Here is a 131,186-nt window from a genome sequence, read left to right on the forward strand (position 1 = left end):
ATTTCTTAAACAACAATAATGCCGTGAGAATAGTGTGTGGTACTTCTCTAGCACTGGGTTCGGATTTCGCGAGTGGGGTCATGGGTGCGCAATGCTGATGAGTCCCATAATAGGACAAAGAGACTGTTCAGTGCTTTCAGGTTTTCCATGGTGGTCTAACATTAATCGTTTCATGATCTCAATTAAAAACCTAATAATCTCCACAACCCCTATACTGACAATATAACTTACTTGGTTTCAATGAGTAATTAGTGTAAACAGAAGGTTACTTACAGGCTAGAACAACTCAATAGTAATATTTCTAATTTCAAAATTGTGTACTTTAGGTGCTAATCTTCACGAAAAAGGAAATAGTAACAGGGTTGAAAATGCAGACACATCCTGTTGACAAGGTTTCAACAATTACGAAACAAAGGGATTCCTGGGGACCGCATAAATATATATATATATTACTTACACCTGTTATTCCTCGTGAAGGAGCATAGGTCGGTCATCAGCACTCTTCATTCAATCCTGTCTTGGGCAATCCTTTCTAGTTCTTCTTTATATATATATGTGGAAATAGGGGCGATACTAGTAATCATTTATTTTCTTCCATTATTTTACTGTTTATACTTAGTTCCATGGAATTTATAGTTTTCTTTTCCCTTTTTTTTGATCATTTCCCATAATATTCAACGGACTTCTTATTCTGGCGTAAAACATAAAATACACAAAATATTACCTTTTAAAATGTCATACATACGTATCCACTACTCTATCCCCCCACCCCACTGCCTTTTATTCTTCCCTAAAAGCGACACAAAAGAAAACTGGTCAAAGAAACTAACTGTTTGCGTGACACTCAATCTATTTTCTAATCCTCTGTATAAAGATATGCGTATGTGTACGTGAACGCGCGCGCGTGCGTGTGTGCATATATACACTGTCGTTGATTTATTTAATTTTATTCTATAAAATTTCAGCGGTACAAATGAATTATACCATGGCTACTTTACTTATATATTTAGATAGACAATATAGGAATGTTCGGTAGAATGACGTTTTGACTTGAGAAGAAAGAAATAATCGAAAAGAAAAGAAAAAAATAGAAGAAAGAATAATCATAATAACGATAATTTATAGAGATAAATGATTATTTTTTCCGAAAGTTTTAGTTACTAGACAAAATAAATAATTATAAATTGAAACACTTTTGAATGACTTCTGATATAAATGAATAGAGAAGGTGAGAAGTTGAATTTATATTATTTTTTTGTTTTTGTTGTTTGTATTACTGATTATGGATTATAAGTAATATTGAAACAATTACTGAAATGAAGAGAGTAGAAAAAGATATGTTGTAATAGTTTGAAGTATTGATAATATTGAAAAGTAATACTTGAATTAGTGATTAACGGAGCTCACCAAAAGGGATTCTAAATGCCCTGATACGGTCGAAAGTGTGGAGAGTCCACTCTCTCTCTCTCTTGAAATGCTCTCACATGGTCATGCGTATACAGCCACTGACAGGGAAGTCATACTCACTGCCTTCTCGCACCACGGGTGTTGTTTACGAAATTGAGAGGACGAAAACGGAATGTCCGCAGCTCTAACTGGGTTGATGGATGCGGAAGGTCCACCTAGGGGAGCTACAAAATCCTCATTCCAAACTAATGGTGTACACAGGTTCCAGGATCCTGAAGGAACAAATGGAGTATGAACCAATCATTGGTCACCGATTATCATGGGGTTGTATCTCCTTAAGTTGCTCCACTGCCTTACGGACTAGACCTTTAGGTCGAAGGCTCTGGTTGTAGCCTCCTAATAAAACCACCTGTTTCGGTTTTGGCACCCGAGTAGCATCACAGCCTTCATGCAAACAGAATTTTATTTTTATTTGAACACATAAGTATTGGTACAAGGGGACACCAGATATGTATGCGCCACACAAAACAATGAGAACGGGAAGAGAAAAAAGGAGGTAAGGTGCGTATAATAAAAAAATAACAGATTAGTGTAACGTAGTGTATTAATAATAATAATAATAATTACGGGGGAAACGGAAAGGTACAACTAGAAAGAATTCTTTCAATTAAGGGAGACACAACCACTTTTTATGAAGAAAGTAAAAGAAGGTTACAGCAGGATCGCCACTGGCTTCTATTCTGAGCCATATCTGATAACGTCTCTAGCCACTGTGTTGCACCATCTCTCGGACCCCAACCAGGGAATCGAGAAAGACCAACACAAGCCAGCCCCTTGCAACTCTTTTTCATACCACGACACCATGTCATACACTGACCACCTATTGTGAATCGCGAGTTGGCTACTCTAAATTCTACCGATTGACAAGCTTCAGATATCCCAGTTCGACCCCAATACTGTTCCCAATCTCCAGTATATCAGAACACGAACCGTAGATGAAAAATCGTTTATGGGGTCAGGAGCAGCAGAAGAATGATTTACAAACAAATGCATATTTATACAGTTAGGATTACTATAAATATTGACCACCAGAAAGATGACACGTTAAATAATATTGACCAATAGGAAAATGACACGCGAAATAAATATTGATCAGTAGGGAAACGACCAATGGGGAAATGACACCATTTAACGTTCAAGGGTAGCGTTAGACTTAACCGGATAACTGTTTTTGGGATATTTTTCTGAGTATCCCAACACATCCCCTTTGGAGAAGTTAATAGCGACGTAACCGAGGGTTTACTTGAAGTTTCTTTGGGTGTCTTCTTTTGCGATCCGACCTCCGAGGCAACCACACAGAACCAGAAGGATGTTCTACTTGAGTAGATGACTTAGTCGTCTCTGTTGGAGGTATTGGCGGAAGTTGAAACGTGTCCAACAGCAAGACGAGTGGGACGCGTTTTGTAATTGCTTCTTTCTCCTTCGCTTCCCTTGACCTGAGTTGATTGTGGTGCCTGGTCCAGATTTCTTGGTTCACCTTGACATCATACATGACGTTCCCATGTTTTTGTGTGATTTCACCCTCTACCCATCTATCGCATCCGTGTCTATAATCTCGCGCATACACTTTTGTACCAACTTCGTAGGGAATTCGAGTATTCTTCATCTGGAGGCTTTGCTGGGCCACTTGCTTGAATTTCATCGCACCATGAACTGTCCGTAGTTTTCACCCCATAAGCATCTCAGCAGGGGATTTGGAGTTTGGCAATAAGTCATGCGGGGTCGTCCGATACGCAGCTAGGAATCGTTCTATGATATCTTCTGTGGTCCCCTCCCCTCGTGCTTTAAGCATGGCTCGTTTAAATGTATCAACGAACCTTTCAGCTTGTCCATTAGATTGTGGGTGATATGGCGGAGAGCGAACATGGTTGATCGAGTTTTGCAGGCAAAATTCTCGGAATTGGCTAGATGTGAATTGTGAACCATTATCTGTTACTATTGTTTCTGGAAGACCATGCTGAGCGAAGATCTGATTAAGGAGTTTGATGGTTCGAGTTGCAGAGGGTGGCGCAATCGGCAATATCTCCGGCCATTTGGAGTGTGAGTCAACCAGTATCAGATATGTGGTACCATCTAGGGGTCCGGTGAAGTCAATATGCACTCGCGACCAGGGATTTTCTGACTTTGGCCAGGGTACAGGTGGCAACTTAGGAGGATTTTTCGCAGCTTTTTGGCAATGTGAACATCTTTTGACGAAGTCGACAATCTGCTTGTCCATATTTGGCCAATATGCATAGCTGCGAGCGATGGATTTCATACGGTTTATCTCTGGGTATCCAGAGTGGAATTGGCGTAGGACTTTGGAACATAGGGTTGTTGGAATTACTACGCGATCACCGAACATCAGATAATCGTTAACAATACAGAGAGCGCTGCGACGATTCGCTAGTTGTTGCATATCACCACTCAGCTGCTTAACTGGCCATCTGCTTTGAACATAGGTGATCGCTTCTTGGATAATCAGGTCTTCTCTGGTAGCTTCCCGAACATCTTCAGCGGTAACAGGCATTGCTCGAACGGCATTCGCCAATAGTGTAGCACCGGAATCCTCTTCGGTTGATACTATGGCTATGAGTGTGTCTTCATCAATGGTAGAATGGTTACTGATAAGTCTGGACAGTGCATCCGCTTGACCAAAATCTTCGGAACGTCGATACTGGATGTCGAAGTCGTACCCCAATAACGCCAACGCCCAACGTTGAAGGCGATTAGCCGAATGGGCAGGAATGCCTTTCTTTGATCCAAAGATTGATAACAACGGCTTGTGGTCTGTGAGCAAGGTGAAACGGCGCCCGGAATCGCCGGACAGCAAAAATTAGGGCTAACGCTTGCTTCTCTATCTGGCCGTAGCGTTTCGCAGCAGGTGTTAGTGTTCTCGAAGCGTGCATCACCGCTTTTTCTGACCCGTCGGGAAAGACATGTGAGATTACGGCACCCAGTCCATGTGTTGAAGCGTCAGCAGCAACCACAATGGGTAGTTTCGGATTGCAGTGGGTTAGCAGAAGATTGGAACTTAGCATGGCTTTAAGTTTTGAAAAGGCTGACTCACATTGCGTTGACCAATTCCAAGTAGCATTCTTTTTTAGCAGACGATTTAATGGATATCGTACGTCATGCAGTGATGGAAGAAATGGTGAATAGTAGCTAATCATTCCCAAAAATGATCGCAGTGAGGAGACATCAGTGGGAGCAGGCATTTGTTGGATTGCGTAAGTATTTTGAGGATCAGGGTGTCGTCCGGAAGCATCAAAGATAAACCCCAGGTACTTAACGAAACGTAAGAAGAATTGGCATTTTTCTGGGCGCAGGCGAAAACCATTATCCTGGAGGCGTTGCAGACCTAAATGGGTTCTGGCATGCAATTCATCATCAGTTGAGCCGACAATGAGCACATCGTCAAGGTATGTAGCAACACCAGGAATATCTGCCAGAATAGTGTCCATGATGTGCTGGAAGATCGCTGGAGCAGTTTTGATACCGAAGGGTAACCGGGTGTACTGAAAAAGTCCTCGGTGAGTGTTGATTGTCAACAACTCTCTCGATTCGAGAGCGACTGGAATTTGAAGGTAAGCATCTGCCAGATCCAGCTTAGCAAAGTAGGTACCACCATTTAAAATAGTAAATAAGTCATCTGGGATCGGCAGCGGGTAGTGATGCTGTTGTAGAGCCGCGTTGAGGCCTGTGGAAAAGTCTGCACAGATGCGTATGGAACCATTGGATTTTTTTACAACCACAATTGGTGCAGCCCATGATGAATAAGAAACAGGTGTTAGGACACCCTCAGTTTCCAAACATTGAAGTTCAGCGTCAACCAGAGGTAAAGATGCGTATGGGACTGGACGCTTTGGGCCGAAAACTGGCGTAGCTTCTGGCTGCAGTTTTAAAACAGCTTCAGTTGTGGAACAAAGTCCGAGACCAGGCTTAAATAGTTCAATAAATCGTTTTCGAAGGTCTTCAGCATGCTGTTGTGTAGAGGCAGTAGTTTGAACTTGATTGCAGATAGAGCTAATAGGAAGATCAGCGAGACCAAATTCTTCGAACCAATCTAAACCTAAAAGGTTGAGCGGAGAATTGGTGATGTAGCATGTCCCATTGAAGGTTGTACCTCTGAACGAAATAGAGTTCACCATGAAGGCGGAGATGACCCCCACAGGCACTGACGGCTGTTTGAGAGGATGGTTTGATGGGAGGTTGACCCAAGGTTCGCCAAGTCTTTTTCGACAGAATGGTGATATCTGATGCAGTGTCCAACTGCAAACGAACTGGCTGACCATTGATTGAGAGGGTCAGAAATTTGCGTCGAGTCGCGGCATGGAAGACTGCTGCTAAACTCCTCGATGAGGTAATCGGCTTTTTGTGAAAACGACGCTGCGTCTGTGCATTTCGACGGTTATTGGATCGGTTGGATTTGCAAAAGCCGCTTTTGTGACCAGCTTTCTGACAGCGATCGCACACATGCTGTTTGAATGGACAGAACTTCACATAATGCCAGGCTCCACAGTGCCAACGTGGCGAGGGGGGCTTCTTCTGAGCCGGTTTAGAGTGATAAGAGATAGAAACAGCGCTGGCGTTCGAAGGGCTCGAGTTTGTCGATCTGGAAGATTTTTTCTGGTGCTGAACAGTATGAACTTCGGAACCACCCTGGCCCCCAGATTGAACCAAAGTGATGTCACGCTGCAGATTGATGATACGCTGGTATTCGTCTATGATCGCATTAAGTGTCAGTGTTGGATCTTGTTCAAGACGGTTAAGCAACCGAGTTCTGATGTCGGAGAATTTGGGTGACTGAAGACTGCATATGAGTACTAGGGACTTGAATTGGTCTTCAGTGAGGGATCTGAGCTTGAACCGTTCGCACTCACGGTTAACAACGCCGACGTGGGTCAGGAAGTCATCGGACTCATTCATGACCAGTTTTAAGCAGCGATATCGAGTACTGAAGAGTGAGTGATGATCACCAAAAAGTTGGCTAAGGGACTGAATAGTGGCGTCGAATGAACGGTCGCGTGGGTTCCGCGGTAGAATGAAGTTGCAATACTTATCCAGCTCGGATGGACCAAGTTTACGAAGAAGAAGACGCACCTTCCACGAATCATCTCTGTCAGCAAAGTCAACTTTGAAAAGGTCTTCATAACGTCTGAACCAGGTATCAAATGTAATGTTGGCATCAGGATCATAAAGAAATTCTGAAATACCACTGGTAATACCATCAACTGATTCAGGAATTGTCGGTGTAGTTGGGACTCGAGAAGATATGTGCATCTGAGTAATCATCTCCATCAGCTTCAGCTGCTGTTCGAACAATTTTTCTAATGTGGCTGGATCCATAGTTAATGTTATGACCTTGAATCGCTTTTACCCCGTGATACTTGTTATGACTTGACCTTGGTCTGTCTAGTCTAAATTGTGACCTTGACGCGTTAGGCTGAGTGGCTTAACCTTGAGTCTAATACGCGTGAGTTCGAGATGGGGTAGAGAGAACTATTCTAAATCCTGATTGGTTGGCAAGCACGCAAGTGAAAGAAGACAAGACAGTTGGAACACTAAACTCTGGATTCTCTGAATTCGGATTACTACAAAAATGTACATGAATAAATAAGTGCATATCTTGACCACGACGTACGATAATTTGGAAAAATACAGTTATGCCCCGAAACAGGGAATTAGGGTAGAAAATATAGTGCAAAATATAATGTTTAAATTACAATATTTTTGGAACAAAAAAGGGTATGCTAGTGAATGATACGTAGAACGAAAGCTCGTGTTATGTAGAATAAGATAGGGACAAAAATAAATATAAGTGTTTTACAGGGTTTGAATGAAATGCAATAACGTCCCAAGAAAATAGCTTTCGTAATTGTCTGGGCTTCTTAATTCCCCGTTCATAACACCTTCCCCCTTAAAAAAATATGGTTAGTTACTATATACAGGTAAGTGCTGAGATATCATCATTGATATCTTCCTTCGGAAACGTATGTTCTCCTCTTTGGGTCTACCTGTAGAATATCTGGTCTTCTGCGTTTCCGTGATGCTTTCCTAATAGGACCTTGTTCATGTTGCGCAGTCTTCTGAGTTGCTGAGCATTTTATGTCGAAACTGTCCAGAATGATTCTCCACATTGAGTCTAATTTCTCGGTTTTCTGTGAAGTGCCAGCATTTTCCAGTATATGGTTGACATGGCGTGTCCACTTCTGTCCTTCAACTTCCACCACATACATTACGTTCCCTTGTCTCTTAAGTATGCGTCCACTGGTCCATTGTGGAGGTGAATATCGGAAATCGCGGACGTATACTTTCTGATTTCTTTGGAAAATTCTGCGTTTTGCTCCATGATGGCGATCAAATTGGTTTTCCATCTTTCTGTTTCTTTTTCCGGTGTCTATTTGCTGTGGTTTTATGGCATCGAGGGCAGTTCTTACTTTTCTACCAAACATAATTTCTGCTGCGGACATTTGATTTGGTGTTGATGGGTTTGGAGTTGTTCTATAGACCAAGAGAAAGTCATCAAGAATCTCCTCTATCTTTCCCTCCCCTTTTGCCTTCAGTAGCGCTCTTTTGAAGGTATACACAAACCTTTCGGCCTGACCATTCGATTGTGGATGGTACGGAGGTGAACGTACATATTGGACTCCAAACCTCTTGCAGAAATCTGAAAAGATGGAAGAAATAAACTGAGTGCCGTTATCTGTCACGAGAACATCTGGAACTCCAAAACGGGAGAATAACTGCCGTAGCTTCATGATAGCCTGTTGTGAAGTGATTTGATTTATAGGAAAAATCTCCGGCCATTTTGAATAAGCATCAACACAAACGAGGAAGTACGTACCCTGGAATGGGCCAGCAAAATCAACATGTATACGCGACCAAGGTTCTTCTGGAGATGACCAGGAATGTAGTTCAGCTTTTCGTGGACACTTAGAAACCTCAGCACATTTTCTGCACGCACGCACGAAATCTTCGATGTGTTCATCAATATTAGGCCAATATACATAACTCCGAGCAATAGCTTTCATTCTTCCAGTACCTGGATGGGCTGTATGCAGTTGTTTCAGGACGAGTGAGCGTAAGTTATACGGAACCACTACGCGATCAGCAACCATAATACAGTCATTTACGATGGATAAAGATTGGCGTCGTTGATAATACTGTTTCAGTTCATGAGATGTTATACGTGGGGGTCAACCACGCTGGATAAATGTAGATAATCGTCTTAAGATAGGATCGCGGCGAGTGTGTTCAGCGATTCGAGCAGCTGTCACTGGAAGAATTTGTGTTGAATTAAACAACATTCTGCTTACATCTTCTTCCACTGATATAGAAGCGATAACAGTATCTTCGTCTTCAAGCTTATGATTGCTTATTGAGCGCGATAATGCATCAGCATGGCCAAAATCAGAGGTAGATTTGTATTTGATAACGAAATCATAACCCAATAGCATTGTAGCCCATCGTTGGAGGCGGTTTGCGGTATAAACTGGTATACCTTTCTTAGATCCGAAAACTGATAATAAGGGTTTATGATCAGTGATTAAGGTAAATTTTCTGCCATGCAGCATCTTGTGAACCTTTTTTACTGCGAAAATTAATGCCAATCCTTCTTTCTCAATTTGGCTGTACTTGCGTTCTGCTGAAGTCAATGTTCTGGAAGCATGTGCGATAGCCTTTTCTTTTCCATCTGGAAACTTATGGGATATGACGGCACCGATACCATAGTCAGAAGCATCTGCAGCAACAACGATTTCCAGCGAGGGATCAAAATATGTAAGAAGTAGATCCGACGTTAATAATGACTTCACTTCGTCAAAACATTTTTGACACTTAGTGGACCAATTCCATTTTAAATTACTGGATAATAATTGGTTCATGGGTGCCCGGAGGCGATGCAATTATGGCAAGAAATTACTGTAATAACTGATAAGACCAAGGAAGGAACGCAGAAATGCTACATTCGATGGGGGAGGCATATTTTGGATAGCTCGTACATTTTCCGGATCCGGGCGTCGTCCATTCTTGTCGAAAACAAAACCAAGATATTTCACCGAGTTCATGAAAAATGTACACTTCTCTTCTTTTAGATAGAATCCACACTCAGATATTTTGGTTAAAACAGTATCGAGTCGATTGAATAACTCGGACTTACTGGAACCTGTAACGATTACATCATCCAAATAGACAGCGACTCCTGGCAAATTAGCCAACATAGTGTCCATTATTTGTTGAAAGATAGCTGGTGCTGGTTTCACACCAAAAGGTAAACGCTTATATTGGTAAAGACCTCTGTGGGTGTTAGTCGTCAGTAATGGTTGGGAGGCTGGATCAACTTCTATCTGGAGATATGCGTCAGCCAGGTCAATTTTAGCAAAATACTTTCCTCCATTTAGTTTGATGAATAAATCTTCCTGTATGGGAAGTGGATACGTGTGATCTTCTAGAGCATTATTCAGACCAGTGGAAAAGTCAGCACATATGCGAACAGTTCCATTTGCTTTTCTCACGACCACTATGGGGGCAGCCCACGATGAATAATTTACTGGCTCAATGACACCTAGTACTTCTAACCTGTCCAATTCTTGGTCAACGACTGACAGAGCAGCATAAGGCACTGGTCGTTTCGGTCTGAAAATGGGCTTTGCATTTTCCTTTAGTGATAAGGATACTTTGGTGAATTTACAACAGCCCAGTTTGTTTTGAAATACACATGTATGTTTTTGTCGAAGATGATTTATGTAAGATACGGACGACAATTGAGAGGAAGCAGAAGACTTTGATGTAGACATAACATTAGAAAGAAGTACATGAGATTCCGAAGTTTCATCATCGCATACTTTGTCTGAAGTATTCGATTTGGAAATTTTATGAGAAGGTAATGAATCGGCGGTATTTGATTTGACATGGTGAGAACACATAACATTTGAATTGTTTGATTCAGAAAGATCATAAGAACATGTTTCATCAGAAGCATTTAATTCGTTAATATCCAGAGAGGATGATTCGTCGGAGGCATTTGATTTAGAAATATCATTAGGGATTTGGATAGACTCATAGGAAACATGAGAACATATTTCATCTAATAATTTATTCAAAGTATCAACATGTGCAATCCAATCTAATCCCAATAGATCTAAATCGTGTCGATTTGTTAGATAACAAACATCCGTAAATTTACTTCCCATAAGTTGAACATTGCATAGAACCTCTCCTGTCAACTTTACTATGTCTCCTGACGCATTTCGGGCGACATGTTCCGTCGGTCGGATGGATGGGCATCCTAACTTGTGCCATGTGTTCTTTGAAATCAACGTGACATCAGAAGCAGTGTCCAACTGAAGTCGTATAAGTTTTTCATTTACTAATAAATTTACAAATTTCCGCCTACTTTTAAATCCAACTTTAAAGGTTGCAAACGTGGTTTTAATTTGACTGTTTGATCGTTGCTTTGAATTTTCACTACGATGTTTAGTCTTGCGTTTATTTAACGAACAATGACCTTCTTTGTGGCCAATGCGATGACATTTGCGGCATTTATGATTCTTAAACGGACAGAATTTTGCAAAATGCCATGCTCCGCAGAACCAGCATGGTGATGGGGGGTTGGCAGGTTGTTTCATGCTTGTACAGTTTTGTTTCGATGATTTTATGGATCGGAGCGCATTAATTGAATCAGAACCGGAAGGTTTAACCCTCTGTTGCACCATCGCAGTGTCATGCTTGAGATTAAGTAACCGCTGACGTTCGGTTGTGACCATTTGTAATATCATATTTGGTTCTTGTTCAATGCGTGCCAACATTCTGGTACGGACATCTGCATCTTCTTCATTCTTTAGACCACATATGAAAATCAAGCATTTAAATTGGTCCGCTGTGATTTCGTTTATTTTGAAGCGTTCGCACTGTCGATTTACCTTCCCGGCATACGTGAGATAATCGTCCTCTGGAGATTTCGTTATTTGGAAGCATTTATAGCGAGTATTAAATAATGAGGACTGTTCATCGAAAATATCAGATAGAATCTGAACTGTTTCTTTGAATGATACCTCTCTTGGATTTTGCGGTAAGATAAAATTCACATATTTATTATATTCCTGTGTTCCCAGTCTTCTTAAGAGTAAGCGGACTTTCGCTGCGTCACCAAGATGCGAGCATTCAACGCGGAAAATATCTTCACAACGGTGAAACCACGAACTGAAAATGACATTAGCTTCGGGATCATACTGGAATTCAGAAATAGAATTTATGATGCTTTCATGCTTATCTGATTGACAAGCTGAGGACGACTGTAATGAGAACATTCGTGCCAATGCATCCAAAAGCTTCGTCTGATTTGCATCATTTTGTGCTTGCTGCATTTGAAGAATAGTTTTAAGGTCGTCCAATGATACAGGCATTTTGTACTGGATCAATCAATATAGGAAAGAAAAAAATTCTCCGTCGCCAGTTGTTATGACCTTGAATCGCTTTTACCCCGTGATACTTGTTATGACTTGACCTTGGTCTGTCTAGTCTAAATTGTGACCTTGACGCGTTAGGCTGAGTGGCTTAACCTTGAGTCTAATACGCGTGAGTTCGAGATGGGGTAGAGAGAACTATTCTAAATCCTGATTGGTTGGCAAGCACGCAAGTGAAAGAAGACAAGACAGTTGGAACACTAAACTCTGGATTCTCTGAATTCGGATTACTACAAAAATGTACATGAATAAATAAGTGCATATCTTGACCACGACGTACGATAATTTGGAAAAATACAGTTATGCCCCGAAACAGGGAATTAGGGTAGAAAATATAGTGCAAAATATAATGTTTAAATTACAATATTTTTGGAACAAAAAAGGGTATGCTAGTGAATGATACGTAGAACGAAAGCTCGTGTTATGTAGAATAAGATAGGGACAAAAATAAATATAAGTGTTTTACAGGTTTTGAATGAAATGCAATAACGTCCCAAGAAAATAGCTTTCGTAATTGTCTGGGCTTCTTAATTCCCCGTTCATAACAGTTAATCACCAACTTGTTGCTAAATCTCCGTCGCCAAATTATTGTGAATCGCGAGTTGGCTACTCTAAATTCTACCGATTGACAAGCTTCAGATATCCCAGTTCGACCCCAATACTGTTCCCAATCTCCAGTATATCAGAACACGAACCGTAGATGAAAAATCGTTTATGGGGTCAGGAGCAGCAGAAGAATGATTTACAAACAAATGCATATTTATACAGTTAGGATTACTATAAATATTGACCACCAGAAAGATGACACGTTAAATAATATTGACCAATAGGAAAATGACACGCGAAATAAATATTGATCAGTAGGGAAACGACCAATGGGGAAATGACACCATTTAACGTTCAAGGGTAGCGTTAGACTTAACCGGATAACTGTTTTTGGGATATTTTTCTGAGTATCCCAACACCACCTCTCCGCTTCTTCCAACCAGTCCCAGAGTCGGCAAATAATGCACGATGTGGAATTCTCTGGGACGACATTCGTAGAACATATCCAAGCCACCGAAGTCGATGTTTCAAGATGGTGACACCAATTGCATTATCATCTCTGTGCCAGAACACACGATGCCGAACCTCTGCATTACTAACATGGTGTTGCCACTGGATGTCAGCGATCCTTCGGAGACAAGGATGATCTAACCCAGGGAGTCGTCTATCATCCTCAACTCGGAGAGGCCAGGTTTCACTAGCATAGAGCAGAACTTCTCTCACCGACGCGTTGTAGATCCGACGAATGGTCTTTGGTGCCCCCTTGTACCTATTGTTGTAACGGGTGGATTGCAGGTTAGATGCGCAGCGTTTTATTGATCGATTCGGTGGCACGGAAAACACGTAATGAACGGCCTAGAGTTCTGACTGGTCCCGCTTCCCTGTCTAGCCCAGCCAGTTGAGTCCAGAACGCAAGTCTTAGCCTCTGAGATATGAATCGTTATAGTTCAAACATACTCTGTTTATATACCAACCAAACAGACTACATCGTACCATAAAAATAGAAAGCAACATCTGTACAATATTTAACGAGTGAAATAAATAATGACCAATAGGGAATGTCCATTTAAAGTCCAAGGACATCATTAGACTTAACATGATAATGATTGGTATATTCCTCTGCATCCCTAACACCTATGTTCATATGTTTAAATAAATAAATAATCCCGGCTCCAATATAATAGGATTAGTCTTATTAACGTATAATCGTAATATACATCTGAGGGAGGAAAAATATTGCAAACCATCCTTGGTATCATGAAGAATAACAGAATAAGATTATCTCCTATTTTATTATAAGGAATAATCATTTGGTGCAATCAATCATCATTAATGATGAAACAACTTGAAGATAAGGTTCTAAATTGTAAAAACGACTAATTTTTGATAAGAATTCGAAAGGAAGCTTTTGGGGCTAATATTATCACATTCAGATGAAATTAAGTAATAGGATTTTAGGAAACTTGGTAATAAGCTTTATAAGCAAAAATGGATAGTGGCTAGTAATGGAATCCAGTAAGACGTGTGTTTCTTTCTATTTGGGACTCGTCAGTTGGACATACTTGCATCAGGACTCAGTAGCTAAGTGGATAAAGCAATGGCGTTTGAAGCGGATGGTATTGGGTCTGAGTCCCAGAGTGAACATCAAGACTACTCTAGCATTGTTATGTTCTCAATTGTACGAAAAAAACCTACAATTAAATCACATCATTATTCATGGATTAAGTAATAACCACTAGTGTATTGTATAAATTACTGAAAAAAATGTCAAGGATTTTATTATACCGTTCTAAGTTCATGCGGGGACAGTCCACGGGTGAACTCGAGGAGGCTCTAAGAAGAGCTCAAAAATATTATAACTTGTGACCTATATGCCCTGTTTATTGTATAACGTAACGATACCGCCAATTAGAGAGCAGTGAATTATCGATCGAACCAATGACGCATAAAACACGTGTGAGCACCCTAGAGTCCTATTGGTCCTGCTTTCCACCTTGCCCAGCCAGCTAAGTCCAGAACACCAATCCGAGCTTCTGCAATATGAATCGTTTATTTCAAACATACTGGGTTTATATACGAACCGAACAGACAACATCGTACCATGAAGTAGGAAACAACATTTGTACAAGAATTAGCCGAATGTGGCTGTGAGTGTGGGAGATAGTAATTAATAGACAGAGTATAACTCAAGAATGGTTAATCGTGTAGTAATAGTTCATAGGTCAAAATGAAGCCTATGATAAGAGGGATACGAATATGAACAGTTTAGTTACTTAATAATTATACGATAAAAATATACACATAGTATTGGTTCATAAATGGATCCCAAAATTTACCATTCATTATTCTTATCGGAACATAACAAGAAAGAGCCGAGAATATTCCATCCGATCTTTTGGAAGAATACTCCACAATCCATACGTGTAGCTTCCCTATTGAACAAATGCTAATAACCCCCTGTATACGGATTGGAGGACCATAACGATGATTTCGCTTTTACCAAAAAAACTATAAACACCTGACAATCTTGTATCATAATTGACACTTTGGAACAGCATTCCTTTCACTTGTCTTCTCATTTGAAAATCGAGAGGGTTTTGTCATTCAAGTGCTCAAGTTATACGTGGTATGTTAAGAATCTAAGCTCTAGATATAACAGTTCATTAACTCAGAATGTCATTTCACTGAATTTTCGGAATCTCTGTGCATAAATATAACGGAAACTATCAGACAAAAATCACTTATCATTTGTTAAGAGACCTAGGATTAAGCTGATATCCTCATGAGTGAGCGATTTTTCAAGATAAGAAAAGTAGACGATAAAACTTGGAAACTTATAAACTAAACAAAAGGAGTTTAAACATCTTTAAAGATGTCAAGAGGGTTCTCCTATACGGAGCTGAAACGTGTAGAACTATCACAACCATCATCAAAATGATACAATTGTTTATAAACAATTGTCTACAAAATATATCCAACGTCCGTTGATCGAATACTATCAACAACAACCTACTATGAGGGAGGACAAACAAGCTATCATCTAAAGAAAAAATGGCACAGATATGACGGAATTGATCAAACTACATCACAAGGCAAGCCCTAACATGGAGTCTTGAGAGGAGGAAAACCAAGGAACGCATTGTGTCGAAAATTGGAAGCGAACATCTAAAGAATAATAGCAACTAGAAAGGATTGTCGAGAACAGAGTTCGATGGCAAATGCTGGAGGGTGCCCTATGCTCCTCCATGAGAGGTAACTTGAAACTCATTTTCATGAATGGATGTTTTGAGAGAATAGTTTACCATCCCAATTTTTTGTATAGTAACAGCCATAAATAATTCAGAGGTATAGAAAAACATGCAGAGAAGCACACAAAAAGAAGATAATAGTTTTGAAGTAAACGAATGTAAATGGATAATCAACTCTGCCGAAGCTTGCTATGGAAAGAGAACATAAGAAATAAACACTCAAATAATTTAGGGGATCTTGTTTGCCTTATAATAGAAGTAACAGATTGTCAATAGTATATTTCATACGACACTAGTTAGGATTAAAGTAATTCCTGATAATTATCCTGTTTAATAGTTGAATTCATAAGTCGATTAAAGCTAGACCACAATAAAAAACTTGGAAGCACTGGACGGTTGTTTCGTGGATGCGCATTGCTGAGCAGTCCCACACTAGGACAAAACGGCCATCCAGTGTTTCCATGGTGGTCTAGCTTTAATCGACTCATGAATTCAACTAATAAGATTATTACAATCTCCACAAAAGCCCCTTTCTGATAATTATCCTGTTGTCAAATTCGACAGGCGGTGTACGTCAAAGCCCAACCGTCGCTGAAGAGCAATATAACAATTAACCGAAACTAACACTGGGTTGAAACAAAGAAATTATCTATTTCAGAAACATTCAAATAATAACAGCCAACATTAGAATTAAAAAGCTAGTTTATGAAAAGATAACACCGAACTACTGATTAGTAGTATCGGACAATACTACGAAAATACACTTGGAGTAAAACTATGGGATAAGGATGCTACAAATAGAATCGAGAAAACTTACACTTTTGTGCAGAATTTTAAAGTGAATTACCTTCATCCGATATCACATAAAACAATCAGTAGAAATACCTGGGTTTAATGTTCGGAACATTTAAGATACTAATCAAAAAATGTTCTTCGGAAATGGTATTCAACGTACCAACAGTTCAATTCTTCCTATATAGACTGTAGACGACATACAAATCACCATATTACATCTGCGTCGCTTATTACATATACTTAGAAAAAAAACCAGGAACCACTAGAATCCCCACAACGCGAAGTAAGAAAACCAAGACTGGTACAAATAAAGATTTACTTACTTACTTACGCCTGTTACCCCCCCGGTGGAGCACAGGCCACCGACCAGCGTTCTCCAACCCACTCTGTCCTGGGCCTTTTTTTCAAGTTCTATCCAATTCTTGTTCATTCTTCTGATGCCTGTCTCCATTTCTCCAAGTAATGTGTTCTTTGGTCTTCCTCTTCTTCTTTGACCTTGAGATTTCCAATCTATTGTGGGAAAAAACAAACCAGATTCCAGTGCAGGAAGAAGCGCTCGAAGTGGATAGGACACACATTGAGGAAAGCATCCAAGTGCATTACAAGGCAAGCCCTCACTTGGGATCCTCAAGGGCAAAGGAAAAGAGGAAGACCAAAGAACACATTGCGCCGGGAAATGGAGACAGACATGAGAAGAATGAACAACAATTGGATGGAACTAGAAAGGAAGGCCCAGGGTAGAATGGGTTGGCGAATGCTGGTCGGCGGCTTATGCCCCATTGAGGGGGGGGGTAACAGGTGTAAATAAGTAACTGAGTCGTGAGCATCTACTGTTCTTCTTAGTGTCAGCTTTTCACACGGATGGCTCCAGCCCTCCTCCGTTTAGTACCAAAAGTACCTATAGGCTAGACATAAACATTTACACCATTGAATATACTCTTACCTAGATATTCTACCTCATGATACACCAAAAATAAAGCAGATATAACCGATAAAAAACTATACTTCATTCATAAACTATTTACATGTATTTAATATGCAATAAGAAAGCAGAGAAAATAAAGTTAAGTGATTGTTTTAACTTCCAATTCAGTTAATTGATTATAACGTTGAGAACTAGTTGCTGGTGAAGAGAACAAACTAAATAATGAAGATATTATTCTTGGCATTAACCCAATAGCCAACATTCCAGTCCATCCTAAATTAATACCATCACCGTCTCCAGCCCATAATTCATTGCCGGAAACATTGAATCGATTTCTTTGAAGATAATTTGTATTAGTTTGGTTTTTATCGTTTGAGAGTTGTTGTTTCATTACTGATAAGTCAAGTGGAGCATCTTCAGATTTAGGAAGATAATAATCTAATGAAAATAGAAACAAATTAATGTGAATGATGTAAAGTTCACATAAAAATTGAATTATCTAGCGTAGTAGTATATCAATATTAGTAATGTTAACGTGAAAATAAACCTTATTTTGATCAGTAACTCAAATTGATTAAGTGCCAAAATTTTCATTTATTTGAACAGATAAATATTGGTAAAAAGGGGCATCGAGTACATATGCGTCACACAAGTTACCTAATTTGTGTGTAGACTGTGATACTGCCCAGGCGCCCAAACCAAAGCAGGTGGTTTTTTAGGGGGCAACACCAGGAGCCGTTGACCTAAAACTCTGATCCATAAGGCAATGGAGCATCGTAAGGAGATGCATTCATATGACAGCCGGTGACCAACGATTGGTTTATACGCCATTTGTTCCTTCAGGATCATGGAGCACATGTGCACCATTGGTTTGGAATCAGAGTTTTCCAACTCCCCTGAGTGGATTCTCCATATCCACAAACCAGGCTAAAGCTCTGGATATTCGCTCATCGTCCCCCCAGTTTTGTAAACAACACCCCCGCTGTGAGCAAGCAATGAGTGTGACTTCCCTGTCAGTGGCTGTATAGGCATGGCCATGTGAGAGCATTTCGAGAGAGAGATCTGACTCTCCCACCCGCGGCCGCACCAATGCATTTGGGGGCACTGCCAAATACTTATTAATTTCTTCTCTGACTTTGCTAATGTAAGATGTAGCAAATTTGACTGCTACTTCTTGTAAAAGACATGATACTAGTAACAAACTGACTCGTATTGTGATTAATTAATTTTGGTACTTATTAATTAATCATGATACAAGTCATTTAGTTACTTGTGTCAGATCTTTGACAAGTAAGTGTCATCCAAATTTGCTACATCTTACATTAGCAAAGTCAAAGAAGAAATTAATAGTTTGAAAAGCATAAGGTAGGAAATAATATAGAAGATACAGTCAATCAGTCACTAACAACATAGAACTTCGTACGTACGTACGTCAGTTCGGGTTGCCATACCACATTAGCACAGAGATGCAGTTGCCGATTCACATCCCATAGTAGAAGAGGCGGTAAGAGTATAGGCAGTAATCGGAGAGATTAGTGTTTGGAGATGTTACTTAAAGAGTATAATCCAGTGAAATAAATTTGAGAGGAGAAAAAAAAAGAGACAAGGAGGAATAAGGAGATCAAAATTTGGGAGAACACAAAGAGTGGATGCACCTACGCCATTGCAAACGATTTTGAGCCATGTCATTCAGGGTCTCTAACCATCGGTTGCTATCATCTCGCGGTCCCCAACCAGGTAGTCTACACCTACCAACATGGCTCAGTCTACTTGCCAGTGACTTCATGGACTTGTGCCATGTTTTGGTTTGGCCGCCCCTAGCTTTCTTCCAACCTACTCCTATACCACTGAACATAGCACGTCGAGGCAGTCGGTTGTTGGGCATACGTAACATGTGTCCCAGCCATCTCAACTGATGAAGTTTCACCACTTCATCAATCGATTTGCCATCTTTACCTAGTACCCGTTTCCTAACAACTGCATTACTTACTCGGCGGTACCAGGATATACGAGCAATATTTCGAAGACACCTATGATCGAATACTAGTAACCTACGGATATCCTCTACTCTTACCGGCCATGTTTCACTGCCATAAAGTAGGACGGAACGAACTGGTGCGCAGTAAACACGTCCTTTGGTTGATAGATGGATATCTCGCCTACGCCATAAATGACGCAAGTTGGTAAAAGCTAGTCGAGCCTTCTGTATCCGTGCTGAGATTTCGTCACACACCAGACCACAAGGGCTGATGAGACTTCCAAAATAAGTGAAGCAGTCGACACGCTCAACTACTTCACTCCCTATCATTAGTTCGGGTGTCAATGCAACCCAATCCTGAAGCAACATTTTGCATTTCGAGGGGGAGAATCGCATCCCGAACATGCTTGCATTGCTGCTTAGAGTGGTTAGAAGACTCTGCATTTTGTCAGCGTCTTCACCAAATAGAACTATGTCATCGGCATATTCCAGGTCAACAAGTGAATCTCCTGGTAGAAGTTCAACCCCTGAAAATTTAGATGAGGAGAGTGTTATCTCTAAAAGTACGTCGACGACAAAGTTGAACAAGAATGGAGAGAGTGGACAGCCCTGACGAACACCACTTGAGGTAATCAATTCTAATGACAGTTCGCCATAAGCTCTCACTCGACCAGTTGTGTTCGACTAGAGAGCCTTCACAAGGCTAATGTACTTCTTTGGAACTCCTTTCAGTGACAAACACTGCCATAGAACCTCACGATCAACAGAGTCAAATGCCGCCTTAAGGTCGAGAAATACTATGATTGTGGGGCGTCTGAACGTATCTGTGTTCTAAAACCTGACGTACTGTGAATATCTGGTCTATACAACCACGTCCAGGTCGAAAACCGGCCTGGTTTTCTCTAGTCTGCTCTTCACGAGCTGTCGTTAGGCGTCGAAGTATTATTGAAGCTAATATTTTAGACACTATATTGGTCAAACTGATTCCTCTGTGATTGTCACAAGAGGACTTTTGTCCTTTCTTATAGACTGGCACAATCAGTGATTGAGACCAGTCAGATGGGGTTACGTCCAGTTCCCAAATTCTACCTAAGACCTCAGTTAATCTCACTGCTAATACTGAACCACCATCCTTAAAAATCTCAGGAGTAAACCTGTCAGGGCCTGCTGCTCTCTCGTTTCAGATTTCCTATGGCTTTTTCAACTTCGTAAAGCGACGGAGGACCTACATTAACTTGCCATTCAGGTTGACTGGAGATCGTGGGAAACCGAAGTGTGGCTGAAGGCCAGTTGAACTGATCCCTAAAGTGTCTTGCCCATCGATCCAACCTCCTGAATTGAGAATGTATAATATGTCCATCTTTCTCTGACAGTGTTTCGCTAATACTCGGTTTCGTAATACCGGTTTCCTTAACAAGTCTGAACAATTGTCTGGTATTATCTATTGCCGCTGCCTTTTTCATCTCTCTCGCTTTCGCTACCCACCATTGTTCACGATCATTGCGTAGACTTCTTGTCAGCTTGCGCTTAAGCTGACTCCGCTTTTCGTTATGTTCAGATCCAGATAGAATGAGTTTTCGAGCATCTATCAGTGTGGTAGGTGCTGCTGAGATCCAGTGTTTCTCCCTAACCTTGTGGTTTGCCGTACTAGTAGATATCACTGCTGTTTCCACAGCTTTTCGGATATCGTTCCATGCTGCCTCGGGGTGGACATCACATACATGACTGTCTAACTGTTTTCCTAGTTGTTCCTGAAATATACTCTTAGCTTGACTATCATTAAGTAGGACCCTAAGAGGTTTCCTTGCAGCGTCTTTCCTACGTCCGGTAAGACGCAGACAGATACGCGCTCGTACTAGAGCATGATCTGAATCTAAGCATGTGCTCCAGAATGAGCGACAGTCTTCTATCGAGCCCCTCCATCGTTGGCTGATAGCGATGTGATCTATTTGGGTCCAACGTTGGGACGAATTAGGGGTCGCCATGTTAAAAGATGTTTTTCCTTATGCTTAAAGTTAATATTTGCAAGAACCAGGCGGTTATCTAAGCATAGCTGCAACAGACGGTCGCCATTATCTGTTCTTTGAGCCACGACACCATAAGATCCACCTAGGTGTCTTTCCCTATCGCTTAGTTTACCTACTTGAGCATTAAAGTCACTGGCCATTATTACTACATCAGAGCGCCTAGCTTTTCGGAGAAGGTCCGAAAGCTTTCTGTAAAACCCATCTTTTATATCATCTGAGCTGCAGTCAGTAGGACAATAGGCAGAGACGACGAAGAGGCAGCGACGAGTGTCCCTATCTTTCCGGATCCTTACTGTTCCGTTCAGTCGGACAGCGCGCAAACGATTGTCTACTGGGATCCACTCTAAGAAAGTTATTCCTGCCCTAGGACTCAATGCTATACCTACGCCGGCCAAGCCACGGGAAGCAGAATCAGGGCTTCTAGATACACGAAGTGTGAATCGAGTTGGTTCTTTGTTTTGACATGGTGATGTCAAATGAATGACGCTACTTGAATCCTGTATGCGCGTTTCGGAGACGCAGCACACATCGATGGCGCGAGATTCTAAAGTTTTAGCTAAGGAAGCTTGTTGTCCTATTTGGCACAGTGTTCGGACGTTACAAACTCCTACATGTAGTTTAAAGCGTGGTTTCAGGAGACCAGGAATAACTTTCCGCGTACTCGAATCGTTTACCCTAGAGGTGCGAGGTGATAAAAGGATGTGAGAAGGGTTAGTCGGGGAGATAAGAGAGGTATTAGGAGGTGTAGGAAGGATTTGAATGTGACCAACTTGATCTCGTGTGCTGTTACGGGTATGAGGGCTGGTGTCAATTCCCGGCTTCCCACACCGTGGAAGGGTGTTTCTTGAGGAACCTGAAAAAGAAGTCGGATTAATGTCGGCCTTAACGACCTGGGAGCGTGACCACAGAGCCCAGGGGACAACTGCTCGAGGCCGGTCGCGCACGGCCTTTTCGTGGGAGGTTTTTAATGTGTTAGCTCTGTTCTTCAAAGGGCCTTACCGCCGAAGACGGAGATCCGCGAGGTAAGGTGAGGCGTGACATCTTTAGGGTCGACCTTTTCTAACCCCTTCTTTCCTTGCGAGAAGGCAGCATCGCTGCAGATGATGGTTTTCCGAGGGAAACACCTTACTGCTGTCACACCCCTCTACAGTCAGCAGTACGACTTCGCCCTCAGACCTTGAGTTGCTGCTTTTAGTCTTACCGTTCTCCAATCAACCTACCTGGCATGGTAGAACCTATAGAAACATATGTTCCAGCCAATATAGCTCGGTTGGGTCAAGATAGGCAAGCCCGACCACCGCGTCAAGGTAGCAGCTACGGTCGGGATAGAGGATACAATAAAAAATACGGTCCGAAATAGAAAAAAAAACAGAGATTGAAGAATGGAAAGATGGAAATTACACTAAACTAAACTTGAGTTTTAGAGGATGGAAAAGAAAACAATCGATTGAATAATTGTGACCAATTTTGTACTCTATTACTCAATGTCTCTTACAACGGCTGATCCAAGTGAGGAACGCATTAGGCGATTAAGATGACAATATAGCTCGACTAATATTAAGTGAGAAAACAAACTTTCATAAGGTTTATGTACTCCTTCCAGTAGGAATTACTCATAAGGTCGAGAAATACAGTTGCTTCAGTGGTTAAGAACATGAGTCAGTTGAACTGACTCATGATCTTGACCACTGAAATTACTACAATCTCCACAAAAACTCATCTGATATAAATACAGTTGCAATTGAGTGTCGGTGAATATTTGATCTACACACTCAAGTTTAGGTCGGGAATTAGCCTGATTTTTATGGGTTTGTTCTTTATAAGATAGAGTTAGGTGTCGGGTGATTGTAAATCCTAATATTTTAGACATCATGTCAATCAGACTGATTCTCTCGTGATTACCACAAGAGGATTCCTGTTGTTTCTCATGACCTGAAGCGACCAGTATTCATGAACAGTTTAGCAAAACTACGTCCGCCTTACAAACTGTAGCAAAAAGCCAGTTGAACTGTTCTTTAAAATGTCTGCTACAGTGTTTTAGCCACCTGGTTTTTCTTTGCCGAAAAGTCTTTATTTTGTTTAATGACTTAACGGGTCCCGTATTTCTAAAAAATGACTAAGAATACAACCATACAGATCTGACAAATGAAATAGTTGAAAAGAGAACTTCCTTCACTGAAATATTATTTTATTTAAAAACCAGTTAGCTTCTAAAATCAGCAACAGCCTACTATGGGAGAGAACAAACAAGCTTCCTGATGAAAAAGAAATTAGGAAAAGACGCTTCAGGTGGATAAGATATATATTTCGGAAATCATCAAACATCACAAAGCAAGCCCTAAAATGGAATCCTGGAGGGAAAAGGAAAATAGGAAGACCAAGGAACGCATTGAGTCGGGACTTGGAACCAGATATCAGAAGAATGAATAACAACTGGAAACAACCAAAAAGAGTTTTCCAGTACAGAGTTCCACAGCGAATGTTGGTGGGTGACCTATGCTCCCGCACGAATGGGGGGAAAATACAGTGGAGTTTGCATAGAAAACCAACAACACTTACTGTCAATTCGAAACTGTCTTGTATGTTAAATGGATGATAACTGATATAGATAAGAAATTTAAGAGACTGATTAGAAAGAAATACATATATAACCATGTTGAATAAAAGGTTTCGCATGATGAATGATACACTAATTATTTCGATATATTATACATATTTAACAACTTTACTAATATGGAAAAAGGAAGAGGAAGCTGTATCAATAAGAAATTGAATAAACTTAAAATTTCTAACTTAAACATACCAGTTTGAGTAGTATTCCTCTCTGCAGATTTTTCATTTTCCAATTGGTGTTTCATAACAGGATCATAACTGACTGTTTCATCATGATTGTTTGCTTTAATCAACCGTTTTCTTTCTTTGAATTCTTCTTGTCGTTCCGCCCAAAATTGATTCCACCGTAAACGCCAATCATAATATTGAAGACCACCTTGTCTAAATGATTCACCTAGACTGCAAACAATTTGATCAGCTCGTAAACAACAATATCTACGCCAAGCTAATATGATTTGATGTTGAAAAAACAGTCCAGACAAATATATAAAAGTGTAGATTAATAATTTTGAAGCAATCGATACACGTAGAGGTAATCTGGTAGTTCTGTTGAGAAGAAATATCGTCTATGTAGATTGAAAATTACATGAAAGACAAGAACAAGAGAATTTGACAAATAATATGATTAATTTAAAACAAATGGACAGTTTAAAACGTCATCAATTGGGCGGCGATGAAGTTAGATTAAAAAGACATAGAAATGAAAGACAAATACATTAGAATTCATGAAGTCAATAGTTTAATTTATGACGAAGAAAGTAATTATAACAGGTGGAATGATAAAAAGGTCGTAATGGAATATAAGTAGCAGATACTGATCACTGAAAAATGCCGAAGATTTCTTATGGCAACAAAACTTACAGCATTAAATAAAGGGATTATCATTATTAATGTTGTAAATCGATTATCGTAGGTAATAGATAGGTAATAAATGGTAGTGAGATGGTGGAGATTTGTAGCTCAGGTGGATGATTTTGATGGAGTTTTGTCCTCTGAGCTGGATGGTTTAGTCGTGGGGCTTTCGTCGTTCTTCTGAACAATATCATCAGCACAAACTTCAGGTAGAAGTGAAGTGTTCGAATTTCTCCACATGTGGTTCACAGCTTGTCCTGTACACCTCGATGTTGATTGATTTAAGGTCAACAAGAACCAATCAACATCGAGGTGTACAGGACAAGCTGTGAACCACATGTGGAGAAATTCGAACACTTCACTTCTACCTGAAGTTTGTGCTGATGATGTTGTTCAGAAGAACGACGAAAGCTCCACGACTAAACCATCCAGCTCAGAGAACAAAACTCCATCAAAAAAAAGAATGATAGTGAATGATAGAAATCTGGAAAACTTTATATTGTAATGTTAATAGCACATCAATAGTTTAGTGAGTGTCAGTAAACAACTGCCTCAATTCCAAAGCAAATTTTATAAATGATTTAGTGAGATTTTTGCGTTGAGATTGAAATGTTTCTTTAAATTTATTTGTTTAAAGAATATTGAAAATCCTTCAATTATGAAGTGCTGTTATGAGGGTAGATTTGATGAACTACTGGATATCAATAAAATGAATGTACATCCATTCAGGGGTTCCTTCTCTCCCGATTATGCTTCTTACACAACGGGATGTATTGCAACAGATAATTTATATGGAATCATCGATGACCGAATTCATTTCAGAAGTAATAATGCAGAGACAAGAAACTTAAGTCTTCTTAATGTTCAGACGGAAAATTTGGATTTGCTATATAGACAACACATTTGTCATCATCAAAAAGGATCGGCAGGAAAGTACTTACAATTTGATAGACAGAATATTAGATAATATAAAATCCACATTGGAAACGGCAATCTAATAGTCTCGGATATGTTAATCATCAAAACAATCTGGGAAAACTTGTAACCCAAAATGATGAAATCTTCAATTACAACAGTAATAACACAATGACCTATAAATTAAGCTTGATACAAACCCTGTTTGAATGACCAAAGATACCTCAGTGTTGCCACAACATAGAGAAATAAAAGTTAATACGTTGGGCTAGTCAGACAAATCATATTTACACAAGACTCTAGAATGAAGAAAACACTTTGGGTTAAGGAATGTGTGACGATTAAGGGGCTGAAGTCTCACTTTATAAATTGAGATCATGAACCGATTGATGTTAGACCACCACAATTGAAAACCTGGAAGCACTGGACGGCCGTTTCGTCCTATTGTGGGACTCCTCGTGATCTCAATCAAAAACTTAATAATCTCCACAACCCCTATACTAGTAATCACTCTATAGAACTTGTCAAGATGTCCCCAAATGCCCTGGTACGGCCGAAAGTGGGGAAAGTCCGCTCTCTCTCTCTCCATATGCTCTTACATGGTCACGTGCATACAACCACTGAAAGGAAAGTCCTACTCACCGTCTTCTTGCGACATTATTATTGTTTACGAAATTGAGAGAACGAAAAGTGAATATCCAGAGCTTTAACAGGGTTTGTGGACACGGAGGGTCCACCTATGGGAGTTGGAAAACCCTCATTCAAAACAAATGGTGCACATGGGCTCCAGTATCCTGAGGGAACAAATGGTGTATGAACCAATCGTTGATCACCAGCTACCATGTGACTGCATCTCCATACGTTGCTCCACTGCGATATGGATCAGACCTTTAGGTCGAAAGCTCTGGGTGTGGCCCCCCCCCAAGAAAACCACTTGTTTCGGTTTGGGCACCTGGGAAGTATCCCAGCCCTCACACAAATCAAATGATTTATGTGGAGCATATTTGTTTGGTGCCTTCTTGTACCAATGTAGAGATATTTTAGTCAATGTAAAAGAAAATCGTCACAAATATTTTGAAGTGGAATAAGACTCATGTATTATAAGCTCTATAAAACAACGTTTTCATTATTTCAGTTTGCATATTCATTAGATTTAATATGTGGACACCTATTTCTATCAAATATGTATATCAATATATATATGCGGGGCTTAGATGAAAACTAGTTATGAGGTAGGTTGTATTTAATCTGATCTTATGATAAACTAATAAATATTACAAGAAATTTATTAAATAATTTATGAATAATATTAATCAAAAAAGAAAAAGAAAACAATAAACTCACTTGATATGATAAATAAAAACTGCCAATGATTGAATTTATAGTAAGTAGTGATTGACTACGAGCTGATAAAGGTAACTTTTGATCTGTGATTGTAACTCCTTGAAGTCGAATAATTTCACGTGCTATAAGGAATTTCAAAGCTGATTCAGGTAAATTCATAAGATCTAGACGATCTTTGCCAATTTTCGAAAAAGGTCCATAAGGAAAGTATGGTCTACATAAAAAATAGTGATAATAATACATAACCGAAATAAAACTTATTATTATTGTCGTTATAGAACTTAGCATATAAATAATACACAACGGGATAAGAACTATTTAGAAAAACAATATTTTGTTTAATTAAAATCTAGCTATGATAGCAAATTATAACACTATGAGAAGACTTGAGAATAAGTCTAGGTTTAAAATCGGTCGATGGAAAGGTGTAAATAGCCATGAATTGTTGTTTAGTCCTCATTTAATTCACAGTAAAAAAAATACAGACCAATGAACTGAGATAGAAACTAGATGTTAACGTTCACAACACATTGATTCGTATGTATCCAAGCTACCGAGAGATTAATTTCACGTAATATCATATGGCCTCTCTCCCCAAACAAAAAGTTTGGGACTTCCTACATGGCTTAGATTAACGGCTAACTGGTTTATTAGACTGATGTCATGTATTAGCCTGATCATTAACAGTCAATTTACAACATGAACCTACGCTAACGGGTCAAGGTAGATAGAGATTGGGGATATATATATATATATATATATATATATATATATATATATATATATATACCGATTGACATGACCTACAGTCTTATCAACTGATTTACTTTGTATACCCAACATTAAATTCATTTAGTCAAAGATTTTACCCTACATGGAAAACGTTTGGAGGAAGATACTAGTTGATGATGTCTTCTCTACTTTCAGTAGTTATGTTTTACACAGGTTGAATGATACAGAAAATGAACTGTTGTGCAATGTGTTTGCTTCAAACACCTTGTTTGAGCCACAAGTGGAGTAGACCGACGAAAATCAGAAAAAAAGAACTTCCAGTATATGTATTGGAATTCCACCTAGCAATAAACACACCAATGTTGATGAGACTTCTTAGGCAAGTAAAGTAAATGATTAACAATTACAACTAATTTGCTTTTTACTATAGTCAAGAGTAATAGCCACTGTTTAAATACGAAATCTTAGCACAGTGGTCGAACCAAGGAACAACAATTTTACGTGGAGGTAGAAGTGGGAAAACCTTATGATGAGTAACAATTGGAATGAATAATAGCATCAATGGATATTTTATTTCTAAAATGATTATGAAACCTAAGACGTTGTAGATGATGAGAGTTAAGTCGACTTTTAATTGGTTATTATGAAAGGATCTTTTCTTGTTTTTATAAAATGAAATGATTAGTTAGATTAAATTAAGACCGATCCCTATATTTTAACTGATACCTCAATCAGTTTGGCTGGGAATATAGACTAGGTTCATCAAAGTTCTGGTGATCTCTTTGATGTTATTTACAACCAATAGGATGGTTCGTAAAGTGTACAGTCGATAAGTAATTAGAAAAGTGTAGAACTGCTTATTTTGTTGCCTCAATTGCCTACACTGAGGACGAATCACTTTCTATTTTGCTTCACAATGGTAGCTAAGTGGCAGGGGCGCTCATTTTTTTAACCAATCAGTAACTAGTCGCTGTGTTGCTAGGATATCTGAAAAGCAACCGACATTTCCGTTAACCATCAGTTTGTTCGCTTAATCAAAGAGCTACCTATTGTTACCTATTCTCTGATGTGCCTGCTTTATTTTTATGACAACTGATCATGATTATTGCAATGTCTTAGTAGCTTAAAATAAAGGTTGCATTCGTTTATAGCTGTTTTGACACCTCATTAGCTTTTTCAGATCTGAAAATTGTTTAGTCTTTGCTTCTTATTGTAGTAAAAGAAAGATTACACAAGGCTGTTTCTATAGAAGAACCTTCGTTATGCCTCACTAAATGTCTAGCTAGTCTCTTCATTTATTGATCGTAGATATTTCTCATTTCTAAACAAAAGTTAAAGAGACTTTCTAGTTGCAGTTTTATTATTACCAGGATAAAGAGATGCATATAATTGAAGAACCTAGTCTATAATAAAACATTTACCGGTGAACCGAGTTGACAGTAGTTACGAGAGAGAGGAGTTATTACCATAGAAAAACATAAGTATTTCATGACTTTCGGTCGTTCTTTACATAATCCTAGCTTATAATTCAAACTGATAAAAAAAGGCTAACTATGATATACCTTTAATTTGTCTTCTTAAACTTACCGATAGAAGTCTAGTGAATCTAGGGGGATTTCAGAGGGACTTTCATATCCAAAAAAGTAAGGCAATCCAATAAATGCATAACCGGGTGATCGTAAAGAACCTAAGACTAGTGACTCATCTACAGGCGTAAGAAATATATCTAACTGAGATTTCTGATAATCGGTCATATTGAATTGAGAACAAATCTAAATAAATAAGTAAAGAAAGTTAACTAGGCTTACTTCTTTTGTTATTCGTAAAATTCGTTCAGATGGCTTTGCCTCCCATTCTACATCAAGTCGTGTGACAGACCAACGACAAAGAACTTCATAATATGGCTGGACATAATAAGATAGTGAACATGCTGTGGCCGCGCATAAGAGTGCTAACTTTTGTGAGTGTTTCGCGAAAAATATCGAGAATTTATTCATAACGAAGCGGGATTCGGAATAATCTCTATGACTAAATCTTTCTGGAAATGTGAAGCAAAACTGGAAAATAAAAAGTATAGTGTAATATGCTCAAAATGAGGAGTTAAAGTGTATGCATCCTTATAAATACTATCGACCATGAGCAATATAATTAATAGGTCTCAGTCATAGACTATGGATATTTTGCGAACCACAGGCAAAAATCTCTTATCTATTTAAGCATATAAGAACTGGTACAAAGGAGCACCAAGGCATTTATGCGCCATACAATATGGAAATTGAGAAGAGATAGAGAAAGCAAGGCAAGTATAAAGATGATGAATAAAAATGGTCGAGGGTAAAAAATAGCGGAAACAGATCATTTAAGAAAAACAACCAAAATGGGTCATTTCGGTCAAAGTTACTCCCACTTTTAAATAAAAACAGTTGCAACAGGATCGCCCCTGGCTTCTATTCTGAACCATGTCTGATAACATCTCAAGCCACTGTGTTGCATCAACTCCAGGACCCTGACCAGAGAGTTGTGGAGAGCCAACAGAAGCCAGTCCTGTATAGCTTTCGTTCATAACATGACACAACGCCATTTACTGACCATCTCACCGATTTTCCCAACCAGTCCCAGCGTCAACACATGATACACGATGTAGAAATTCTCTGGGGTGGTATTTGTAGTACATTCCCAAGAAGCCGAAGTTGGTGTTTCAAAATAGTGACAATAATCGAATTATCGTCACTGTGCCGAACAAACGTTGCCGTACATCTAGATTCCTAAGATGGTGCTGCTACTGAATGTCAGCAATACTTCGGAAACAACGATGATCAAACATAGAAACTAAGGAAATAGTGAGAATTCTCCTTTCTCTTCTGGGAATGAATTTTTCGAAATTAATACAAAATAGTCTAATGTAGTGATGGTATTCCCCCGTTACTGTTATACGAAAATTCGGATGTACTAGCTGAATCACATCGGGCAAAAGCTGAAACTTTCTCAAGCTATTTTAGCGAAGTCTACTGTACGTTTATTGTAACAAATACTTGTCCCAATCGCACCGAGATACCAGCCATTGAATCTCTACATGTGACTGAGGAAACTGTCCTGTTGATAGCTAACCTCAAACCTTTTAAGATACCGGGCTCTGACGGGTTACATCCACGACTGCTGCCATCTCTTGCGGACATTATTTCAAAACCGCTTGCGACATTCTTCAACATGTCCCTTCCACTCGATCAACTTCCTAGAGATTGAAAAGACGCTATAATCAGTCCTATATTTAAGGAAGGTCTGAGACGGTTCGCATCGAACTACCGGCCTGTCAGTCTAACTAGAATTGTCGTTAAGTTACTTGAAAAGATAATTTGTATTTGGTTGCTAAGCCACATAGATTCACACAGTCTGTTAGCTCATGAGCAACATGGATTTCGTAACAAGCGTTCATGCTTGACTAACTAACTTATTGCGAGAGAGGATTGGACGGCAGCCTTAGATAAAGGTCTGTCTGTCGATTTGATATTCATAGATTTTAGCAAAGCATTTGACAAGGTTTCACACTTAGATCTTATGCAGAAGCTTACGAGCTTCGGCATAATAGATACTGTACAGGAGTGGATAGGAAACTCCTTATGTGACCACAGACAGAGTGAGGGTCAGTGGAGCGGTATCCGATTAGAAGTCGGTCAAAAGTGGCGTACCCCAAGGCACCATCTTAGGTCCTCTGCTCTTCCTTCTCTACGTTAACGAGTTACCGCTGTTGCTTAGGTCGTCAAAATTAGTTTGCGGTTGACGTAATGTTTGGAGAACAATAAAAAGTGAGGCTGATTATTTGGATCTCCAAGTTGACTTAGACGATTTAGTTAGATGGGCTCAAGGTTGGGGCTTAGAAATGAATTCTAGGAAGTGTGCTAATGAACATCGGTCACGGTAATAGTTACCATTATACTACTGATGGTAAACCTCTTCCATGAGTTCAAGAACATAGACTTAGGAGTAATGATAAGTCATGATCTAAAAACAACTAAGCATAGCAACGCAGCCGCTGTCAAAGGTTTTCGTACGTTATGGTTACTTCGCCGAGCGTTCAAATCTTTTGACGAGGAAATATTTCGAATTTTATATCCCACCTATGTACGACCACATTCAGAGTACTGTATCCAAGCAGCTAGCCCATGTCTGGTAAAGGATGCAAACTCACTTGTGCGTGTGGGAACGAAATCAGTGAAGAGTCTTTCTAAACTCCCTTACGATGAGAGTTTAAAACGCCTAAACCTTTTCCCCTTGTCGTATAGTAGGACGCGAGGTGACCTTATACTGGCATTTCGTATCTTTAATTATGATTTGGGTGTTAATGTCTTACCTTTTTGCTTCCTCCAGCACTAATAATCACCAAGGTCACGGCAAAAAGGTTTACAAACCGCGACCTAATAAACTTAAAGTGGGGTCCCACTTTTCGCATCGAGTAGTCAATGACTGGAACACCTTACCCGAACAAGTGGTATCAGCCCCATCAGTGAATATTTTCAAGGAGAAGCTGGGGCTTCACCGGAAGGCAATCTGTCGGGATTAACACAGGTTCACCAACCTACTATCCTTATTACTGAAGACTGAAATGACACCAGTGTGCCTAAGCCAATGGAGAGGTGAATAAACTCATTCTCAAAATCGACACAATCCTTTCATATATTGCTTGTTTGAAAGCAATAACCACGGGAAGTGGTGAAATAAATGACAGGGTGCATGAAGCCATTTATAAGATTATTTGTGGTATCAGGCTAGACCACTCGAAAATCATAATCCAACTTATGCACATACGCGTGTGCTTCCGTAACAAAATCCCTTACGTTAAAATAGAAAGTCGTGTAGAGGTTTGTGTCTAGTGAGAAATCACTTTGTGTAGTAGGAGAGCATGTAAAGTAACGTGAGTGAGGAGGGCTGGAAAAGGAAGGAAAAAGGTGAGCTGACGACCCAGCAAACAAACAATACGCTTACATTTACTACGGGAACTAATAGACAGCAATCTGTAGTAACACGAGACTCAGATTCAAACAATCTTGGGACAGAAACTAGAAGCAAATAGTTTAACTCGTTAAGCAACGCTTCAGTGGTTCAACCACTATGAAGGTTACTGAGCGCTTGAAGGTCAAAAGGTCGTGAAACGCTTAGTGCGTCACCTTGACAATTCGTAAGGTTTATCAGAAGCAGTCAAATCAAAATATTTTTAGATTTGGTTTGAATTCACTCACAGTACAATCACAGTTAAGAACAACGAATACTGTATACAAAGTCAAAAAGGTTTTAACGTCAACAGGGATAAAGATCGCATGCGTTTACCATGGGGTTCTAAAACCTTTGGTGGCTGTCACACAGTAGTGTGCAGTAGTTTTAAAGTTTTGGCTAACGATGACTCCCAAGTTATTGTGTTCCTGGACAACAGGTAGCTAAATTTCAGCTGACCATTGACTATCCCGTTGAATCATCAACGAAAGGAATCCATTATCTCAACACATGTCTGATGACCAATATGCATCACAATGCACTTGGAAGCATTTGTCGGCAATTGCCAAATTTGAGACCATTAAGATAATTTCTCCAGGTCATTTTGAGGCTCTAAACTGCCACATTTACATTTTACCGTTCTTCATATCTTGACATCGTCAGCGTATAATAAGACCGATGATGATAGGAGACGAGGATGGTCATTTACATACAACAGGAACAACACTGGCCCCCCAAACACTCCGATGAGCACAGTTTCCCAGCTAGACAACTTCGAGTTCACTTATACTCTTTGCTGACGCCCAACTACGGAGTCCTTTATCTACATCAATGAATTACCTCCGATCCCGATATTACTAAGCTTATTTGACTGTTGGTTGTGAGGTACTTTGTCAAAAGCCTTTCTGAAGTCAATGTAGGCTACGTCTATAGGTAGGTCATCAGCCTTGGCACAGCAGCTATTATGGAACACTACAAGTCGTTAAGAAATAAGTGTAAAATTAAAATCCGGGAGGCTTAGAGAATATATGAAACGCTGTCGGCACAATCTGTAACCAAGTCGTTTAAATAACTATTCTCATGCATAAATTACAGAACAAGGATGTAGCATTGGATTATCAACCTAATTACGGAATGCAGTGAACTTGGAATGGTAGAGTATGGTCAGGAAGAAGGAGGTGCTATGGTAAACTATTTCGGTGCAGTGTTCACTCGGGGGCCTCTCCTTGACGAAGAACTAAACCCAAATACGAAGTCGACAAACAGTCTGCTAACCATGAACTTTCATCGAGACGATGTACTTAAGGCTCTTATCATTTCAGACACGGAAAGTCAACAGGAGCGGATGAACTGCACCTTGAAATCCCGAGACAAATTGCACAATATATTGCAGCCCTATTAACTGTGACCTTCAATATATCACTTGGCCGAGGTGTGTTACGTACGAACTGAAAGGATACAATCGTCACTCCAATAGAAAAAACAGGACCAATACGACTTTCATCGAATCACAGACCTGTCAGCCTCGCCAGCATAGTAGTTAAAATACTAGAAAGAACACTCAAAAAGACCGTAAGGACATTCTTGGAAAACAATAACCTATTAAACATCGAACAACATGATTTCAGAAAAGGTTTACCCCGAACAACAAACCTCTTTATAGAAATAAATAGTATATTTGTAGTATCCCAGTGAGTAGAAAAATGAGACTTTCTGACATTTCGTGGCTTAGTGTAAGTCACTTCTTCAGAAGTGCCCAATTTATTTAAAATTATCAAATCAAACCTTGGTAATGATACCTATAAACTCTTCATAGCAAGTAAGCAATAGATAAAGGCTCTAAACAATGGAAAATCAGCGAACGTTGCCTATCAAGATTTCATCAAAGCATTTGATAAGGTGCTAACAAAACTGCTCTTGAAGCTGGAAAGCCCTGGCACTGACCGACCTCTCCTAAGATGGCTTAAGGATTTCTTGGTAGGTCGCAAACAGAAGACAAGAATAAATTTCAAGTGCTCCACCTAGAAACCAGTAATTAATGGAGTACCTCAAGGTTCTATCCTAGGTCCTTTACTTTTCATACTGTATGTACATGGACTCCCAAGTATAGTTGAGTCCCCATTGCTGCTATACGCTGATGATGTAAAAATCTGGCGAGAAGTAAAAGGAGAGGCAGATACCTGAGCACTTCAAGCAGACTTAGATATTGTGATTAGCTTGTCTAAAGAGTGGCTGGTGGCTATCAACGCGGCCAAGTATGTCTACACTAACTTCTAGTCTGAGTCATGTTGGTAGATGCAGACTACTTGGTTGGGGTCCGCGTGACTGTCGTAACCAATGGTTGGAGACTCTTGGTGACATGGCTCAGAATCGATCACAATGGCGTCGGTGTATACACTCCCTGTCTTCCCTTAAACTAAGAGATTAAAATCGCTTCACATCTTTCTTTCTACGAACCAATTTTTTTCTTCTTGTACTATATCTCTATATGCAATCTTTCTATTATATATTACCACCTTTGACCTAACCACTGCTATGAATCCGGTGTTCATCTTGTTGTGCTGATGCGGTATGGCAACCTGGACCGATGCACATATGTGCCTGGTCCTACGTTGTAGCTGACTGACTGACATGAATTTTGAAGATACAAAAGTAAACAGGTACAACAGGGGGAAGTGTGTGTACCCGTGGTCTGGTCTCACAAGTTTCTTGGGGTGACAGTGATTCATGATCTTAAGACCACAGTCCACTGCTGAGAGGTTGTAACTAAGGGGTTTGGAACCCTATGGGTTTAAGACTGACATTCACCAAAATAGATACTACTATGTTCAATAAAGTATACACAACCTTAGTGAGAATTAAGCTTGAAAACTCTGTTCAGACTGCATGATCCTGTTTAAATAGTAACTCGTATATTTTGGAAAAAGTACAGAGGGCAGCCGCTCGTGCAATTCCAGAACTGGGTTTACCATGCAAAGAGCGGAGTGAAAAGCTAGACTTCTTTACTCTGTCCTATCGCAGATTAAGAGGTGGTCTTATTTTGATGTGTAGAATACTTAGGAATGATTTTGGACGCTATATATTCTCTCTTTTCCTTCCCACTAGATCGAGACATCTCAAAGGACATACTATGCGGTTAGAAACGTGAAGAACGAACAAAATACCCATGGCATACAGGTTTTAACGTCGGGTCATTAATTCTCGAAATCTGTAACAATAAGCAGATGTGTCCGCACCTTCAGTTGACACATTCAAGAGAAGACAAGACACTCATAGAAACATCGAAACATAGGCTATAAAACTTCTGTGGTTTGAATTTGAAAGTCACTGCACCTCACATCTTTCGAACTGCACTAACGAGTCCTATAAACACCCCACCATGATTCAGTAAAGAGATTCGCACCTTTCTGAGTAAGAGGAGAACAATTCGGGAGATACTTGCTTTACTGAGTACTGACGAGAAAAATTCTCAATGTCAAGAAGCTCGAAATATTTGTGATTCGACCCTCCGCAAACCTGGAAGATTGAATGTAGAAAATCTAAGAGAATAGGAAATATTCCAATATTATGGGGAGGTAGTAATTCTTCATCATTGGTGGAGGCCGACTATGGTAAGACTCAGGCATTCTCGAATTACTTTAGCAATGTACATATCGTAGAGAAACCTCCCTTCCAGTTCATACAAACCTCCACACATACACTCTGCACAACGTGAACATTAAAGAACTCGATGTTTTCAGTCTCTTAAGTAAGCTTGATATAGGTGAATCCACGGTATCCAGTGCAATGCACCCTAGGTTACGAGAGAAACTAGCGAGCTTCAACGCGGATACCTCAAGTATATGTTTTAATATATCTATATCCCAGTGTCAATTAGCGAAAGACTATCAACTTCCCCATCGAATAATCAACAAGCGAAATCCATCACATGCTGATGTGATGCAAGTTCTTTCTGTAGATGCTTTTAAAAGAGAACCGGATCTTGTGAGAGATGAGCTTTGTCAAGATTATTAAAGGTTCCCCAGGTTCCTGATTTTTGCAAACTGATAATTTGGTCTTTGAATTAACGTTTTAATGCACTGCCGAACTTGACTTTTCTCCTTGACGACGGCTTCGAAAAGTTTTAATTAGGAATGAAATGCCTGTGAAGAGTAAAGCTAGGTTTGTTAACTTTGTAGTGAAACTTTGATAGTTGGCTTCAATTTCAAATATTTTAATCCACATTCTAAATCTTTTACAGCTTTTTGGAGGCATATAATAGCCTCACGGACAAACATTTGGTAAACTATTTTTCTACATCTCGGATGAGACGGCATCTTATAAACAATGGACTAGTAAGTTTACAAAATATCATTTTTTTATTTCGTTGTGATGCACCTCCTGATTCTGACACAAGTCGATAATAAGACAGATATCCATTTATTGTGTTTGTGTGACCTAAGTTATTTAGGTAACTCAAGTTCTTATGATTCAGATAACCACTTTCTTATTTCATTATTTTGCAGCAAATTGAGCTGTTATATGATTGCACATAGATTTCGTCCCTGTTAAAGAAGTCCGACATTAGAGTTAAGCTGTTAATAGCTGATAAAATTTTACAAATGAGACAAGGTGACTTTAAAATATGTAATTAATCCAGCATGCTATTATTTATCCGTATAGACGATAACCACACCTTTCAAACGTTTCTCACATGCCACATTTATTTGTAACAACCAATTTATTTCTAAATTCTGATAACTGGTCGACTTGAATGGATATTATACAAAGATAGGTGGTTTTTATATTGCAAAAGGACGCACTTGCAAAATGATATAGAAGTAAAACGTAATCTTCCTACAATTTTGTCACATTTTCGAGCGGCTTTTTCTCTAAGTCAAGATAAAGGCGATTGCCCCTGAGTTTACTAAATTTTAATGCAGATTTATTGGTGAGACTTTAATTTATGAATGACCTTTGAGCGACGCCAAAGTGACCTTATGAGTGTCTTCCTACTTACTAGGGCTAAATGAGGGTTACAAATCAGTTCGAAGAATAAGGATTATGATTCACAGTTGATGGTTAATGTTAGGAATTAGATTTTCGGGTTTTCATCACAAACTGACATCAGCTAAAATGCCAAGACGCTATTTGGCCAGATGGACGAGTGAATTTCGCTCCAAAATCCGAGATCTGTTTTTTTATAACTGGTTAGTTCATCCATAAATTATAGTCTTGTCGATTTATTTTACTTGTACATGTTTTTGATTTATCCTGTTATTATTATTCTTGACTAAATTTTGGTTAGTCTTAATTGGAATATGTGCATCTTGTGTGGGTTTCTTTTATGTGGTCGCTTCTTCACAAGTTGTATGAGAGAGATGAATGGTGGTTATCAGTCGATTCAGGAAAGCACGTTTGGTAATATTTGAGATGTACCTGAATCCCAGAGTTAATGTTTACTCTGGAATTCAAACCTAGTACATTTCTCTCGAAACTCTAAACACATTATTCACCTAGCTACTGAATCCATTTAGCAGCTATTGTAACAGTTATATTCTATAAGGCTAGTGACAAAGTGGCTACATTAAAGTAATTTGCATAGTATGCACGTATTTCGACTAAGACTGATCATAATTCAGTCAAGAATATCAGCGACGGGATAACTCAAAAGACTTACAAAGAAGTCGGATTTGTACCTGCTGCAAAAGTAGGTGACTATTTAAGCTGACTAATTATGTGTAGTACGTGCTTAGCATTTGAAGCACAAGATGCCGTAATTAAATCCCCGATTAAAATAAAAAACTAAGATTTAAATACATCCTAAATATTACATAACTGGCATTCTGAATTCCATTGCTAACTACAATCTATCTTCCCCCCCCCAAAATATATAAGTATCTAATTTAACTAGTATTTATTATCAAGGGCTTCTCAAGCTATTTTCACAGTGATTCAATGCTGTTAAAAACGTTATCTTTATGTATTAACGTTTTTCGCCGTTTTTTGTAACTTAAAGGTTAAATGGGTATTTTTGATAAATTTCTAATCATAATCTGGATTATTGATGACTTTTTGTCAGTTTTTGGGATTTTAATTATATAATACTGAAAGTGTGTTTTCCGATTTGTAGTTACAATTGTTTTAGCATTTTATATACTACGAATCCCTTATGTTGTTAGTGTTACGCTTTTAGATTACAGAGAATGGTGAAGTCATACCGGAATCGGAATATAAAGAGACAAAAATTCGTGAAAATCTAAAGCGCGCCTTTTTAGAAGTCATTGCTCATGCTATGGTTGAAAAATCACTAGAAGTAGAACGTTTACGCCAGGGAAAATTACAAAGGGATTTAGAGGAATTATGTCGCTTAAACAGAGTTAAGCGGTTGAGAGTGAGTTCAATTTTTTAATTCGTTTATCCACTTCAGTTTTATAGAACAGTTTTACATTCGATATATTGTAACTAACACCATGTAGTGTCTGATACATATAAACGAAAAATTCGTTTAACTGAGCATACGAACTTTGTCACTAAAAATCCATATTTTGTACCAGCAGTCGCCTTACTTGTATCTGCGTGTTCTCTACAACCTAACTTCATCTAAGATAATGTTTCTTGATTTCACTTTACATACAGGGTTTATATGACCGCAAGATATATCAATTTAAGTCACGGAAGCTAAGTATTAGCTTTTATCAAGATGAAATTTAAATTCTATCAAGCCTTACTTTCATAGTTATTTGGCCTTTTTGTACTGTATGAGGTACTAATAAAGTATATTTAACTGCTTGGAATGCTTTCAATATAACTGTATTGATTTTGTGTCGACGTATGAATAGTACCATGTAGTTAGGGAATTTATTATCCTCTCTTGATGGTGTTGAGCGAAGATAGCATATAATTTTCGTATCATGTGGCTCTGTTAGTAGTATTGTGAACATTGAAAATGCGATGAGTGCATACAGATAAAAAGCTTGTAAAAATATTGCTCGTGTTTTTTTGTACTATTTTTACTAAAGAATAGACTCATAACATTTCTCCACACCAATCAAATATAAATATTACAAAGAAGTAATGTTTGGTTTCTTGCTTTCATAAGATGTTTGTATTGTTCGACATATTGCGGTTAAAAACAGACTTATATACTTGGTTACTTACGCCTGCTACTCCTCTTAAGGCATAGAGCACTAACTAGGGGAAAAAAGCAATGCATAGCTATAAATCCTATCCAACTAATTGTTCAGCAGTGATCCGTAGTGCTGTAATTTGGTTAGCACAAGGCTAATTCTTAGGAAGCCAGCTTGTTGATCATGAACTGAGGCGTCCAGTTATTATTTCATTTGGTTTCGCAACACTCAGTTGAGAACTTTGCATAATGAGGCTTAGTAGTGTGGTTCTTTTGTAACTCTCACTTCTTCGGCTATTCGAATGATCCTCTCGGTCTTACATTATGTGGACGTTTCGCTCACTGAAATTAAATGTTACTCTGGCTGCCAAAAAAACATTGGCCTTGTGGCTCACGAAGAATCTCGGCTCTCACCATCAAGCATCATAACTCCCAGTGCAGAGTTCAAATGATTTAGATTACTTTTTATGATTAGGATTTTTCAACGAGGTTTTCAACTTGTTTCCTATTCTTCCTGTAAATTTCATCTCATCGTACTGATTTTGTATTTGGGAACTTGGACTAAAGCACATTTCTTTACTTCCTACGTTCATTATAAAAGGTCTTATTGAATTAACAAGAGGATATTGATTGAGCATATAAAACACCTTAAAGATCCTCTTTAATACAGGATATATATGAGTGTAATTGTTAAACGTTAATAGATACTTGGAAAGTTCTATGAATATTTTCATTCGTTACCAAGGTTTGGACAACTTCGTTTAGATTAATACATCTGTTAGTGATCATAGGTATTTCACGTCTAAAAAAAATCAGAAACACATTTTGGACTTATATAAGGGTGTGCTTTTTATATCTTCAATCTAACTAAACTGCTCTTGGTAATACGTGATATAAGCAATATTTCTTAAAATAATAAAGACACTTTAAAACCCCGAGTTAACTCCATTTAAATGTAATTCCTTACTTGATTTCGTGTTCAATACTTCAGTTAATCCCATTGTACAGCGGTGGTATAAAAAGACTAAATGTAGAATAAACCGAGAGAATATAAATGATGTACTCAATTTAACTGATAAACTATGAATATATAGTGAACAGATGTATATGTGAGTGGCAGTATAAGCCTAGTCAACCTAATTAAACGTTCATCTTATATATATATACTTAATAGTATCATTCTAACTGAAAAAACAAAGTGATCTAGACAAAATTTTGTCAGGATGTAAAGGAGCTCAGTACTGAGTAGCCTCAAAGTAGTGTCAACTAGTTCTTTCCAATCACATGATTTTCTATAGGTTCCTAATAGGTTGGACCACCCAGACATCAGCTCAAGGTCAAATGATAGATGAGAGTCTCTGATGAGGCCATCCTATTGGTCAATATTTGGCTTTATCTTCCGAGGAAGACAGATATACGCCAGTAATTAAAAATTTGGCTGAATTAAACTAAGGACACACTTATGTTAACGGATGAGTTTGTGCATATATTGTATTTGATTAACAAATACATTTTCCTGTTCACTCTTGGTCTTCTGACTCAAGTAGCAGGTTGAGCTCTTGTGTAGAAAAAGTGTGTAACAATATCGAAAATCAGATGACCTCTTGTCACAATAGTTCAAAAATGGTAGAAACGAAGAATTATTAATCAGGAAACCACCGAAATAAATTTTGTTTTCGTGGTCACTCTTCAGCAACAAGTCCTTGCAGTTTTGAAGAAACTGATGCGTTATGTAGGATTCGACCTTGTGTTATGCATCGTCATAGTCTAAGGCGTTACCTTTACTCTGTTCTACTGCGACTGGTTTCTTATGAGGCCGGTATATTTAGATTGATTAATAATGATAATCATTTTCAAACAATACTCTCTGTGACAAAATATAAGGCGTTGTGTTTCGCTATCACAATCTCTCACTTATATCTTCTAATTGGGAACATAATTTGAACAAAATACATTGAATATTCACTTCTATTCACTCTTCTCTCTGGTACCAATCTTACTTTATTGAAATAGACATTTACTGGTAGATGATACTACTGATTACTCAATAATTCCAAACAATCATTCTATACTATACACTGTAGAAAAAAAGTCTATTAAACGTTAACAACTGAAGCCGTGACCAGTGGAGTTCAATCGGGTTTGTTGTGAGATAGTAACTCACTGAAGACAATGATGGACGGTGGCTCAATTTCGTGAACTGGTTGAAGTTAGACATTAACATCGTTGGATGCCGGCTGGCTTAATGGTCTAGGGGTTGAGCTTTTCGCTCACGAGACTGATAGGTCCTGGGTTCGAATCTCGAGAGGCAGGATCGTGGATGTGCACTGCTGAAGAGTCATATACTAAAACGAAACGGCCTGCCAATGTTCCCAGGTTTTCCATGGTGGTCTAACTTCAATCAACTCATGAATTCAGCTATAAAATTGTTTTAATGAGAATTTCTAAGCTGAGATTTATCATCAGCATTTTATCCTGAGATAAATTTTTTTTCTCTCTCGAAATAAAAAGAAGAAACGAGAGAGAGAGAATGAGATAAACCTTGTATTTGTTTACGTTTGTATTAGGTGCATCTCTGCATGAGTTCATTCTTATTAAATTATAAGTAATATTTCTTAAATCACAAGCATTATATCAAATATATTATATATTTTATTTGAAAGAGAAGATTGTAAATAGATCAAGTGTTGATCATTTATAAATTACAAAATGAAATGTGTGTTATCATTTTACTAAAAATTAATGTATCTAGATCTTCTATTTTGTTCGTTGTCTTTCTTATCCAAGTCTTCCTTTCAATATTCTTGGGCGTCTGTGTCGTTGATACATCTGAAATTAATTGAAGTGAAGGATTCAGCTGAATATCTTGAGTGTGAATCATTCGTTTATCTTTAAGGATTTGGTTTGTGTGTCTGCCGAGAGTGGAGGAGAGTTAGATCTACCTCTTCAAATGCTCTCAAATGGCCCGTGCATGTAACCACTGTCAGGGAAGTCCTACTCGTTGCATTCTTACGCCACGGGTGTTCACGAAATTGAGAGGACGAAAAGAGAATGTCCGGTGCTTTAAACGGGTTCGTGGACACGGATAGTCTATCCAGGGGAGTTGGAAAACCCTGATTCCAAACTAATTGTGCACATGTTCTCCAGTATCCTGAAGAAACAAATGGCGTATGAACCAATTGTTGGTCAACGGCCACCATAGGACTGCATCTACTTACGTTTCCCCACTGCCTTATGGTTTAGAAATTTAGGTCGAAGGCTCTGGTCGTGGCTTCCTAATAAAACCACCTGTTTCGGTATGGGCACCCGAGCAGTATCCCAGCCCTCACACAAATCTAGTCAGATTTGTGTATACGGTGCCTCCTTGCACCAATATTTATGTGTTCAAATAAATAAATAAAATTGTGTGTCTGATATATGTGCCAAACGTCCCTCAAACTCTGTACAAAACTCTTCCTAATCTTTGTATGATTTCTCCCAATTCCCATCGATTCTTTCCGAGGTAGGACTTAATGAACATGCCATCAAGAGTTGATCAATTTATAAATTAGAAAGGCTGGTATTTCTAGAAAGATTATGAAGATACCTTCTAAAATACTGTCATGTAAATTTCATTTTTACAAGGAATGTGTTAGATAGCTTTGTTGATTGTTTTAGAATGAAAATTACAAATATTGTGCAATAAATATGGGTGTTATTGTAGAGGGTTTATTAAGATTTTTGAATCTCATAGTCTACATTACTGACTGATCTTATTTAGACAATCACTAGACAACTATTTTGTCCTATTATGAGACTCCCTCCCAGTACGTATCCACGATCTCATTCAAAATCAAATCAAGCAACTAGTCAAGTTCAACTGTGCCGGTGAGACTGTAATTTATGAACGAACCAATCAAATTTAAAATAGCAGGTCTTGGATTTTGCTGTAAAATCCATCTCAAGATTTTCAAATACAACTTGTTGACAAGTTCGAACTAGCACGAAATCTAGGTCTGGATGGTCCCACCGATTGATTAAAACCATCATGTAAGCTTAAAACATAGTACACACGCTGTCGAGTCGCTTAAATTAATAGCTACACTGAAGATTGGTCTATAGAAACCAATCAATAATAAACGAACTAGACAAACATAACTTTGGTTCCTTCGTAGTCATGATGTAGTTACATGTGTATATATTGGTCTAAGTGTACTAATTATATATAAAATCTTAGAACATGATACAAATCTTCATACGAGTTGATTTTTCGTAGACAAATATTTATAATTTTACAGTTTTAATCTCGAACTGATCTTAGCTAGACTAACATCGAAAGTATAGGAGCACTAGACGACCGTTCAGTCCTTAGGTGGGACTTCTCAACAGTGCACAGGAATTAAACTCGGGATTTTCGGCCTCTCACGAGAACGCTTAACCTCTAGACAATTGATCCATGCCGAGTGTAAGATGGATTTTCACCCCAGGGAATGGATGAAAAGTTACGCAAGACTGTGAACTGATTGAGGTTAAACATTGAAACCATTGGGTTCCAGATCAGTGATCTGAGAGTTCAGCGTTTTTGCATGATTCTAGGTTCGAGTCCTGGGTGCAGTGTCATGGATGAACACTGTTAGGGAATCCCATACTAAAACAAAACGGTTATTCAATGCTTCCAGGTTTCAAATGCTAGTGTAATTGAAATTAATTCATGATTTAAAACATGAAAATTCTACAAGCTCCATAAATCCCCGTATAATAAATATATATTTCTTCAATCTAATGTAAAATACTCTTATTTCTACTGAACTTCGTCTAATTTACTTATATTTTTTATAGGAAGAACGTCAACAACGTTCAGAAGAAGCGATACTATCTAAGTTAGTAATCAACAGTCCAAGATCAATAGAGAAATCAGAATTTTTAGAAACACACTACCCAGATAATACGGTAATTATGATTGAGACTAAATTATGTAATTCAATACGTACGATATAGAAATTTATCCCCTTTTTATAGTAGTTATCTGACCTAACTGTAAAACAATGATTATACTGTGGAAATGAGATTGAAACAACCGCGACAAATTTCCAACCAGTTTTTAGCCAATCAGAAAGCAGCTTATATAAATGGATAGTTCGTGAAAAAGAGAACAATAATATTGCAAATGTGAACGGATTTTACCTAATCGATAAATCTATTGCTTTCTTCTATAGGTTACTATGCCTGTAAATCAAAAAGACAATAACATATAAACTCATCCTTATGGATATAGATTGTCCATATTCCTGAACCCTTAAAAAGGACTCAAATGGATTTTTAAGTCCCTACATTGTTTCTACTTAAGGTTAGGTATTTAGGATCAGGATTAAAAGTTTAGGGCAGGGGTTTCCACCACGAAATGATATCAGATATAATGTAAAAATGAATTTTACTCAAAAATACAAGAATCTGTTTAGCTCATCAAACATAAAATGTAGTATCACCAGGTTAAAGTTTGTTTCAAGATTGGTAGTTTAGGGTTAAGATTAAAGTATAGTGTCAGTTTTCCTATTATATTCAATGGAAAAGGACAACATTAAGCGTTCAATACCTTTAACACTATCATTTTTAAGCAAAGATGGATAGTGGCTTGCAGTGGAATCCAAAACGCGCGTTTTATCCTATTTGGGACTTGCCAGCTGGATGTACCGGCATCTCATTCCATTCCACAAGCAAGTGGCTATCAGGATTCAGTAGCTAAGTGGATAATGAGACGGCGTTTGAAACGAATCGTACTGAGTCTGAGTCTCAGAGCGAACATCAACTCAGTTCCGAATGGGACGAAACGCGCGTCCTGGATTCCACTACTATTCACTATCCTTATTTCCACAACTAATTAATTTCGATAATGTAATGAGAAGACGAAGTTAATCAGAGTTATATGCAATACATTCGGAACAATCTGACCACACATAATATACTTGTTAGGACATTATTCTATGAAAATTAAAAGGTCAACTAGGCTAGTTAAAGGTAAGCCGTAACAAAGAAAAAAATATAGTACACAAAAGCATTGTGATAACCACTCTGGAGAACAAATCAGTATTACCAGGGTAGGTTAATTTTGAACACATAAATGGGTTTTTAGTTTCCGTATAGCCAAGGCTTCAATGAACATTAGTATACATCCTTGAAGACTTTTGTACAACACTACAAACGCTGACTTGGAATCCTGAAGGGAAGCGGAAAAGAGGAAGGCCAAAAAACACATTGCGTCGGGAAATAGAAGCAAATATGAAAAGGATGAATAACAACTGGAAAGAGCTGGAAAGGATTGCTTGGGACAGGGTTGTATGGAGAATGCTGGTGGGCGGCCTATGCTCTTCCACGAGGAGTAATAGGCGTAAGTAAGTAAATAAATAAATAAAATAACCAACTACTATTTACATTTTTATATTATTTTCAGACTAATCAAAATAATCAACAAAAGATAAACAAGAAAAAATCAACAAAAAGAAAACATTCTCAAAAGAATAAACAATTTCATTATCAAATCATTACGTCATCATTAACGCCTTATTCATCAGAATATTATTCTTATTATCGACAATCAAAGTCTCCATTTCGTAGGTCATCCAATTCTTCAAATACCAAAATAAACAATAAACAATTGAGAACTTTTGCTAAACATTCTAAACATCATAATAATAATAATCATAACAAGTCAAAGGATAGAGATATTCAAGGAGATCAACATACAAAAACAATTGATGATTTCCATCATGAGAATAATGCTCATAATGCTTCTGAACAAGTGGATGATTATAATATTTGTCGAAATAATAATAAAGAGGTTAGAGAAGCAAGGAAAACATTGAATCAGTATAGACTGCCTTCTCAGACTGAAGTAAAACAAGTATGTACATATAACTTTTATATTGGTTATTATAAATGATCTATGAATTCTGCTCATTAACAATTGTTGATGTTGTTCAGTTAAAATATTTATTATATCTGAAACCTCAATGGATTATTTGACTTGAAATCATGAACTGATCTAAGTTAGAGTATCATTGAAAAACTAGAAGCACTGGTTGGCCGTCTCATCCTAGTATGGGACCCCTCATCTGTGTGCATCAGTCAGTCAGCTACAACATAGGACCAGACACATGTGTGCATAGGTTCAAGTTGCCATACCTCATTAACACAACAAGATGGACACCGGATTCATAGAAGTGGTTAATTGAGTAGTGGTAACATATAAAATAAAGAATGCATATAAGGACATAGTACAGGAAGAAAGAATTAGTTGGTAGAAAGAAAGATATGAAGCGACCCCGACACCACTGTGATCGATTCTGAGCCATGTCATCCAGAGTCTCCAACTATTGGTTATGATAGTCACGCGGACCCCAACCAACATGGCTCAGAACAGAAGTTAGTGACTTCAAGGACTGATATCACGTTTTGGTTTGACCGCCCCTAACTTTCTTCCAACCATCCCCTACACTAGTTGGCACTGAGCGTCGTGGTAATCGGTGTTTAGGCATACGCAACACGTGGTTGGTGTATGTTGTGTTTTTGAAACACGCATACAGGATCCTCGTATGGTCATTCACTTGACCTCACCTTGATAAAACGAAGAGCCAACGAGATACACCCTCCGTGTATCTGGCGACCCAATGGCTAGTTACCGTGAACTGGCAGGTGTAGGCATAGCACTAAGTATGAGGGCACAACAAGCACTATTAGAGTGGATCCCCGTTGGCATTCGTCAATGTGCAACCTCTAGACTACTAGCTTGGCATTCAACGATGTCAACGTTCAATTGATCTATATCATCTGTATATCTATATATCGTCATAAGCAAACGGCGACATGTTCACAGAAAGTCTCTACCTAATCTTTTCTACTATCACTGATACTATTAATACTTCTACTACACCAACGCTTATCTTGATAATTTCCTTTTGTTGTGGTGACTCGATATAGCAACTTGAATCAATGCAAATACATTCCAGGTTCTAGTTTGTTTATGACTGACTTTTGATAGAAATTACATTGTACACACTTCTTAGTCAAAATACTTATATGATAATAAACAGTGAAAAGATCGTAGGGTTTCTTCATTATGCTATCATGACCAACTTGTCTAAAAACTTGATATTCAATAACACCAATTTCATTTATATCATGAGTATACTTCGTGTGTATATCTTATCTTACCTCCGGTAATCTAATCACAAATAAGGCATAGTGGAATGAATCAACTAGCACGAAATGTACTTTGATGTCTTCTTATCGATCGCTTCCAACCGCATCAAAATAAGTCGTTTATGTATTTTTCGTTCAATAGTATGATTTCGGTTAATTATGATTTAACTAGCCTCTAAATGGCTTAGATTAATTATGTTTATTCTTAATTAGAATACCTAACAGTTAGATGAAATATCATGATTTCCTAACTAAGAATAATCTTAGACGATGAAATTTGATTTATACAGGTTTGTATTTTCCTGTTGTTATGTTAAGGACTAATGTTTACATCCTAAGCGGATCTCCTCAATATTGCCGTTTAGTTAGCTGAGGTTGTTGTATTCCATGTCAGGATTAGGAAGAGAGAGAGAGAAAAGAAACGCTAAGATACTGATCAAAGTGGACGAATCGATGACTGTTAGGAAATATATTATTCATTTGTTATATTCATTGCATATTTGATGTTAAATGTGGTGCCGTTGAAAATCAGTTAGCTTTGGACAGCTTCTACTACTAAGAAACTTTTCAAACGTTTGCATCCACTAACTTACCAGTAGATTAACTTAGGATCTCCTAACCTCATGGTGAATGTTTAACCATTAGATCCTCTAGAAAGATGTCTAATGGTGTAGTTCCAACTTCATTCAATTTGTTATATCGGCCGATGATCATCTAATACAGTTGTTCCACTTCAGACATATCTGAATTCCACCTGTCACAACTTCCCACTAAAATTTCAGGAACTAGCAAGCAGATTAATACAACGATTTTGAATGCTGTTAGAGATATGAGGGCGGTTATCACCTGCCAGTTGCCTACACCATGGAAGGGTTCTTCTAGAGCCACCTGGGGAGGAAATCACGTTAGAGTTGGTCTTAGTGACCTGAGAGTGTAACCGCAGTGCCTAAGGGACAACTGTTTGAGGTAGGTCACACACGATCTATTTGTGAGTAATTTTCGTTTTAGCTCCGTACTTGTTGAGACCTTATCGCCGGAGACGGAAATCCATGGGATAAGGTGAGGTGTGCATTTTTAGGGTCGATCTTCTCTAACCCCACCCCTCTTTGTGGGAAGGCAGCATCGCTGTTATGCTGGTTGTCTGAATGAAACACCTTACTTCCATCACAACTTTGTACAGCAGAAGTACGACTTCACCCTCGAACCTTGGGTTTGTTGCTTTTAGTCTTACAGCTTTCCAACCGAACTACTTGGAATGGTAGGACGATTGTTTCATCCAGTATAGTTTGATTTATTCATTACGATAGGTAAACCTGACTACCACATCAAGATAGCAGCAGCGGTCAGGTTAATATAGTTTTGTAAAGATTGATTTGATTTGTATATCGTACTATTCACTACCTACAACAATGTACCATCTTTTGTTGAGGAGACAATTTAGTCATTATTGAAATTCGTTGCTCAATATAAATGAAACGAATGGTCACTATATTAAAATAATATAATGAATAGCTATTATAATAGCTTTCTAATATTTGTATATAACCATAAATTTATACAATCTGTACTTATATATTCTGAGTACTTTTTCAACCTTTCAACGACCTTAAAATTTACTATCAATTATTGTCTCGCACTGTTTAAGTTTTGAAAAGTTTCAAGATTAGCATATATATATAGTGTAGTATAGGGGGGATATATGAAGATTGTAGAATTTTCATAGTTTAAATGACGAACTAATTTTCGGTAGACTACCATTGAAAGTATAGAAGTATTAGATGTTCGTTTCATCTTACTACGGGACTCCTCAACAGTGCGTATCCGTGACGCCTCATCTGGGACTTGAACCCAGGATCTTTAGTTTCTCATTCAAACACTTGAACTCTAGACTCCTGATCTGGGATCTAACGGTGTTAATGTGTAACCTCAATCAATTCACAGTATTGTGCATCCTTCATTCATTCCATGTGGCGGATAACTGTCCCACATACAACATGGTTAGACTCCATTGGCTCAATAGTGACTAGCTTCAAGTTACGATTCTTGGAGTCTGAATGAGAATCTGTGATCAGTGATATTCATTCATATCGGGTGTTGAATAGTTATCCAACCCAGGAAATAGATGGAGATTGTGCATTATCGTAAACTGAAGTCCCACAATAGAATGAAGCAGCAGGTTTTCATTGATGATCTGGCCAAAATCTGTTCTTGATATAAACTATTAAAAAAATATTTTACATCAAAATGATTGTTACGTACAATATTACTCAATGCTATTAATTGAAAATTTGACTTAAACACTTAAAAGATAAATATCTATGTCTATGAATGAGTTTGTATGCATATTTCATTCCCCTAGACAATACGGTTTCCTAATCACTCTTGGTTTTTCCACTCATATAGCTAGTTGGACACGCATATAAGAGTATAGACTAGTATCAAACTCGGACAACTGTCAGCAACCACAGCGAATAACTTAGTAAATCAACCAATATTTACTGAATGTAGCACTTTAATGAGTTGTTGATTACTCAATAACCGGTGCTAATCAATAGATGCTATTTCAAATCCGATCATGAATCAGTATGTTATAATCCAGTGTTACTTTCATAGATCTCGACGAGCATTGTTGACCGGTGTAGGGCTATGTTAGGAAAAATACTAAATCAACCAAACCTAGATGTGATATCTTGATGGAGTTTTATTCTCTGAGCTGAATGGTTTGGTCAGAGAGCAAAACTCCATCAAAATCATCCACTTCAGCTACTAATCTTCTCCACCATCTTAGATGTGATATCAGTTTATGAGGTCATGATTGTTGAACTGACTCATTAATAGTAGATGAATATTACCTGGTTATAGTCAGCGCGTTTATCATAAATAAAGTTCGGAGACATCATATTAAACGGCTTAGGATTTATTGTGATAGTGCAGATACATTCATCATTCATCTTCTTTGCATATAGTCTCTTTAATTGTTCCCAGTTGGTTTACTGCCTCAATTTATCAACTGTTATTATAACGAAGGAGTACAATGCATATGTACGATTGTTATTATTACTTTTATTGTCGTCATTATTATTGATTAGTATACACTGATCTGAATGTTTAATCAAATGATCATTACTTTTGAAAACCATATTGATTTATCAGTCAGGAAAACAAAATTTGCATCAATTCCATATTGTACTAAACATATAATATTGACAGTAGGAGGTTGTAGAGATTGTTGAATCTTATTGAAATTACGAACATATATAAGGTAGACCATTATTGGAAACCTGGAGGCACTGAATGGCCGCTTCGTGCTAGTATGGGACACCTCAACAATGCTCAACCTCGAATCTACAACTTGGGATCGAACTCGCGAACTCTGATCTCATGCTCAAGCTTTTAACCTTTTAGACACATGAGCTGGAATCCAACGGTGTACACGTCCAACTTTAATCAACTCATGATGTTGCTTGGTCATCTATTGGTTTCGATGGGTATCTTCCTTACATTCAACATGGTTGAACTCCACTGGTCATGGTCACTTACTAGAACATCATTGGATCCCGGCTCAGTGGTATGTATGTTGTGCGTTCGCGCACGATACGGAAGGTCGTGATTTTAACTTGCGGAGTAGAGGATGGGCTCTGCTGAGGAGTCTTATGATGGATTTTTAATTTTTGTTTGACTTAAATTGACTTGTGATTCCAATGGACTATAACACTGAGTAAAGTTTCCATTGTTTTTATCATCAGCTTATTGAAAAGAAATTACGAGGGCGAATCCCAGTTTACTTAGAAGCAATAACAGAAAAGAATAATTATGGACAGTTTAATTCGATAAAAATCCGCAGAATAAGACGTATAAGATAAGTTTGGAACTGATGATTGAAGGAAGGATCAAGTAAATGAGTCTAAAGCACTGTGACTGATTCTGAGTCATGTTATTCAACTTTTTGAACTATTGGTCACAGTAATTGGGCAGACCCTAACCTGGTAGTCTGCATCTACCAACACAGTTCATGTCAACAGTGGATGAATTTATGAAATCATGCTATGTTTTGATTTGACGACCCCGAGCTTCCCTCCAATCCACTCCTACGTTAGAAAACATCGCTCAGTTGATGACAGTTTGCGATCTTACCAACCGATTTGTCATCTTTGCTAGATATCTTTATGTTCGATGTTAATGTTGTTCATTAGATCGTCATCATACGCAGAAAATGTTTCAAAGTCATCTATGATCAAATCCTGACGACCCAAAAATATCGTCTACTTTCATAGATTATATTTCATAGATATGAGAAAAAACAAAACATCTTACTTAGGACATATTCTCACCCTTTAATTGACAAATAGACATCTCAACAACGACACAAGTAGACTTCAAAAAATAAAATAATCGACCTAGAAAATGTATTTCCTTTTGAATGATTAGCACATACATTCGATTTATAGGTCACTTATAAATCTAATGGAATTAAGATGCAACTAACGACCTCGATTCTTATTGATCAAAATGATTAACATAATGGCAAGTGTTATCACTGTCACTATAGAAATAAACGTTATTAGTCGACTCACATGTATTTGCACCTAATAGTAAATTATTAATATTGTAATTTTCATCATTCACTAATGATATCAACTGAAGTAACATTGAAGTCCAAGTAATGTATTATATCCCACACACGGAAATCGAACCCAAAACCTATGGTCTCTCGCACGAACACTTAACCTCTAGATCACTGACCCAACAATGTTATTGTCTGATTTTAATCAATCTGCGATGTTGTTTGATCATCTTCCGTTGTCTGTGGTGGGTAACTGTCTCACATCTGACACGTTGAACTCTATTGGTGACGGCTTCTCACTAGAAATGCAGGATCGAGGATGAGCATTACTGAGAAACCCCATACTAGAACGAAACGACCGTCCAGTACTTCCAGGTTTTTAATGGTTGTCTAACATTAATCGGTTCATGATTTCAATGGGACTCAATAATATCCATAACCCTACACTTATATTATACATTTAACCGGCTGGGACATCGATCCGTTCATTAATTTAATGAGTGCTACTTATAAAAGGGTAATATTCACTGAAGGCTACATCTCATGTGTCTAGAGTTATCTTCAACTATTGGCTATGGGCATTTTAGTGTAGAACAGCTCAACTTCCAGGATTGAAAAACACACTAATATATTGGAAATTAGGTCTTGGAATGAAATGTCTATGTTTCTTAACCAATGTTAAAGTATGACCTCTTTTAGAAGGAAACATCCTGTTCATACCGACGGAGTTGAGCATATGAGATGGGTACTTACAAACAGCTTACATTACAACAAAAATCTGGAATACAGTGGTATTTTCATCTATTTATTTATTTTTTCAGTCTAACTAAACTGAGTTAAATGCATCTAAGCACATATTAATTCATGGATATCACAATATATCTATGTATGCTAATTGTTAATTATCTCAGTAACTATGGTATTAACAGAATAGAAAGCATTGATATACATAAACGATACGAAAGTAAAAACAGATGTATCTGAGTAGAACTTTATCATGCAATAGAAATTATAAAACAAATATTTTATTAATATCAGAAGGGGTTTTTGTGAAGATTTTAGTAATTTTATAGTTGAATTCATCAATTAATTGAATCTAGACCACCTTGGAAAACCTGGAAGCACTGAACGACTGTTTCATCATAGGATGGGACTCCTTAGTAGTAATGCACATCCACGATCCCGCTCCTCAAGATTCGAACTTAGAGACTTTAGCGTCGCGCGTGAATGCTTAACCTCTAGACAACTGAAATGGCCGGTATCCAACGGTGTTATTGTTTAACTTCAACCAATCCACGAAATTGAGCGACACATCTACCACTGACATTAACACCATTGGATGCCGGCCGGCTCTGTAGTCCAGTGGTTAAGCTTTCGCACGCTAGACTGCTAGGTCCTGAGTTCGAATCTCGCGGGGCAGAATCGTGGATGCCCACTGACACTTAGAAGTTTCATACTAGAACGAAATGGCCGTCCAATGCTTCCAGGTTTTCCATAGTGGTCTAGCTTTAATTGACTCACGAATTCAACTATAAAATTACTAAGATCTCCACAAAACCCCTTCGGATAATCAATTTCTCTTCACAGAGTCATAATTGGTACATTAATATCTATTTTCTTATTCTGTTTCAAGTCAATATGACTCTACAGAACATTAAAATTTTATACTTTTTTGTTTTGAAATCAACTTTTCTCTTAGACTTCATGTATTGTCAAATTTATGTATCTTGGTATATCAAGTACAGAAGAGTCAAAAATACAACATATAATTGATCAACAAAAGAATAAGAAAGAAGAAAAGAATTCTATGAATAATAATAATGATACCAATCAATCATTGTCACGTTTAATTACAGTAATTCAACAACCAAATGGTGGTAATACACATACCCTTTTTAAAGGCCTACTTCAACCAGGTGGTAAGAATAACAATTTATGAAAGTATACTTTACTACTTATATGTGAAAATTATATTTGGTATAATCTCAGTGATTGAAAGTTGAATAATTCCAACGTTTCGTTCAGCTAACTTGTATGGACTTCTTCAGAGTAATAATCAAGATCAAAATCATCTGAAGAAGTCCAGACAAGTTAGCTGAACGAAACGTTGGAATTATTCAACTTTCAATCGCTGAGATTATTCCAAATATAATTTTCACATATAATGATTTCTCCTTACTGGGCGCCCGATTTCTGTTTAATTTTTTCAACATCTGAATAACTTATTATTCTTATGTTTTATATAACAGTTATTCCTTACGTTATTTTGAATTTCGCGGAAAAATTCAGGACGCACTATTTTAAATGTGATTGGTTCATTAGTAAGGAATATTCCTATCAAAAAAATCTTTAATAATTATTTTTTGATATTGAAATATTACTATTTTGGGGTTCAATAGGTCACCTGTTTAGATTTAAGAATAAAGTTTTAATTTCGATCCAGATGACTAAGACTTAACAAGAGTCAGATTACTTGGATGCCCCCGAATGCCTTGTTACGGCAGAGGGTGGAGAGAACCCACTCTCTCCTTCCCTCTCTTTCTTTCTCTCTCGAAATGATCTCACATGATCATGTGTATACAACTACTGCCAGGGAAGTCCTACTCACTGCCTTTTAGCGAAGGAGGTGTTGTTTATGAAATTGTCCGGCGCTTTGACCGGAGTGATGGACACAGAGAGTCCACCTAGGGGAGTATGAAAACCCTGATTTCAAACCGATGGTACACATGAGCTCCAGGATCCTGAGGGAAAAAAGGCTTATGAACCTACTGTTGATTACAGGCTACTATGAGACTGCATTTCCTAAAGTTGCTTCACTGCCATGTAGACTAGACTTTTACGTTGATGGTTCCGGGTGTGAACTCCTAAGTAAACCATCTGTTTCGGTCTGGGCACCTGGACAATATCACAGCCCACACACAAATCAATGATAACTGCTACTGACCTCATTGTTATGGTGTGTATTTGTGTTGGGTCGGCTTCCGGAGAACTTCAACGGAGCCTCCAGAGGCCCACAAGGAGCCGAAGAGTCCTGGCCAATCAGAGTGTGATGGAACGTTCTAGAATTCCAACGTGGCGTGCTACTATTGGTCGGTAGCATAATGTGTTGTTATCGGATTGGCTGTAAAATGATGTTGATTTAACAGACGCCAAAATCTATAAATACCCATGATTTTCTGTACAAAGATGAACCTTGGAATAAAGTGCTTTCTCTCATTCTTGTGTCTTCTCTCTGGAGTTCAAGTCGCTGTGTAGTTCTAGACTGCGGGTTATCGGAATAGCTTAGGAATCGTATATAGCGTTCAACCTACACGACTTATCAGTGGCGACGGGGATGAAAACTTCAATGAATATTTCCTTGGAGCAATTAGAAGCTTATATGGTGCGTCAAGAAAAGAGGTTTGAAGAGTCCCATATTAGAATCATGGAAACCCTGATGCAGAAATTCTGCCTGTCCGAGAAAAACCCTGCTTCTAGTGAATCTCAAGTATCACATACTGATTCAGTCATTAACGCCATCCATGAATTTAATTTTGATGGTGTAGCAGGTGTAACTTTCGAGTCGTGGTTTAAGAAGTATGAAGATTTGTTTTATATTGATCTTTGCAAACTGGATGATGCTTCAAAAGTCAGAATACTTCTTAGAAAACTTGGGACTATGGAACATGAACGCTATAGCAACTTCATTCTTCCGAAGAACCCACGAGATTTTAGTTTTGATGATACAGTCAAAACCCTATCCCAAATCTTTGGAGAACAATCATCTCTATTTAATATCCGTTACCAGTGCTTAAAGTTAACGAAAGAACCAGGAGATGACTGGGTGAAGCATGCAGGAACTGTGAACCGAGAATGTGAGAGATTTAAATTGTCGTCCATGTCTGAAGATCAGTTTAAATGCTTAGTATTTATCTGCAGCCTGCGTTCACCCGAAGATGCCGATATCCGAACCAGAATCCTAAGCAAACTCGAACACTGCCCTAACATGACCCTGCAAGAAGTGACTACTGAGTGCCAAAGGTTAGTAAACTTAAAGCATGATACCTCAATGGTAGAAAACGGTAACTGTTTCCGTAACGTCAATGCAGTCAAGAGAAAAGTCTTTCAAGGTTCCAGTACCCATAATTTCCAAAATAACAGCGACAAACCATCATCTCCATGCTGGGCATGTGGAGGTTGGCACTATAAGAGGTTTTGCCCATATAAAGAACATCGTTGCAGCAAATGTCATCGGAAGGGGCATAAAGAAAACTTCTGCAGGAGAAGAGACTATAGAAAACGTTCCGTGAAATCTTACTCAACGAAATACAGATATAGTGCTCCAACCAACAAGATATTGGTATCACATAACAGAGCACGAAGTTGCCACCAAAGAAAGTATGTGACCTTGAATATTAATAAACACCGTACCCGCCTTCAGCTGGACACAGCTTCTGATATTACTTTAATCAGCCCAGAAACGTGGAAGAACATTGGGAGACCCACAGTTTTCCCAACAACACAGCTGGCACACAGTGCATCTGGAGGGAAGTTGAATATTGTTGGAGAAGTGCCATGCATTGTTTCTAAAGGTACGGTAACAACAAATGCAACATTGTATCTTACTAAGAAGCCAGCATTAGACTTAATGGGGTTGGACCTTATAGAAACACTTAAACTAGCAGATCATTCTATCAACAGTATCTGCAGACGAGTAAGTACAGACAACACCCCAGAATGGAATCAGAAAAACGCCATGCTACAAAGACATCAAAACGTGTTTAGAGAAGGATTGGGAGAATGTACGAAAGCTAAAGCACTGTTAACTCTAAAACCTGAAGCTGCTCCCGTTTTTCGACCTAAAAGACCTGTACCCTATGCTGCTCTTCCAATAGTTGAACAAGAATTACAACGACTTCAGCAAATGGGTGTTATCGAGCCTGTGAACTTCTCGAATTGGGCTGCACCAATAGTGGTGGTCAAGAAGTCGAATGGAAGTGTTCGTTTATGTGCAGACTACTCCACGGGATTAAATGAAGCGCTACAGTCTCATCAGTATCCGTTACCCTTACCAGAAGATCTTTTCGCTAAGCTGAACGGTGGCAGATATTTTGCAAAATTGGACTTATCAGACGCATACCTACAAATCCCTGTATCTGATGAAAGCAAAGATCTCTTAACGATCAACACGCACAAAGGTCTGTTCCGGTATAACCGACTACCTTTTGGGGTAAAGACAGCACCCTCTATTTTCCAGCAAATTATGGATACCATGTTACAAGGTATTTCAGGAGCTGCAGCCTACCTAGACGACATCATAATTACGGCAGTAGATAAAATGGACCTGCAGAAGAAACTGGACTAGGTACTAGAACGCATAGCTGATTATGGTTTTCGCCTCCGAGCGGAAAAGTGTGACTTCTATATGCAGCAAGTACGGTACCTTGGGTTCATAATAGATAAAGACGGAAGACGACTAGATCCAGAGAACATTGAAGCAGTGAAAACAATGCCTAGACCCAGGGACGTTACAACCCTACGATCATTCTTGGGATTGGTCAGTCATTACGGTACCTTTCTCCCCGATCTCCATCGTCTACGTGCTCCACTAAACAACCTACTACAAAAGAACACAAGATGGAATTGGTCTGCAGACTGCCAAGCATCTTTTGAGAAAATCAAGCAACTCCTAACTTCCGATCTCTTATTGACACATTATGATCCTTCTCTACCGATAGTCGTCGCTTCAGATGCTTCTAACTATGGTGTGGGCGCAGTTATCTCTCATATTTTTCCTGATGGGTCTGAAAAAGCTATCTCACACGCTGCCAGATCTTTGACAACGACTGAAAGGAACTATAGCCAAATCGAGAAAGAAGCCCTATCGTTTATATTTGCAGTGAAAAAGTTCCACAAGATGATATATGGTCGACATTTTACCCTAATAACAGACCATAAGCCACTACTTGCAGTTTTGGGTCAAAGAAAGGAATTCCTGTTCATACAGCTAACCGACTCCAACGATGGGCAACCACACTTCTGGGTTACGACTTCAAGATCAAGTATCAGTCTACTACTGCTTTCGGGCAAGCTGACGCATTGTCGAGATTAATAGGCTCCCAATCGAAAACCCCGGAGGAGACTCTTGTAGCAAATATAAAAGCCGAGGAAGAAGTTCATCGCGTGTTGGATGACGCAGTTAATGGACTCCCAGTAACCTTTGAAACTATCAAGAAGATAACTGAAAGTGATAAGATACTGAGCTCAGTTAAAAGCTATCTCTTGACCAAATGGCCAAACAATCGCCTCGACGGAGAACTTTTGCAATATTTTCGTCGACGGGACTCTCTAATGGTTGTTGACTCCTGTATTATGTTCGGTGATCGCATTGTTGTTCCGAAGTTATTACGTCACAAGGTTCTCAAGCAGTTTCACAGTGGCCATCCTGGAATCAGTAAAATGAAATCTTTGGCTCGTAGCTATGCTTATTGGCCGTCAATGGACACAGATATCGAGAATAAATGCCGTAACTGTTCATCATGTATCCAAGCCGCTAAAAATCCTTCGAAATGCGAGCCTCAGTGTTGGCCTATGCCCGCGGGACCCTGGGTAAGACTTCACGCAGATTTTGCCGGTCCAATCCAAGGGAAAATGTTTCTAATTATCGTAGATGCATTCACTAAATGGCCGGAAGTATACATCATGCCAAATTGTACAACGTCAGAAACGATCCGCAAGTTGTCTACCCTATTTAGCAGTTTCGGAGTGCCAGAGACCTTAGTGACGGATAACGGCTCTCAGTTTGCCGCAGAATCGTTTAAACATTTCTGCAGAACAAACGGAATAAATCATCTTCGTTCTCCACCCTATCATCCACAATCAAACGGACAAGCAGAGCGCTTTGTGGACACTTTTAAACGAGCATTACTGAAAGGGGGAGGAGAAGGGACGACTGAGCAGGTGATCACAAAATTTTTAACATCATACAGATCCACCCCAAACCCAAATGTTCAAGACGGCAAATCTCCCGCGGAAGCCATGTTTGGAAGGCGTATTCGAACAGTCTTCGATGCCATGTTGCCATCCAAACTAGTGGATGAGCGTAGTCACGATCCAAGTATCCGGAACTTCAGTATTGGCGACAAAGTCTACATTAAATCATACATCGGGAAGAACCGATGGGAGCCGGGCGAAGTGGTGCAAAAACTGGGAAGAATACTGTACAAAGTTCGAGGAGCTTTTGGGACATGTATACGTCATACAAATCAAATCCTTAAGGACAAAAGGACAGTGCAGACTCGAAGTAACCGGCCGACTTTCCCGTTAGAATTAATCTTAGACGCACCAATGCCACAAACGCCCAGGAACACTGAAAAGAAGTCTTGGACAAGAAAGACGACAAGAATAATGGGACGCCGTCGCAATCCAGTTATCAAACTACAAGTGGATCCCAGCAAGAAATCTTATTCGGGGGAGGTGTTGGGTCGGCTTCCGGAGAACTTCAACGGAGCCTCCAGAGGCCCACAAGGAGCCGAAGAGTCCTGGCCAATCAGAGTGTGATGGAACGTTCTAGAATTCCAACGTGGCGTGCTACTATTGGTCGGTAGCATAATGTGTTGTTATCGGATTGGCTGTAAAATGATGTTGATTTAACAGACGCCAAAATCTATAAATACCCATGATTTTCTGTACAAAGATGAACCTTGGAATAAAGTGCTTTCTCTCATTCTTGTGTCTTCTCTCTGGAGTTCAAGTCGCTGTGTAGTTCTAGACTGCGGGTTATCGGAATAGCTTAGGAATCGTATATAGCGTTCAACCTACACGACTTATCAATTTGGTGCCCCCTTGTACTAATGTTTATGTGTCAAATAAATAAACTTGTATGTCTACATTTTATTACTTGACATGCATTTGGATCATCTTACCTGTAAGTAATTAGTCCAAGTAGATGAATTATTCTTTATTTAAACCATTTGACAAGTGATTACTGTCTTCGCTTTAAAAGAAGTTGAATTTGTCTTGAAAAGTTTCGTCTCGATTTCAACGAGTTGGTCTATATATGTATGTAATGGAGATATTGGTTACATAATTAAGTTCATTTGAAACGTCTATCATAAGCTTCAGTTTGTTACACTAATTTGAAATATTTTCGCGATGAAATAGTTAGGTAACATTTGAATCTTAACACTATGACGTGTCTGATGAATGTAAACTGTGATTGTTTAAAGAGCGATGATAGATATAACCAGTAACACTAAATATCTTATTTACTATTTGTTTCAATCTGTTTCACTTGTTGACTACTTTGCATCGTATGTTAATAAACTCTCATTCTGGTCCATATATAGTTCCTAATCGAAAGGAAAAATGACTTTGTTCAGTATATCATGGATCGAATATCATAATCTATTTATCTAGTGCACTGTCTAGTTCTTAATGCTAGAAGTCTGAATAATTCAATTCTTTATCTATTCGAATACAACAAGCTGTTAGTTCTCTTAATACAAACTTTATTTCATAGAGAAAGTAAGGGACTTTTTCAACCCTGAGATAGTTTTCATCTCGAACTGACAACAAAATAAGGCGGATCATTGAAAGTTGTGACACACTGAATATCTACATCATCCTAACTTGGCCCCCGAATGCCCTAGTACGGCCGAGAGTAGAGAGAGTCCGCTCTCCCTCTCAAAATGCTCTCACATGGCCACGTCTATATAGCCTCGGGCAGGGATGTCCTACTCACTGCCTTCTCGCACCACGGGTGTTGTTTACGAAAATGAGAGGACGAAAAGCGAATGTCCGGCGCTTTAACCGGATTCCAAACCAATGGTGTACATCGGCTCCAGAATCGTGAGGGAACAAATGGCACATGAACCAATCGTAGGCCATCGGCTACCATAGGACTGGATCTCCTTACGATGCTCCACTGCATTGTGGATCATACCTTCAGGTCGAAGGCTCTGTGTGTGACCCCCTAAGAAAACCACCTACTTCGATTTGGGCACCCGGGCAGTATCACAGCCCTCACACAAATCTCATTTGATTTGTGTAGCTCATATGTATTTGGTGCCTCCTTGTACCAATATCTATGTGCTAAAATAAAATAAAATAAAATAAAAATCCTAACTTGTTACTCCACGGAAGTGTGCATCCAAACCCTCTTGAGATTAAGACTGTGGTTTTTATAGGTGTGTTAACATGACGAGTCTGAAAACGGATAAAAAAAACATCCCAAATTACATAGTCACAAGCGAAAACTACTACGTAGGTGCCTCAGTAGTTATTATCTAAGTGTTTCATACTACTTAAATCATTTAATTAGTAGTATAACATAATACAGAACTATTGTTCTCACATTTTGATTTCTCTACAATTAATCCAGATACATTCCAGATTATTTCGAAACGAGTATATGGTTTTCCGTTTTCACTAACTATTTATGTTGATGGTACACAGGATACACGTATTAGTGCATGTTGTGAGTATCGGCATAGACAAGGAGCTCGTATTGGTGGAAAACATGGCCATTTTATCTATTTATCTGTTGAAGGTTCATTTCCATGCTTTAGGTAAGTGAAACATATTCATTCATGTACTTGATGATGGTTTACAAAAATAATTTGAGAATCGGTAACAGATTAATTAGCTTGTCAATGTTCTGTGGGAAAATCTCTACAAAATCCCTTTTCTTTATGAAACCAAACAGTCAAATCTTAATTCGTTGAGAAACGAGGGACCTACAAAACTGAGATCCTGAAGTCATTTATTTCATCCAACCATCATTAACTAAGGACATTACCTTTTAGATCTTAGAGTCAGAAATCAGTGTTTTACATATTCAACTTGAGTCATTTAACGATATTTCACAAGCTTTGTCAGTTAGTGAAGTAATTTATGGAGAAATCAACCAAACAAAGCTGTATGACTGGATCTGTTAACAGTTTTTATAAGTATTATCAACAAACTACAACTGATTGGTCACTGAGTACTGAACTATGTTATGTTTGTCCAATCATTTAGTGTTAATCGAATTCTTTTGATCAAGATGCACTGTGGCAACCAGTCAAAGTCATCCGACATTGTGAACCATGTTTTTTTATTACGTGATTAGAGATAATCTACATTACACACTTCTTGACCTGAATTTCATACAAGTTGGTATTCGTCAGTAAGTCATACGAGAAAATATCTCAGTTATGATAAAGGTTAGCTGCCGGTCGAATATCTCAATGGCAACAGCTCAGACTATGAAGGCGATTGATGTAGATTCGAAATTACAGGTGTTCTTTGATGTCAAGTAACAAAAACAGCAAAACCTAGGCCCAGGGTATCTTGTCCATTATTCCAAACGTTGCCAACAGATTTTTTTCAAATTTTAGAAAATAATTTACTTTTTGTTATGAACTATGGTCTTGCTAAATATCACATGACAAAAGTCATCAATCAGAATATCGATTTCTATGACGCCGTCCCTGAGCTAAACCAATAATATGTCAAAAAGCACTAGCATCCCTGAGTCAACTCTGAGTCCTTATTGGCCCTCTGCATATAATAGCTTCTCGCCTATCCCAGCCCGTTTAGTCCAGAGTACAAGTATCAGCCTCCTCTATTTGAGTCATATGTTTCAAACATGCTTAGTTTGTGTACAAGCAGATCAAACCACATCACATCATGAAATGCAAAATAATCATTATACATGATCAACCCAAAAGTGGTTATAGGTAGGAGAGACTGTATCTAATAGATTAAGAAAAAATTAACAATGGTAAATCATAATGCAATAGCTAATAGGTCAAATAAAAGGAATATGAATATACTATATAATCTAGTTACTTAATACTTATACAATAAGAATATATTCATAATAGTTCTAAATAATTCCCGGAGGTTGCTATTCACTTATTGTTATGTCCTTGAACTGTCTACCCACTTTTGGTGCTGAGGATACTTACTTAATCCAGATTAAAACCTTGGTGCGATAAGCTGAGCGAATTAACTTTGACGCTAGTATGTGTGAGTTCGAAGTGGGGTAGAGAGAAGACAACTATTCTATCACCTGATTGGCTGACAAGCACGCGAATGAGAGAAGACAAGACAACTGAAACACTACTCGATCTATTCCCGATTTCCTGATTTCCGGATTAGTGTAAAAAGGTACATGAATAAATAGGTGACTAACTCGACCACAACAATTATGTCCAAAGCTGGGAATTAGAGTAGAAAATAGGGTGCAAAATATTATGTTTAAATGACAGTAGCTTCGGAACAGAAAAGGGTATGGCAATGAATCATATATTAAACGAAAGCTTATGTTCTGTAGAATAGATTAGGGACAAAAATAAATGTTAGTGTTTTACAAGCTTTGAATAAAATGGAGTAACATCCCGAAAAATAGCTTTAGTAATTTGTCAGGGCTTCTTGTTTCCCTGTTCACATCACTTATTCTTTGTTCGAACATAATGTGTTTAGATGTCGAGCATTTAAAAAGCTGAAACAACGACAACAACAAGAAAAGATGAAAAGAAAAGAAAAATTCACCACTGATGAAAATGATAACAAAATACAACAGGAAGAAGCAGATGAATATGACAATAGTGATGATTTGAAAGGTAATTCAATGAAATTTCATGTTACTTTCAGTGAAGATTTGAATTATATACTGATTCACTAATAATCAAGGCGGACTACTTGGATACCTGAGCTACCTATTCCTGGATATTTCAACAAGTTATCTGTTTTCTTGTGTGTTTCAACACATCATTATACCTATTAGTCTCATAACCTATCTAGGTGTATTTGTAAAAAGTTTACACTTCGCTTTACAAGTTATAAAAGAGCTCATTCAGAGACATCGTGGTTACTGGCAATATACATCGAAAAGTATGTAAATTAATCAGATTTCGGTTCCTGAATTGTTAATATCTAACTGGCGCAACCATTCAATGTTTATCATCAGGATCGACCAAGAAGTAAGAAACGGAAACTTGTTGGAATACATAATGCTAAGAGTTCTACATTGTACCAAAAATATGATATTGAATAAAGCCATTGATGATAATAATAATAGGATAAACATCATAACGGTTAAACTCACTGGATAGTCTTTTAATGTTACAAGTTAATGTTTGACAGGTTCTTTTCTCAATATTGAGCATTAACATTGGAATATAGATATATTTAGTTAACTAGTCTTAAATAGAAATAGACACACATCTAGGATGCTTTAATTGTTTGGAAGATTCTCAAAAAGTTGACAAATATCCAAAATTATTTATGATCAGTTCATGTTTCTGTTTTATGACCCTATATCTGACCCCAATTAGATCGTATGAATGATTTCTATCGAAATATATGTATATATCATCAATCCTCGTATATAATCATCGACTTAAATCGCGTTAGTGAATAACGGAGTTAAATAAGTCAAATACGAGAAGGGATGTTTGAATATGTATATTTTGTACACTCATTGATCGGAATAGACAAGCAGAGAATCGCATCGAAGAAGGAATAGTGAAACGAAACAAAAGGATACACAGTAGAGAAGGCGTGTGTGCCAACTCCCTAAGCGATAGTTACACCACTGAGAAGTTTGTTCAACTCTTTGTTATTGCAGATGACCAGGTGTAGGTGACGAGGGATAATACAGGTCATCTTGTTGTCACGAGCGGCAATGGCAGCTAACTCGAGAAATTCATCCGCCAGGTACCTGAGGACAGCTGCCAAATAAACAGGTAGATCAGCTCCGACACGTTCTGAGTAGGAGGCGATGGAAACGACCAACTAGGAACACCAAACCAGCACGGGCTGATCACGTCGGGCTCACGACTTTAGTGAGATCCGTCATGAATAATCATAGGTATTTCAATAACATTTATACAAACTAATTGGGACACATAAGTGCCCGTGGACAACATCATCCGATCTAATTGACGTTTAAATGAAGGACCACACTAAAGTTTTTAGAAAACAGTAGAAGTTAACACACTTTAACTTCTTTTTAAATTTGGTTAGTCAAGTGTCAACTCTTGAATAATATCTTCCCGAATCTTCTTTCAGGTTTCCTGATGATTGCATAGTTGTATTTTTTTTAATACTTTTTTATAATGAAATTAATGTTGAAGTGATGCCTTCAATATTTTTTACTTACTGATTTCATTCGAAATTCGTTTGTTAATGGTTCTAACCTATGAAAATTCTACTATACTAATAATAATCGTGGGCTTACTAATGGCTAGTTTCAAGATGCATTTACTGAAGTTTTATGGAGGAGCAATAACTAGTAAAATCTAATAAATACATTTAATCAACCTTTGGTAATGGGTGAAGTATGTTAAATGTCATGGACTGATTGAAGTTAGACAGTAACACTGCGTGAATGCCAACTCATTGGTTTAAAGGTTAAACGTTTGTGTGCAAAATTATAGGTTCTGGGTTTGATTCCCAGATGCGAGTTTTTGGACCCACTATGTTGAGGAATCCCATGTTATGATCGGACGACACTTCAATACTTTCAAGTTTTCAATGGTAGTTCCACCAAAATCAATTAAAACCATGAATGATTCTAATGATCTAAGAATCAACTAGTACGTTAGTATTTTCATCGTTCACTTTAAGTAGTTTTAATATCAAAATGATCAGTAGTCATATATATATGGACAGAAACTTAAGATATCAGCTAATATATCACATTGCAATTAACAATTTCAACGTAATTATCCGAATTTGTAATGATAACGATGAATTCAGCTTTATTAGGATTCCCATGATCATCGATCATTCTGTGTTATTTCATCGTTTCTTTTTTTTATTATTCGATCCTATCAATCAGTCATTTTATTTAGGTAATATTCGTGTTTACTTTTCTAAAATTCAGTAGTATATAATTTTAAACAAAATTTTCAAACTCTATTTGTTTTTCAAATTTATGGAGTTTATGAAGATGATTTTGAAACAGAAGACAAAAAAATTAATGGAGATGGCGATTACAATGAAGTAGAAGAAAAATTGGAAGTTGTTCAACCATCAGGAATAAATAAAGTAGATATCATCACATTGAATCGTGAGAATACACTTTCATCTATTCACAATAATGATTTCTGTAATTATTATTGGCATTTATTTATTTATCTTCATATCACGGTTTAAAAGAGTAGGGTACCTTAAACTATACTCATATATATATATATATATATATATGCCATGCAAAGCAGTTATTAATCAACTCGTGTACGGTCTGAGATACTTCCCAAGTGCCCAAATCGAAGTAGGTAATTTACTTAGGAGGCCACACCCGTGCCTTTGACCTAGAGACCTTATCCAAAAGGTAGTGCGTCAACGTTAGAAGATGCAATCTCTTGGTACCCGGTGACCAACGATAGATTCATACACCATTTGTTCTTTCGAGACTCTGAACCCTATTTGCAGCACTGGTTTCAATTAAGGTTTTTCAATCCCCATAAGTGGTTGTTTCATGTCCACCAACCCGGTTTGTGCGTCAGATAATAGCTTTTCTTCCTCTCAGTTTTGTAATCAACATCCTAGCAATAAGAAGGCAGTGAGTAGGACTGTTGTAGTTTGCAAAAAATGTTTTGAAATTCCTGATAACCTTTTACGTGTCATTATTGTTAACCTGTGTAAATTTGTCTTCGAGATAATTTCTGAGGCCTCGTATATCAATCGCCCCGATAACCGTTAATAAGGAAATCCCAACAGTATATGAATTCAGAAGACAACACAAAGCGCTGACCACAGATGATAATTGAATAGCCCATATCACTAAACCGCAAGCACACCATGCGAATTCGAACAGAAATGCTAATACGAGCTAGCGGATATAGAGGCAAATTAACAGTCGAGTAAAGGTTCGAATGAAAAGTCGAGTCACTTATTAAGATTCAAGCATATATATACTGCTGTTAAATAATTAATATTTTTAAAATCTTTGGCTGACTATGTACCCCTATTCTGATTATCATCGTCGTAAAAAATGTGGAAAAATCACAACCTTTCATAAGGAAGTGTTTAAGAATGCGATTGTTCAGTCTCTTCTAGCATATATGCATCCTATGAGTATCGCTTTGATATTGCCACTAAGTTACAAGGGGATACATCCAGCTGAGGAATCCCAAATAGGACTAAATGCGCATCCTGGGCTCCACTGTTAGCCGGCATCCATCTTTGCATATAATTCGCGAAATAAAATGACTTGCGAAATCAAATCGTCAACTTTTTTCGTGGTTTTTTTATTGAACAGTTGAAGTAAACCAGATGGAAGGATACTTACTTAATTACTTACTTACTTCTGTTACTCCTCGTGGAGGAGCATAGGTCGCCCACCACCATTCTCCATACAACCCTGTCCCAAGCATTCCTTTCCAGCTCTTTCCAGTTGTTATTCATCCTTTTCATATTTGCTTCTATTTCCCGACGCAATGTGTTTTTTGGCCTTCCTCTTTTCCATTTCCCTTCAGGATTCCAAGTTAGGACTTGCCACGTGAGGAAGTTTGATGATTTGCGTAATGTATGTCTTATCCATTTTCAACGCCTTTCCCTAATTTTTTCTTCAGTTGGAAGCTGTTTTGTTCTCTCTCACAGTAGGCTGTTGCTGATGTTATCCGGTGAATAGATGTTGAGTATCTTGCGTAGACAACTATTTATAAATACTTGTACCTTCTTGATGATGGTTGTGTTAGTTCTCCAAGTTTCAGGATAACATTTAATTATTTCAAACATACTGAGTGTTGTATTTTGCGATGGTACTTTTGATATCCGTGGGAAAACCATTATCTTTTTTATAAGTAAGGACACAATTTGTTACTTTCAACTATTGATAGGATAACGTTTGATATTATTCAACTGAAGGAAGAAAGCAAGCCTGTAAATGAAGATTTAGCTATGTACCATACTCTAATTTACAATGAATGCAACCATTGAGTCCACCACTGATTCAAAAACTATACTATTGTATATGATTTACAGAAATTGTTATAATCCCCTCTTATTACGACCCAGATATTCCTATTGTTTAGTAGTTTTGGACACTGCTTTACTCAACAAGTCCCCAAATCAGAACATGGTTGAACAGGAACAAAATTATGTTCCAAATAACAAGGAGAGATGGAAGTAGGAATTACAACAAGAAAAATGTTCTACATTTATAGTTTTTACACGAGTAGGTTCTAGAATCTTCTTTAAGTATCCGCTAGCTCTGATCGGATAAGAATTAGCCAATCAGCGTGCCCCAAGATATTTCTACACGGAACGTGCTTTAACCCAATCTATATATTCCGCTAACAGAACTGGTGGCTATTAGGCAAGTATGAATATATTTAATATTGAACAAGGCAGTATATGATATCGTGGTGTATGCTACTTATATCTGCCGACATAAGTAGTACGTAACATCAATCAAAAGTGCAATGCCTGGCATCAGAAGAGTAAGAAGATCGAATTGATATAGATAGGAATGGTGAATTGGAAGAATTATACAGAATGTTAAGAATAATTGATGAAAGATTTTCAAATGAAGTAATTAATGTATGATTTTCACATTTTACGAAAGAACTCTGTAATTTTGCTTTAAACAATAAATTGGTCTTCCCCAATTCATTACAATATATGTTGGGAAGATTCAGAAAACTCCTCGAAAAAGAGCCAAGAAAGGCTCTGAAAACACCGAGAAGCATCTTATCCTATCAGTGTTCACTAGACGTTTTGTTAAAAACATCTAGAAAGTGAAAAGTCACATGTCGAGTTTCTGATTGAATGATTACTTACACTGCTACTATGTTTAGTAGCATTCTAGAATTTCCCGGAAACTCGAGGACATCTAAAATATTATAAAAATCCTAGATTTTTTTGTACATAAACAAACCTTTGGAGTAAAGTGTTTCTTCCACATTTCGCGCCTTTCCTCTCGTGTTCAAGTCGCTGTGTAGATCTAGCCTCGGGGTTACTAGAAAAGCTTAGGAACCAAATCTAGCGTTCAATTAGCGCAGGACTTATCAATATGAATTACTCAATAACTAATTACGTGTTTACAAATTAGAATGTTACTAGATTTAACTGCATTAATTAACAGTACAGTAAATCACTGAGTTGCATATTCACTTCTTTCTGAAAACCTGAAGAATATTTATTGAATCTTCATCAACCTTTTTATTTTAACCATAAGATGGTAATTCAAATGTGACACGTGTTACGTATGCCCAACCACCGACTGCCTCGACGTGCGATGTTCAGTGGTATAGGAGTAGATTGGAAGAAAGCTAGGGGCGGCCAGATCAAAACATGGCATAAATCCATGAAGTCACTGACAAATTGACTGAGACATTTTGGTAGATGTAGACTACCTAGTTGGGGACCGCGAGATGATAGCAACCGATGGATAGAGACTCTGAACGACATGGCTCAAAATCGTTTGCAATGGCGCAAGTGCATCCATTCTTTGTGATCTCCCAAATTCTAATCTTCTGAATTCTTCATGTCCTTTATTTTCTTTCCAAATTTATTTCACTGGATTGTACTCCTTGAATAACATCTTCAAACCCTAATCTTTGCGATTACTGCTTATACTTTTACTACCTCTACCACGACGGAATTTAAGTCGACAACTACATCTCTGTGCTAATGTGGTGTGGCAACTCGAACTGATGTATGTACGTACGAAGTTCTGAGTTGTTACTGACTGACTGACACAAATGCACCTTTTTATACGATCTAAATGATAAATCATAATACAATTCTATTTAAATTGATGTATTTCAAAATATTGTTAACAGTTCGATGTCATTTTTTTTTAAATTTACAGATCCACTTAGTTCTTTGTCGACAATTTCAAGGCATGTAAGTTTTCTTAATGTTCATGTTGTGAGGAATGGTTTTCAAAATCTGATACTAATACATGGTGTGCTATGCGCTTCTCACCCTCCCCTCCTCAACACAAGAGTGAGCGAGAAATTATATTGGATGAAATGCACTTATCCTTCAGGTCATTTCTGATTACTATCAGTCAACCTTCTCATTAAGCTACTTCTGGTTGACTCCCGATATCAGTTCACATTTAATTTAGAAGAATTTTCTATAAAACAAATAAGATTGAACTCAAATTGGGGTGAAATCCTTAGGTAATTTAAAAATTGGACAGGATATTTTTCAATTTAATAGAGGGGATAACATAAGAGAACTGATTCTAAAACTCTTAGACCAAGATATAACACAATTGAATAAACATTATGACTATACTGCTAGTGTAGTGAACAAGAACACCAGTGGGGAACAATCGGATGTATTTAATACAAAATTACAGGACTTGTTCATAAAATCTAACAATCATAAAGTAAATGCTTGATTTGCAAAATGTCCATCAATTGTCTCATAATGACTCAGACTTCATTGTTCTTGCATTTTCATACAAATTGCATTCTATTTCCAGTCTTTACTGTTCGATTCTCTTGTGTCTCTGCTGCCAGACCTTCTGTTTACAACTAACATCATATACTACGTATGTCAATATAAGTAGCACACACCATACTACTAGTTTTCGTAATTGATGAACTTCATAACTTACAATTCAGCATACTTCAAAGATTTTTTTTTTCTATCAAACTGTTATCCCTAAGCCCTAGTTTAGACACTTTTTGCAATTTGTTTCGTTAGTTCATCGTTGTGTATTTAGCTAATCTAAGCTGTGACTGATTAACCAAAGAAGATCGACAACGAGTTTTTGATTAATGATTGGATACTGAAGTCTGTGCTCTTCTTTACGGTATAACACATACCCATGTCTTTCTTTTTCTTTATCTTGGAGTGACAGTCAACCGCGACGTCTGTTTGAATAAATTAATAGTTATCTGAACTCATAAATTCAGTAGTTAGCGCATTGGAGTTTAAAGATACCGGGCTCAAATCTCAGTGTGAACATCAGTAATAGGATTCCGGCATATTGCCATCTGACGAATCCCAAATAGAAAACAAAACAATCATCCTTGATTCTACCGATAACCGAATTCTGAATGTACTAAATATGATCATTTTGTGTTTGCTTTTTGTGAAACATTACTGGCTACTTTAATTGTATTGATACAGTATAAAAATTATTATTTTCTTTCCATTCTTCGAATTATTTACAAAGTTCTTGTTATTCTAATTCACTTCGTGTTGTTTTGCTTGTGTCTTCCCATTGTTATTTACGAATGCAATTGATCAGTCTCATGTTGGTATATGTGCATCCTATGCAGATTGCATCGATATAGCCTTAAATCACAAGCTTTTTAAGCAAAGACGGATAGTGGGTAGCAGTGAAACCCAGGATGCGCGTTTTGTCCTATTTAGGAATCGTCAGCTGAATGTACCTGCATCCCACTCCTATGAATCCGGTGTTCATCTTGTTGTGCTAATGAGGTATGGCAACTTGGACCGATGCACATATGTGCCTGGTCCTATGTTGTAGCTGACTGACTGACTGTCCACTCCGGGACTCCAACCCATTGTCGTCGACTTTAAACACCATCGCGTTCTCCACTTAGCTACTGAGTCCTGATAGCCACCTGCTTTTGCAATGAGGTGAAGTTTAAATTCACTTGTTGTTGTTTCACTTGTATTTTCCTATTGTTATTTATATTTGCGATGATGTTATGATTTTCCATTCATTCATCCATTCTTTTCTGTATACTCTAGAATTGTCGAGAAGATTCTCATTTGTCTTCAATAGAACCTGAAAAAACAGATGATTCCAAAGGTATGTTTAATACTGTCGTAGATGAACGTGTGTGTATGGGTGTGCGCAAATATCTGATTAGTTTTGTTGTTCATTCATGCCCATACTACACACACACATAACTTGTGTATCTCTTTATATCTGAAATAATTGTTTAGTCTATTTGTTTATCTGTTTACTGTTTGAGTACTCATAATGTATTACATAGAAGATTTAAACAAAGGTATCAAACTAATGTAACTTGTTGAATTTTGTGATAATGCTAAAATACTACTTGTTATTTCAAAAGTAGTTCAACTTGTATCTTAAAATATCTTAACTTGGTTACGACAAGATGAATGATATCAGTATAACTGACAATAATTCTGGTATTGTATTATTGAAAACTGCTATCATTGGTAATCAAAAGCTTATAAATGGCCTCTGAAAACTAATATTTGTTGAAGCTTAATTTCAGACTTCTCTGTAGAGAATGATTTCTGTTCTATTCGAGTCAAGTTGCGGCTTCAAACGCCAATATAACCACAACGATATCTTGAACTCAATGAAATAGCGATCATAGTAATACGTCCTATTCAATATGAAGGAGACAATTAACGAATTACCATTAATTCAATAATCTGATAGTTCACTTGGAATTTTAAAACAATTTCATTTAAGCCTACAGAATAACTTCCCTCTCATATATACTGTGATACAATTCGATTTTTTAGAAGCTTCATATATTCATTAAACAGAGTTATTATATCTCTAAAATCCATGTTGTTCTAATTCACGATTGTAAATGAGCATTTCGCACATTTTCTTTTATGTTTTTTAAAATGACACCCTCTTCTTGTGAATGTAAAGCGCAGTGATTTGATCCGATACACAATTATTCCAAGTTTTTCTTACTCTTAGATGTCATAATCACTGCTTAAATTTGTTTTGCAACTACTAGGGAGAGGCTTAAATGTCCTAAGTTCGATCTCTGGCTAGTTCATACGTACACACTGCTGATGAGTGTGTTATTAGGCTTAACTAGATAGTGTACTTTCCCTGGTTTTTAGTGCACGGTGTAAATCACCATCAAATTGAATAGTTTTCACAAATCTCTCATCCGGATGATATTGAAATTTTTTGTAATTTAACCTTCTTTCTAACACATCAATTTCAAAGTGGATCTTCTTCTTGTTCCTTTACTGACATTCAAGAGTTTTTGTTGTTGACAGAATAAGTAGATCAATTTATATGTATGATATCGTTTTCATCAGCTAACTTTATCGATCAGCGTTATTTGACATAGTATACAAATAAATTATTGTTTATTCAATCCACCCGAGTTACGTAATATGTGTAATTACTACGAAACAATAGTTGATAAACTGAAATACTGATCAAATAACTATTCAGTTAAAATGATTACAAACCCTTAAATCACAACCGAATGAATTTTAAAAGAGCAATCAATTTAATAGATATAATGATCTTTTATGATACAAATCAATCCACATTGCAACTTGACCGAAAGCCCTCGATCTGCATTAGGAAGGACCGGACACACACGACATCGCTCACCCACCACCCAGTGATCAATCAATTGGGAACAGATTTGTATTGATAACATATAACTGAACAACAAATATAACTACTACCCTCCTCATAGAACCCCATATCCCATAGAGCGACAGAATGTCAAAAGATAAAGGCTAGGATATAGGTTCGAATCTCGCGGGGCGGGATCGTTGATGCGCACCGCCGACGAATCCCATACTAGAACGAAACGGCCATCCAGTGCTTCCAGGTTATTTGTAGTGCTGTAGCTTCAATTGACTCATGAATTCAACTAATAAAATTACTAAGATCTCCACAAAACCCCTTCTGAAGTAGTGTTTAGGAAAAACATCACTCATTGCATTATTGATTAATATAAAATTACATTGAAAGTGTAATTAGATGGTTTATGCTAATTGTCAGTCAGTTAGTGGTCTTGAGTGCTGATGGGAGTATGAGGGCGGTTATCACTTCCCAGTTCCCCATACTCTCGAAGGGTTCTTCTAGAGGCACCTGAAAAAGAAATTGGACTAGAGGTGGTCTTAGTGACCCGAGAGCGTGACCGCAGTGCCCAACGGACAACTCCTTGAGGTCGGTCACACACGACATTGTTGTGAGTAATTTTCGTGTTAGCTCCTTACTTGTTGGCACCATACCGCCAGGGACGGATATCCGTAGGATAAGGTGAGGTGTGCATATTTTAGGGTAGACCTTTTCTAACCTCATCCCTCCTTGTGGGAAGGAAGCATCGCTGTTATACTGGTTGCCTAAATGAAACACCTTACTGCCATCACACCTCTCTACAGTCAACAGTACGACTTCGCCTTCGGACGTTGGGTTTGTTAATTTTAGTCTTACCGTTCTTTAACCGACCTGTCTGACATGGTAGGTCCTTGAGAAACGATTTTTCCAACCAGCATAGCTCGATTGGTTCATCATGATAGGCAAGCTCGACCATCACGTCAAGGTAGCAACAATGGAATAGACTGTCCAATAAGATTATTCCAGCTATGTAACAGTATGAATCTAAATCAGTGACCATTAACTTAAAATGTTAATTAATAACTCAGACCATCCCTATCAATCATATAACTCTGATCATATCGATATATTTATTTGCACATGTTTGATTAGGTTTTATATAATATAAGTTTCTGAACTGAAATCATTGAACTGAGATTCGGATATTAAGCTTATTGATCAAAAAACTGAATAATTTCCAACTGTTATGTCATAAACTTTCATTTGTAAAAGTAAACAATGATAGGTTTAAGGTCAACAAGAACGAATCAACATCAAGGTCTACAGGACAAGCTGTAAATCACATGTGGAGAAATTCGAACACTTCACTTCTATCTGAATTTTATGCTGATGATGTTGTTCATAAGAACAACGAAAGCCCGACAACTAAATCATCCAGCTTAGAGAATAAAATTCCATCAAAATCATACATCTGAGCTACAAATCTTCTCTATCATCTCAAAATTTCATTTGTTTTTATATCAGTCAGTCAGTCAGCTACAACGTAGGACCAGGCACATATATGCATCGGTCCAAGTTGCCATACCTCATTAACACAACAAGATGAATACCGGATTCATAAAAGTAGTTAATTTAGAGGTTTTAATATATAAAAGAAAGATTTCAATAAGGATATAGTACGGGAAGAAAGAATTAGTTCATAGAAAGAATGATATGAAGTGATTTTAATCTCTTAGTTTAAGGGAAAACAGAGAGTGTATACACCGACGCCATTGTGGTCGATTCTGGGCCACGTCACCAAGAGTCTCCAACCATTGGTTACGATAGTCACGCGGACCCCAACCAAGTAGTCTGCATCTCCCAACATGGCTCAGATTAGAAGTTAGTGGCTTCAAGCATTGATGCCACGTTTTGGTTTGGCCGCCCCTACGACTACTTATTTATCATTTTATTTCGTTTATAAATTTCTTTCTTTTTCTCACCTATTGAATATAGATAATAAAAGAAATGGTTATGATGAAATCAATTTTATGGAATATTTTCAAGCTGCTTTACATTCACTTGTCTTGAATGAAAATAATATTAATGGTTGTTTACGTTGTATAATTTGGTTAAGTATCTCACCTAAAAAATGTACCCTAATGGAATATGATAATGATGATGACGACGACGATGATGATGATGATGATCCAAAGGAATTAACCAAGAAAAATCAGTTTTGTGAAGCAATTATTAGACAACAGGATGAAGATTTAATGCGCCTTGTTTTACCACAACCGAATACTGGTGATAAGTATGTTATTCTCTTATATGGAATAGGATTAATGGTTTGATTGGGTATGATCTTAATAATCATTGTTGACTTAAATTATATAAACCATTGGTTATAGGCTTAATGGTCTAAAGGTTAAATACTCGCTGCAAGATCGGAATGTTCTGATTTTGATATATGCTGAGGTCATCGATACGCACCGCTGATGAATTTCCTGGTTTTTAATAGTTGTCTAACCAAGTTCAGTCAGTCAGTCTTCAAGCACTGATGCCACATTTTGGTTTGGCCGCCCCTGACTTTCTTCCAACCATCCCCAACACCAGTTAGCATCGCGTGTCGTGGTAATCAGTGTTCAGGCATAGGCGACACGTGGCCTAACCATCTCAGTCGATGAAGATTCACAATCTCATCAACTGATTCACTATCATTCCCTAACACCCTGCGTCTAACCTCACTATTACTTACCTGGTGATCCCGGCAAATGTGAGTAATATCTCTAAGGCATCTGTGCTCAAATACTAGTAGCTTACGAATATCTTCTACTCTTAATGGCCATGTTTCGCAACCGTAAAATAAAACAGAACGAACTGCCGCGCAATATACTCGTCCTTTTATTGATAGACGGATATCTCGCCTTCGCCATAGGTGACGTAATTTGGTAAAAGTCAAACGACAAGTTCACAATATAAACTATACAATCCAGCTATTCCTATAATTCCCTATATAGTAAAATTTTAATTCATTAAAGCTTAAGGGATCTACAAAATTGATTTCCTCTAATCCCTTATGACATTTAATCACATTTTCAGAAGTAGTTTTGTATAACTCAAGAAATGGATTACGTCTGTTGATTTTAACCATTTAATCCCATGATATTAAAAGATTTTGTTCATAAATTCAGTAATTAATTAATTAATAGTTAATACCACCCAATATAATTTATTTAAATATGACTATTGATCAAATGAATAAATCTTAAGTAACTCAATGTATTCAGATATGGCAGTGAAACATGGCCGTTAAGAGTAGAGGATATTCGTAGGTCAATGGTATTCGATCATAGGTGTCTTCGAAGCATTGCTCGTATATCCTCGGACCACCGAGTAAGTAATATAGTTGCTAGGAAAAGGGTACTAGGTAAGGATAGAAAATCAATTGATGAAGTTGAGATGGCTGGGACATGTGTTACGTATGCCCAATCACCGACTGCCCAGATGTGCAATGTTTTATGATGTAGGAGTAGGTTGGAAAAAAGCTAGGGGCGGCAAGATCAAAACATGGCATAAATCCATAAAGTCACTGACAAGTGGACTGAGCCATATTGGTAGATGTAGACTACATGGTTGGGATAGGCGAAATGATAGCAACCAGTGATTAGAAACCTTAAATGACATGGCTCGAAATGGCGCAGGTGCATCCAAACTTTGTGTTCTCCCAAATTCTAATTTTTTGAATTCTTCATATCCCTTATTTTTTCTCTCTCCAAATTTATTTCGCTGTATTATACTCCTTGAATAACATCTTCAAACCCTAATGTCTCTGATTACTGTTTATACTTTTACAACTGCATCTCTGTGCTAATGTGGTATGGCAACTCGAACTGATGTATGTACGTACAAAGTTCTATGTTGTTACTGACTGACTGACTGTATCCAGATATAGCCTTAATATATTTTCAGTGTTTGATTAAATCTCAACTATTTTTGCCATGTTTGAATCACAATTTCCTATAAGGAATACCAGTTTTTTCACAGTTATATGAAGTAATAAGTAGAAAAAGTAGTATAAACATATCGCTATACATTATTGGTTTATTTATCGATTGTTTAAATAAATGTGGAACATACTGTCCACATTATGGTGGCTCACCAATTTAATGGTCCATTTTGATCCGACATTAATTTGTATGTAAAAATGAGTATGTTATTGTAATGAACGAGATTTGGATGGAGACAACCAGTTTATTATTTCATTTAAAATTACAGGATATCTTCGTAAAGTATGAGAACCATACATTAAACGTCTGCCAACATAAATAGCATACACCACGCTCGTCCTCTCTTCAAACAGTCGCTCTCGCGGTGGTTCCACTCGCTAAGCGAATTTCCTTTTGCCGCAGTTTGCGTCACCCTCCTCGTCAAAATGTGGAGTCTGCGGTGGTATGACCTTCGCAGCTCTGTCGACCTGTCGAGCCATCCACAGCTGATGTCTGCCCAGCAGCCGCACATCTCACTGCCTCCGTACGTCAACAGCTAACACCAAAACGCTCCACTCAACGTCACCTTCCCTTACCAGACCGCCCCAACTAGCAACTTTATCTGACGTAAGATGGTTGAAGATCATTGGTTTGTTCAGTGTAAACAATCTTATGGTTCAAAAAATTAAAGGATATTACAGAAGTCTTAAACTTGATTTCTATGCCAAAATGTGATACCTTTGATTGAATCGTCTCTAAAAATCTTAATGAAATTTATATAATTACCTTTGAGATTCGGATCCATACCAGTTACTGTCACAATCATACATATTGCTTTTAACCTCATGAAAAACGAATACTCACTATATTTTGTGTAGAAAAATCGTCATAATTACAAAGTGTTCAGAGAATCCTTTACTCTTTAATCTAAGAAATATGTATCGCGTGAATGTCAATTCTAAAATATCCGAACTACGGAAATACGGATACATTCAATAGGGAAACTGTAGTCCTCGCAATACAAAAAGAACTACGCCAGATGAACAACTATTTACACATTAAAAATAAATTGAAAAACCATACCCGAATACACATTGAATTATGTTTTGTTTACTTTTTTGATCAATAGTCTAAGTAAATTGAACTGAGTGGTACCTTGATAATAATGACTCTATAGCTCCATGTATGTTTAGAAGTTACAATGTTATAACAGATTAAACTGATGTTAATAAAGAAAATACTAAGCTATATTTTGATGGAGTTTTGCTCTTTGAGCTGGACACTTTGGCCGTGGAGCTTTCATCGTTCTTCTGAACGATATCATCAGCACAAACTTCAGATAGAAGCCTACCTATCTTTCATTAAAAGAGTGTCATTTATGTCATTTGTATTGGTTGTTTTTGAACCTTACAATTAGTGTTTAGAATTGTAATTGATCAGTCTCTTTTTGGCATATAAGCATATTATGCGGATTGTTTTAACATTGAACGTACATCCAGTTGATGAGTCCCAAATAGGGCGAAACACATATTCTGAATTCCTCTGCTAAACAACATCCATCTTCTCTTATAAAACGTATCATTTATTTAAGAAAAATATTGAAAAAGTACTGTTATCCTGCTGAATATATTCTTGAATTGAATATACTGATAATTTAAACTTTATAACGTTCGAAGCTCTCTCTTTTTGTACTTAATTCATTTGAGTTGGCTTAGTGAGGTATCACTAAGTTTCACATTAAATAAATATACATGAAATCTGAAACAAACAGAGTATCTCACGCATCACCAAACTGTCAGTGGTATGATAACAGGAAACTCAGTTATCATCAATATAGATCCTAACACACATTTGCGTTATTTCAAGTTCATATACCCTGTCAGAACGACAAAATGAAATTAACAAGAGAAATGTCAAAACGATATTGAAGTAACATTGGTATCAACCATGATAGTGGGAAATATTGAACGTTAAAAGATATGGTTTGAAAAAGAAAGGATGAATTCTTGAAATACCTTCTTTTCGAGGGAGGGGCAGTATAAAGAGCAAATGCAAGGTAGTGGTTGTAAGTAGTCGACAGAAAACCCTGTACCGAATTTTCGTGCTGTTTGGAACTCTTCAGTAAGGTGTACCTGTAATCTTAAGGGAATTGATCCTCTCTAGCTGTTTTGATCCTATATCACTTAGCTCTATAGTCAGAGACGTCACCACTGAGTTATTTAGGCCTCATCTGACTTTCTCTTGGACTGAGATGTATTTACAATTGATTAATCATTGAGTAGTGACTAATCTTACGTATTTTAAGTCTCTCTTAGTGCTGATATAACTCTCTCAATTAGGCTGCAATGTGATCAACACCTTACATCTAAATACAATGTATATGATGTTAATTTAATTACACTAGAGTGACAACATTGCAACTTGGTTGATAAACTTCGATGAACAGTGTTAGGAAGGACTTAAACTACCATAAAATTGGTCACCAACCAATGATCAACTGATTATAAGAAGAGAGAATAAGTCTATGTCAACATGACAGGGAAAGCATTCATTACTTATTTATTCTCGAAGCATTGTAGAAAAAAACATCATGCCTAGGACACTGAAAGTCTTAAGTAAGATTAGTAGTGACTTCTTTGATTTAGGAAAATTATTACTTTTATCAAACATAAACAATTCAGGTTTATTCTTTTCTGCCCTCTAGGGAAATAAGCCGTAAATCACTTACAAATCGTTCATGTAAGGGGAAAATTAAGAGTTCCCGCGATAATACCCTAGCAAGTGTATAACTAAAACCTTCAGTTTATGCTATAACATCAGCTCGAATTTGGAAAGTCCTAGATTCATCCGGATGTTTAGAAACAAACACAATAAAATCCAGTTTGAAATCGTTTTAATTATCGCGTTGTTGATTGACGTTTTATCAGTCTTAGTTCGTGTATAGGCATCCTAAGAGGATTGCCTTGATATATTCATTATGACACATGTTGATGATTCTATATTAACAACCAGGTAACCTAAGGCATTTAAGATTGAATTAAATCTCATACCTATTCTACAGGTTAGTTGCTATCTGGACTCAGTAACTAAATTGGTAACGCGATGGTGTTTGAAGTTAAACCGTATTGAGTTCGAGTTTCGGAGTGAAGATCAACTATGGGATGCAATAACATACAGATGTAAACAAGTCCCAAATAGGGCGAAACACAATAAAAGCTTCACAATGGGATCCCTATAGTTTATAGAATAGAAGTTGACAAAAACATATCATTCTCATGAACCATTATTATCGAATATCTTCCAAGCTTGTACAATTATAAATAATAACTAATTGTAATTTAAGGTTAATGACTTAGAAGCGGTGAAGCCATGAACGTAGTTAGGTTTCGTGTTAGTTGTCACTCATCAACTAATCGTGTATATATATATATATATATATATATATATATATATATTCGACAGTTAAATTTTTATAATTCGTCAATTATTTTTCTTGTACTAGATTGAAACTGCGCTGGCCATTGAATGATTTGAAGATTACAGATAAAATCAAATATGTTGATTTTTGTAATTTGTCGAATGTTTTAACCGTACCTCTATCTGATGTTGAAAAACTTGAGGTAAGTCAGTTTCTCACTAACATATATATATAGTACTTAGTACAAATGCCGTAATACCTTCGAGTCTAGGGAGAGTCCACTTTACCTCTTAAAATGCTCTTATACTGCCACAAGTATATAGCTACTCACAGAAATGTCGTACTCAACTCCTTTTCCCTGTGGACTGTCGTTTACGAAATCAAGAGAGTGAAAAGTGAATTTTTGACGCTTGAATAGAGTTGATGGACATGGATGATTTGTCTAGAGAATTTGGAAATCCTTGTCAACAAAAAGAAAGAACTCGATAAAATTGTCAAGACTCTGATTGATTAAATGTCGACTCGATAGACGCCTGGATAAATATATACTTCTCACGGTTAAATGGTAGGCGAGGCATGATAAAGAAATCACGCCATCGGAAGGTGGTCACATCTTATATATTATTGTCTGGATGTGTATGCGTGTGTGTGTGTTTGGGTGGGTGGGCCCGTGGATGGTGATCGGAGATTTATGTCTACTCATGATTTTTATCAGAATGGGGGTTTGCGGATATTGTAGTAATTTTTAATAGTTGAATTCATGGGTCGGTTAAAGCTAGACCACCATGGAAAACCTGGAAACACTGGACGGCTGTTTCATCTTAGTATGGGAGTTAGACATTAACACCGTTAGATTCTGGCTCAGTGGTTTAAAAGTTAAGCGTTTGCGCGAGACCCAAGGCCCTGGGTTCGAGTCCAGCATGCGGGATCGTGGGTGTGCACTGTTGAGAAGTCCCATACTAGAACGAAACGGCCGTCTAGAGCTTCCAGGTTTTCAGTAGTGAACTAGGTTATATTAACTCGTGAATTCAACTATTAAAAATTATTCATAATTCATTTACACATCATTCGGTTCACCTACTTCCTAACCTTTTCTCAATCTTCTCACTCACTCATAAAGTTGAACCAACGGAGAGGAAACGTATATATATCTGAATCGTACGACCACGGAATGTAACCTGGTTTTACAAACTTATCTCATTGAGGATTATACTTTCTTAGGATAGTTTCCAGTTATCGATCTTATATAGAATTGATGATATTAAGATTGAATTCAGTTAGTTGGATTATTGTCAAAAGTCTTTTGTATAGTTATTAATGAGAAGAAAAATGACATGATTGTGTTTAAACCTCACTAACATCATTCAATTATCGTTAATTCGATTAGTTTAATTATTCTTGTATGTTAAACTTTTGATCAGTTCACTGCATACTCGTCTTTCATGAGACTAGACCCCAAACAACTAGCTTTTTAGTGGATTGTTAAGATGTTTCTTCTTTGCTGACAAAGTATGACCTCTGTTGAGAATGAGACAACAGTTATTATCGATAATACTGAATGAGGATTGAGTTATGTTGTTGATCGGGTGAAGTTAAAAATACTCATTATTACAGAATTCCATTCGATTGATTTATTGGTGTTAAGAACATCGAGAGATCTGGTCGATTTCACTGGTTAAAGTTAGTTGATAGGATACTCTACTAGACCAGGATTCGATATTAGCTGGAATTCTTCAGCAAAGTGTACCTGTATTATTGAGAAGATTGATGATATCGGTAATATTCAAGCCCTAGCTTCATAGTCTTAGACGTTACCACTGAGCAATTCGGATCGGAAATAATCTTCTGTAAAACTGAGATATTTACAACTAACTAATCACTAAATAGGTAACATTGCCATCTGGAAACGTCTTAGGCTGTAAAATCGAGTGACAAGAGTTTGAATCGTACTTCACGATTCAGGATATTTCTTGATGAAAATCGTCAATTAGCATATATCATAAATCCAAAGTATCCCGTCAACTGCTTCTAAACATCTAACATCTCATCATATTGAACACGATGTCGAGTCACTTACACCAGTAGTCGGTCACATTACAACTTGATTGACAGAATTCAGTCAGCCCTGAACCGACTGTATAAATGTAACATTCCCGACCGTTGTGGCTACCTTGACGTGATGGTCGAGCTTGCCTATCGTGATGAACCAATCGAGCTATGCTGGTTGGAAAAATCGTTTCTCAAGGACCTACCATGTCAGACAGGTCGGTTAAAGAACGGTAAGACTAAAATTAACAAACCCAACGTCCGAAGGCGAAGTCGTACTGTTGACTGTAGAGAGGTGTGATGGCAGTAAGGTGTTTCATTTAGGCAACCAGTATAACAGCGATGCTTCCTTCCCACAAGGAGGGATGAGGTTAGAAAAGGTCTACCCTAAAATATGCACACCTCACCTTATCCTACGGATATCCGTCCCTGGCGGTATGGTGCCAACAAGTAAGGAGCTAACACGAAAATTACTCACAACAAGGTCGTGTGTGACCGACCTCAAGGAGTTGTCCGTTGGGCACTGCGGTCACGCTCTCGGGTCACTAAGACCACCTCTAATCGAATTCCCTTTTCAGGTACCTCTAGAAGAACCCTTAAACAGTGTGGGCAACCGGGAAGTGATAACCGCCCTCATCCCCACAACAGCACTCAAGACTACTGTATTAATAATCAACTTCTAGCATTTATCACTATTCACTAGTCAATCGGTTGAAAATCTGATCGCCTATAGGCTTTTTCTGTCTCAGTTCATAGTTGTACATCATTGAGAAGTTATACAAAACAATAATTAACTTTCATCTTTTCCATCTAATTGATTTTATTTTCTAATTAAAACTAATCTGTGCATATATGAAAAGGGTATAAACTTCAAAAGAATGAACACAGTATCCTTTTTGGCTACTGAGTCAAAATTGATTGATCATTGATTTCAAATTTTTTTCTTCTGCTAACATTCTTCAATTCATAATGAGATTGAGCAAATTAGAAATAATATAATCACTGATTAATGTAATATTACTCATTTTACTTAACGCCATTTGTTTGATCACAGTAAAGAATTTACAATATAGATTATGCGACATTCCAAAGATCTTTGTGTTTTATATGTATTGAACTTATGAATATTCAACAAATGTGTGTAATGTTCTGTATGAGGTTGTAGAGATTATTAAGTTTTTGATCGAGATCATGACCTGATTGATGTTAGACTACCATTAAAAACCTGGAAGGGAATTCTCAGAGTTCTAGTGAAAAGCGGTGATCAGTGAAGCTAATCCGTGTCGGATAGAGACAGGTATCTACTTCAGTACGATGAGATATGGTCGTGCAATTTCGTGGATTAGTTGAGGTTAGACATTATCACCGTTGAATGCCGGCTGGCTCAGTGGTCTAAAGGCTAAGTGTTCGGGCGCGAGACTGAAGGTCTTGGGTTCGAGTCTCGCGAGCGGGAATTGTGGATGCGCACCGCTGGGGAGTTTTACAATGGGACGAGACAGCCGTTCAGTGCTTCCAATTTTTCAATGGTGGTCTAACATCAGTCGGTTCATAATCTCAACCAAAAAGTATATATAATCTATTTCCAAACTGTGATTATCTACCATTCAGATTCATCCATAAATGTTAACGATCAACTTTACTCTCAGGACATCTATTTTCATCTTGTTATGTTTCATAGATGAATTTGAGATCAATTATCTTTTTTCCTTCCAAAGAAAACAGAAGGAGAAAAATACACAAAATATCGTGAATGTACTGTTGCACTAATTAGTTAGTTAAATCTGAAACAAAAAGATTATCAGTATAGGAATGTGGAGGTTGTTGAGTTTAGTTTGATATCATGAATGGATCAATGTTAAAACGCCATTGAAAACTTAAAAGTACTAGATGGCTGTTTCTCCCTAATTGGAACTTCTCAGCAGCGCGAACATACGACCATGCATGCGGGACTCGAACCCAGAACCTTCGGTTTCGCGCGAGAACGCTTAACTTCTAGACCACTGAGTCGGTACCCAACATTTCTAGGCTGGAGTGCCGCATGCGGAATCGTGAGTCTGGGCTGCTGAGGAGTCCCATACTAAGACGAAACGGTGGTCCAGTGTTTCCAGGTTTTCAATGGTGGTCTAACATTAATCGATCTAAAAAAATTATATTGATTAATACACATTTAAATAAAGTATTTCGAAAGTTTACAACAGATCATTGGTATTCAAATATTAAAATTCTTTATCCTTTCTTTTGTCATAGCTCTCTTTAGAAATACCAGAAGAGGATATCATGTATAAATTTGTGGAACATTCATCATTAAAAGATGATCGTTTGATTACATTCAGAAGTAAGCCATCTATATTAGTAATAATAATAATTCTATTAGTTAACTTTTCTAAATTCAACACATTTATACCCTAATAGATAGTATAATATCAATCTAGAGAATGATTGGGACTATCTTCAAATCTTGTTTCACAACTTGAGACGGGACTCAATTTAAGGCGTTCAAAGCTCGTAGTGAGCATTCATTATACCTTTGTACAACAGTGCCATCCACTAGTAGCTGTGTTCTCACTTCGGATTTGGTTGACCTTGAAGTTCATTGCTTCCCACGAGAAAATCTGTAGATTCACCTAGACGTTCGTTGTGAGTACCCGAATATTAGCGTCTCCAACCACTGATCTTTGTTATCACTCATACCCCGACCAGATCGTGTGCATCAATCAGAACGGGTTAGATAAAGTCAGTGACTTAATTTACTAATGTAGAATCTTGCTTCGGTCAATTTTAGCTATTTCTTAGTGTCCTTGCTAGCCGTCACTGGACGTTGTTGCACCTGATGTTTGGGTTTAAGTAATACACGTCTCGACCATCTCAGTGAACAATTATTTCATTTTATCTAATATCATATAAATAACTTTGGTATATTTCAATCTGTCGTTCCACTATATACGAGCAGTGCTTCGAAGAAACTTACGATAAAAAATCCCATCAGGTTTCTCATGTCATCGACTTTTTAACTCACTAGCTGAATATCATCGTGCTCGTCACGAGACCTAAAGGCCTTCGATTTAACCTCTTATAGAGCCATAGGTATTCCATTTTAAAAAGAGTTTTAACCTAGATGACATATCTATACATTGCTTTCTAACATTCGACGGTCATTTCTCTGAAGTTGAATTCATTTTCATAACCATGAAAATTATTGATATCCTCTAATCATTTCTTATTTGTATTGACTGTGAGCTGTATGGTTTCAATGCTTCTGCATATTTTCAATCTCAGAAATACAGGATGAAACAAGATTTATTCACTATGAATAACAAATTTCGGGTTATCACTGTTTTAAGTTAATTGTAGGACTTATTTGTGAAAATTATATTTGAAATGATCTCGATGTTTATATAAAATGAGAACCAACAAATAAATAATTAGCATCAGAAGGGGATTTTGTGGATCATGGGTCGAATCTTGTGAGGCGTGATCATGGATGCGCACTTCTGAAGAGCCCCACAATAGGGCGAAACGGCCTCCCAGTGCTTCCAGGTTTTCCATGGTGGTCTAGCTTCAATTGATTCATGATCTCAACTATTGAAATAAATAATTGTAAGAATAAAATATCCCAATTAGTTTCTGTCAAAATAACAATCAATGTGAAATAAACAAGTTGAATAGAGATAAGATCTAATTACTTGTTGATGATCATTTCTCTAAGGGCGACTAGTTGAATATCATCTTTGTTGTTCAGGTTATTCTTATTAGCCCGTATAAACAGTGTTTCTGCTGTCAAGCTTTATGTGTCCCAAACCCTTTATGAAGTATCTTGGTCTTTTCGAAGTTGACCTTGTATCCTGCTTCTAACTTATATAACACTATCGTCAACCTATTCTCAAGTTTTTTTAAATTAACCGAGGATTTGGGAACATGTTTCAATCATTACTTGTATTCCTTCAATCTCAAATTCAATTGTCTAGATGTTTCCATCACATAAGCTGCCTTATAATCATGAAAACTGATTTCATAAACAACATTCTGTTGTTCTTCCTTTGGAAAATTATCCTTAACTTTCACTAATCCGGATCTTATGGTGTCACTAGCTCGAAAATCCACTCTTATATTATGTATATTTAGAATCCTCTTAATTTCTTCCAATATTTTGTAATATTGCCACGAACCAACATCATTTTGAGACCATAGTTTTCTAGACACTTTGAAGTTAAAACTCTTTGCTAATGTATCTCAATCAGTTCAATGCAGTGTGATGTGTTTTCTAATTTAACTTTGCTACCACCCAAATGATCCCAGCAGACTTATATTTCCAAAACAACTAGGTGACTAATATACTGATAAGCGACGATGAAACTTATACTGATATTCGTCAACATTTAAAAAAATAGTTTAACAGAAATTGGATGGCGAATATATAGACGATATTATTTGTGAAAATCATACTTGAAACAATCTAAGAGATTGAAACTCAAGAACATCAGACCACCAATGAAAACTCGGGAGAAAGCTTCAGGGTTCGAGTCCTGCATGCGGATTCTCACTCTTGAAGAGTCCCATATTAGGAGAGAACGACCATTTAGTCCTTTCAGGTTTTCAATGGTGGTCTATTATTGATCGGTTCATGAGTCCAATGAGAATCAATATTCATCACAATTTTGTCTAAAGAATCGAAGGCGACCCTAATGTCAAGAAACATTACAATTGTTAACTTATAATACGTACGACGGTGTTCTAACATTTTGTGTAGGGTGAAGATATGATCAATACATCCTCGACCAGAACGAAAAACAGCCTGATCCTCGCGAGTAAATCTTTCTCCGGTTTGAATAATCTATGAAATAAGACGGAAGCCAATAGTTTGGACGCAATCTTAAGTAGAATTATGCCCCTTTATTTGTAACAAAAACGACGTGAACCCTTTTTAAAGGTATTGACAACTACCGACTTATTCTACGATGTTGAAATACTCTCTAATTGTCAGACGTTTGTAAACAACTCAGTTCCCTAAACAGAAAGTCATCAATATCTTTGAAAAGTTCTGGAGGCAAGTCATCTAGACCTGGTAATTTGTAGCGCTTCAAGAGTTGGATTTGCTTTCGAACTTCCACCTCGTTGCGTGGATCAGTCATCACAGGCCATGGAGGGCATGGCAGTCTGATCAATATTGCCGGGGCAGTAGACCAGTTGAACTGCACCTCAGTGGATGCTCCGTATCCACCAATATATCAATATCAATTTAATTGGACTAACAGTTTCTAAACACAATAAACTAGAAAATTAATGTAGTGGTTAGTAATTAAGATTCACAGGACTTAAATTTATCATCGTTCTTTTTCATAAATACATGAACTAAGGTCATGAAAACTTTCTTCCATATTTAGGGTGCAATAATCTTCTGTCATTCAATAGCAATACAGTTATCTTATTTCTCTTTTCATTACTTAAAACATCATTAGAAGTGATGTCTTGCGAATTGAACACTATATTCGTTTCCTGAGCTATTCTGAAACCCCCAAGTTAGAACTATACAGCGACCTGAACAACGAGAGAGAAGACGCAATGTATGCGAGAAGTTCTTTACTCTAAGGTTCATTTTAACACAGAAAATACAGGGTTTTTATAATATTTTAAAATGTCCTTGGGTTACTAGAAGATTCTGGAATGCTAGTAAACCTAGTAGCAGTGTAGCAATCAGCTAATCAGAACCTTTGCATGTGACGTTTCTGCCCCCTTGGTATTTTTGGCTAAAACTTCAAGGAAGCGCTTCCTAGTGTTTCCTGATCCTTGCTTGTCTTTTGCGAGAAATTTGCCGGATCACCCCAACAAGAAGTTCTCAGAAATCAGGTTTTTCAATTGACTCTTAGTTCAGTTTTTTTTTCAGAATCGTATACACAGTAATCATCTAAATAGTAAAACAACGATTAGATAATATAAGTGATTACATATGTTTAGTATACCATGTAGACAATCATTCTAGTCTTACATCATCCTTGTGATCTTCATTGTCTATATAATGAAATGCTTAATTCATTTAGAAAGTACCTATTCTCTTCAATATGGTTATTCCTTATCTTTATTGATTTTTCTGATTATTTGTATTGTTCACTTTAGATCCTTTGAAAATAATCCTTGAAGATGAAGAAAATGATGAAATGAATAGTTATTCACTGTTACGATTTCTATATGAATTAAGTAATAATATAATATCATGGTTTTTACTTAATGCAACTGGGATAATATAAATATTTTTGATTCATTTATTTCATTCATAAATCACCATGTCATCATCATCATCAGCAGCATCATTTCTGATGTTATCTTACGATCCATTAAAGATGTAAAATGGATCTATCGTTTGTATATTTACATTTGTGTAATTGGACTACATTCCCGTTGATCTGATCATTAACTATTGGTCAATGTTGTATTCAGAAACGATTGATGTTAGAACACGATTGAAAACCTAGAAGCACTGGATGGCTGTTTCGTCCTATTGTGGGACTCCTCAGTGGCAGTGCGCGTCCATGATCCCGCTCGCAGGATTCGATGGTGATTTAACATCAATCGGTTCAAGATCTCAATCAATAACTTAATGATCTTCACAAACCTATAACGATAATTACCATGTGCTCACTAGTGACTATCTTCGTGAGGGAATTCTCGGAGTTCTAGTGAGAAGCTGTGACCAGTGAAGCTAATCCGTGTTGGGTAAAGATAGATATCTACCTTAGTACAATGGAAGATGTTCGTGCAATTTCGTGAATTGGTTGAGGTTAGACATTAACACCGTTGAATGTCGGCCGTCTCAGTAGTCTGGAGGTTAAGCATTGGGGCGCGAGACTGAAGGCCCTGGGTTCGAATCCCGCGAGCTGGGTTGTGGATGCGCACTGCTGAAGAGTCCTGCAGTATGACGAAACGGCCATCCAGTTCTTGCAGGTTTTCAATGATGGTCTAACATCAATCGGTTCAGGATCTCAATCAAAAACGTAATCTCCACAACCCTATACTGATAATGTTGTATTTCTTTAGTCTTAACTTGTGTTTATCGAACTCTATCGATCAAGTCATTAATCTTAGTGAATCAACACCGCGTTTAGTAGATTTTGATGTTAAGTAAGCTGAACGTATCTTAGATCTAGTCTTCTTGTTAGTTGACACTCGTAAACAAAGTGTACCTGCAATCATGATGGGACTGATGCTTTCTGTAGAATTTGTACATATGTGTCACTGTAAAGCCAACTTCTGTAAATATTTGCTAGTATAGACTGAATCACAAGGATTTATTGAATTGATAAATGCAATAGGAAGTTTGAGTGGGAAGGACAATTCTTCTCGTCAGCTATTGTATCATCACAAGACAAGTAGAAAGCATCAGTTATAGTTTCCAGATGTTAAGCGGTGTACTTTGACCTTCTCTGAATAGTTCTGTAATTTCTCTATTGTAAGTAAACAGAAATACTTTCTTAAAATCCATCTATTGATATGTTCGTTCATAAACTTTCCAATGTATCCATTTCCTTCGATAATTCATCCTCAACGGTGTTTTTCATTTGAACTGTCATTATATCTTATATCTAGTTAATATATATATTCTTCGGTTATAAGATAGACATTCAATGCATGTACACCTTATATCTACTGTTAACTAAATCTTGATTATTCAATATCACACTATAATATTTTCATTATTGATAACTTGTTTATTTTTATATTGGTTGTTTGAATATTCCCATTGACATTTAGGACTGCAATTGATGAGTCTCTTCTGAAAAGCGATAAAGGGAATATCAGTCTTTTCATCGAAATATGTGCATCCTCTGCGGATTGCCTCGATATTGCCTTAAGCCACAAGTATTATAAGTAGAGATGGGTGGTGGCTGTTAGTGGAATCCAGGATGCTCATTTTATCCTATTTGGGACTGGTCAGCTGGATGTACCTTCATCCTATAGTTGATAGTACGCAGATGTTTTTAAACACTTATACCTGATAGTTTTTCTTCTGGTGAACTGTTCTTTAATACTTGCGTTTCAAAGTATAAAACTTTTTTCAAAATATACACCACAACAGTCATTAGTGAGCAGTATACTGGAAAACATAAGGATGTCAACAAGGGGCCTCATAACTGTAACTATATGAGCGGTTCGAAATGACAAACGTCACATTTTCTCCAGGAAAGTTAAATTAAACAGTTTATTCGTTCGTGTCTTATAACGCTTTCATGTTCAGAGTTAATCGAAGTATAGGAGGGATGAGCTATTGTCGCTATTTAGGTTTGTAGGGCAATGAAATAGTAGATAATTCATCTGATTTATAAAAAAAACAACTGTATTCTCATTTAAAGATGCTTCCTGTACTATATCCTTATATGTAATCGTTCTTTTATATATTACCACCTCTGAATTAACTAATTTTATGAATCCGGTGTTCACCTTGTTGTGTTAATGGCAACTTGGACCGATGTATCTGTGTGCCTGATCCTACGTTATAGCTGACTGACATTTAAGGATGTATGAGTGACCACTCAATCGTAACATTATTCTATCTTTAATATGATATTGTGTTACATACGTTCCTTTTTACTTTTCTGTAGATAACGGGTGTAATGATGATGTGGAAAATGAAAATCCAGCTGAACGTTTTGAAAATATCAAAGATGATTATGACAGTGGAAAATCAAGTGAGTTGATGATAACATCATTTCATTTATTGTGACTTGAAATATATCTATTGGCAATTGGTAATGTTTAATCACTTGATAGGTCATTAATATCGAAGCCTACTTAACACAATCGAATATTTGATGTTTCGATATTGATATCAGGACTCAGTAGCCGAGTGAATAACATGATGGCGTTTAAAGCGAATGGTACTGGATTCGAGACCCAGAGTGAACATCAACTCTGAGATGTAGGTACATCCAGCTGACGGGCCCTAAATGGGATGAAACGCGCGCCTTACTGGATTCCACTGCTAGTCACTATCTGTCTTTGCTTATAAAGCTTGTGAATGAAGGCAATATCTAGGCAATACGCACAGGATACACATATGCCAATCAGAGACTGATCGATTGCAGTCTTAAACCTCAATGGGAAGATTCGAACAAACGATACCAAGTGAATTAATAGTAGTTATTTCATTTTGTTTTTTTTAACTAAAATGTAATTCTCAGTAGTTGTCATTGATTACTCTTTTAACTGACCGCTTGAATTGATTTCATAAACTCTTTCATAACCCCAGGCTAAATTTACACAACAACCTCAACACGAAAGAAAAGGCGTGAAATATGGAAAAGAACACTTTACTCCCATTTTTATTTATGCACAAAAAATTTAGGGTATTTATACAATTTCAGATGGTCTTGGGCTTCTGAAAGGTTCTGGAACCCTACTAAACATATTAGCAGAGTAAGTAACCACCCAATCAGGAATGTGACATGTGACTCCTCACTTTCTAGATGTTTCTAAGACACTTTTATTCAATGCTGATTGGATAAAATATTTCCTAGCGTTTTCAGGGCCTCTGTGCATTTTTAAAGGAATATTCTAAATCTCACCAACAGTCACGATCTGACATCGATTTGAGATGCTATGAATGGTCTAATGATGATGTGACCTTGGGACTTATTTAGTGTTCTTACTTTGCTTCGTGGGAATTGTATTGGTTCCCGTTTCAAAGTATAGAGAGTAGGATCAAAGAATTGCAATGGTTCACGATTTTCAAGCATAAATGATAGGGCGATGAACCGAACACGATCGATACGTGGATATTAACATCGAAGGTACGCCAGACATAAAAGAAAGATCCCTCAGCAAATATAACAGTGGTGACACGGACAAAAGATACAATTTCTCATTTACACTGATTTCCTGTTTATAGTCTGTGAACAATAACTGTGGACTTACCTGAAGTATCTTAAATAAAATCATTACTTAGATTAGATTTCATCGTGAACTAACATCACTCGAAAAAATAAAAAAATAAACTAGGAATTACAGGACAACTATTGCCTTCCATATTAAAACTACTCAGCATTGTGCAATTCAACCTTCCTCCCGATTCAACGTAAAATTGAAATAGAGACATTCATATCTTGTAGGAATCATGGCGATTTCCGATCAAAATAAGAATCCAGTAGTTCATGTTTCTAACCTCAATCTATTTACACAATGTAGTGTGATTTGATAAATGCCTCATACACAATATGATTAAACATAACCAATTACAACATCTGAATAGCTTTCATTCTTTGTAGCCAATCTTTTTCCAGGACTCAATAATGATTAATCCGATGGTTTGTTGTGAATAATTTTAATTTGAAGAATAAAATATCTGTCCCATTCCATCATGTTTTTCATTATCTATCCACATATAATATCACATAACAGTTTAACCTATCGCCATTGAACTATAAAAAACATAATTTGATAACACGTTGGGCATTTATAAAGGGATAGGCACTAGGTTCGAATCCCGCAATGGACACCAACTGTAGAATGAAGATATCTTCAGCTTCAGACGAGTCCTGAATAGGAAGAAACGTGATTCTTACATTCCACTACCAGCCACATGACACCTATTTTATATATACTTGTGTCATAATAACTATACCAAAGCAATCCTCACAGAATGAAATTATGCCAACTAAAACTGATTGGATTTCACTAAAAATATCAGTAACGGGGTAATCCAAGCCATCGCCAATGAGATATCTTTATTCTGTTTATTTAGGAGTTATAATCAACGTGATTAAGATGATTGATTTATTCATTTTTATTCATCGATTTTAAAGGTGAATCATCTCCTCCAGTATCACCGTCACTTGCCGAAAAAAAGATTAAATCACCTGTAAAGAAAAAGGAAAATTCCAAATCATCATCGTTTTCATCGTCATCTTCCTCTTCATCATTATCATCATCATCATCGTCGTTGTCGTCATCATCATCATCGTTGAATTCACCTTCTTCAAAGTTGAAGTCATCTAAAATCACTTCAACAAATATCTTCTCAAATCAGTCGAACAGTCCATTAACATCAGACACTTTAACACCAACATTTGAAAAGGAATCTGAAAATCAAACTGATGAAATACTTGATTTGGAATGGATAAATCCATGTGAAAATAAGACTGTTGAATGTTCTATTGAAAATACTACAACTACTGTTAATTATGAAAATATGAAAAGGAATAATAGTACTGAATCATTGGAAAATAACACGAAACAAGATCCTACTATTACTTCAGTTATTCACAATGACAATGTTTATCAAAACTCTGGTAAGTTAGTGATATTAATAACGAATGCATTTCTTATCAATTTCGTTTTTATGTGATCAGAATGTTTCGTAGTTATGTCTTCTTGTGATAGGCAAAAACATTTAATCTACACGACTGTCATATTTGTTGAGGATACTACTAAGTAGTGGTACGGCCAAGAGTAGGGCGAGTCAGCTCTCTCTCTCTCTCTTTTGAAATGCTCTCGCATGGCAACGTGCATACAACCACTAACAGGGAGGTCTTACTCACTGCCTTCTCGTACCACGAATGTTGTTCACGAAATTAAGAGGACGAAAAGTGAATGTCGGGTGCTCTAAACGGGTTGGTGGACACGAAGAGTTCACCTAGGGAAGTTGGAAAACCCTGATTTCAAACCAGTGGTGTACATGGACTCCAAGATCCTGGATTCAGGATCTTGCTTGTTGATTACACTTTGAGCAGATCCTTTGTAATTGGTTGGTACTACTCAAATTATTTCTAGACTTTTTCTCCCATTAAATAAGTAGTACTTGAGGTAGTACCAATAATCGTTTCTCAGATCTTCTAACCAGCCGAAAAAGCCTTAAAATTGATCTTTGTTAAACAAATCTTTTACACGACATGTATACACTCTTTCTTCTCATTTGAATGAACCAATTTGTAAACTAATAATACACTTTATGTATGAAGTCGAGAACACTTTTCGGAGTACATCCGTTTCAACAAATTTATAAGTAAACCATGGTTCATGCTGCATATTATGATAAACCAATTCAGGTGTATTAGCCGCAACACTCGTTCCTTTAAATCTGACCATGCCGCGGAAGTTAGTTGTAGAGCAGTAGCACTTAAATCAACGAACCCATCGTTCAATGATGAGGTCATGCAGAGGGCTGTACAGGAATATGACACCAGTGTGAATTTTCTTTCAGATGAAAAGCATCTAAGGTGATGCTGCTCTCTTACAACAGAAGAGACGTCACAAAAGGTTGATCTTAACCATAGTGCACCTTACTTATCTCCATAGATTTCCGTTGTCTGTAGTAGGGCCTTAAAAGTACAAATCTTATACATTTAAAGTTATTCATAACGGAAGATTAGGGATGGTAAAAATATGTATGTCAACGGCCAGTAAGTTAGACAAATCCTTATAATCAGAACAATATAAAAATGCTATAAACCAACTGTTTTTTTTGAAACCGAAACTTGGGGAATTACTACAACCATCATCGAAAAGGTACAGATATTTACAAACAGTCGTCTGCTCAAGATAATCAATATCTGTTGATCGGATGCCATCATCAAAAACCTACTTTCGCAAAGAACAAATCAAAGACACTGGAGGTGGATGAGACATACATAGCAGAAATCACCGAACTGCATCATGGGGTAAGCACTAACTTGGAATACTGAAGGGAAACAAAAAAGAGGAAGGCCAAATAATACACTGCGTCGGGAATCGGACGCATACATCAAAAGAATGAATAGAAATTGAAACAACTGGAAAGGGTTGCCCAGGAGAAATTTGGATGAAGAATCCTGATGGACAACCTATCTTCGCCCATGAGGGGTGACAGGAGTAAGTATGTAAGCAAGTAAAACCGATTGTATGATAATTATGCAAAAAAAATAGGCATAATAATTCACCATGTAAAATAGTTTGACCAGTTTCACCTTTCTCAAACATCCACTTCTATTTAAAAGTGTATGGAAACTCAAGATTAAGGTAGAGATAAAGAGTGAATATATCTGTGCTACAAGAGTATGGATTTGGAAGTTTTTAACCATTGATCACAATTATTACGTAAGTCCTAACTTGACGATCAGCGCCTACAAACAATTGAAGCTCATGAGTGAAAATTGGAGTAAATTTAAACTAGCTGGGTTACCTAGGAAAATCATCGTTTTTATCACTAAGTGTTCGATATTGATCTCGATTTTCACTATAAAATGGTTGAAAATATATCGAAAATCACAAGGTATTGGACATTTGTTTCACTTTAGTTCAGTAGACCCTACCCACTCAAGATCTCGTAAACATTCGAACCTGAAAACTCCTTGTCTTTTGTTTTATAAGTAATTAAAACAAATTGTAATTTTAAGCGAAGATGGATAGTGGCTAGCAATGGAATCTAGGATGTGCGTTTCGTTCTATTTGGGACCCATCAGCTGGATATACCTACATCGCAGAGTTGATGTTCACCCTGGGACTCGAACCCAGTACCATTCGCTTTAAACGCCATCGTGTTATTCACTCGGGTACTGACTCCTGATAGCAATATCGAGGCAATACGCACAGTGTGCACATAAACCAATGTAGAGACTGATCAATTATAGTACTAATCATCAATGGGAGAATTCAAGTAAATTTGTTTTAGAATTTATGGATTGTGTCTAACAATGGGATGTGGGATATATATTCGATCTTATTTACGGCTTGTCAGCTGAACGCATCTCCAACTCACTGTAGATGTTGAAACTCCAGCCAAGTATATTTCTCTTCAAACATCAACATATTTTCTATTGAGCTACTGATTTCAGATACTTATTAACTTGTCCAAAGGATATGATATTTGTATCACTGTTGATGAGAATTTGAGTTATTTTATTGTTGATATTCAGAACTGAAGCAAAAGATACTAGATTTTTATTGTCATCATCTATCCCATAATATTTGTGACAAAATGGCTATATCAATACAATTTGTACAAGATTCAAATATCCTAACAAACACTAATCAAAAACTCAATTCTTATTATCAACACCGACGTAATTCACATCCTTCAATCAGTCAGTAACAACGTGGGACTTCGTACATGCGTACATCAGTTCAAGTTGCCATACCACATTAGCACAGAGGTGCAGTTGTCGACTCAAATCCCGTAGTGGTAGATGTAGTAAAAGTATAAGCAGTAATCAGAAAGATTAGGTTTTGAAGATGATATTAACTATAATTTGTAAACTTTGCTGTACTAAGAGGTTATTCCAAAAATTTGATTGCCATCATCTTATACTGTTTGTTTTCTTTTCAAATTTGTTAGAATTTCAGTCATCATCATCATCAGTAACAAGTGGTCGGTCAATGGAATTAAATTCATCATTATACAATAAGAATCAAGTTGTAGACGTTAGTTCTCAGCATTCTTTACCTACATCATCATCAGTACTGCCTTCGTCTACTATTAGTTCTTCACCATCATCATCTCCAATCTTTACTACTACTTTGATTGGTCTAGAAAAACCACAACTATCGTCCAATTCTTCTATTGATGATGATATTTCATCACAATTAATTTATTCAAAGGAAAAACATATTGAATCTAATAATTGTAAAGTGACTACTAACAATAATGATCATGAAATGTTGACAGAATTCGTCTAAACATTACAAGAATCTGATATTGGCTTAGATTGTTTATCAGTGACGGAGACTAGGGATGATGATCACAATTGTTTGTTTGTTGTGATTTACTACAAGAGGCGTTATTTATTCTTTAAGATTATAGATTACTATTATTATTGTTATTATTATTCTAGATCTCTTAAATAGATTATGGTTTTGTTTCTTTTCTTTTTGTCTATGTTTTTGATGGAGTTTTATTCTCTGAGTTGGATGATTTGGTCGTGGAACTTTCATCGTTCCTCTGGACGACATCATCAGCAACAATAACTTCAGATAGAAGTCTTCTATTTGCAGAAGACTTCTATCTATCATCCACCTGAGCTACAAATATTCTCCACCATTTTTGCCTATCGTATTTCGTCAAACAAGAAAATGAATACTTTCCCACAATTCATTAATGGAAATTAACTATTCGTTGTTCTAAAATTAATCAGATTGTAGATTTATGGTAATTTTTGTCATTTATTAAGTGATTGTAAATAATTATCAGGAATCCTTGGATTTAGGCAAAGATGGATAGTGATTAGCAGTGGAATCCAGGACATGCATTTCGTCCTATTTGGGACTTATCAGTTGGATGTACCTGTATCCCACAGTTGATGCTCAGTCACTATCTACCTTTGTCAGAAATGGTTTTTTGGAGATTTTAGAAATTTCACTGATTGAAATCATGAGTCAATTGAAGCTAGACCACCATGGAAAACCTGGAAGTACTGGACGGCCGTCTCGTCCTAGTATGGGATTCCTCAGCAGTTCGCATCCACGACCCCGCATACTGCGTGATTCGAACCCAGGACCTATCAGTCTCGCGCCAGGCGCTTAACCAACCAGACCACTGAGCCGGTATCCAATGGTGTTAATGTCTAACTTCAACCAATCCACGAAGTTGCGCCACCGTACACCATTGTCCTCAGTGAGTTGATATCTCACAACAGACCTGGTTGAACTCCACTGGTAACGGCTTCTCAGTAGAACTCCAGGAGTATTTCTTAAAGTCAGTCACTAGTGATCAGATGATTATTATCAGAAGGGGTTTTGTGGAGATTTTAGAAATTTCACTGATTGAAATTGTGAGTCACATGCCTGGCGCATTACTAATAGGACCTGAGTTCGAATCTCGCGGGGTAAGGGATCGTGGATGCGCACTGCTGAGGAGTCCCATACTAGAACAAAACGGCCGTCCAGTGCTTCCAAGTTTTCCATGGTGGTCTAGCTTCAAATGGCTCATGATTTCAATCGATGAACTATCTATCTTTGTTTAAAAAACTTGTGATTTAAGGATATATCGAAGCAGTCTGCACAGGCTACACATATGCCAACATGAGACTGATCAATTACAGTCCTAAATAACAATCGGAAGATACAAGTAAAACAACAGCAAGTAAATCTTGGGTTTAGGTTTCATACTTTTTATCACTTTTCAACAAGACATTTTTGGAATCTTGAAGGAACTGACACTTCTTGTAGAGATTGAAGCACAGTTCACACATTTTCATAGTTCGAAAGGTTTTCATTCAGACATTGTATGTATATAACATGATTAACTGGTACAGTTATTATTTTTGATAAGAAACTAACTATTATCCAACCATCGTTCTATACAGATCCTAGAATTATACTGCCAAAAATGGGACTTGATAATTATTTCTTTTTTTGAAATTCTCATTCATTTATTTCTTCAACTATCATCCGATAAAATCAATGATATTACCAATAACATTTTTCGCGGGATCATGGATGCGCATTGCTGAGGAGTCTAGTACTAGGACGAAACGGCCGTCCAGGTTTTTACTGGTGGTCTAGGCTAGACTGACTCGTGAACTCGACTGTTAAAAAAACATTCTTATTTGCATTATTTTTACATTGAACAGCATAATATTTTGATATTTAGTAAATGAAAAAACTTGATGAGATTGTGAATCTTCATCAACTGAGATGGTTAGGCCACATGTTACGCATGCCTGAACACCGATTATCACGACACATAATGCTGACTAGTGTTGGAGATGGTTGAAAAAAAGTTAAGGGCGGCTAAACGTGGTGTCAGTCCATAAAGTCACTAACGTCTGGTCTAAGCCAGGTTAGTAGATTCAGACTACTTGGTCGAGATCCGCGCGGCTATCGTAACCAGTGTTTTGGAGACTCTGAGTGACATGACACAGAATCGATCACAATGGAGTAGGTGTATACACTCTTTGTCTCTCTTTAAACCGTGGGATTAAAACTACTTTATACCTTTCTTCTTATGAACTAATTCTTTTTACCTCTATTATGTCCTTATATTCAACCTTTCTTTAATGTAATACTACCATTGATGTAACTATGAATTTGGTGACCATGTTGTTGTACTAATGGGATATGGCAACTTGGACCGATGTATATATATGTCTGGTCCTATTTTGTAGTTGACTAACTGACTAATTAAACAAGCTTCGGAAGACTTTTATGTATATCTCTAAATAGAAGCCAGTGGCAATACTGCTATGAATTTCTAATATATAACATTATGATGAAATAATCTTCTTTGACTAAAAGAAGTCTTGCTTGACTATTATCTTCAAGCTAATTTTTATCTCCGACCAAATATTATTTCTACTCATGTTATATTGATTAAGTAACCATTGTCTACTTTATTTATTCCTAATAATTGACTATGAGTGATTAGCTAACTTCAAATTGGATAACCCTCATAAAACCTCCTATCTAAACTTACTTTTGGATCAATAAAATATCGACTATTCCACATAGCATATTGAAATTTACTCAACGGGTCTTCTAAAGATATTAGTCATTATATGATTACGGTTATTTTGTAAATACCATACGTTCAATAATTCACTTGCAAAATGTCCAGCAATTGTCTCGGACTTTGTTGTTCTTTCCTTATCATACCAATCACTCCCTATTTCCATTCCCTTCTATTCGGTTTTCACAACTTTCTGCTGCCAGACATTCCACTTTCAAATTGGTGTTACGTACTACTTATATATGTCGACATAAGTAGCACACACCACAATACAATATGTGTTTAACAACACCGTTGGATGCCTATATAAAAAGTGGGATGGTGGATGCGCATTGCTGAGGAGTCCCACAATGGGACGAAGCAGCCGTACAGTACTTTCAGGTATTTAATGGTGGTCTAACATCAATGGGTTCATGATCTCAATCAAAAACTTAATAATCCCTAAAACCCCATACTGATATTCATATATTTAGTTTAAACAAGTTCTATTATATTACGGTTACTTAGTAACAGGTTGGTATATTCAAAAGTCCCATGATATCTAACTTCTTAAATAATCATATGACTTCCATTACCTAAAAGACCATAGTCTTAGTAATAATAAGAATAGTGTTAAATGTTTTTGGTGGTGTTGTATTCTTTGACCTTTTATTCTGAAAAACCTATTCAGTTCCTGTCTTGTGTAGAAATGAGCTTCTCGATTATTCGATAAGTGTTTGTGATCGGTTGTCTCTTCATTTGTCCATGAATTCAAGTTGGCTGTCTTCGTTAACTGACGTCTGAACTTGCGATTGATTGACCTTTTTCTTATGGATCTATAGATTGGGTCTATGTCAATGCGCCTACTAATTGCTAATTGTTCTGAACGCCATGCTCCCGTAAATTCCTTGGTAGCTTTAGAGCTTCCTCGATCTAGAATTTCGATGTTTATACAATAAAATTCATATGTATGGCTGCCAACTTGCACTGATATAAGTGATAGCATATCATGTTGCCTCACTGGTAATCCATGTTTATCTATACATAGTATGGAGGCGTTCACTCTGTATAATGTAAGATTTTTCTTAGTTGGTCTTATCCTTTGATATGCATATATTAGAATAAAATGGCTGTGTTGGTTTGTGAGCAATGTTAATTCCAAACAGCTACCGAACCCTTGTAATAGTTTTTGAAAAATTTTTTTATAAATGATGGGACTATCTGTTTCGTTGGTTTGGATCGTTGATTTTTGTTGGTATGTTAACAGAATTGTATGAGGTAGCCATCCTTACGAAAGATGAACTGAAGACGAGGTTTTTGAATTATTTTTCTGTTGTAAGAGTTTTAAAGTAGGTTTTGATTCTTCTGAATAGTATCTCGACAAAACTGATTTTATGTTCTGTTAAGTTTTTAGTACTGTAGGTTATTTCATTTATTTGAACATATAGATAACGGTACAGAGGCACCGAATACATATGCGACATACAAGCCACTTGGTTTCTGTATGGGCTATGATAATACCTGGGTGCCCAAACCGAAACAGGTGGTTTTATTAGGGGCAACAACCAGAGCCTTCGACCTAAAACACTGATCCACAAGGTAGTAGAGCAACGTCTTGAGATGCAGTCCCACAGAAGCAGGTCACAAATAATTACTTCATACGCTATTTGTTCCTTTAGAATAATATTGGAACCCATGTGCACCATGGTTTGGAATAAGGGTTTTCCAACTTCCCCAGATGGATCCTCCGCACCCACCAACCCGGTTAAAGCTAGTGCCGGACATTCGCTTTACGTCCTTTCAATTTCGTAAATAACACCCGTTGTGCGAGAATGTAGTGAGTAGGATTTCTCTGTCAGTGGTTGTATGCACGTGGCTATGTGAGAGCATTTGGAGAGGGGGAGCGGACTTTTCCTACCGTCGGCCGTACCAGGTCATTTGGGGGCATTATTTGGTTTATATGGCTTGGTTTTCTATATACTTGTGTTTTAAAAGGTTTTGTGCTTGTTTTGCTAATTAAAACGTCCAAGAATAGGATATTTTCTTCCGATTTGATTTTGTCAGAAATATTATTAATCAACTTATGAGTTTTCAACACAGATATGATCTGCATTATTCATCTTCGTTTCTTATTTCCAACTAACCTATAGTTTTCCATAGAATGATTTGAACAACAATTTATCATTAAAAACGAATGATGGAGTCACTATTTATAGTGTGTAAGAGTCGATGACTTCATGGTTCAAACAAAAGATTTCCAATCATTGGGCTGACAGTTTAAATTCCCCCCACATACTTCAGTTTTGAAAGCAGTTTTTTATCAGTTATCCTGTAGCAACTGAAACGTAAGTAGGAACCAAGTTCATGAAACTGACCTGGTTTTTATAGAATAGATAAAATGTCTTTAGCAGCGAAATATATAACGCGTATTTTGTTCCATTTGGGACTTATCTACATCTGGATGTACCCACATTTGATCTCCACTCCCAAACTCGAACTCAATACCGCTTTACTTCATACACCATCACCTTATCCATTTAGTTACTGAGTCCAGATAGCAACTGACCTGTACAATGGGTATTAGATCTGATTCAATCTTAAATGACTTAGATTACCTGATTGTTGATATAGAATCATCAACATGTGTCATAATGAATACTTCAAGGCAATCCTCATAGGATGTCTATACACCAACTATGACTGATAAAATTTCAATCAACAACATGATATTTCAAATTGAATTAAGCATAGTTTTTTTCTAAAGATTTTTTAACAATTTACTAATACTGATCTATTAACAAACTATATCTGCGCATCTATCATCCCATCTCGTGAGATTCGAATCCAGGAGATGTCCCATACTAGAACGAAACAGCCGTCCAGTGTTTCCACGTTTTCCATGGTGATCTAGCTTCAATTAACTCATGAATTCAACTATTGAATTACTATAATATCCAAAAAATCTCTCACTAACTATGATTTTAACTATGAGAATATATCTCTATTCATTTCATTATATAATGGATCATATAAACAAGATCATATTTATTAGAACTCTGTACTTTTCTTAATAGTTTGATCCATTCTCACAATTTGTATAATGTTGTTCATTATTTTTGTCTTCTTACAAAGTGAGAAAAATCCATTTCAGGACACTTTTTCCTTTTTATCTTTACAACAAAGCTATTAATCAGCAAAGATAGATAGTGGCTAACAGTGGAATTCAAGACGGGCGTTTCGTCCTATTTGAGACTCGTCAGATGGATGTAGTAAATAAGACGAAACGTAAGTCCTACATTTCACTTCTAGCCACTATCCATCTTTGCTTATAATATTTGTGAATTAAGGCAATACTGAGGCAATACACTGTAGTGTCAGTTATGTTAAGCCCATATACCTTATCCTAGCTTACGGACAGACCATTCTATTCATTCTACTTGAGTCACATTCTGACCTTGTTATTTATTCGCTCATCAATCTTGACTGTTTTTATATGAGCGCGTAGGTGTGTGTACATTTCTTATCCCATTACTCATCACGTATCCGTAACTTACTTTTGTGTAACTATAAATATTGATTAACGCTTGGTCAAAAAGGGAGTTGGCTTACCAGCCATCTCCACTCTGCGTTGTTTCTCTTCTCTCTATTCCATTCGCTTCATATACAAAATATATGTATTCAAAAGTCCATTCTCGTTATTTGACTTATATAAATCCGTTACTGACTAACGCGATGAAAGTCGATAGGCGACATATATATTTCAACAACAATCATCACTACAATCTCCTTGGTATTAGATCTCGGGCCGCTAAAGTGGAGATCCTTTTCGACAACATCGTCCTATCTAAATGACGACAAGATTCAAGGGCCCCACAACACACAGTATGCACATATTTTAGTGAAGAGACTAATCAATTGCAGTCCTAAATATCAATGGGAAGATTCAAGTAAACAATACCAAATGAATTTCAAGCTATTAATGACTATATAAAACAGAATCTTTTTTTCAAACGTTTTACAACCCTTTAAAACGCACTTTTTGAATTGTATTTCATCAATATAATCACTTACTTACTTACTGACCTACCTACCTACTTACTTACTTACTTGCTTACTTACCTGCCTACCTACTTACTTACGTCTGTTACTGCCGATGGAGTATAGACCGCATTATAATCAGTAGTACAGAAAAAATAAAGTAAATATTTTTTCATATTGTGTAATTAGAAAAGTTCAATAGTATAATGAATTACTAGTTGCCAATGTAATTTAGTTTAGTTTTTGTTATTTTTAAGTCATTGTGATATTTGGTTTATGGTTAGTTTGGTGATAACCTTTTGTTTTTTTTGAATGGTCGATAGAATCCAGTCAATATTAACGTCTATTATAGGTATTCATTAAAAAAAATTTGTTTTTGATTCTAGACTATATTCGATATAATGAGTGTTTAATTATACTGTCTTACTGATAGCATGAATCTACCATGGTTACTTGGAATGATACAGTTGTTTGACTTATGTAGTCTTACATTGAAGCTACACTATCTAGTGTTTGAATAAACTGGGCGATTCTAACATGATGGGAAGGCTATCCTGCTTTTATAGTACGTTTAGTGACATGATAAAATATTATCAGTATAGGATTGTAGAGACTGTTGACTTTTGATTGAGGTCATGAATCGATCATTGTTAGACAACCATTGAAAAACTGAAAGCACTAAATGGTCGTCTCATCTTAGCATGAAACTCCTCAGCAGTGTTTGCACGCGAGAACGAAGGTCCTGGGTACGGACCCCGCATGTGGGATCAGGGATGCGTATTGCTGAGGAGTCCCATACTAGGATGGAACGTCCATCCTATGCTTCCAAGTTTTCAATGGTGGTCTAACACTGATAGAATATTATCGGGCAACTTATATTTGATTCTAGAGAGTTTAAAAGGGTAACATGGATAAGAGGGTACAAAGCTAATACTTGTCCTGGCTTTACATTACTGATCGTTTAGTTAATGTTCACCATCAATGACCTTGACTGATGGTGATAAACAGTTTGAAATTCAACGATCAATTTTTTGAGGTTAGAATACGTTTAGCAAAAATAGACTTATTCGGCCAAGGCTCAGTTTTATTCCACTGGCTCTAAAACAATTCTATGATATGATTTGATCTATGTTATAAAAGTCGTTTGAAATATGCGTATCTCTACTAGTTTTCTTCCTTTACTAACTAGAATGAATCTCTTCAAACTTATGTTGGATAGAATATCTACTGCAATCATACCATCCAACTATACATAGACTACAATTACTCTGGTCTCAATAGAACTACCTGAAAATAGGCTAGTAAGAACGACAATAGCTAGAACTCAGAGAAATGCTTTTGTATTGTTAGTAAACACTTCATGTCAGATTAATTTGTACAAGTAGTGATTATAACTATTTACTTAAGGTAGAAATAACCTGATAACTATGTTATAGTGTTGAAAAATATGTTCTGAAGTTACCCTTGTTCACTTCTAGAAACACAAACTAATACACATTAAATGAGAATGGATTAAAAATGCTACTTTTCACATGAAAGTTACACTAGTAACTAGGTTCAGATTTTCTTAAGTTAACTGTTTGATACTTAATGTTTGTTAGATCAATACCAATAAATTGTCAGTGAACTACTATTGACGAATGTTATGCTTGTATAACTGGTCGAATTCTACCGAACAGGTTGAAAAATGCCCATTGGTCTGACTAACTGGACATTATGTGCACTGTGTTTTGACGGTATGTGGTTAGAGGCAGTCCTCCTGGAAACCTTGTTTCACTTAGGTATCGTGATAGCGCTCATCAGCAAGACATACCTACAATAGTTAAGAAACTGATACACCTTGTTACATTCAAACCCGTTCCACTCAACCGTAGAGTTTGTAAAGTGATGACATTGTATCGGTTAGTACCTAATAATCAGTCACTTGTAAATATCTCAGTCCTAACAAATGATAAAACTATTATGAATTTTGTCTGAGTAAATGTTTATGTACTCGATTTTGAGTTGGCTTTTGGTAGGCTAATTATAGTATAGAAAACGGTTACTTGATACGTTTACTCATTTGATAAACAGATTGGTAACTGATAATTATGTACAGAACAATGATTGTTAATTAAAGGATTATCAGAAGGGATTTTTCGTGGATATTATGGTAATTTAATGGTTAATTTCATGAGTTAATTGAAGCTAGGCCACCATGGAAAGCCTGGAAGCACTGAACGGACGTTTCGTTTTAATGTGGGACTCCTCAGTGTTGGGCATCTACGATCCCTCCTCTCGAGATTCAACCCAGGACCCATCAGTTTCGCGCGCAAACGCTTAACCTCTAGACCACTGATCCAGCATCCAACGGTGTTAATGTCTAACTTCAACCTCCGTCCACCACTGTCTCCAGTTAGTCATTATTTATTAATGCATGGATTTCTTTCTTACATCCCTTAACGTAATGAAACTAACCGAACCCTAAACTAGAATGAACTCAAAACCTTCAAGTCTCACGATAAGTAAAGTAACCTGAAATCAGTACTTTTTCAAGTGACAGATAATTCCCATTTAAACATTAAAAACACAAAGCTCAGCAAAGGGATCTCTTTTCAATGGATTTATTATCAAGCTGTACAATCGTATACATATATATATGGAGATTTTGTTAACGTTTTTTATTGAGATCATGAATCGGTTGATGTTAGACCACCATTGAAAACCTGAAAGTGATGGACGGCCATCTCGTCCTATTATGGAACTCCTCAGCAGTGCGCATCCATGATCTCACTCGTAGGATTTGGATTCAAGACCTTCGGTCTCGCGCGCGAATACGAGGGAGTAGAGGTGTGAAATAAATAAAATCATATCATGAGCAACTATAAATGAATTAGTAATAGTAATATAATATATATAATATCCAAACTGCTTCATAGATAAGAATATGAAAAGAAGTAGTTGTGACAAGGGATCCGGTTGTTCCGTTCCAAAGGATTATTTTTAAAATAAGTTTGGAATGTAAAGGTGATGAAACATCTGATGTAATCAAAAATTGTTTAACAATAGTGATAAAAAGAACATTCTATGCTGCAAAAGTGCGAATATTGTTCACTAGTAGGAACTTGTTTTCTGTATCCAGAAAAGATCAGCTTCCCCGTTTAGTCGCCTCGATGTGTATCTACCAATTCACCTGCTCTTGTGAAGCTAGGTATAGTGTTATTATTTGTATTACGTAATCTAGTGTTATAACCTTTCTATGAGATTATCTTGGTTATTTCTTGTTCACATTTCCTCATGGAACTAGTACTTTAACAAGAAATATTTTTTTCAAGTTACCGCTTGCCTCGTGATACATTTAGATGATCTCCGCAATCTATGTCCTATCGACTTCCAGCATCTTTCCATAATTTCCTCTTCAGATAGAAGCTGGTTTGTTCTCTCTCAAAGAAGGCTGTTGCTAATGGCATCCGGCCAAAGGATGATGAGTACCTTGCGTAGACAACTATTTATAAATACTTGTACCCTCTTGATGATGGTTGTAGTAGTTCTCCAAGTTTCGGCTCCGTACAGTAGAACTGTCTTGGTGTTCATATTGAAGATCGTGAGTTTGGTATTGGTCGACAGTTGTTTTTTGTTCCGTTTGCTCTTCAGCAGTAGGAGTGCGGCCCTTGCTTTGCCAATCCTCTCCTTCACGTCTGCATCCGATCCTCCTTGTTCATCGATGATGCCTTCCAGGTATGTGAAGGATTCCTCATCTTCCAGAGTTTCGCCAGCAAGAGTGATTGGATTGCTGTTCTTCGTTTTGAATTTGAGGACCTTGGTTTTCCATTTTTGTATGTTGAGACCTACTGAAGAAGAGGCTGCTGCTACACTAGTTGTCTTCATCTGAATTTGTTCGTGTGTATGCGATAGGAGGGCTAGGTCGTCTGCAAAGTCTAAATCGTCTAATTGGTTCTGAGCTATCCATTGTATCGCGCGTTTTGCCTCAGATGCCGAGGTATTCATAAATCTAGTCAACCATAAGGAGAAAAAGGAAGGGGGAGAGTAGACAGCCTTGTCTGACTCCGGTCTTTACTTGGAATGCATCTGTCAGCTGTCCTCTATGTACAACAATGCACCGTAGTCAGTCGTATGAGTTCCGGATAATGCTGACAATCTTCTCAGGAACTCCATAGCGTCGAAGATGTTTCCATAATGTTTTCCTATCTACACTGTTAAACACCTTCTCATAGCCAATGAAGTTGATAACAAATTCGTTGAAAAGAGATCTCTTCGTTGAACTTTTTAAAATACCTAACTTAACCACGTTAACATTCAAAAAATTTTTTTCTTCTAAAGAATGATGGCTGTTACTTCATTACGGAATATACAATAAATAGTTGGGCCTCTCCTAATTAATTGTAACATAATTTTTACTTTTGATTCAGAAACTACATACACACACACACACAATAACTAATAAAATGCAATGTAACCAAGATGAAGATAATATGTACATGTGCTGACCTACTACTCAACATCAAGAATAAATAGAACTCCGTGTATCTTAGTATCTTATATCGATCGATTACTTCAATGATTCATAGTTTGATTTCGAATAAGTCATAATTAATAAGAGAATTTATATATATTTAATTAATAAAATCAACTGGTTATTGCCAATGGAATTCATCATCGGTATGAGGTTGTGTCGATTGTTAAATTATTGTTTGAGACCATGAATCAATTGATGTTAGATCAGCATATAAAACGTGGAAGAACTGAACGATTGTTTCGTCCTATTTTGGGACTCCTCAGTGGCAGTGCGCATCCACGATCCCGCTCGCAGGATTCGGACCCAAGGCCTTAGGCCTCGCGCGCTAACGCCTAACCTCTAGACAATTGAGCCTGCCGGCATTCAACCGTGCCCCTATCTAACTTCAGCGAATCTACGAAATTGTGCGACCATTTTCCATTGTACTGAGGTAGATACCTGTCTCTACTCGACACGGATTAGCTTCACAGATCACGGCTTCTCACTAGAACTCCGAGAATTCCCTCACAAAGGTAGCCACTAGTGAGCACATGGTAATAATCAGCATAGAATTGTGAAGTTTATTAAGTTATTGGGATCTGGAACCGATTGATGTGAGATCGGTATTGAAAACCTGGAAGTACTGGACGGCTGTTTCGTCCTAGTATGAGACCCCTCAACAGTGAGCATTCACGATCTCGCACGCGAAATGTGAATCAAGAAATTTCCGTCTCTTGTAAGATATTCAACCTGTGAGTCGTTGACTTGTAACAAAACAGATTTTACTGATAGTTCATGATTAGTTAACTAATATGATACATAATTGTGAAATTGTGGAAATACAAAAATGGATTTTATACGGGAATTATGTAATCCAATGTTATACTGAATAGATGTCACATAAATGTTCAATATTCATTGTTGTTCATGTACTGAATAAATATATATTCGGAAAATAATGATTACAGAATTCACACTAGTTTACAGGCATGATTAGCTTGATATAAATAGTAAGACCAAATGTAGAGAACAAACATATGATATAAGATTGTTTTAAGTTTACTAGTTGTTGAAGTAGTACATTTATGATATATATTACAACAATGTATTAGAACCCAAATACTGCGGTACGGCCGAGAGTGGGGAGAGTCAACTCTCCGTCTCCAAATGCTCTCACATAGCCACGTGCATACAACCACTAACAGGGAAGTCCTACTCACTACCTTCTCGCACCACGGGTGTTGTTCATGAAATTGAGAGGACGAAAAGCCAATGTACGGTGCTTTACCCGGGCTGGTGGCAACAAATATTCAACCTAGGGAAGTTGGAAAACCCTTACTCCAAACCAATGGTGCACATGGGTTCCAGTATTATTCTAAAGGAACAAATGGCGTCTGAAGCAATTAGTTGTGACCAGCTAACATGGGACTGCATCTCCTGACGTTGCACCACTGCCTTGCGGATCAGTCTTTTAAGTTGAAGGCTCTGGTTGTGTTCCCCTAAGAAAATCACCTGTTTTGGTTTGGGCACCCAGGTATTATCACAGCCTATACACAAACCAAGTGACTTGTGTGTCGCATATCTATTTGGTGCCTTCTTTCTACTAATGTTTATGTATTTAAATATATAGATAAATGTATTGCATTGTCCGAGAACTTTTAATTCTTCTTAAGTGAAGATCCTGTTGATTTATGGACAATGCATTTTAGATCATTTACTCTGCCGTAAACGAACTAATTATCATGGAAATAGAGAGCACGAACCAACAAAGCTATAATTATTAAAATATGTCAATCAGCTCTGCCATAATGCATGTATCATGTGACTCAGTAATATACTGTCCATGTTAAATATTATTCCAATTAGTTAAGGTTGCTAGGGTCAGTGTTAATGTAAAGTGACAGGAGGTATGTGCTTTTACTTAGGGAATTCACTAATAATAATGACTAAATATTTAAAGTTCGTATAATCTCACTTATGGAATAAGATACACTTACAGGTGCTAGAACACATTGAATGCATTTTCAAAGGAGCAGTATGCATCAATGCAGCGAACAAAGGATAGGAGTGGTTTTATCTTAAGGATAGATCGTGGTAGTTTATTCCAGAACCTGGCAAAGTTACATGGTAAAGTAATTCATATAGAGAGATCATTTAGAATGGATTTGTTTCACTAATGATAAGGAATTACGGATGTCGTAATTAGAAGTTTCTATATATTGAATAACTTGATTGGATGTACAGGACAGTTTATTAAGTATTTTGAAGAGAAATTTTAGGATTTACTTTGAGTCTCCTCTTCTATAAAGGGTCAAGCACAAGTTTATTACATCTGGAATTATAAGTCAAGGTATTATTAGTTCTAGGAATCCGAAGTGTAAACTGTCTCTGTACTGATTCCAACTTTAATTTATTCTTTATACTCACATTACTAAGAATAAACGTTCAGTATTCTAGGGGTGCTCGAACATACACATGACAATAAGAATTACGTAGTACAATATTACAACTATTCACTGGTTGTACTTGAAAACACTAATTTATATTCAACAATTCCCTAATCAGTGTATCTTTATAACCTTCAGTTTACTTGTGTTCATTGATCGAATTGCTAGATACATTCCACTAACATAAGTACGCTTCATACATATTACATCACTGACCGTCATTTTAATCTAGATCATATAACCAAAAATCGTGAATATCATAACGCTTATTGATCTAGGACTCAGCTTCTCACTACCCCGGTAGTCAGTTAGGATAAGAACTCGGTAACCATGTCAAATTTCTATCAACATAGCTTGAACCCTTATAAGCTTATAGACATTAATTACCAGATTGTAGTACATTAGAGATAAGGGATCATAGTTTTTACTTAACCAAGCCATAATTGATAGAGAACAGAACAATAGGCGAGTAATTAGCTGACGATAATTTAGGAACAGTAAAACTTATTTTGATAGGTGATGCATCAAATGAAAGCTTATAAACTGAATTATCTGTAAATACTACTTTAGTGGCTCTGGAATATCTGACTCAATTTGGATCGTTTCTGATTGCTATCCAAATATACATTTCGTCAATCCTCGTAAAGATCATCGACTTAAATGTTGTTAGTGAATAACGAAATGAAAATAAGTTAAATACGAGAATGAAGTTTTGAATACGTATATTTTGTACAACGTTGATCAAAACAAACAATCAAAGAGACGGAGCGAGGTGAAATGACGCGAGGCGGAGTTGGCTCAATCGCCTTCTCCATTGCGCGTCATTTTGTATTGCTTCACTTTCCGATCAACGATTGTACGAAATATAAGTATTCAAAAATTCATTCTCTTATTTGATTTATTTGATTCCGTTATTCACTAATACGAGTTAAGTCAACAATTTTATACGAGGATTGGCAACATGTATATTGCGATAACAAGCAGCAAACTATTTACTTGGAGTCAGATCTAGGGCCACAAAATTATAAACCAACTATTTAACAGTTGCATTTGAAAACAATAACAAAGAAGATCATTCAACATGTAATAGTTATAAAAGTTCTACCTCCCGAAAAATCTACTCCGTTCCACTTTTTTGGTGAAGACACTGACAAAATGCAGAGTCTTATGACCACTCTAAGCAACTATGCAGCCATGTTCGGGATGCGATTCTCCCCCTCGAAATGCAAAATGTTGCTTCAGGACTGGGTTACATCGACATTTGAACTAATGATAGGCAGTGAAGTAGTTGAGCGTGTCGACCGCTTCACTAATCTTGGAAGTCTCATCAGCCCTTGTGGTCTGGTGTGTGACGAAATCTCAGCACGGATACAAAAGGCTCGACTAGCTTTTGCCAACTTGCGTCATTTATGGCGTAGGCGAGATATCCGTCTACCAAACTAAGGACGGGTTTACTGCGCAATAATTTGTTCCGTCCTAATTAATGGTAGTGAAACATGAACTGAGCCATGTTGGTAGATGTAGACTACCTGTTTGGAATCCGCGAGACGATAGCAACCGATGATTAGAAACCTTAAATGACATGGCTCAAAATGGCATAGGTGCATCCACTCTTCGTGATCTCTCAAATTCTAATCTTCTGAATTCTTTATGTTCCTTTCTTTTTTCTCTTTCCAAATTTATTTCACTGGATTATACTCCTTGAATAACATTCTTTAAGCCTGAATCTTTGCGATTATTGCTTATACTTTTACTACCTCTACCACTATGGGATTTGAATCGATAACTGTATCTCTGTGCTAATGTGATATGACAACTTGAACTGATATATGTACGTACGTACGTACAAAGTTCTATGTTGTTACTTACTGACTGAATAACTCCGTTCTATCATTCTATTCTAGCATTTATTCTACAAGCTGAAAATCTTAAATTCCTTAATACGAAAATACATGAATTGATATATGTTATTTTTCTCTTTAAAATTCTTAAAACACGGGGGAAAAAGTTACTTAGAATATCTTACTTATTCATCATCAGTAAGTAATAGTCTTAAAATTAATACTAAAAAACTTATACCTGTACACAGCAAAGCGCAAGTAACATTTGACTGGATGAGAAGATAATTTATGGATGATTTACTTAAGTAACTTGGAGTATATCCATCTACATACATCGGAGAAAAGGATGGTTATAAATTAGTGTAATGAACTTGGATTATGATTAATAATTTGATTATTATGATTATGGTTTACATCATGAACTGGCATCAGTTACAATGGTAAAATGCTACTTGACCATATAGATGAATGGATTTCGCGCCAAAACTCAAAATCTACTATCTTAAATCTGATTGGTTCATTCATCAATTATAGTCTCATTTATTACTCAGCTTATTGACTCAGTTATTTATGCCAAGTACGTGAATATTAAAATGATAACAATTCTAGTTAACAATTTTACTGTAATCAGATAGGGCTTTTTGGATGGTATAGTAATTTAATAGTTGAATTCATGAGTCAATTGAAGCTAGACCACCATAAAAGATCTGAAAGCACTGGATGACCGTGTCGTCCTATTATGGGACTCCTCAGTGACAGTGCGTATCCACGATCTCGCCCCCCGCTGGAGTCGAACCCAGGACCTATCGATCTCGTGCGCGAATACTTAACCACAAGACCACCGAACCGGCCGGTATCCAACAGTGTTAATGTCTAACTTCAACCAATTCATGGAGATACACCATCGTCCACCATTATCATTAGTGAGTTACTATCTCACAACTGTAGTCTAGTCATTATGATCTTACGATTATATCACATTTCTCAAGAAATTATCCAAGTGTAAAATTCCTTTCTTTTCGACTTGGAATGAATTAAAGAAATCTTTAGATTTTATAAAAACCAAAGAAAGCACAAAAATCGACTTTACTTATAATTATTATGGTGGACAGTGGTGCAATTTCATGGATTGGTTGAAGTTAGACATTAACACCGTTGGATTCCGCCGGCCCAATGGTCTATTGGTTAAGCGTTCGCACGCGAAACTGATAGATCCTTGGTTCGAGTCTCTCCGGGGCGGGATCGTGGATGCTCACTGCCATTGAGGTGTCCCATACTGTGACGAAACGACCATCCAGTGCTTCCAAGTTTTCCATAGTGGTCTAGTTTCAATTGACTCATGATTTCAATCAACTATTAAAATTACTAAAATCTCGACAAAACCCCTTCTGATATTATTATTGGATACATGACCCAATTTGTTGACATTTAATACGGATACATAAAAATATGTAAAAAACAAAGACAATGTTTACCTTTTAAGAACCTAATCAATATTCAAATTATTGATTATCTATGCATATGTATATGAGCAAGTGGAGGTTAATAATTTGATATGAATAGACTTTACACTTATGAAAATGATTTTTTCACAAGAATATTTATCATACCATTATTTTGATTATACATTGTAGTCATAATCAATAATTGAATGATTAGAGCGTTGGATACTAAGTCTTTCTATAAAAAAAAGATAAAAGTACCACACTCTACTTTAGTTTAATTGATTGGCTTGAGCACTTATAGTTTTGGAAACTTAATCGAACTATATTGGCTGAAGCATTTGTATCTTTAAAGTTTTACTATGTCTGTTATGAACGGGGAATTAAGAAGCCCAGACAATTACGAAAGCTATTTTCTTGGGACGTTATTGCATTTCATTCAAAACCTGTAAAACACTTATATTTATTTTTGTCCCTATCTTATTCTACATAACACGAGCTTTCGTTCTATGTATCATTCACTAGCATACCCTTTTTTGTTCCAAAAATATTGTAATTTAAACATTATATTTTGCACTATAATTTCTACCCTAATTCCCTGTTCGGGCATAACTGTATTTTTCCAAATTATCCTACGTCGTGGTCAAGATATGCACTTATTTATTCATGTACATTTTTGTAGTAATCCGAATTCAGAGAATCCAGAGTTTAGTGTTCCAACTGTCTTGTCTTCTTTCACTCGCGTGCTTGCCAACCAATCAGGATTTAGAATAGTTCTCTCTACCCCAATCGAACTCACGCGTATTAGACTCAAGGTTAAGCCACTCAGCCTAACGCGTCAAGGTCATAATTTAGACTACACAGACCAAGGTCAAGTCATAACAAGTATCACGGGGTAAAAGCGATCCAAGGTCATAACAACTGGCGACGGAGAATTTTTTTTCTTTCCTATATTGATTGATCCAGTACAAAATGCCTGTTTCATTGGATGACCTTAAAACTATTCTTCAAATGCAGCAAGCACAAAATGAGGCAAATCAGACGAAGCTTTTGGATGCATTCGCACGAATGTTCTCATTACAGTCGTCCTCAGCTTGTCAATCAGATAAGCATGAAAGCATCATAAATTCTATTTCTGAATTCCAGTATGATCCTGAAGCTAATGTCATTTTCAGTTCGTGGTTTCACCGCTGTGAAGATATTTTCCGCGTTGAATGCTCGCATCTTGATGACGCAGCAAAAGTCCGCTTACTCTTAAGAAGACTGGGAACACAGGAATATAATAAATATGTGAATTTTATCTTGCCGCAAAATCCACGAGATGTATCATTCAAAGATACAGTCCAGATTTTATCTGATATTTTCGATGAACAGTCCTCATTATTTAATACTCGCTATAAATGCTTCCAAATAACGAAATCTCCAGAGGACGATTATCTCACGTATGCCGGGAAGGTAAATCGACAGTGCGAACGCTTCAAAATAAACGAAATCACAGCGGACCAATTTAAATGCTTGATTTTCATATGTGGTCTAAAGAATGAAGAAGATGCAGATGTCCGTACCAGAATGTTGGTACGCATTGAACAAGAACCAAATATGACATTACAAATGGTCACAACCGAATGTCAGCGGTTACTTAATCTCAAGCATGACACTGCGATGGTGCAACAGAAGGGTAAACCTTCCGGTTCTGATTCAATTAATGCGCTCCGATCCATAAAATCATCGAAACAAAACTGTACAAGCATGAAAAAACCTGCCAACCCCCCATCACCATGCTGGTTCTGCGGAGCATGGCATTTTGCAAAATTCTGTCCGTTTAAGAATCATAAAATGCCGCAAATGTCATCGCATTGGCCACAAAGAAGGTCATTGTTCGTTAAATAAACGCAAGACTAAACATCGTAGTGAAAATTCAAAGCAACAATCAAATAGTCAGATTAAAACCACGTTTGCAACCTTTAAAGTTGGATTTAAAAATAGGCGGAAATTTGTAAATTTATTAGTAAATGAAAAACTTATACGACTTCAGTTGGACACTGCTTCTGATGTCACGTTGATTTCAAAGAACACATGGCACAAGTTAGGATGCCCATCCATCCGACCGACAGAACATGTCGCCCGAAATGCGTCAGGAGACATAGTAAAGTTGACAGGAGAGGTCCTATGCAATGTTCAACTTATGGGAAGTAAATTTACAGATGTTTGTTATCTAACAAATCGACACGATTTAGATCTATTGGGATTAGATTGGATTGCACATGTTGATACTTTGAACAAATTATTAGATGAGGTATGTTCTCAAAATGTTTCCTATGATTCTATCCAAATCCCTAATGATATTTCTAAATCAAATGCCTCCGACGAATCATCCTCTCTGGATATTAACGAATTAAATGCTTCTGATGAAACATGTTCTTATGATCTTTCTGAATCAAACAATTCAAATGTTATGTGTTCTCACCATGTCAAATCAAATACCGCCGATTCATTGCCTTCTCATAAAATTTCCAAATCGAATACTTCAGACAAAGTATGCGCTGGTGAAACTTCGGAATCTCATGTACTTCTTTCTAATGTTATGTCTACATCAAAGTCTTCTGCTTCCTCTCAATTGTCGTCCGTATCTTACATAAACCATCTTCGACAAATTCTTCCAGTGACAGCTGCTCGAATCGCTGAACACACTCGCCGCGATCCTATCTTAAGACGATTATCTACATTTATCCAGCGTGGTTGGCCCCCACGTATAACATCTCATGAACTGAAACAGTATTATCAACGACGCCAATCTTTATCCATCGTCAATGACTGTATAATGGTTGCTGATCGCGTAGTGGTTCCGTATAACTTACGCTCACTCGTCCTGAAACAACTGCATACAGCCCATCCAGGTACTGGAAGAATGAAAGCTATTGCTCGAAGTTATGTATATTGGCCTAATATCGATGAACACATCGAAGATTTCGTGCGTGCGTGCAGAAAATGTGCTGAGGTTTCTAAGTGTCCACGAAAAGCTGAACTACATTCCTGGCCATCTCCAGAAGAACCTTGGTCGCGTATACATGTTGATTTTGCTGGCCCATTCCAGGGTACGTACTTCCTCGTTTGTGTTGATGCTTATTCAAAATGGCCGGAGATTTTTCCTATAAATCAAATCACTTCGCAACAGACTATCATGAAGCTACGGCAGTTATTCTCCCGTTTTGGAGTTCCAGATGTTCTCGTGACAGATAACGGCACTCAGTTTATTTCTTCCATCTTCTCAGATTTCTGCAAGAGGTTTGGAGTCAAACATGTCCGTTCACCTCCGTACCATCCACAATCGAATGGTCAGGCCGAAAGGTTTGTAGATACCTTCAAAAGAGCGCTACTGAAGGCAAAAGGGGAGGGAAAGATAGAGGAGATTCTTGATGACTTTCTCTTGGTCTGTAGAACAACTCCAAACCCATCAACACCAAATCAAATGTCCCCAGCAGAAATTATGTTTGGTAGAAAAGTAAGAACTGCCCTCGATGCCATGAAACCACAGCAAATAGACATCGGAAAAAGAAACAGAAAGATGGAAAACCAATTTGATCGCCATCATGGGGCGAAACGCAGAATTTTCCAGAAAAATCAAAAAGTATACGTCCGCGATTTCCGATATTCACCTCCACAATGGACCAGTGGACGCATACTTAAGAGACAAGGGAACGTAATGTATGTGGTGGAAGTTGAAGGACAGAAGTGGACACGCCATGTCAACCACATACTGGAAAATGCTGGCACTTCACAGAAAACCGAGAAATTAGACTCAATGTGGAGAATCATTCTGGACAGTTTTGACATAAAATGCTCAGCGACTCAGAAGACCACGCAACCTGAACAAAGTCCTATTAGGAAAGCATCACGGAAACGCAGAAGACCAGATATTCTACAGGTAGACCCAAAGAGGAGAACATACGTTTCCGAAGGAAGATATCAATGATGATATCTCAGCACTTACCTGTATATAGTAACTAACCATTTTTTTTTCTTTTTTTTTTAAAGGGGGAAGGTGTTATGAACGGGGAATTAAGAAGCCCAGACAATTACGAAAGCTATTTTCTTGGGACATTATTGCATTTCATTCAAAACCTGTAAAACACTTATATTTATTTTTGTCCCTATCTTATTCTACATAACACGAGCTTTCGTTCTATGTATCATTCACTAGCATACCCTTTTTTGTTCCAAAAATATTGTAATTTAAACATTATATTTTGCACTATAATTTCTACCCTAATTCCCTGTTCGGGCATAACTGTATTTTTCCAAATTATCCTACGTCGTGGTCAAGATATGCACTTATTTATTCATGTACATTTTTGTAGTAATCCGAATTCAGAGAATCCAGAGTTTAGTGTTCCAACTGTCTTGTCTTCTTTCACTCGCGTGCTTGCCAACCAATCAGGATTTAGAATAGTTCTCTCTACCCCAATCGAACTCACGCGTATTAGACTCAAGGTTAAGCCACTCAGCCTAACGCGTCAAGGTCATAATTTAGACTACACAGACCAAGGTCAAGTCATAACAAGTATCACGGGGTAAAAGCGATCCAAGGTCATAACAATGTCAGATAGGTAGGTTGGAGGATGATTAAATCAGAAGACATAAGTGTTTTTTATAAATAGTCAGCATCTGCAGTGACGCTATATATTCAACAAAGGAGGGACGTTTAGATGTTGAAACTAAAGTTAGCGTACCTCTGTTTATCGCATAAATTTCCGTCGCTAGCTAGTAAAGCTCTTAAAATAACAAGATAGTATGCCGAAAAAAACACTTCGTCAACTGATTTTGACCTTCTATCAAGAACTATGACATAGATAATTGTTATCGGCGGTACATTTGTCTAGATATGTTAAATATTACATACTAGAAATCAGTGTACATTTCTGGATTCAGAACATATCAGTGTATCATTTAGATGTTAATAGTCATACAAGAAATTATTAGTAGTGTATAATGCTTACAGATTATAAATTAATAATGTGAAACATGAACTTTCTGTCTACCCTAGACTATCAGATATATATCAATGTTAGCCAGAAATTCATATTGCACAGCCCAGTTACACTACTAAAATATAAGTATATAAGTATGCAGTCTTCCACATTTCTCAAAATTCAGTAAAGATATTCTTTTATGGACCCACTGTTATGACTTTATATTGCGGTCGATTTTTACCCTGTGCTAACTGTTGTGTCCTTGACTGGAAAAACTAGAGCAGCGTACTTATCGATCGATTACAATGACACGTAAACACGTACGGACGGCCTAGAGTCTCGATTGGTCTCGCCTCCCTGTCTAGCCCAGTCAGTTGAGTCCAGGACACAAGTCACAACCTCTGAGATATGAATCATTATATTTCAAACATACTTTGTTTATATACCAATCAAGCATACCACATCGTACCATAAAATAGAAAACAACATTTTGTAAAATATTCAACAAGTGAACAGATATCGACCAATAGGAAATGTCCATTTAAAGTCCAAGGACACCATTGGACTTAACATGATAATTATTGGTCTATTCCTCCGCATCCACAACACCCACAATATGAGTAAAGTTAATGCTTCTATATGAGATGACAAAATGATCAGAACTTACAACAGGAAACCATGGTACAAACTTGTTGTCATCTGTAAGAGTGGATTTGTCTGGTGTATCAAAAACTCCATAAAAGTTGTTTTTTTAACAAAAATACACAGCTAGATCTGCATGTACTGTTAGATAGTAGTGAAGTAAACATTTTGAAATGAACTACAGGAGGTAAGTTTAATTTATGCAATATGAATGGAAATCACACAATACACCAAAGGAATGATGAACACTTCACGTGCCTATTAACTAAACGGAGTAAAAACCAAAGCTGTGATATATCAGATAATACCTTAAGGAAAACTAAAATCATGCTGACGGTCTGCTAATTATTTGATATTTATAGGAAATTCGGAGATAGTTACTTTCTTATTCCGAACGGTACGTTAGGTCACCTAAGACTCATAATTGAGTATTATTATTTCACGTATATAAACATCACATCTATAGCTGTTTCCCAAGATAATTCAGCAGCTATTTTGGGTTAGTCAAATGTTTTGAGAATTCACTGGGTAACTGTGTCTACTTAAGACAATCGCATATGCTAACAGAATATAAATACTTATAGTAGCTTATAAACGAGTGAGGACGTAATCAACCCGACCTAAATCCCAAAGAATCGTCAACATATAAAAAACGAACGAGTGTAGAGTACTTGTTTTCACTTTAAAGTTTTTGTGAATAATAATAAATATGTTTTTTCGTTATATTCTAATGAGTAGAAAAATTATATTTCTGAAGTTTCGTGATTTAATGTGAGCCACTTCTTCAGAACAAATATGTGGATGTCTTTTTCACCGGGATAATTTGTACAGAACTTGAAACCTTATTTATTCTATTCTCAGAAAATATTCATAAATTATACGATCGCCAAAACCTATAGATATAAGTACAAACCGTACATGATAGTCGAAAAGATTTGTTGAAATCATTGGAAACATAATTAAAGTAAATACATTCACTCTTTTTCTTTTCCTACATTCAGTTTTTAATTTATACTTTTTTATATCCTGCAATTCCATTCTTTCTCCTCGAATCATATTATCTATCGTTAGTATCCTTTCTACTGTCAAACAATACTGCTCATACTTTTCACAATTGATTTATCATCGGGTGGTGACCAATGTCATATGTGTAAAGTCCTTCTTAGTGCAGAACGAATGCTATTGACCAAGTTACAATGTGGCCAATAGTCTAGGTGACTCGAAATTGTTCATACTTTTACTACATAGGAATTTATTCTCAACTGATGGACATATGCATACTTGATTCTGACTGACTAGGAAAAATAACTGAGTCAAGAAAAGAAATAAGTGTATTCACAAATGAAAAACATATGATATGGATTAAAATCATCAACATTAACCAATTACAAAATAGCGAACAATATAATTCTCTTAAAATGGATAAGTCCAAATCAAAACAAAACCAAAAAGAGGGACTGAAAAAAAACAGGATAAATAAAATTGTCCACACTTTTCTTTACAATAAACAGAATGAGTGAGGGTACTTTCTTCTACTCTTGTAATTGTTGTATAAATGTATATGGGAGAAAATGTTGTGATACTTATATGAATAGATCTCGTGGAATTGTACATAGGATAGGAAAATCTGAAAATGAATCACAAACACACCACGTTATATCATTTAAGATAAGTTTGGCTTGAATGGGTGGCAGCAATCGTAAACAGTTGTTGATTAGGAGACGTAATGCTAGAAAGATTTACTGTTTAAAAAACCTTCGAGGAAAAATACCTTGGTGTTATAGTTTCTCGACTGATTTGTGAACGACTGGAAAGAAAAGAAAAAAAAGTAAACATACATATTCTCAGATATGTTGAACAAACTGAAGGTATTCACAAGACGATAGGGCTTTTATAGTAACTAAATAAAAGCCTTAGTTACAAACGGATTGTGAAGTTGATGAACACAAAGATTAGATGGTAAAACTAGGAGTGGATTAAAAGTTAAGTCAATTTGAAAAGAAAGTTGAATCTTGAGCTGAACCTCAGGCTATCGCATATACTCACATCAGCCGGTTAGGATCAACTTAAAGCTTGGGACAAATGTGAGTGGGTCTAAGTTTCCATACCATGTTAGCACGAGATAAAATTAACAAGATGAGTAGTGAACCAATAGAAACAATTTAGTACCAATCATAATAAGAACGACCAAGCACAATGTCTTGTTCTTAGGGATTACTAACTAACGTTAGGAATTAAATTTGAAATATTAGGGAGTTGGTCTCGAGGCAGTAAGTGTGATCAAAATACAAGTCTGAAAGTCACATCATATAATTCTGGCTAGTACTTTACCGATGTCATAACAAAAGCGTATCCCATCTCATCCACTTTATTTCGTGAATCCAGGTGTTATGATTGGTTTTCACAAACAAAAATGTCCCGTTCAAAGACAAATACATCGACTTAAACTTGATAAAAAATAAATTACATTTACACTATACGTGTGCTATTAAATGATTCGATGAATCTCACGAAACTTCGGAATGGACCAGCGCATGAAATCACGATGATGCCAACTTGAATGACCAAAGATGGATTCAAGTTGCAACAAAATAATCCGGTTAATTTCATAAGATCGACTTTAATTTGACCGTAGATAATTTATTATGGAGGTTAAAAAATCTGACAAATAAAGGTATAATGAAAATTTAGACTAGGTTTTGCGCCAGCTGGTAGTCATATCTGTATAGTATAAGTTCCTTCCAAGTCTTGGCAGGTAGAGGGCATTACAAAACTTTTAAAGTTAGGTTGCTCACCAAATGAGTTACAGTTCATTCAAATAATGGATCTTTATCCTTGATATGGAAAATTCTAAAATTTGAGTGAAAATAAATCATAACTTAAGAAAGGTTACTATCTTAGTAATATTAGGACCTTTGTGAAATAAAATGCCGACTTCAGAAAAATTAGTGTCATATCTATAGGCGATTGATTTAAACTGAACAAAAGCAATCAAATATAAATATATTTCAATAACCGTATGCATAAGTTCTTACCGGTTATGACTCAGCCATTCATACATTCAGTGATAGTAACCGACTATTACTCTGAATAGAACAGGTATTGAGTTGCATTAAGGTTTGAGAGTCAATTATATCAAACTATAAAACTTTATAGATGAAAGGTGACTTAAATCCGTTACCCTCTGTAAGTAGGATATTTATATCAATCAGCTAGTTTCGGTTGGACAATGTTATGTAACATTTCAAATAGGTTACAACCCGGTTACTGAGTGTCACACTTAATAATAAGTATTGAGGCTGTATAACAAGACTTGAGACTAAAGAGAAAAAAAAGGAATTAAACGTACCGTCTTCCATTAGGTTCCCAGCAATACCAGCTGTACTGTTTAACACTGAATCGATATCTTCCGAATGCTCAAGAACGAACGGTCGGATCAAGCGTCGATAAATAAGCAAGGATCCATTTTGTGAGATAGGAATCATGCAATAAATTAGGAAGGCACACTGCAAGGTGGAAAGAAATCAGGTTTGCGGGAGCTTTATTAGTAGTTACTGTTGTAAAAGAAGTTAACAAACATTTAGAAATCCAAAATCTTTACATTAGACTATATCACTCTCACTTATCATTAGGAATCTCCTCATAAATAGTGTACTAGAATTCCGAAACGGTTTGTTCCATATATATTAACATGTCGATATACATAGTTGATAAATCTAACGACTATAATCTGTAAATCATGTTGATTTTTGAAAAAGTAAAGATTAGATGTGAATGAAATATAATTTCTATCAGGCTAATGTAGAGATGTAATAGTGAGACAGCCAGACACACACCTGCCTAGTAAGTGGGTCTGTAATCTGTTTTTGCTTTAAATTCCTGTGTCATACTGTTTGTACTAGTTTTAGCTAATGAAATGGACTGCCAACTGGAAAGATATTCAAATGTTGAAGAACCACCAACATTTGCGCTTGTTTCCGTGAGTTAAACGAAAGAAAAGCTAAGTAACCCAAAATATTACTTTTATTATGGGATATAACGGTAAGTAGTAGACCATCATTGCTGTACAGGCTTCGAAAAGTTGAACAGAAGCAAAAACAACCCAGTAGGTTAGCCATTTCGTATCGTCTTCTTTCTCGTGAGTTTCTATGGCTTTAACTCTAGAAGTAAACATAATTTGCAACTGAATACTCACGATTGATATGCTGGGTACAAAGCACCAACAAGTAGAGTAAGTATATCCGTCCCATAACCAATGACTAAGTACAGCGTCAAAAACGCAATCACTCCTTTTTAATAACTAGGGATGTGGAACTTACCATATGCTAAATACAGTTTACTGATACCTGAACGTGTTTCACATACGCTTAGGAAATCAGTAACAACATTCTTCTTCTCCAAGTACTCAGAAAACCGTATCTGACACGACCGTAACTTCTCCATCGCGCTATTGCAGAGTTAATGTACCGACAGTGTAACATAACTAAACTTCAAACTTTGTCAAACACTTCAATTTCAATATATTGAATGCGAATATAAAAACGGATATCTCTGAAATGAGTTTATAAGTCTTTGCTTCAAAAACGTTTCTGTAAACACGATACTGTCTCACTAGCCTCACAGATGTCTCAGTTAAACGCACATGATAACAAGCAACACCAGTTCAACGGAGCCTATATATAAGTAGTGATTTTGAGACTTTGCATCATCTGTAACGAGCAATTGATTCAACAGAAATATAATAAGAATCCCTAAAATTTACTCCAATTCTGTATTCCTGAGTTATAGACTGTTGCTCTTTGCATAGATACTCCCTCAGCTTAAGACAAAGTTTCTTAAGTGACAAGGTAAATGAATCATCTCATTGCAAGACGAATGATTCGCTTATTCTCCAAACCGAAATCGGTAGATAGTCATCTATAGCTATCCCATGTCACTTTAGTTTGCAGGAGTCAAGGTTATGACTCGATATGCTGTGTAGGGCCAGTGAAATGTCACTGGGCCCTAGTCAAATCATTCGTCAGTCGGGTCACTGGATATCTAACAGTTCATTGACCCTCTTCAAAGTCGACGACAACCAAGGCGCATCAATTGGTTGCACGCCATGGACTAGCTCATGCAGCGGTGGTCGTACTCTGTTCTCTGCAACTTGTATTTCTGTAATGATGTTGTTTGTGTTATACTGTCGTCAATGAGGCCATAGCACGTGGATACGACGAAAGAGTAATCCCCATTGGGTGCTGAACGTAGAATGTGACTGTGACGTCAGTCAGATGGTTACGCTATTCCCGTCTGACCCTATTACGTCCCCAACCATTCGACACAGATCGTCTGCGTTGGTGATCTACGGCTGTTTGTCACTCGCTAAAATGTTTGATCACTTATTTATGGTGATTCGAAAAGCCATTTTTCGTCATTAGGCGTTTAGACACGTCAGTATGGAAACTCTTGAGTAGTAACATCTGTTTTCTGCAGCGAAAAATCAGGGTACCTTCCTTGTTTTTACGTGTAAGTTTGGTGTTATACATAGTTATATTTTCAAAGGTTCCAGACTCGATCAAAATTTCTCACCTCTTGAGCCTGTCAACCCTCTTGGGTGTTGACTGCCAGCCATCTCCACGGAGTCGTCTTCTACTGTTCTTCCCGTTTGCTCCCAAATTCTGTTCATGTTTTCAATATCCACATCCATTTCTCCAGGTCACGTGCTCTCTGATGTGGAACTTTTCCTATCACTTTGAGGATCCCGAGTTACAGATTGTCTCTTGATATAGATTGATAGTTTCCACAATGTATGCCATACCCAAATCATCATGGACCTCTTCTAGGGTTACTGCTGGTCCCAAACCCGGATGAAGTAGGAGGTTTGGGCATGGGGTTAGCGACCCCATCCTGTAGAAAACTAACTCGCTAAAAAAACGCTAACCAGAAAAATTATTTAAACCATTTAAACTGTACCCTGGGAGCCAGAAGGTCTTCATTTAGAAGAGTTATGACGCCCCATGGTGAAAGCCGAGTTCCTTTGGAAGTCCCGAGACTGATGCCCATTCTGAAAACCAGAGCAACAGTTAGTTTAGGTAAGTGGAATGTCCGTACAATGTGTAAGGCCGGGAGAGTCATCCAAGTTGCTACAGAAACGAAAAGAGGCAATGTGGAGGTGCTTGGAATCAGTGAAACACATTGGACGAAGGTTGAACAACAAACCTATGTGCCTATAACAAACTAGCCACAGGCGGCACTATATTCCCACATAAACACATACACAAAGCCACACGGACTTAACCGATCTTGCTATACAGAATCAAATCTACTATATCTGCATCAGTAAAAAGTTTGGAAGGATGATGGAGGACATTATAAACAAGAGAGGACCTGATATAACATCAGATCAACACTTGCTGGTCGCCAAGACGAAAGTGAAATTCAAAATGCATTAGTCGACGGAGGGACAACATCGCAAAAGTTTAATACAGCCTTTCTTCTAGGTTCTGACAGATCCAAGAAAATAAAGATATACTGGAAGGAAGGACACCTCATCAGGATACCAAAGAAAAGAGATCCTATGATGGATTAAATTGCAAAATCGTGCATGGAGGATAGCTCACAGACTCATTTGAAGTAAAGACTGGCGTCAGGCAAGGTTGCTTGCTCTCACCCTTTCTCTTTCCCCAGGTGATCGACCGGATCATGAAGACATAAACATATTGTGGGAAGCATGGCATACAGTGGACATCTGGGATGCGGCTGAACGATCTAGACTTCGCAGCATGATATGGTTTCCTATCGCACACACAACAACAAATGCAAGAGTAGACGACCTGTGTAGTAGCAGCCTCGGCAGCAGTAGGTCTCAATATACACGAAGGGAAAAGCAAGATTCTCCGATACAACACAGCATGCACCAATCGTATCACACTTGACGGAGAGGATTTGGAAGATGTAAAAACCTTAACGTATCTGGGCAGCATCGTTGATGAACACGGTGGATCTGATGCAGATGTTAGGGAGCGGATCGGCAAGGTGAGAGCAGCATACTCACAACTGAAGACCATCTGGAACTCAAAACAACTGTCTGTCAACCAACACCAAGGTCAGAATTTTCAATACAAATGTCACGACAGTTTCGCTGTATGGGACGAAAACCTGGAGAACTACGAAAGCCATCATCCAGAAGATACAAGTGTTTACTTACAGTTGTCTATGCAAGATACTATCAGTAACATCCTACTGTGGGAAAGAACAAACCCAGTTCAAGGGGAGGAAGAAATCTGGAAAAAACGTTTGAAGTGGATAGGACACATTGAAGAAAGCAACCAACTGCGCTATAAGGTAAGCCCTCACTTGCAATCCTTAGGGTCAAAGGAAAAGAGGAGGACCAAAGGACACAATACGCCGAGAAATGGAGACAGACATTAGAATAATAAACAACAAGTGGATAGAACTAGAAAGGAAGGCCCAGAACAGAGTGGGTTGGAGAATGCTGTTCGGTGGGCTATGCTATATTGGGAGTAACAGGCGTAAGTAAGATGTCATGCCCACGCCCAAGATCTTCCTCTAATCTCCTCTCCAGCTGAAAACTGGTCTGTTCTCTACCACAGTAGGTTATTACTGAGGGTATCCGACCAACAGATATTGAGTATCTTGCGAACATAAATGTGTATAAATACCCGCAAGTTTTCGATAATGGTCGCAGTGGTTCTACAAGTTACAGCTCTATACAAAAGAACTGCTTTAATTATAAGCTTGAAAATCTTATCCTCGGAGTTGTGTTACACTTGTATCGAGTCCTAGACATTATTCATTTATTTGATTGTCGCTCTTGATTCACTAGTTCCTACTTAAACATCCGTAGAAGTCCTCTTTAGATATCAGTAGTGCTGCTTGGGTATATTACGGCTTCAGATTCTTCCAGAGCATCACCACCGAATGCAATGTGGTTGGATTTCACTGTACTGTATTTCAAGATCTGGCTTCCCTTGTGAACGTTGAAATATACTGCCACAAAGGCTATTTGTCACCCTGAGTGCCTTCATCTTAATTTGTTGCTGTGTATGGGATAGAAGAAGTAGATCATCTGTAAAATCCAAATCGTCCAGCTAGGTACAATGTGTCCTCTGTATTTCTTGCTTATTCAGAGATGTAGAGGCCATCATGATTTAGCCCAGAACCCGTAAAGTACACAGTTTCGTCTGACAATAGCCGTCATTCTTAATGACTTTGTAAATTGCTCTTCATGAACGAATTTAAAGTGTCAGAACTTCATATGGTGGTGAAGACCTTCTCAGGTACTCTCTAATGCCTCGGAAGATTTCTATTCACTTTGTCAACTGCTTCTCGTAGCCGAGGAAGTTAGCACAGAGACGAGTGCTGTCCAGCAGATTTGATGGGTTCATGGTGGATCCTGACGAAAGTCATCTTGTTGGCTTCAAGGTCGGTCGTCTTCTAAACCTTTCATTCAATTCAAGAACACTCTGTTGAACACTGTTCGGTACTGAATGTAGTGTGATATCTTTGTAGTTCTCGCATTTACCAAAACCTGTCATCGGCATCTTGATTATTCTCTTGGTACTAGTTCTTCCTGTCAAATCGTTCCGAAAAGAACTTGAAGTATCTGCTGAGTTACTTCTGCTTTGCTTCAGTGCTTCAGTTGTTGCGTTGTCTGGTCATACTGATTTGTCACATTCATTTGTTTGGTGACATGTCCGACTCCGTTGATAGCTGGTTTGTCGACATTTATATAAGCGTCTGTGTATTCTGTTTCGATGTGCTATGGATTCAGTGGAGCTAATATATTCAGGAGCCCTTTGAAGTATCCTACTGTCTATTCCTCTGCCCTTAGATCTCAGTGATGGCTTTGCCCTACCTGTTACTGACTGAAAACTCTGGTCAACCAAATTTTCCAGCGAGCTTCCGCGTTGTGTCGTGTAGCTACCTCATATTTCCTTCTATTTCAGCCTTTTTCGCCGTCATTCTCAAGTCTTCCATGTATTTCCATTTATCATCCCTAATACTCCTTTTCACTCGCTTGGATATTAATGTGCATTCGATGTGTCCCTTGACTTTCTCTACATTTATTCGGCTATTGTTGATTGCCGTCTTCCCGTTCTCTCGTTATTGAGTCTTAACCTAGGCAACTATAGATATCCACTATTAATGCTGGTGCTTCTTGTGTCTCAACACCTCCTGACATCTGATGTCTGCTTCTCCAATTCATTTTATGGTTGTTCTTCATAACGGTCTTCTCTTCTTTAGGTGGATCTTGAAGGGTTGGGACTGGTTGCTCACAGCAGTCTTAAACCCATTGTACTTGTTAGCATCTTGAATGTATGTCTCATGTCAGAAACGGGTTCAGGAGTAATATTCATGAAAATTAATAAATATGACTAGTCTAAGTGAAAATTTATGCAAGTTCTGAAGTATCGTAAACATGATAAATCATCTGGTGAAATAGTGAAACATGCTGAAATGTTTAGAGGATTCAGGTCATCCAGCAGATTTGATATATAAAAACCTGGATATGATAAATGACTTAAGTCAAAAAGAGGCAGATTAAGTACGGAGTACTGCAACTAATTCTTCTGGTAGTTAATTGTTTAGCAAATTTCACCGAGGTATGCAAATGCTAATAAAGCCTGTTAATGGACCATATTAGCTAATCATAGCTACGGTGGATAAGTTATTAGTACCGATAGAACTAGTAAGGTGACTATAAATAGTAATCTATGCATATGAGCACTAATCAATAGACTAACAGAAAAATGGGTTACCACAAATAATGATCAACCGTTAGAGTCAAGGATAATGTAGGAATTATCAACGGCTTGGGTTTCTTTGGTTGGTCCCTCTTATATTAGGTTTCGGTCTACATTGGTATTAGTGCACTTATCCATGCTGTCAGAATGATAGATCCGATAACCAACTTTTATGTTTTCCATCATGCAACTGTAGAATTCGTAATTAGTACTGCTCTAAAAGATTTAATCCTAAAATTGTAGATTTATCATGATGTGACTACCTAATCTATAAGCTCTTACGTGGAAGTCACATCGCTGTCTACAATTACTTGTCGTATCGTGACAGTTAGCAATAGGATGCTTTTAAAGAACGCATTTAGGCTGAAGATAGAACAATATATTTAAAATGAATAAACACAGGTTGTAAGGAATGATCCATGTCTTTCGACTGAATTCACTTGAATTTTGACGAGTTCTCCATTGTTAACCTTCTCTTTGTATCACTTGTTGAAAATAAATATTTTCAGTAATTATATGCTCTACTTCAAAAGTCGTGCGTTTATGGTTCAATGCCATTACATAACTACCTAATCTGTTATGTAGCGGCTACTAGTTGGATGTCAATTTAGAGGAAGCATACTACTATTACTGGACGAATACTGGAAATTTAGAATTACTGGGTTATTGTCACTTGTATTTTATGGCAAAATAAGTAAATAAACCTATAGTTTCATCTCTTTATTCACTTTGCTGTAAGCTTTCAGTGGAACTATTAATTGACAATATATGATTTACTATCTTTTAGTTGTTTCCGTTTAATTATACGCTGTC

General features: G+C 37.2%; 2 protein-coding genes across 3 annotated transcripts; one reads left to right on the forward strand and one right to left on the reverse strand.

Moving 5' to 3' along the window:
- Positions 1 to 17,153: 17,153 nt before the first annotated feature.
- Positions 17,154 to 33,014, reverse strand: MS3_00009444 (uncharacterized protein). Of its 2 annotated transcripts, XM_051217813.1 has the most exons (6): positions 32,868 to 33,014; positions 29,696 to 29,944; positions 29,475 to 29,659; positions 27,156 to 27,369; positions 24,235 to 24,610; positions 17,154 to 17,864 (listed from the first exon to the last, which is right to left on the reverse strand). In XM_051217813.1, exons 2-6 carry the CDS (start codon positions 29,882 to 29,884, stop codon positions 17,566 to 17,568), a joined length of 1,263 nt encoding a protein of 420 aa, XP_051064237.1. In that variant the 5' UTR covers positions 29,885 to 29,944; positions 32,868 to 33,014; the 3' UTR covers positions 17,154 to 17,565. The 2 variants fall into 2 exon arrangements, with proteins under 2 accessions (XP_051064237.1, XP_051064238.1); XM_051217814.1 differs by lacking the exons at positions 17,154 to 17,864; positions 29,475 to 29,659 and having other exon boundaries at positions 22,403 to 24,610; positions 29,696 to 33,014.
- Positions 33,015 to 36,964: 3,950 nt separating this feature from the next.
- MS3_00009445 (uncharacterized protein) lies at positions 36,965 to 98,454 on the forward strand. Its single transcript, XM_051217815.1, has 20 exons — positions 36,965 to 37,034; positions 37,114 to 37,207; positions 39,049 to 39,246; positions 44,800 to 44,935; positions 44,980 to 46,055; positions 46,091 to 46,349; positions 46,409 to 46,858; positions 54,420 to 54,639; positions 62,082 to 62,268; positions 64,169 to 64,308; positions 66,633 to 66,800; positions 70,512 to 70,546; positions 72,380 to 72,440; positions 75,930 to 76,227; positions 81,405 to 81,522; positions 85,614 to 85,701; positions 89,478 to 89,558; positions 91,958 to 92,044; positions 94,157 to 94,642; positions 97,663 to 98,454. Exons 8-20 carry the CDS (start codon positions 54,441 to 54,443, stop codon positions 98,001 to 98,003), a joined length of 2,289 nt encoding a protein of 762 aa, XP_051064239.1. The 5' UTR covers positions 36,965 to 37,034; positions 37,114 to 37,207; positions 39,049 to 39,246; positions 44,800 to 44,935; positions 44,980 to 46,055; positions 46,091 to 46,349; positions 46,409 to 46,858; positions 54,420 to 54,440; the 3' UTR covers positions 98,004 to 98,454.
- Positions 98,455 to 131,186: the final 32,732 nt, after the last annotated feature.

This window comes from Schistosoma haematobium, chromosome 7, assembly GCF_000699445.3.
Source record: "Schistosoma haematobium chromosome 7, whole genome shotgun sequence".
Lineage (NCBI taxonomy): Eukaryota > Metazoa > Platyhelminthes > Trematoda > Strigeidida > Schistosomatidae > Schistosoma > Schistosoma haematobium.

Excerpts from the sequence above, each read along its gene's own strand:
- MS3_00009444 (XM_051217813.1), bottom strand. The coding sequence starts at position 29,884 with ATGAATAAATTCTCGATATTTTTCGCGAAACACTCACAAAAGTTAGCA. Across the intron at positions 29,660-29,695 it reads TTTTACGAATAACAAAAGAA|ATTTGTTCTCAATTCAATAT; the intron begins GTAAGCCTAGTT and ends TTATTTATTTAG. Across the intron at positions 24,611-27,155 it reads GTTTTTATTTATCATATCAA|ACGATATTTCTTCTCAACAG; the intron begins GTGAGTTTATTG and ends CAATCTACATAG.
- MS3_00009445 (XM_051217815.1), top strand. The coding sequence starts at position 54,441 with ATGTATCTTGGTATATCAAGTACAGAAGAGTCAAAAATACAACATATA. Across the intron at positions 62,269-64,168 it reads GGTTCATTTCCATGCTTTAG|ATGTCGAGCATTTAAAAAGC; the intron begins GTAAGTGAAACA and ends TAATGTGTTTAG. Across the intron at positions 72,441-75,929 it reads AAAAACAGATGATTCCAAAG|ATAATAAAAGAAATGGTTAT; the intron begins GTATGTTTAATA and ends TATTGAATATAG.